At 44.6% G+C, this 144,179-nt stretch overlaps 2 protein-coding genes across 2 annotated transcripts; both read left to right on the top strand.

The window, feature by feature from the left end:
* Positions 1–11,151: 11,151 nt before the first annotated feature.
* Positions 11,152–13,683, top strand: NHLH2 (nescient helix-loop-helix 2). Its single transcript, XM_060007017.1, has 2 exons — positions 11,152–11,164; positions 12,959–13,683. The coding sequence occupies exon 2, from the start codon at positions 12,967–12,969 to the stop codon at positions 13,372–13,374; it is 408 nt and encodes a 135-aa protein (XP_059863000.1). The 5' UTR covers positions 11,152–11,164; positions 12,959–12,966; the 3' UTR covers positions 13,375–13,683.
* A 57,768-nt stretch (positions 13,684–71,451) lies between these two features.
* CASQ2 (calsequestrin 2) lies at positions 71,452–134,761 on the top strand. The gene is made up of 11 exons (XM_060007009.1): positions 71,452–71,716; positions 92,530–92,614; positions 96,066–96,166; positions 97,629–97,740; positions 104,714–104,787; positions 110,918–111,048; positions 112,435–112,480; positions 119,175–119,229; positions 129,708–129,808; positions 132,069–132,143; positions 133,129–134,761. The coding sequence occupies exons 1-11, from the start codon at positions 71,483–71,485 to the stop codon at positions 133,336–133,338; spliced, it is 1,224 nt and encodes a 407-aa protein (XP_059862992.1). The 5' UTR covers positions 71,452–71,482; the 3' UTR covers positions 133,339–134,761.
* The last annotated feature ends 9,418 nt before the right edge of the window (positions 134,762–144,179 follow it).

Here is a 144,179-nt window from a genome sequence, read left to right as displayed (position 1 = left end):
AACGTCTCCATGTACCTCTTTCCAAGACTCCCTCAATTTGTATTTAACTCCCTTTCTCTACAATCAAGTGGATGTTATCATCAACCTGATACAATTTAGTTAATCTATAGTATCTTGGATAGAATTCCATTTTTTTTCACATGGCTGTCATAATTAACCCAGTTCCTTCGGTGAAAGATAAGGCTTCTTGATAGTAGGGGACCAAGTGTTCATGGTACTTATTCAACACGTACAAAATTTGCCTAAGTACGAGATATCAGGCCTATACCAGGAGTTGGGAGGAATAGCAACTGAGATACAAGTTCCATCCTCAGTGGACTCAGAGTCTAGTGCAGTGTCTTTTAAGTAAGCGTGTATGCAAGCCGGGGAGAAGAACAAGAAGATCTGTTAAAATTTAGGGAGAAAATATTATAATTTCTAACAGTTCTAATTTCTCTTTCTAATGTTCTAACAAACTTTTTATCTGAAAAAAGAAATTAAGGGCTTCCCTGGTGGCGCAGTGGTTGAGAGTCCGCCTGCCGATGCAGGGGACACGGGTTCGTGCCCCGGTCCAGGAAGATCCCACATGCTGCGGAGCGGCTGGGCCCGTGAGCCATGGCCGCTGAGCCTGCGCGTCCGGAGCCTGTGCTCCGCTACGGGAGAGGCCACAACGGTGAGAGGCCCGCGTACTGCAAAAAAAAAGAAATTAAGCTTTACTAATATGTAATATGAGGATTGATCCTGGTTCCCTCAATTGATATTTATGTCTTAGAATCATATGTCATTCATGGTATAAGAGGATCCTCAGGGAAGAGTGGGAGGTCTCAAACTTACAGGGATTGACAGTGGAGACCTCTGTCATTTAATCACTTTCAGTGTACTGTGATGTATTGTGGTTTGATATGCTTGGTTAAGAGGATTTGCAATTATATTATCTAGCTTTAAGAAAATTAACCCTCACAAAGAGACAAGCGGCTTAAAAATAATTCATTTAAAGACGTCATAAATTAAACATAATACTAATAATGCAGGCACGAACAAACAAGAAAATGGCAGCTGTCACTCTGTCCACTGCTAAAATGAACCCTTCATCAGCCACATTTTAATAAAAAACAATGTTGGTCTAAACAGATCCAATAAGAACATGTCCCCAAATTCTAAATTATCAAGAATGTTAATTAATTCACAATGAAATTCAACCTATTTGTATCTTTTACCTTGAGATATAGCTAACGATAGTTCAATGCTATCATAATAACCAAGATTTAAAAATATTGAGCCTGGAGTTTCACTTCTGCTTAAGATGTAAAAAGTTGCAGAGAATGTCGTTCCCATCCTGACAATGAGAAAAATCCAGATAAAAAACAAAATCTTAAGTTTTATTGAGGGCTTCCCTGGTGGTGCAGCAGTTGAGAATCTGCCTGCCGATGCAAGGGACACAGGTTCGATCCCTGGTCTGGGAAGATACCACATGCCGCGGAGCAGCTAAGCCCATGAACCTCAGCTACTGAGCCTGTGCTTTAGAGCCCACGAGCCACAACTACTGAGCCTGTGTGCTACAACCACTGAAGTCTTTGTGCCTAGAGCCCGTGCTCCGCAACAAGAGAAGCCACCGGAATGAGAAGCCTGCGCACCGCGACAAAGAGTAGCCCCCGCTCGCCGCAACTACAGAAACCCCACGTTCAGCAACGAAGACCCAACACAGCCAAAAAAAAAAGTTTTATTGAACCTATCAGAAAGCTGAGGTTTTATTGAACCTATCAGAAAGCTGAGGTCACAAGACAATAGAACAACTTGAGTTCCAAAGAGAGACAAACGCTTCTAAGGAGAGACAGGAGACACAAACTCTCTCACCTATGGCAGAGCACATGAGAATAAGGTACAGTCTATGACACAAGTAGGGAAGAAGAAATAGCTATAATTCTAGGGAACTGCCAAAGGCCAAGTGCGTCAGTCCAGAATAGTGAGAGCCCCAACCCAAGGGAGTTCATACTGTTCACAGACTCTTACTTTTGGACCTCTATTGAGTGCTCATAAAAAGACTAGAGATAGAACATGTATACAGAAGGTAACTGACAGGTGTGAGGGTCAGACACAAAACACCATGCTCTTCCCCAGACTCTTCTTGTATGTGAAGCAAAAGCTGTACGCTTCTGGGGGAGAAGCAGCAAAGATTGTTGCCCAAGGCACAGAAAAAGATGCGTTGTGGGAGGGAGGAAGGGCATAAGAAAAGAGTATCTCTAGGGGAGAAGCACAAAGCCATGTTGAGCCCAAAATCCTAAACTAATATCACGTAGAGGTTTCCTACCGCTGGGAGAGGGGAAGCAAACTCCTGCCCAACATCGACCGTAAATACAAGGAAGAACTTGGTTGCCATAGGCAGGAGGAGCAGGAACGCAGAGAGGGGACCTTGCACCGGAGGCTCAAGTACATAGGCTCCCCCCTTAGACTGGGGTAGAACAACAGGGACATTCTTTTATTCCCAATGGAAGTAACAAAGCACCATCTGTCTAAAGCTGGGGATGGGGCAAACACATGGTGAGGGATCTTCTCTGTGATGCAGGCATGCAGGAAAGGCATGGTAGAGCAAAAATCCTGAGAAAAGCCGCTGGCGTAACCGTTCCCACCCTAAGCACAAGGCAAAGACAGCCCACCACTAGGAGAATTTGAAGTCTGTGGGGTACTGATGGGAAGCATAGCATCAATAAAACCCAAACCCAGCTCAACTCTTGACTAGACTGACTTCCCTGACTCACCCTCCACATGCCTAAGAGAAGAAGAGTAATGCTCATTTTCTGGCATAAATAGTATTTATTTTATTCTCTCCTGTGCTACATGTAATGTCTGGTATTTACTTAAAAATATCACACACACACACACACACACACACACACACAGACACGCACATACACCCTGCTGTCAAGAGACAATGCAATCAACAGGAGAAAACTCAGGTAACACCCAAATGTTGGACCGACCAGACAGTGACTTTACAGCAACTATGATTCATATCTAAAAAGATATAGTGGAAAAGGTAAACGACATGCATAAATAGATGGTGAATTTCAGGGAAGATGGAATTGCTTGAAATGAAAAACCCAATACTGGAGATGAAGAATGTCTTCAACATGTTTATCAGTAGACTGAAGCAGCTGAGAGAATCAATTAACTTGAAGATCTGTCAATAGAAATTATCCAAACAACAATCCAAAGAGAAAGAAGAATAAAACAATGACAGTAACAACAAGAGAACAGAGCATCCAAGAGAGCTAGAACAGTATTAAACATTATAACATACTTGAAATTGGAGTCCCAGAAGGATAAGAGAAAGACAATGTGGCAGGAAAGTTATTTGAAAAACTAATGGCTAAAATTTTTCCAAAAATAATGAATGACAGTAAATCACTGATCCAAGGAGCCCAGACAACCTCACAGAGGATATATGCCAAAGAAACAAACAGAAACACCTTACGCACACCTAGATACATCATAATCAACGTGCTGAAAACCTAAAATCAAGAGAAACTTTCAATGGCAGCTGGGGGATAAGAGGGAGGAACACATTATATACAGAAAAACAAAGATAAGAATCAAGGAAGACTTCTTATCAAAAACTATGCAACCAGAAAGAAATGAAGTACATATTTAAGGTACTGAAAGAAAAAATTAAAAAACAACTACCAACTTAGAATTTTATATCTAAAGCAAATATTTCAAAAACAAAAGGAACATAAAGACATTTTCAGAAAAATAATAGGTGAGAAAATTCAGTGCCAATTGACCTGCTCTGTAATCAACAGTAAAGAGTGTTCTTCAGGCAGAAGAAACATGTTACCAGATAGAAACTTGTATCTACACAATTATGTAAAGAGTTCTGGAAACAGTAAAATGAGTAATTTTTTTTTTTCTTTTTTGCCTGCACTGTGGGGCTTACAGGTTCTTAGTTCCCAGATGGGATCAAACCCTTGCCCCCTACAGTGGAAGCGTGGAGTTACAATAATAAATACTAGCGAAGATGCAGAACACCTGCAGTGTTGCTGGTGAAAATGCAGATGATACAACTACTTTGGAAAACAGTTTGTCAGTTTCTTATAAAGTTAAGCAAATACCATACATGCCAACAATCTTACCTCTAGTTATTTACCCAGAAGAACTGTATACTTATGCCCTCATATATACCTATATGTGCATAGTTATACCAGATTTATTAGCTATATTCTTAGTATCTAACTGGAAACAACTCAGATGTCTATTAACTTGTGAATGGATAAACCAACTGTATCATATCCATACCGTGGACTACTACACAGTATGAAAGAGGAAGGAACAACTGATACAACAATATGGATGAATCTCAAAAATATTATGCTAAGCAAAAGATGTCAGGCTCAAAAGTTTACATGCTGTATGATTCCATTTTTATGACATTCTGGAAAAGGCAAAACTACAGGAACAGAAATCAGATTAGCGGTTGTCTGAGGCTAGGTGTGGAACAAGGGATTGGCTACTAAGGGGTACAGGGAACTTTTGGGGGTGATAGAAATGCCCTATATTTTTATTGTGATGGTTATATGAATGTATACATTTGTCAAATTCATAGAAGTGAACATCTGGGAAGGGTGAAATTTACTCTATAAAAACTATACTTAAATGAACTGATTTTAAAAATCAAGCATCCAAAAGCTGAATGCAAATCTCTTGAGTTTTCCAGTGATGTTTAAAAGCATGCCACACTCAAGGTCTAGTACTTTTTTCTTTTTTTTTTTTGCAGTACGCGGGCCTCTCACTGTTGTGGCCTCTCCCGTTGCGGAGCACAGGCTCCGGACGCGCAGGCTCAGCGGCCATGGCTCATGGGCCCAGCCGCTCCGCGGCATGTGGGATCCTCCCGGACCGGGGCACGAACCCATGTGCCCTGCATCGGCAGGTGGACTCTCAACCACTGCGCCACCAGGGAAGCCCAAGGTCTAGTACTTATGAACATTTCACTAAATATAATGATAAATGTTTAGAAGCCTCTTTTGAGGTTTCTTACTTTATAGCAAAAGCCAAACACTCTGCTGGAAATGGCAAAACCAATAAGGTGACAAACTAAAGTGCATTCCCCTGTCAGCAAATCCCACTGACAGATGCTTGAGAAACATTGCTGAAGATGTGAAGAAACAAGTATTAGACCAATTTATATGGTGTTGGAAGTTTGCTATTTAGCTGGATGAAAGAACAGCAGCTATTTCTAACATGCTTCAGCTCATGGTACTTTACAGATTCTGTTTCAATAATGAAATACATGAAAAACTTCTCTTTTTAAGAGGGCATTAAAGGTAAAGTGTATGGGAGAAGATACACTTACAACTGAAATGATCTTTAATAAAAAAATGATTTATGGAAAAACCGTGGAGGTGTAACCACTCAGAAAATGGCTGCTTTAATTCAAATAAATATAGGGTCTGGGGCCAAAGATTCTATCACAAACAAAATTGATTCACTAAATAATTCCACTGCAAGAATTTTCCATAAGGAGGTTGGAACAGAAGGGTACAGGATGTAGCCATGTAGTTAGTTTTAGAAATATGAGTCATTTGAAGTATGGGTGAATCTTTGCGATATAGAAAACTAGAAGAGAGCATATATTCTGCTGCCCCACAAGGTGGTATGCTGGCTAGCACCAGCTAGAGACCTGCACGCCGCAACTACAGAGCCGCGTGCTCTGGAGCCAGCGCATGGCAACTAGAAAGAAGTCCGTGCTCGGCAACGAAAGATCCCGCATGCTGTAACTAAGACCCAGGCAGTCAATCAATCAATCAATCAATCAATCAATATTAAAGAGAAAGATTAACGTTCCAAATTTATTTTTCTTTGATGATAAAGGGCTGTAATAGCATGCTACCAGCAGATTAAAAATAAACTCACGCTCAATGTGTCTCTTTAAGTAAAATATATATTTTTAAAGGAGTTAAATGATAACTTAAAAAAAAAAGAAGTTTGTGCTGTGGAGAATGCATTTTGAAAAGAAATATTTGGACATTTTTCTATCGTTACGTCATTTTTTGCCACTGAAATAATGGAAATATGCCACATATTAAAATCTCTTGTATCTGAACACTTAAAACACTTGGAAATAGAAATTTCCAAACTGTTAAAAACTTTTTCCAAATAAAGAGTGTCAGGGCTTTGAACCCATTTGTTAGAAAGAATAATTCACATTAAAAGAAAATTGCTAACCAGATTTCAAAAATATTTGGCATATTTGATAGATAAGATAGAAAAATGAGAATCATAATTTAGTACAATCAATGATGATCTTCTATTTGGATTTTTTTTTTTTTTTTGCGGTACGCGGGCCTCTCACTGTTGCGGCCTCTCCCGTTGTGGAGCACAGGCTCCGGACGCGCAGGCTCAGCGGCCATGGCTCATGGGCCCAGCCGCTCCGCGGCATGTGGGATCTTCCTGGACTGGGGCACGAACCCGTGTCCCCTGCATCGGCAGGCGGACTCTCAACCACTGCGCCACCAGGGAAGCCCTGGATCTTTGAATCTTTGTATTACATCTTTTTCTGCCATATTAACCATTAATAAATAAATTGAGCTTAAAACCAGACCATCAAATCATGTTATCTCAAAGGATTAACCAATAACTGTAGTAAAGTAAAGCTTATTGCTCTTTAAAAAACTATATATTACCAACAATATCTTGTGCTGCTAAGAGGTTTTTGTATGATAATAAATAAAATTATTTTATAAATACTGCTAATTTTATGTTTATCGCCCTTTTAAAATGTCTTTTTGCGTATGCTTTATAATTACAGAATATGCTGCTACAATAGTACATGTATAAAGTTTGTTAATAATGAACATGCATACACTGGCTATGTATGCTGAACATTTCTACTGATGGAGTGCAAAATTAAAGAAAATAGATTGGAAATAGCTGTCTAGTTGAATTAACAAGTGATTATAAAGCCTCTGTAGTCCGACAGTGCCTGGCACAATACGAGACTCACAGGAAGTGTTCAAAACTTACTGTGACTCTCTGACCACCTCTGAATGAAAAATGTGGTAATTTATATATGTTTTGTGTGTATATATACTTCTCCCTCAAAATATGCATTTCATTTGGCGAGTAATTCTTCTGCCGGAGTATATTTGCGTAGAAAACCATGACCATAGAAGCAGTAGTGCATAGTGGTTGCAGTTTCTGAATTTGGACCACCTGAGTCTGAACCTTGGCCTTATAATTTATTAACTATGGGACCTTGAATAGACTACTTCTCTGTGTCTCAGTTTCCTTGTATGCAACGGGGCCTACTTCATGGCTTTGTGGTGAAGATAAATGAGTTAATATGTGTGAAGTCCCTTGACCTATGTTTGACATATGGAAAGTGCTCACTCTAGGCTACTTGCCAGATATATACATATCTATCTATCTATTTATATACATACACACACAGTTACACACACACACACACACTGGATATGTGTATATTTTGTGTAATTTCATTTACATTTCCTGTTCTCATTATGTATTTATTTATATACATTTATATTGAATAATAAGAATCTGTTATTAACAATATTAATAACCCACACTTATTTGGCATGACTAAATATTATATATTTAAATATATTATACATAAATATATATATATATAAACTAAAGACTAAATAAACTAGGCATTTGTTTAAGCACTTTACACGGATTATCTTGCTCATCTTTGGAAAAATATATAACATAACATACTTTTGTTATTCCCATTTTACAGATAGAAAACTGAGGTCCAGAAAAGTTAAGTAACTCACTTAAGTTCACACAGCTGGCATATGATAGAGTCAGGAAGTCTGGCTTTTTCTACTTCCCCACTGATTTAATAATATTATTTACTATTAGGAGTAATAGTTCATAATCTCTTTATTTGCCTGGTGCTTAGTATTTTATAAAATACTTTCACATACATTGAGATTCATAACCAGCCTGTGAAGTGAGTGGGGCAGGATTATTATCCTCACTACTATAGGAGAGAAAACTGGTACAACTGAAACCATGGGTGTCCTTTGGAGGAAGTGTTTCTGTGTTACAAACAGCCTGGGTGCCTCTGTACCCAGGGAGTCATTTACCATGAATGTACTGAGTCCTTATAACATGTCAAACTCGGACAGGGGTGCTAGCGATATGAGCCACAGTCCTCCCCAGAAGCATCACAGCCTAGTGGGAGACCAAGGTATGGAAACCAAGAATCACAGCACACAATGTAGTCTCTAAGGGAGATATGAAAAGAGCGCTTATGGAGCACAGAAGGAGGGACCATCTGTGCTGGGGAGGTCTTAGAAAAGGCAAGGGTGGGGCCTTTCCTGGAAGAAAGAATGCGTGTGTGCAAGTGTGAACCCATGTTTGTGACCATGACCATGTGTCTAGGTGGACCTGAGTGTGTACCTGTTTACATCGTCTTACTCATGGGTTAATTTATGCACATGCAGGCTGTTAAGTGTGAAAGCAGAAAGCCTGAACGTAAAAGAAAGTGTGCTTGGATTCACACACGCCATAGCGGAATCTGCCCTGCCCTGGATGGTCTCCCCATTTCTCCTTCCTCCCTCTAACACCGGGGTAACCAGTTGCTTGCCACTCTACCAGTTGCCTCGTGAGCTATGGTGATTAGACCCACCAGGTTTTCAATCTGTCGGTCTGAATGTGTAGTGGTCTAATAGAGCCCACCATCTTGTGTAATTGGGGGTGAAGAGTACAAGTACCTGTGGGTGTATATCTGTTTGTATGCTTCTGGCTATGTGTGAAAGCTTAGCGTTGACTGCTCCTAGCCAGACTGGGAAAACCTCCCCTCTCCCTTCATCTTCACTATCTTGAGAGTTCATACACTCACCTGTTTCCCTTGCCATCCAAATGTGGCTGGCTTCTGCCTTCACTTAAATGTCCTGGGATATGTAAATATACTTCTGTGCCAGGACTGGACAGAGGCAAGGCTGGAAAATGCTGGTGCCCATTATCTGTGGAGGCACTCCGTGCTCTCCCCCATTCTGGTCCAGGACTCTCCCACAGGATGACAAATGCGTGCAAAGGCAAACAGGAATGGTGACAGCCATGAGGAAACCAGAGTGTCATTCCTAGGGGCGAGCTGGTCAACCCCCTCCCCTGATGATAAAACCCATTTTTAAGGCAAAATTGATCAAGGAGGGAAAGCGAGGACTTTTCTCTCCACAAGTGCTACCTCAGGGACTGGGGAGGTTGGGGCGGTAAGGCTGCAATACTCTTTATTTCTTTTAAACTTGCACAATCAAAAAAGTTAAAATGATTACAAATAATATGCAATTGATGGTGACTAACAGTATCTCTATAAAGTGGCCCAATAGTTGAACTAGATTTTCCCTTTTGTCATAAGGCATATAAATTCAGGGCTGTGGGGTCATGTAAGGCAAAGGTATTATGTGCTGGAATACACTGATGATTTGTGAGTGTTTATGTCCTGGCCCAATGCACTGCCACACAGCTAAATATTCGCATGTTAAGATAAGCAAGAATGAACTGCAATAATCAACACATGTAGCATGCCATATTTTAAGTTTAATGAATGAGTGGGTGAAGAGCAAAACAAACATATTCAGAAAAGTAGAATGGTCTCATATATTGATCCTTGAAATTACAACACCTGGATTCTGTTCTCAATTTCAGCAATGACTTAATCTATTGAAAGGTTCTTATCATATATGGGAAAATTAGTCCAGTGGCAGGATATCTCTCAAAAATATGAATATGCTTAATCAAGCCTTGTTGAAGTGTCTTTTAAAATGTAAATGATTACAAATAAATGTTAGCTGTTGCATATCTGAATATATTTATTGTAGCACCATACATAGTATATATTTCCATGTTCTGGATACAAGCATTATCCTAAACTTTAAGGGAAGATATTGGTTTTATAATGTGCCAGGAGAATTTTTCCATAGTCAATATGTTGTTTATTTGCACTTAAATATTGCATCAATAATCTGAAAAAGAGAAATAACCTGATTATGGCTAGAGATTCTGATTAGAGGCTAAGGTTTCTATCATGGACTGCTTTCAACTGTTATATTTTATGGCACAGATTCAGTGGGAATCTGATCTGCTAAAATATTTGGGCTGTGAAAACTCCCACACTGTGACAGATGTCAAGTCCAATTAAGTGACTCATGTCCAGGTTTCTGTCCAATAGGATTTCCCATTAAATATCAATTTAGGGAAAAAAATTCCATCCCCCTTCTTAAGCCTTTATCTCTTCCACCATCTCCAGGCTGAATCAATTGGTACCAGGAGAGCCAAGAAGCCACACACTCATCTCTGCCTCTTTGCTCTGGCTCTCCCACCCTCTCGCGTCTTTCTCCGCTTCCCTGTCACTGTTACTCCGGGAGACGTTCACTTTTCACCAACCTTTCTCCAAACATCTCCAAGCCACTGACTCTATATATTTTGCTACAAGGTAAAGAAAGGAGGGGGTGGGGGTGGGAGATGTAACCAAGCCTTGAAAGACTTTGAAACTGGAAATATGTGTCTGTTTATACAACATACAAGTAAATGAGGGAAGAGGAAGAGGCAAGCTAAGCCCCGAGTTACAGTATTGTGTTCCTGAGAACTGGGGAGACATCAGCTGAACAAAGCCTTATCTCAAAAAAAAAAAAATTACTTCTGAGCAAGATTGCATCTCTGCCTTGCACTTCCCAGTTTCTGCTCAGTCGTATTAAGGGAAGGAAAGGCGTTCTACGGGAGCGGAATCTTATCTTAACCATCTTTCTTATTGATTCTTCCGCTATTAGAAAGTGGAGGAATCAGCCCTTTGATGTGATTGTGTTTATCTCTGCATCTCTTTTGTTATTTATAGAGACCTAGAAGAGGAAAAGAGGCACGAGACTTTTCAACACATCGTTTTAAAAAAAATCAACAACGAATTTCCCGAAATGTTTGAGAACAATTAAAAGGAAAAGCCGTTTTTGATCTATCAACTAAGTGAACAATCATTCATATCGTCCACATCCTGAGATATTATCGTCCCTCGCTGTGGACACCAGCGAGATGACAGCTGCTTTTTCATTTTTGAATGTAATAAATATTTGCTGCTTCTAATATATTTCGGAATTTCTCCCTGCTTTTCCCTGGGATTTTAACTCTAAAAGATTGGAGAAAAGATTATCGAAAAGGCTTTTACAAGGTAAGCCTCTAAATGATTTTTTTTCCAGCTTGGAACTAAGTTAGATGATTCATATCGCATTTATAGATGTGTTTCAGTGAATGGCTGAAAAAACCAAAATGCATACACGACATGCTATTTACGAATATTTTAAAAAGATATCTGGAGAAGAATTTATCATGCTTCGAGGGCAAGCCGGGAACTTTTTATCCGAACTACAACTATGTTGTGATTTATTGTGATTTTCCATTACTCGCCTATTTATTTATACCCTTTCAAGGCGAAGGTGTAGCTGCAAGTTGTTCTACTTACAAACGTATCCGTGAAAAGCCCACAGGGAGTCACATGTATTTCACTTGGAGCGTTTGTTTTTATTTTGCCTTAGAGGACTTGTTTTCCTCACAGGGAAATGAAAGCTGCCTTGGAGCCAAATTCGCTCCTAAGCAAGTGCGGTGCTGGGAGCGGAGAGCACAGCCCCCGCTTTTGTCTAGGAGCAAACGCTGCCGCACGTCGCCGACTCGATCTCTCTTCCAGCGAGCATCCCTCCAGCGGCACACTAGGGCCCGGGGCTCGCAGCCCGGTCCTCCCTCCCGGTGCCCGCGATCGGTGCGCTTAGCCCCCGCAGGTGCCTCCCCGCCTGCCGGACCCTTTCTCGAAGCCCGAATTTCCTCGAAGCCCCAAGGCTGGGAGCGGCCCCCTCCCCGGATGGGCGCGATCGGGGCTGGTCCTCCAGGCGTCCGGGAGGAGCCGGGCAAGGAGGCCTTTCTAGGATCGCATCCTTAGAGAAAGGCTGAGGACGGGCTAGCTCGGCCTCGGCCAGGCCGCCCGGGGACAGCTGAGGGCTCCCGACTCCGGGCCCCAGAGCACCAAACTTTGCGGGCGGGGATGCAGCTCGGGCCGGGGCAGCAGGCGCGGCGCCCGCCTTTCCCCGGCCCTTCCCTTCCCTCCCCAGCCTCTCCTTCCGCAGCCACCCGGCCGCCGACCTATTCCCGGGAGGTGGTCGGCAGACTGCGGGAGCATTGTCTTATCCCACGTCGCCGTGTCCCTAGGTCCCCGATGTGTGTGGCTGTCTGCATGACAGATGGTGCTTCGGGAGCCTGCGAGGGCATGAGAGTCCATTTGCTGTTGAAAGGAGCCTCCACGTTTGTTTAGTCATCTATTATTTCGGAGAAGCGCGAGGGGTACGGGGAAGCCTTCCCGCTCCGGGACGCCTGCTCTCCGTCCGCGCTCGGGGCTGGGTTCCTCTGGAGTCCCGGCCGCCCCGCGCCCCAGACCCGCGCGCAGCCCGCGGGCACCCAGTTCTCCGGCTGCTTCGCCCCAGGCCCTCGGGGCGGGAAGCGCGCTCCGCGTCTCCCCGCCCCCCCGCAAACCCCAGATGGATTCGTCGTTCGGATTCATTCGTTTGTCAGGGTCGGAGAAGAAGTAAGGGAGGCGGAATGGCCGAGTTGTATTTAGCCGAAGGAAGCACAAAACCCAGGAGCGGCCTCGCAGGCCTGCGGTCGTTCCCCGGAGCAGGCCCGCAGGCCGGTGTGGGTCTCCTGCAGGCCTCGGTGTCAGGTCCAGGATGCGGCCTGGGCCAAGGAGAGGCCTCGCTGGCTCCCGAGCCGGGCGGTGGCACAGGGCTCGGCTCTCGGGCCTGCCTGCCTCGGCGCGCTCCTTCCCCGCGGGGTCCGCTCCTCGGAGCTCGCCGTCCTGCCTTGGGGAGGCGGCCCGGGCCGCGCGGAGGCCCGGCAGGCTAGGCCCTCGCCCGCTCTCGCTCCTATCCAAAGAAGACCCCCATTCCTTTTATTGATCGCTTTTCTGACTCCCCCTCAGTTTCCAAAATGATGCTGAGTCCAGACCAAGCCGCCGACTCGGACCACCCCAGTTCGGCGCCCTCGGACCCGGAGTCGCTGGGTGGCGCGGACGCCAAGGTGCTGGGCAGCGTGTCGGACCTGGAGCCGGTGGAGGAGGCCGAAGGCGACGGCAAGGGCGGCAGCCGGGCCGCGCTCTACCCGCACCCGCAGCAGCTGAGCCGCGAGGAGAAGCGCCGCCGCCGGCGAGCCACGGCCAAGTACCGCTCGGCCCACGCCACCCGCGAGCGCATCCGCGTGGAGGCCTTCAACCTGGCCTTCGCCGAGCTCCGCAAACTGCTGCCCACGCTGCCCCCGGACAAGAAGCTGTCCAAGATCGAGATCCTGCGCCTGGCCATCTGCTACATCTCCTATCTCAACCACGTCCTGGATGTGTAGGGCCGGGGTCGCGGCGCGGGGCCGCCTGGCCGGGAGTGGGTGAAACGCGGCCAACCCGGGCGGCCGCCGCGGCGATGGAGGAGGAAGCGGTGGCGCAGCGGGACGGCCGCCGCCACGACCTTGGACCGGGTAGGAGGCTCGCACCGTGTTCTCTCCGGTCGGCAGGGCGACTCTGGAAGGTTTCCGACTCCAGAAGGGTGGGGTTGTCTGGCGAGCCCTGGGGCTTGTAGGGAGCATTTTCCAGGCAAGGCGAACCTCCTGGAGGCACCGAGATGAGTGGCCTCCAGGCCTCCCCTCCACGTGTTAGGATCCCTTTAGGGGTTGTTGCTTTAGCTCACTGGAGACTGAGTTCTCCTACATTCATCTCCCACAGATCTTCATGTTTTGAAAGAATGAGGGCAGAAGCTCAGAGTCTGGGCTTCTAACTTTAGACTATCTGGATTTTTTCTAACTGACAAATCACCAAACATCATGAGGGGAGGGGAGGGAATCTCCTCCAGGGCAGAGATTCAAGACACAGAAAGGTGGAACAGGAAACTTTCTGATCCGTTGTGAAAAGAAAGATTATATTAGAATCCAAGTAAAACAGACAAGCCTAGAACATATGGTAAGGTTAAAAAGATACATTGAGAACAAACAGATATTGTGGGAAGATTTGAGTTTGGTGAGATTTTTAAACCCCAAGGTCTGACGCTAATGTAGACAGGAATATGCATATTTAAATGGAAAATTTAATATCTGATTGCTTTTTCAGGCGAAGTGCCCCTTATATATCCAAAAGCATCTATTTGTGACCTTAAACATGTGGACCCATAGGTGCAGTTAGAAAAGACAACCTATTTTTATTTATGTTAGAACGAGTAGAGTATTTTTTTCAAGACACTTATTTTTCAGAGTGGTGATAATTTTACTTTGGACACTCTGTGCCAATTTATTTATAGTCAAGTGTTTACACTTTCTCCTGTGGAATAATTATGTCTAACTTTTTACGTGTTTGTTGAGATTATACTGTGGTCTTTCTTTTTGCTCTAATTATATTGCACTTGTATAACAAATTTCCCACATCTCCCTGTTTCTAAGCATATTTTATATATTAAGATGTTTGTTCCTGAAAGGTTCTTTTGTTGTGAGATCAGCAACACTAGCACTTCACTGTTATAGTTTTTTAAAAAAAGTAAGTGTTGTTATCCTTATCTGTAGTTATGTCTGAAAAGTACTTTGCAAACCGTTTATAAGGAGAGTAGCTTCTTTGTGTGTGTGTGATGTTTGTGTGTGGGATGATTTTAGGAAATTAAGTTATTTTCCTAAAAAAAAAAAAAAGAATTCAGAACTACTTTCCTCTGTGACAACCAAAAAGAAAAGTCTATAACCTGAAAATGTTTCATGTTCTCAGCTGTGAAACTCTTAAAACAAGGAGTGTATTTTAGAGACAAGGGAAAAAAAAAAACCACATCTGCTATCCAAAGAATTTAGTCTTTTTCAGGGTTTTTTTGTGTCTCTGTTGCTTTATATAATGCAATATTTTGTAGTGAAAATAGATATAATCTGGTTTCTATCTGACGAGTTTTTCATATCTCATGAATGGTGCGCTGTTTTGCATATAAATAAAGGTATCAAATAAAGTCATCTCCTTTATTTTAAGCATACTGTCTAAAAATAATGAACATCCTGGCTGAGCAAGAAATATCTTAATGGACTCAATTCCTCAGAAAGGAGCTAAAATTAGAAAACAGCAAAAACAAAACCAAATCTTGACATGTACTGAGATATTTGATGCTCTTCCTAAAGTTGGACGCTGATCAGTCTATAAATAGATGCCCCACATATGATGGTGACAGAAATCGTGTTTCTCTCAATGAAGAAAAAAGATTATCAGTGTTTATATAAAAACATTTCTTGAATCATAGATTCTTTTGCTTTAAAAGCAAATTCAGTAACTAACCCAATCTCTTCAAATTAGAGTTGGGAAACTGGGGTCCAAAGAGTTTATATGCCCTGCACTAAGTCCCATGGCTACTTAATGAAAATGAGAAGACCCCAAGATGATGACTCTAAGTCCTCATGGCACTTATTAAGAACAAGGTGCGTTTCACTATTGTACTATAGCACTCGGACATCTCATCAGGACATAGATTTAGGACATGATATCTGCGAGCAAGAAAAGACAACTAAACCCTGGACCAACCTGGAGATATGAAGAATGTTATCTACAAAAGCCTATACTTAATATAAAAATGTGGAGTACTCTGTCTATAAGCAGAAGACACGAATAACTTAAAGACTATCTATATGTATATATGTACACACACATAGAGAGAATATTATCAACTGTGAGTCCATATCACACCACATCTCTGGTTGCAAAGTAAAAAACGCAACTGTGTGGATGCTTGGTTTTATAGCTATAAAATATCTGGGATTCTGAGAATTTTTCACTTTTTCTTGTAGTCAGGTTCACAGATACCTGATCAGGGAGACTTCATTCTCTTCTTCAGCTGAGGAGAGCACTTCCTAGGACATGAAAAATAATGGTGGCTTCTTTGGCCTTGTATCTGGACCAAGTTGTGGTCCCTGCAGCAGTGGTTAGTTGCTTGGCCTGCACACACACTACCTTTGGACTGAGTGTTTGCAGGTCTCCCTTCCCACCTCAAGGAGTGTGGTGAGGTAGCTACTCCGCGTCCTAATAGCACTTCTCTGTTGTAGGGCAGAGAAATCGGCCCTGCTCCTTTGCCAAGGAAACGATGTCAACATCTAGCCTCCCTTTTCTGGTTTATGAGCCCAACTTCCAACTGACCAACACAGTCCTCCCTCTGACACCTAGGAGGAGCCTATTAACTCCCCTCTCTAGACTAAGTCCCTTGCCCTTGGAGTTGGACGTAGGGCAGACGTGGACAAAGGGCAACATCCCTTCCCAGGTACACAGCCCACGGGATCTCAGGAGAGGATCTTTGCAATGTCACTTCAAATCCGAGGCCTGTGAGCAGCCCCCCAAAAGAAGGGCAACACTGTGGCGCTCTGCTGGACCAGAGGGTGACTGGCTGCTCCCTAGCACGTGGCAGGGACTCTGAGTACTCAGCCATACGTAAGGGAGTAGAGTCTTCTCTGAATAATGATGATGGCGATCACTCAGTCTGACATTCAGCAAATAGTTATTGAGGACCTACTGTGTACCAGGCATTGTTCTAGGTGCTGAAAATAGAGCAACAGATGAGACAAAGTCTACTGGAGAAGAGCAGTACACTGACGACAATAAATAATAGTTAACTTCAGGTATTGCTCAAGGCTATGAAGAAAAATAAAGCAAGGTAAGGAAATAGAGAATGGCAGCTGAGGGTGCTGGTGGAGGGTATTATTTTAGATAGAGCTGTCAGGAAAGGCCTCTCTGAGGAGGAAAGCTCTGAGTAGCCACCTAGCTCTGCCTAACCAGCAGCCTCCACAATTGCTGCCCCTCGTGCCCTTTCTTCTAGCATCCTGTTAACCTGACCTGTGCTCAGGCCACCAACACAGCTCTTGGGGATCACTCGCCATTCCCCACTGGCAGCAGCCTCACCCTTCACCCCCAGCTTGCTCCCTCTGTAGGCAGACCTGGGACCACAGTTCCTCCAACTACTCCTCACCCCTTTTGCTCTCTGTCCCCACTGCCCAGCAACTCACCAGGGCATTGCTGCTCCCCAGAAAACTCAGCCCCACCTGGCCCAGCTGATAAGGACATCTGGGCTGCATATTTCTATGCCCAAATGTCCCCTCACATCTGCCACTGTTCGGAGACATCCAGAGAAAAGGGGCAAAGGCTCTGGGCAAGGGCTTTCCTGGTGGCGCAGTGGTTGAGAGTCCGCCTACCGATCCAGGGGACGCGGGTTCGTTCGTGTCCCGGTCCGGGAAGATCCCACATGCCGCGGAGCGGCTGGGCCCGTGAGCCATGGCCGCTGAGCCTGCGCGTCTGGAGCCTGTGCTCCGCAACGGGAGAGGCCACAACAGTGAGAGGCCCGTGTACTGCAAAAAAAAAAAAAAAAAAGCTCTGGGCAAAAAAACCCCAAACAAAAAACCCTTCCCTTGCACGGGGAAGAGAACGGGAGGAGCAGCGGCAGAGGGTGTGGGTGGTGGGATGCAACGGGAAAGGAAGAGCAGGCTGAGGTCAGGGGAAATGGGTACAGAAAGAAATGAGGCTGAGTGGAGGTGGAGGTCTGGGGCCGGGAATGCCTGCTTCCCACATGAACCCTGTTCCTGGGGCTTCCTCCAGTGGCCCTGCCCCTTGAACAAGCATCGCCTGATGCTATGATGAGGTTAGTAGACAGAGCCGACCTCTGTAACACTGGGATTAATCCAGTTCCCATCGCTGCTGTCTGTTTCTGGATGCCTGTCTTCCTCCCAAGGAGGTTCAGGGCAGCAGGAGTTAGGGGAGTGGGGACAGCTAATGTGAACGTGTGCACAGCTGATACACTTTTTCTGGGCTTAGAAGGGCTATCTCATTCAGTACTGGTAGCGGTAGAAATATTAATAGCTAACATGTATTGAGTGTATACTATGTGCTTACAGAGTTAAGTGCTTTGCAGGCATGATCTCATTTAACTCACAACAACCCAATGCAGTAGGTACTTTTGTCTCCATTTAACATATGAGGAGCTTGAGGCTTAGAGAAATAAAATTACTTGCCCAGGGTCACAAAGTCATGTTTGTCAGTTCATCAAAACCCCTGCTCTTACCCATCATACTCCATGGCTTTCCTTTGCCAGAGGGACGGCGGGGCCATGCACATACCCCCACCCTTAGCTCCCGTACCCCATCTCTCCACCCATGTGATCAGGGGAAGCTTCAGATCAGACATACCAAAGGAGTGCAGGATCTGCAGTGCACGCACCAGCTACCAAACCAAGGGGCCACGTGGAGGCTAAGACTGAGCCTCTGTTCCGCTTGCCGGGTCAAGCATGTGCCCTGACTTGGGGCTAAACTCTTGGGAAGACACTGCGGGCTAGTGGCAGTCCTGAATCAGCCCCTCCTGCAGGAGTCTGGCGCTGACACTGTCCATGGTACTGCTCTTCACCACCACACGGGTGAGCCTGACTCCTCAGCCTCCCCCATCCACACGCCTCTGCACATCAAGGCCCATCCTCACACTGCACACCATCCCTTGCCTGGACATTTTTCTTGACTCTTCAATGCCTATAAAAAAATAAAACTCCAATTCTTTCTCTGGGCACAGAAATCTTTCACAACCTTGTTTCAGATCCTCTCTAGCATCACCTTCAGCCGCTTTCCCTGAAGTTAAGTGTTCCTGCCAAATTCAGATTTCCTCACTTCCCTGGAGATGCCTGTCCTTTATAACCTCTACTTGTTTTCTCTCTGCCTAGAATGCTCTCCTCCAACTTTATTTTTGCCCAGAAAATTCCAACGATGCCATTGTCACCCAACTCAAGTGTAACCACTTTACAAAACTCTCCTCAATTTCTTTGGGCAGCGTGAGCTGCTCTGCTCTCTGAATCCCAGGTACAATCGTCATTATGCCAGAATTTGTCTTTCTCCCATCCCTGTGTTTGAGACCTAAAACTCTGGGGCCAGGTTCAGACCCTGGCTCCAACTTACTCTAAATGTATGATGTGGGGCTTCCCTGGTGGCGCAGTGGTTGAGAGTCCTCCTGCCGATGCAGAGGACACGGGTTCGTGCCCCGGTCCGGGAGGATCCCACATGCCACGGAGCGGCTGGGCCCGTGAGCCATGGCCGCTGAGCCTGCGCGTCCGGAGCCTGTGTTCCGCAATGGGAGAGGCCACAACAGTGAGAGGCCCGCGTACCGCCAAAAAAAAAAAAAAAAAAGTATGATGTTGAACGTGTGACTGTATTTCCTTCCTTTTCAAATGTGTGGGATGGGACAATGCATGCACCTTTCTCAAATGCTGCTGTGAGGCTTCCATGGGGTAAGGCAGAGTGTTTCCAGAGCAGGAAGAACATAGTAAGTGCTTGATAAATGTGAACGATTATTATTAACTTTGTATTTATAGTATGCATAGGAAGCTGTATGAGAGAAGCTAAAAATAATAATCCATTCATAATTCATTTATGTATTCATGATTTGTGGTCTCTACCAACTGTATTCATCTGCATATGACACATGATTAACTCTACAGAAAGTCAGACAGTGATAATCCCTGTCCTATAAAACAGAAAACATCATAGGTAAGTAAATAGGAATCCACAGAATAGACCATAAACATACGCATCTAAAGTTATGTACAGGTCTGAGAATCCCACTCCACTCCATGTGGGAGGCCCGGCCAATGCCTTTTCTTTTATCATCTTGGTTTTTCCCATCGCACTTAATGCTGTGAACTCCGGATCTCCTACTAACTAGCTGTGGCCTTGAAAAATTACTTAATTCTGTGCCTCAGGTTTCTCACCTGTAAAATGGGGGGGGGGGTGATAGTAGTAGCTACCCTGTAGCTTTATTAGGAGGATTAATTAAGTTAATTCACATAAATCACTTAGAACATATCCAGTGCACCTTCAGATCTCAATAGCATTTTCTGTATTAGCTCTTATGGCAGATAACCTTTTCAAAAGTTAAATAGTTAAATTCTTTTTGAGGTAATGAAGAGAGAAATTGTTGAAATTTCCTAATGAATCTTGCTAAGTATTTCTGGGTCAGGAGGGAGGTTCCTCATCTCCTTGCTAATCATTCCAGAAATATACCAAGAGTAGGGAAGAGTTCATAATGCCATTTGGATCATCGTGGATGGACCTAGAGATTATAATACTAAGTGAAGTCAGACAGAGAAAGACAAATACCATATGACATCACTTATATGTGGAATCTGAAGAAATGATACAAATGAACTTATTTACACAACAGAAATAGACTCATAGACAGAAAACAAACTTATGGTTACCAAAGGGGAAAGGGGGTCAGGTAGGGAGGGATAAATTAGAAGTTTGGGATTAGCAGATATACACTACTATATACAAAACAAACAACAAGGACCTACTGTATAGCACAGAGAACTATATTCAATATCTTATAATAACCTAAAATGGAAAAGAATATGAAAAAGAATAAAATATATATATATAAATCTGAATCGTTTTGCTGTACACCTGAAACTAACACAACATTGTAAATCAACTATACTTCAATTTAAAAAAAAAAGAAAGAAAAAGTAGGGAAGATTTCATGAGCTTCTTGAATCACAGGAAAAGTGGTAAGATTTGGTGGATGGAGGAGAAGGGGCAGACTCCCTAGGATCACCTGGAATCAGGATGGGAGAAGTAGGAGGAAAAGGACATTGGGGTCTGCCTGCCTGAGAGGGTCAGACTGATGGAAGGGCAAGAGAGGAAAGAAAATCCTCGAGAGGCGATTCTGTGGAGCAGTATGAGGGCTGGGGCTTATCCCCTGAGCAGCGGGAGGTGAGCTGCACTGGAGGGGGAGGTGAGGATGAGAGGGGAGGTTACCTTAGTGCAGGTGCGAGTCAAGTGGGGCCTGGTGAGTAAAAATCAATCTGCATGAACTTTCTGAGCAACTACATTAAAAACAAAACCAAAATAAACAAACAAACAAAAAACACTCTTATGGATGATTTAAGAACATCTACCAAAGCTAAGGGGATAGTACACTGGTTTCTAATGTAACTGACATTTCTTTGTACACTTACCCATGCTTCCTCATTACCATTTTGGGCGATTTGAAGCAAATCCCAAATATCACACAATTTCATTCATAAATACACCAGTAAGTATCTCTAAAAGTTAAGGGACTCTTTTTCTTTTATTATTTTAACAAAACTGAAATGCCATTATTACAGTGAAAAAAATGAATAGTATTTCCTGAATACTGTCAGTGAGCACCTACATTTTTGAGGGGAATTTCACAGCTGGTCTAACCCATGTTTCCTGATTATCTTTTTTCACCAGCCAGTTGGATTGTCTCTCTGGTAGTCTTCCTTCTATTTTAAAAATCCATCCCCTGTCCTCCTTAATTTTGGCATGTTCTCTTACTCACATATCGGACAAGAGTGCCCCTCTGGCCACCCTCCCCCTGCCCCATCATGGATGGACGTAACTGGCCACTTCGGCACAGAAAGCCATTCCACACTCACGGCTGCTGTGTGGGCCGTGCTGGGGTAGCTGGTGGCTGGTGGCTGGCTAACTACAGCTCAGGGTGATGGAGAAGGGATCGCTAGAACACGACAGAGTGGACACATGGCCAGAGCACAACTTAGGCTGATTTTAAAGATGTAAAAACAAAAAGTCAGATGGATTCTTTTAGCTGTGGATGAGGAACTGGGGTGAGGGGGTGACGTGGCATAGAAAGCATTCTGGGGGAGTGAGGACCTGCCAGACCCCCTGGACAGCAGCACCTATGAAGGCCTGAGGACCACTAACAACAGTAACAAGCTCCCCTAGCACGTCCTTTCAGGTCACAAATCTGTCACACATGCTGTCTCTGTGAGTCCCTCAGGCCTGGCACCGGGTACGACCAACACTCTGAGGGGTTAAGTGACTCACCCAGTCTCACACCCTCTCAGCGCCAGAACCGCCTAGAAGCCTTTGACACCAATCTCGTGCTCGTTCTCCACACCGACCTCACGCTGTCTGCCCTGGCGTGTAGTTAGTAGCCCGGTGACTAATAATAATATCATCAAAAACAACTGCAAACACTTAGCACTCACCCTACGCCTTCCCATTAACTCACTTAACCCTCCGACAGCTCAGTGAGACAGGGGCTCTTATTATTCCTAAGTTACAGACAAGACCCCAGGACACAGAGAAGTCAAGTAACATGGCCAAGGTCATGCTGCTAGTAAGGACTTGCATGGGAAAATAAGGCTGAAGGGCAGTAAAATTCAAAAGCTTATACTTTGAAAAGAAGGAAAAAATACAAAAGTTTCTCTTTTGTGAAAATCATAAAATAAAAAACTACAGCAATTGAAAGAGCAAATTTTCTCTGCGAAGCAGCCTTGGCCCTGGACTAGACATTGGCCTGGGCCCCTGGACTTGTCCTCTCCTGTTGAGAGACCTCAGTGTGGCAAAGATGGGGATCAGGTGTCAAGGCATACAGGCAGGGCATGTTCTGAGTGTGGCTGTAGAGGATTGGGGACTGACAGCGCCGCATCTTATTGGTCTGCATCAAGCCTCAGGACAAGCCAGAACGAGTCACTCTAGCGGGACCATCCTGACAACACTTTAGACTTTGGAAAATGTTCAGAAAGCCTAGTGGTTAGCGTCCTGGTCCAATTCTAAATAAATGGAAAAAAGAAATGAGTGTTCTTACTAGGGAGGCTGTGTGTGGGCACTGAACACTTACACGAAGACAATGAGCCCATCCAGGAATGGAACATCTACTGTGTCGTGGGTGTGACAGACCGCCAGGGGTCTAGGGCTGTCACATCTACGTATCTCAATTCCCCTGTCCCTCTATTTCGGACCTTAGCTATCAGGACCTCCAGTGGCAGCCACTTCGTTTTAGTGTCTTGTGTGAGCGGGAGGAGATATGACTTACTACAATCGCTAATGATTACTTTTTTAAAACTAATGATTTTTAGTGGCTGGAACCTCAAGCGGGCTTTGATGTTCTTGGTCTGTGGGCAGAATGCGGCGAGTGGCTGAGCTGCAGGCCGCGCTGCTGCCCCTGTGCTGTCGTATTTGCATGTGGGCCCAGATTTGTCTTTGGCTGCTTGCATGGTTTGGGATGAGACCCTCGCATCCCAGGGGAGGGGGGCAGGTGTTGCTCCAGTCGAGCGAATGGAACCAAATTACAGGCCCGTCTGTCACCTCCTCTGGGAGAAGGTGGAGGGAGGGAGAGGACGGGTGATGGGAAGGAGGGAGGAAGGGGGAGGCGGGGGAGGGGAGAGGACACTCTGCTTGCCTCCTGAGGAGCCTGGCCAGCGCTGGGGATGTGGAGCAGGGAGACATTGCCACCCTGGGGATGCGGCGTGATCCAGGCTCTTCACTGATCTGCTGCGCTCTGCGGCCACTTTGGCCGCGTCTACGCGGCTCCGGCCAACACTCAGGCTGGAACTGGTTTTCACTAAATTGACTGATATATTTTCTGACTGCACTGATTTGGGGGCTGAGTCTCTATTCCACGAAATCTCCTGAAAAGAGACACACACACTCTCTCTCTCTCTAATTAAGCCACACCAATTTGCAGGTGTAGACACAGATGCACCTCTGTGATTGTAGCCCTGGGTGGGCACAGCTACTGCACCTCTGCAGGGATTTGTCCTGCAGTGAGAGAGCCAGAGGGGGCAGTGGTAGAGAGAGATAATGCTGATTCTACCCTGGTGACGTCCTGCAGCTTCATTAACATTTGGAAGTTACTTTGAGGACGCCAGAGATAAGCAGAGATAATGTGAACACTTTGCTGTCTGAGGCAGCCGCTAGAGACTCTAGGGCCTTCTCCTGAAGGCCCCAGTGTGGCAGAGCAATGTTTTTCTAAGCTGCCTGAGAAAAACGCAAACAGATAATGTGGGCCTTTCATGAAACACCGTGGACAGGAATAATAAAGTGTCATCATTTTGCTTTCTCTCATAGAGTGGTACCAAGAATACAAGAGAGAATGGGGGGAGCGGGGGAAACCTCAAACCAGATAGAGTGGTTCTGATAAGAAACAAGTTCTTGTCAAATTCTCCAGACTTGTGTGGAGAAAGCCATGTTTCCCATGTCTTACCCTTTCTTCTTCCTGCCTCTGGGGTGGGAAAGGTCAAAGCAATTGTCAGCTCCCACTAGCTCTTTCAATAAGAAAAGAACTGAGGCATAGAGTGATGATGTACTGCAGGCCCAAGAAGAGACACGTTTCTTCCCCTTTTCTTCAACAATGAAATGATTGACAGAGATAATTCCCCGAGAGGAGAAAAGAATTGCTCGCAGATAATGGGCTGTGCTCAGGTTGTGGCTGGTAAGACCCTGTCCATCCGATGTCAGGTGATGACTGAAAAGTAAGAAATTAATTCCAGTATCCAGCTGTTGTTGCTGCGGGGTGCCAAACTGCCCAGATGTTTGGAAACATCTGCGTATTTGACAGCATGTTCGCACCGTACACCCAGATGCTTGCTATTGTGTAGACAAAGGCCGAACCTAGACGTGGAGGAGGAAAATAACTAACTGGGAAGAGGGAGGCCAAGAGATGGAGGAAGAAAAGGAGAAATTAAAGGGAAAAAAATGTGAAAAGAGGTAAAAAGGAAAACAAGTAAATATTCAAAAAGAGAACAACTTTCTGTTTCCTGACAGCCCACCTCCTGGCCTCACTCTTACCTGGCTTCCTGAGAAGCATTTCTGCTTGTCCGCATCTGGGTGAGGGAAAAGGGGACAAAAGGATGGCCTGGAAGACACCCAGGAGGAGACTAGAGGAGCCTGTGCCCAGACATTAGGCTCTCCCTGGGTGGGCAGCTGTGTGTCTGAAAAGAGGTGCAACTACCAAGTGAAAAAGTGATGAATGTATTGGGAGGAGGTGTTCTCACACACAGGAATGAAAAGGCAAAATTCCTGTCAAGGATGCCCGCATCAAGCAAAGCATTGAAATGTCCCGATTAGTCAACTCTGTTTCCAGTTATCAATCAGGATGATGAGCTTGGTATAGACAGAGCCAGTGATGGTGTAACGGAAGGAAAAGGGTAATTGACTGGGGGAAGGTGGCACCGTTGGGTGACAGATTTAGAGGAGGGGACATGATGTGATTGAGGTGATGGTGGGAGTGTTAGGGTTTCAGAACAGCTCACAAAGCCTCCTGTAATTCCCAAGCTGTCTGTTATCTATGAAATGCAAATCAGGAGGGGAGTGACATCATGTCGGATTCTGGCCACAGGGAGTAATTATTTAGACATTAAAAGCTACTGAAGGGAGTGGTTGACAATATTAATGATGTCCAGATGGACAGAGTGTGATGCTAAAATTATTTTCTAGTACAAAGGACAGGGGAATTTTTATCAGGTTCTCTCTTCTATTGGACGATCTGTATCTCTTGGAGGTGTGCCCCTCAAAGAGGTGGTGACGCTATAGGAGATGGCCTCTGGAAGCAAAGCACAATGGGTTTTGCAGAAGGGGCCAGTCTCCAGCTCCTTGGAGGAAAGGCACAGTTAACACGTGAAAACATTCACATAATAATTATGATTTTAAAAGGAGGAAATAATCTCAAGGTGGCGTATGTAACAGGCTGCTGTTTGGAAACCCTTCTCTTCCACCACTTGCCCCACCCCACCCAGCCTTTCTTACCCAAACGCAGCAGTGTGCAGCCACTTAGTGTCTTCGTGGCCCTCTCCCCTCCCCTCCCGCTGCAATACAAACACTAGTCCAGAAGCCTTGCCCATTAGTACCGGTATCGACTGTATAAGCACAGGTGATGATATTCTCAGCTGTTGATAAACATGAAGAGAAGTGCAGCCTGGCCCAGCCCACAGTGTGAACAAAAAAAAGGAGGAAGCCACATCCTGGGATCCAAATCGGGAAAGATTAAAGAAAGGTCAAAGAGAATCAGTTTCAAGAAGATTAAGAGGCAAAGTATGGTGATCTGAACTGTAGATCTAACAATGCTGCCTGGAGTTCTACTCTCTTCCCAGAGCAGGAGGTGAGGTTTGAGTGGGGATCCACCAGGCTTCCAAACCTGCTGCTCATCTTTCTGACCCATACCAGAGTGAACGGTGCAGCCAGGAGAAACCAGAATGTGTCTCCAATATATGTGGCGTTCCTGCATAAAATTAAAGGGATCGGGGCACGGGGATGTTTTAGCCTCTTACATATGAAAGTCATTAAATGGGTAAAGAGGAGGATTCAGAAAGCGAATAGATAACTGCAAAGATGGTTTCAAAGATTCCCCTCTGGTAATTCTTTTTGTCTTAGGTTATATACCACTAGAGATACATAGTCATATTTATTGTATTTTAAAATTACTTGAAATAGTTTCTCTCTGGATGGTAACACCACCAACTGGATTTATAGTTGGGAATCATTTATTTCATTGTGCTTTCAATTTTCCAGAATTGCTTCTTTAAATTTAATTTTGTTTTAGAATTATGCAGACTATTTACATGTTTCAAAAAGCATATCTATAGAATTAGGTGTATATATATATATTTTTAAATAAATTTATTTATTTTATTTATTTACTTTTGGCTGCGTTGGGTCTTCGTTGCAGCACGCGGGTTTTCTCTAGCTGTGGTGAGCGGGGGCTACTCTTCGTTGTGGTGTGCGGGCTTCTCATTTCAGTGGCTTCTCTTGTTGCTGAGCACGGGCTCTAAGCACGCGGGCTTCAGTAGCTGTGGCATGTGGGCTCAGTAGTTGTGGCACAATGGGCCCAGTTGCTCTGTGGCATATGGGATCTTCCCGGATCAGGGATCGAACCCACGTCTCCTGCATTGGCAGGTGGATTCTTAACCACTGCGCCACCAGGGAAGCCCAGAATTAGGTATATTTAAAGAATCAACTTTATATTCCCATCATTGCCTCCACTATATTTCCTCCCTCTCCCTACAGAAAACTCGTTTTTATGGTTTATCCTTCTCTTTTTTATATAAGAAAAAATATATATATATAAGCAAAATATGGATAGAGAGATATCATATCTTTCAATTTCTTAAACAGTGGCATGTTATATGTACTTCTTTTCATATTGTGTTTTCATTTAATATATCCTGGAAATCACTCTATAAGAACATGTAGACATAGTCACATGTCTTTAAAAAATATTTTAAGGGTGTAATGGAAAGATAATAAACTACAAATGTTTAAAGTGTAAAATTTTATCCATTTTGACATGTGTGTACACCACAACCAAGACAACAAACACATCTACTACTCCCAGAAGTTTCCTTGTGTCTCTTTCTAATTCATTCCTCCATCCACCCTTGTCCCCAGCCAATTTCCAATTTTTCTGTCACTATAGATTCAAGTTCACCTTCTAGAATTTTACACAAATGTAATCATATCATCTGTATTCCTTTTTCTCCGGCTTCCTTCACTCTGCACAATAATTTTAAGATTCATCCATGTTGTTGCATGTGTCAGTAGTCTGTTCCTTTTTATCTGCTGAGTAGTGTTCCATTAAGTGGATAAACCACAATATTTACTCATTCACCTACTTGTGGATATTTGGGTTACCCTCAGGTTGGAGCTATTCCCCATAAAGCTGCTATGAACATTCATGTGCCAGTATTCGTGTGAACATATTTTGTGGATTTCTTCAAAAGTGCAACATACACTTATATTACAACCCAATCATTCCACTCCTAGGTATTTCCTTTTTTGTAGCCACACTATACTCTGTTGTGTAGAGGTACCAGTTCCCTATTGATGAACATTAGGGTTGTTTTTAGTCTTTTACTATTATAAATAGCACTGCAATATATAATCTTGAGCATCTGTCCTTGATGTTTTTGCCAGTGTATGTGAAGGGCAGATGCCTGGAAGTGGGATTTTTACCCAAGTTTTTCCAGTGGACGAGGGGCTAGTAAGCAGAGATATCATTTCGTTATATGCATTCTCATAGTGATTGGATTCTGGAAACTTATCAGAGTAGAATCCAAACGTGAACCAAAAGTATCTGAAATTACAGTCTATCCCAACATTCTCCTAGGGCAAATCATGACAAGATCAAAGAGAGATTCACTTTAAATTCAAAGTTCCAACAGTTTAAAAGCACAAGGATGGAAAAAGGTATACTATGCAAATAGTAATAATAAGAAATCTGATGTGGCTATATTAATAACAGACAAAGTAGAATTTAAGACAAGAAGTACTACCAGAGGTAAAGAGGGTACTTCATATGATAAGGTCAATTTACCAAGAAGACACGACCCTAAATGTGCATCCACCTAATAACAGAATTTCTCCTTAATCCTATACTAAATTTCCATATGCCGTTGAGTATTTCGGGATTTTATAAGATCTTTTTCCATTGTTCTGTCTATTCATGGACAAATACCATCTTGTTTTCATTATGGTTTACAAAGCTTTGTAAGGTTCTTTTAATACCTGGTAGATCTCGGCCCTCAACCCAGCCCCACTGCTCTTCTTCTCAGAGTTTTTCTAGCTATTCTTGCTTGTTTTTTGTTTTCTGAATGGACTTTGTAATCAACTTATCTAGCCCAGAAAAAAAGGTCCGATAGTATTTTTATTGTATTACATTAAATTTGTAAACTAATTTAGGAAGACAAGACCTTTTTTTATGTTGAATCTTCCTATTCAGGAAAGGGTTATTTTAGAATTACCGTATGACCCAACAGTCCCACTACTGGGCATATACCCAGAGAAAACCATGATTCAAAAAGACACATGCACCCCAATGTTCATTGCAGAACTATTTAGAATAGTCAGGTTATGGAAGCAACCTAGATGCCCATCGACAGATGAATGGATAAAGAAGATGTGGTACATATATACAATGGAATATTACTCAGCCATAAAAAGGAATGAAATTGGGTCATTTGTAGAGACATGGGTGGATCTAGAGACTGTTATACAGAGTGAAGTAAGTCAGAAAGAGAAAACCAAATATCGTATGTTGACGCGTGTATGTGGAACCTAGAAAAATGGTACAGATGAACAGGTTTGCAGGGCAGAAATTGAGACACAGATGTAGAGAACAAACGTATGGACACCAAGGGGGGAAGGGGGCTGGGGGTGGTGGTGGGATGAATTGGGAGATTGGGACTGACATGTATACACTAATGTGTATAAAATAGATAACTAATAAAAACCTGCTGTATAGAAAAATGAATAAAATAAAATTCAAAAAAAAATGTAACAGACTACAAGTATGAGCCACATATGTAATTTTAAATCCTCTAGTAGCCAGATTAAAAAATATAAAAATAAACAGGTGGAACTTTAAAAAAATAAAGTGTATGTTTTCATTGATTCAAATCTCTTTTGTTTATTGATCTTTAAATTATAGAATAAAGCTATAGACAAATTATGGCAGGCTTAATAATGCTTACACAATAGATGTTAGCAACCTTGGAAATGCAAAAGAAAGAGCACAGCTGATCGTACTTGCAGGAGAGAAGGGGAGGTGGAAAGAAGTGTAGGGCTTTTACTATCCTTAACTTACAGATTAAGAAATCAGAGTTGATAAAGCAAGAAAGAGGGGTTTACATTTTTTTGCTGAAGTTAGAGAAATTAAAAAATAGTTATTTTACTATGTTGTGGGAATGAAGAAGGGTGGAGAAAGGTGTATAAAGTATTGCCCACCTTAAATGGAGTTAACAGGGAATGTCTAACTGATAATCTGATGATTTAGAGGTATGGAAGGAACCACCCTAAGAATTAAAAACAATTACCATTAAAAGTGGTTGCCTCGGGCTTCGCTGGTGGCGCAGTGGTTGAGAGTCTGCCTGCTGAAGCAGGGGACACGGGTTCGTGCCCCGGCCCGGGAAGATCTCACATGCCGCGGAGCGGCTGGGCCCGTGAGCCACAGCCGCTGAGTCTGCGCGTCCAGAGCCTGTGCTCCGCAACGGGAGAGGCCACAACAGTGAGAGGCCCGCGTACCGCAAAAAAAAAAAAAAAAAAAGTGGTTGCCTGTGGAAAGCAGACTTGGGCAGAGGGGCAAAGACTTGTGGCATTTCACTTTTGGACCATTTACTTTCGTAACTATTTGCTTAGGTAAATTTTTAAAACTAATTTTCATGTGACACAAATTAAAAGATAGCTTTCTATTGATCGACTGTAAATAAAATATTGTGATTTATGCACATTTCCCTAAGTAGGAGAAAGTAGTTGAGGCAATAGTAATTAGACTTCTGCCCGGATATTAGCAGACAATAGCTAATGAAAGATCAGCCTCACACTTCTGATATAATGGCCTTGGGGGAGTCAGACCATGGGAATATGGTTATGTAATGGACGGTTTCGGAAAGTAGGACACCCTTAAAGATTTGGGCCCTGTTCTCAAACTTGGGTTGGTAACACTTGGGTTGCCTTCTTTACATCAGTTGGATCTATAGGTGTCCAACTATAGATCCAACCTTATTTTGGAGGTTTTCCTCCTGACCAGCAGAGATGGGAAATTGCTCACCAGTTCATGTGAGATAATCCCCAACCTTAGGGGGAGCACGCCAGGACCAGGGGTTGGGAAATAAGAACTAGATGATAGCTATCTTTCTGTCTTTCCCATCTGATCCCTGTGCCCCAAGAGGGACTTCTTTTCTTTTTCTTAAGTTCCAAGAGTTGGTTTGATTCCTCATGCATACTAGGGATAAGTAAGTAGGCTGTAAATTACTGAAGTGAGTTTGCTGAGTTCAGTCTACAATCACAGGCAGTAATTTGGGAAAGTAAATGATGGAGTAAAAGGACAAGGCTCCCTTAGTCAGGGCTTTGAAAAGCCCCAGGCTCAACCACACAACCAGCCCCTACATCCTTCCATGACTCTGCAGCCAAGCTTCTCCCCTCTCCCAGCTGCTCCCCTCTGGTACTTTTACCTTTTAGTGCTGTCCATTTATTCATTTATTAGATAGAAACACATGGACTGGTGGGGAGAGAGTGGGAGCCAGGGAACACAAGACAGAGTATGTAGTGCTGTCTCCAGTCTTATATCATTTCCCCCCTTCTTTCCCAGATCACATCCCAAGTGTTAACTTTACCATGAGAAGTATGATTATTAGCAGACTGTATTCTCAAGGCTGCTGCCCACCACATCATCTTTCTGTGGTGAGCCTACAAGGCCGAGGGAATTATGATCCGAAAGAGTCCTTGGTGATCATGGAATAAAAGCAGTGAAAGCCGGACAGGGCTGCAGGACAACCCTCTACCAAGAGCAGAGAAAAACTTGGCAATGACAAGCCCCCTCGTAGTCTCCAACCTCTTACCTCTGGGCCTCACGGAGCACCTTAGGTGTTAGCTTTCCAGGAAAGTTGTCCACCAAAGCCTAATTAAATAAAACAGAATGATAATTTCCTACGGTGTTTGTTCAAAGCCAAAGTTATATGATGGTACATTTTGCATGTCCAGCCCAACCATGATGGGAGAGTATAGACAGGGTCAGCACAAGGACAGTCAAGTCCCAAATCCTTCATTCCCAAATCCTGTGTGATGGAAAACACCCCATCTTACATGACTTTCCTGATACTTTTCATTGGGGATTATCACATACTTACACTAGGAAAATAAAGTGTTTGTAAACATTAGCCTGAAACAAGGAAGCTGATGGTCTGGGCATTGACACAGTTACTAAGGACAAGGTGACCCAAGGTGACTCCGATATGGGCAGGAATGAAGAAGAGAAAAAGAATTGACAAGAGAAAGGGAGGGAAAAGGCCAGCAGGAATGAAGGAAAAGTAGGGCAGTTTTGTGTCTGGGAAGGAGTTGTGACAGAATATGAGTTGGGGAACATGTTTTCCTTTGCCCCAAGGCCCACCCTCTCTTGTCCATCACAGGCTCAAAGGACTGGGCTCCCCTCAAAGCCACGTGCAGGAGGGATCACATTTCCTCTCACACTGGGTTCATAGTTAGGGGTCTCCTCTCTCTAACTCTCTCCTTTGCCTGACTTGGGACAATGCATAGAGTTGGAGCCTGTGCTCATCTCATTACTGGTGAGGGATGGAGCTGCAGTTATAAACTACCTCCGTTTTCTGGTGTCTCTCAGGCAGCTTGGCCCCTGAGGCTGTGGAGACAGTTAATCTTCAATCAGTCTCCACTCAGATAAAGTCCACATCCTCTCTGAAGAGCAGACATCTTCCCTGGACCACTGATACCAGATCTCTCTGGTGCCTGGAAGCCCAGCTTGGCTGCCCCGACACGGATAAGCTTCCCTTGGCCTACTGTCCTCGCACGCCTTCTCCAACAAATTCAACTACAACAGCCTTTCTTGCAGTTCTGTTTCGCAGGCTGGGTCTGCCTCACCCACATAGTTTCTATCACTTGTTGCCAACATCTCCTGTATTCAACAATTCAAACATGTTTTTGGACTTCAGGTTCATTCTCTCATTGAAAGAAGTCTGATAACAGAACTTACTAACACAAACATAGGGCAAAAGTGGGTAGGGTGGAAATATAAATTAAACCCTATGGGAGCCCAAGAGAAAAGGTGATCAATTACAACTAAGTGAATCAGGAAATGCTTCATGGACATTGTATATGCACTGGGCCTCAGTGGGCAGGTTGCAACAGGCAGAATGGAAAAATGCATTCCAAGGGGGAGGAATGCCATAGGACAAGGGCAAAGCTGAAAAAGTTCAGGGTCCATGGAGTTCTGACCATTGAGGGTCTTGAATGCTGTGCTCAGAAATTTGAACTTCATTCTGTAAACCGTGGGGAACCAAGTGAAAGTTTCTAAGTAGAGGAATGACATCATCAAATCTGACAGTATGGACCGTTTATGGAGTGAGTCCTCACTGCGATCCAGGCTTTGTGCTAAGCACTTCACAGGCATTCACTCACTTAACCTTCATAATGACCCCTGAGCATGGTGAACTCACACAGTAGTTTGAGGATGGACCAGAGGCAGATGGTTAGGGGAGAGAGAGTAGGAGAGGACGTAAATTCAGCGGCTTAGGGTCCAGGGATAAGGGTAGAGTCTGCTAGCAGTAACATGACAACTGGAGTTAGAATTCTGAGAGGGTAGAATCAGAAGACCTGGTGGCCAGTTTGCTCCTGGAATCAAGGAGGGCAAGTGCCTAGGAGATGGAGAAGGAAAGGCTCCAAGTAAACAGCAGACCCCCGGCTTGGCATTTAGGTCCCCTCCCTCCCAGCCGAACGCCAATCTCAGGAGGATGGGGCATTCTGCCATCCGCTGACTGTAAGCATTGGAGATTCAGGGGAGTCACAGCCATGAGGGTTTTTCCAGTTGTCCGGCTGGAACACCAGGTAGGATGCAGAGGCGAATAGATCAGGAGCAATGAAAACGCTTCCCTACACGAAGCACTAGGTGGCAGGCCCTGTGCCAGGCGCTTCATAGATCTCATGTCATTTAATGTTAATATCAACCCTGTGATGGTCCCTGATTTATTATAAGGAACCTGAGATTCAGAGACATCAGGTCGCTGGTCTGAGCTCACATAGCTACTAAGGGGAGGAACTGAGACACACAGAGTCTGTGCTTCTGACTGGTGCATGAAACTGCAGAGGGGAAGATAGACTTCTCAAAAAAAAAGCAAGACAAGTCTGGCTCAGGTTGGGCTCATTGTCACATCTATTCATACATGGATTAATTTACTCATTAACAAATGAATTCATGAATTTATTCAAACACTAAGCAATTACTGAGCACCTACAATATAATATGGTTGGCACTGCGCTAGGTATTTAAGATAAAAAACTAATAAGAGATCATCTCTGCTCTTAATGAGAACAGTCTAGACGTGGAGACAGGAGGGAAGGGGGCAAAGGACAACCTTTGAAAGAATGACATGGCCACTGAGGATATGACATAAACTAGTTAGAACTGATGAGGCCCGAGGTAGCGGAAGATTCAACTTCCAGTAGACCTTGAGCGTCATTATAACACTCATTGCAATAAATTAGCACGTGCTACATGACACATTCACAGGTGCCATGACAGTTTCGAGGGGACCATAAAAGGCCAAAAGGTGGGCGGTGGCCCAATTCCTGGAAATCCCCTCCCTTTCCCCAAAATAGTTGCAATAATCCTCCCACTCATTGGCCTATAGAATTACCCAGCCTATAAAAGCTAACCACCCCCATATTTCAGGGCAGCACTTGCCTTCTGAGGTGGGTTGCATTCTGTCCATGGAATGTGTATCTCTACTTTCACTTTCCTATGGCTCACCCTTGCATTCTCTCCTGCATGAAGCCAAGGACCCTCACTTGGCAGCCCGTCCCAGGGACTCATCCGAGACCTGGGACATGACTGTCCTCCGGTGCCCCGTTTTCCTGCAACCTCTTAAAAGATTATTAATAACTCTGTTTCTTACCTATCATTTTGCCTCTTGCTTAATTCCTTCTGCACTGAGATATAAAGAACCGGAGCTTCATTAAGTCCTGAGATGAGTTGTACTGTTTCCGTTGGAAGACTGTGTGTTTGAGTCCCATCTGAGGTACAGTTTCAGCGTGGAGGCAGACAAGTGAACAGCTAATTATAACACACAGAGAGCAGGCAGCTAACCTGGCTTGCGGGGTGAAGAGGAAACTGGAGAAGACTTTTCGAGGTGATACCCGGGCTCAATCCAGAAGGAGTAGAGGGTGGTTACACTGAGGTGGGGAAGTCAGAAGAGATCCGTGAACCAGAAAACAGTGCTGGTGCAAACGCACAGCCCAGATGAGAAACAACAACGAGCTCTGTGCCGAGAACCAAAGGCAAGGAGGAAAGGCAGAGGAGGCTGGAGGCTGGAGGAGGGGCAAGAGGATGTTCCATTCAGAGTCCCTGAGCCTGAATTTCACCCTGCAGGCCATGTGGAGCTACTGAAGGGCCAACTTACTTTCAATAAAGCTCACTCGAGCTACAGTGGGGAAGAGACAGGAGGCCAGGAGATGAGGGAGACTGCTGCTGTGATGGTCCAGGTGAGGGAGGACAGAGATGCAGAGGACAGGGGAGATCCGAGAAATGTTTAAGGGTAAAGTGGGCGGGTCCTGGGTGGAAACAAAGGGCCAAGCCTCCCTGAGGATGACTCATGGCCTCAGCTCCACCTTTCAGCAGGTTTCCCACACTCCCCAGCTCTGCACGGCTCATTTGCATGCTCATCCATCCTTATGCCCAGTGCAGGCGGCCTGACTGGATGCCTGTGGTTACCAAGCACAGCTACTGGGGGTGCTGAGACTCCATGGAGCAAGGCTTCAGTCCTGCAGTCACTGACCAAGAAGGGTGTGCCCTCCCCATGCAGGAAAGGGGTAGCTCAGAAGGTCTGGGTTTCTCAAACCCTGCACATTTCCAAGAAAAAAACCTGACTTCAGGAATGGCCCTTGGCCAGCCCCTGGGTGATGAGCTCTGAGGGCCTGGAATACTCTGCCTAATAAAAGTGTTTTTGTAGGGCTGAGGCCTTGGGCCAGGTGTTACCAGTTTGATCAGATAGTTTATGCAAACAGTGTCATTCGTGGTGAACACCTGTTTTGCTCTGGGGGCTGGAGTCCCGGTAGCTGAGGTCAGCCACACAGCACAGCACGACTAGGTGACAGACCCCTCAATAAAAACCCTGGACAGCAAGGCTTGGGTGAGCTTCCTCGGTTGGCAATACATTGTATGTGTTCTCACACACTGCTACCAGGAGAATTCAGCACGTCCCCATCACTCTGCTGGGAGGGGACAGCTGGAAGCTTGCATCTGGTTTCTCCTGGACTTTGCCCCATGCGCTTTTTCCCTTTGCTGATTTTAATCTGTAACCTTTTGCTGTCATAAACTCTAACCGTGGGTATAAAAGCTTTCCTGAGTCCCGTGAGTTCCTCTAATGAATCATCCAGCCTGAGGGTGGTCTTGGTGGACCTCTGACACACTCCACCCTAGGGGGACAGCAGCTGGGACAGCTGGGAAAGCACTCAGCCCAAACGTGGAATTTCAGCCCAGAGTGAGGCATCATGAGGGTCAAGTCCTGTGCAAACGACCTAAGTGGAACACTGTGTGTGCTGCACAGAACAGGTGGGCAGGAGTGCCCAGAACACCAGAGGCTATTTTCCAGTTTATCCCAAATCCAAGGTCACTCTGCTGTTCTCCCAGTGGCCTCTTGGTCCTGCTTTGATTCTGACCTCTATTATCCAACAGAGCACGTTACCCTTTCATTTTCAGCTTTTTCAAAAAGCCTAATGTCCTCCCTCCACCCTTCCAGTTTGTTTCTTTTGCCAGATAGTTGTAGCAAAATTGGACCCATAACTGTAGGCAATTTCCAGATCCTGTAAAACATTATCTACCCTGAACAACAGATATGAGCATCTACAGTATGCCCTAGAAACTCAATACATCGCTGGGCTGTAAACGTATAGGTTATTCGAACAACGTGATGTAACACAACAGGGAAATTAAACTTCTCAGCAATGGGTATATGAGCTACAACCAGGAAATGTGAGGTGTGATTTCGTGTGAATACAAGCTTTGTGTGCACAACTTTTACCACTTCGTCAGTTTATTTATAGAACATGAGAGGGAATTAATGAACAGTACCCACCTCCTCTTCACATTTATCTGGAAAAGGACTTTTAGATTAACAGGTATTTCTGCTTAATTTGCAGTTCGAGCTCATCATTGTCTTCAACTCCAAGCCTAGGAACTAGAAACTTTTTGTAATAGTTCAGTTAAACTAATGAGCTTCAAGAACATATTCTAGTACATCTTTGTAAAGCAGCCCTGAGGTCTCCCCAGGCCCTGACACACCCTGGCTTAGTTTCCTGTTTATTATTTCCCACTCTCTGTTACACTGGGGCCCTCACTTCTGTGCTTAGATCAGTGGAAAGCAAGACAGAGTTTCTTCATCTGTTTACGACTTTGTATGAGGCAGGGCTCAAAGCAGGAAACAGAAATCTGGTGTTTTAAGCAGAAACGAACTTAATACAGGAAATGCGGTAGGGCAAAGTTATTGGAAGAGCCAGGGGAGTGGATTCTAGACTGGGCTCCAGAAAGTCAGCCCTGGAACCGTTGAGCTCAAGTCCACACTGTCGTGCCTGCTAACCAAGCATCCATGGCCTCTGCCACCTCCACCACAACTGCCTCTAGGCACCAGGAAACTAGAAACTGACGCTGTGCAGGACACACCTATGTCCTTGACCTTGCTCTGCAGCAGCAACAGCCAGTGGAGCAAGAAGACAGCCCCTGGCTCACTTCCATGATTTGAACCCTGCTTATGCATGTAAGTGGCAGAACCTAAATTGCATGCAAGACCCTAGTTGCAAGGAAAGCTTGGGAAACGAAATGCTGAACTTTCCAGCACCTGCAGGAAGCATACTAGGAGGTGAGGATGGAAGCTGAGTCAGGCAATTTGCTGCATCTACTGCAGGCCGTTAAAGTCCCTTCAAGTCTAACATTCCACATATGACCAGGATCCCTGAGCAGGGAAGGGATCTATATCTCTAGAAAAGAGTATAGAAGAGGAAACTTATGCCTTCTGCTACCATCTCCTCTCCCACTGCCATTTCCTTGGGAAGAAGTGATTTCCAGGTCACGTGCTGAAGCAAGAAGAAACCCAAAGACATTTGAACCTGAATTCTGACTGAAGCTTTGCCCTAATCATTTGGGGACCTTCATGGGAAGGGTACATAGCTTTTAAAACTATGATTCAGAAGTTGCAAGAGATTTCTGTCTTGTAAGAGGTAGAGGTACTATTCTTTTAATCTGGGAAAACTCTTGGCATAGAAATTTAAATATGTAAGTAAAAAGCAGGGCCCATAGTTGTGGAGTGGGATGCTTGAGACACCACAGCTGGGAGAAAACAATTGTAAGTTATTGGACGAACGTTATCTCGGTTTTAGGCAAAGTTGCCTCTCTGCAGACCCTACTTATTTTGGAAAAAAAAAATTTCTAAACAGAGATTTCAGCTCTTCTGTTGCTAATGTGAGCCTGTGTGTGTGCACGTGTGTGCGCATGTGTGTTCTCGGCCAATTAGTAGCCTCTGAAGCAGAGGCTGTTTTCCTGAACGTCTTTTATTGAGTTCTGGGCAAAGCTTTGAGGGGCAGCTGCACAGATCCACACAGAGATGAGGAAAAGACTTTCCCCCCACTTTTCCATAAAATTCAGCACAGCTCTGCCACTTTAAGGACTGGTGGTGACTAGGAGCATCCTGGAATGGATCCTGCCTTCCTAAAAAAGGGAGGACATCCTCTAAAGTGTCAAAATTGCCATTCCTTGAAGCTTCATGATTCTTCAAGAGGAAGAAGATGACAGGTACCGTGTAGTGGTTTGTGAACTCATGAGTGGCACCTCTTCTGGGACTATCGAAAATATGGGGGTAGGGGAGAGAAGGAATTGAAGAGGTGAGGCAGGTGGGTGTTAGTGGGGACAAAAATAAAAGCTTCTACTGGTTGTTAGTAATTTTTTTTTTTTTGCGGTACGCGGGCCTCTCACTGTTGCGGCCTCTCCCGTTGCAGAGCACAGGCTCCGGACGCGCAGGCTCAGCGGCCATGGCTCACGGGCCCAGCCGCTCTGCGGCATGTGGGACCTTCCCGGACCGGGGCACGAACCCGTGTCCCCTGCATCGGCAGGCGGACTCTCAACCACTGCACCACCAGGAAAGCCCAGTAATGTAATTTTACTTTCATCCACAGATTGAGAAAGCTGGCAATCTAGACCGCTTACAGTTCTAAGAGGGGACAGGGAAGAAATACAAAAGGCTGGGAACTCACCACGTGGCATTTACTAATATGGACCTCATCAGACGGTGAGGCTGAGCTTGTCAGTCTTCGGTGAGTGATGGCTGGTCTGTCTCGTTGGGCACTCAAGAACTTGAGACCAGGTTTTGCTCCTTCAGAAGTCCTCTCTCCCAAACTCCCTTCCTCAGATACAAATATGTATACATCCTTCCCATCCTTGAGAAAATCGCTTATATTCTATGGTCTTTAGAAAATTATTTTGAGGATTGCGGATTAGCAGGTAAAGCATTAGCACTTGGCTTATGGTGATGGTGAGGATGCTGAAGAGGATATGATGATTTAAGGAGATCATAATACTCCCAGGAAAATGTATGAGGGGATGAGACAGCTTCACTGAAACATCTTCCTCTTTGCAGCCCAGCTTGCCTTACCCACTTAACTTCTAGCTCCTCTGACTAGTTCCAGAAAGACTTTCAATCTAGCCCCTTGTTCCTACGAGTGGGCACTGACTCTAAGTCTGCAGTTGGAAGGGGTCCTGGAGACAACCCTTTATTTTACAGGAAAAGAGCTAGGACTTGAGAGTTTCTGTAACTCTCCAACTCTATCATTTGGGTTTTCTACCACCTTCATCAAAATATTTAAGGAAACTCACTGATGGCAGAGATGCCATAGCTTTCCATTTTCAAACTCAGCAAAGGTTAAAACCTCCTAGCCTTTTCTGTCAAGCATCAATCTCTTAATTTTGATTGCAGTTACCCCCAAAAGTGCCCTGGTTAATTGGATCTTGATGGGGGGGACCTTCCTTAGCTCCTAAATAGGGAGTGTAGGGAGTATTCAGGAAAAATAAATATTTTAACCAGAGATGTTTTCGTTTGTTTCATTGGTTGTTCTATATATTTCTGTATTATCTTTCCTAAAACAATATGAGGTATGAAAAGCAAAGCTTAAAAAACAACACACACATAAATGGAATAGGGTACTTGAATGGGGAAATGGCAGAGATTTGGCTAGTAAAAGAGAAATGCATTTGGGACCTCTGATTTTGAAGAGTATTACAGAACTGTTCCTTGGATAAATCTGAAGGGAGAGTCCAAGGAACGTGAGAGTGGATTTTAGGAATTCAGGTGGAAGACATTAAACTGATGTGTCTCAGAGTTTGTGCAGTTGAATGTGACTATAACTGGTGAAGGGACAAAAGATTGTTTGAAGGTAGGGTTTTTTAACCTCAGCCCAATTGACATTTTCGGCCAGACAATTCTTTGATGTGGGGACTGTCCTGTGCATTGTAGAATGGTTAGTGGCTTCCCTAGCCTGGAGTCGTTAGATACAAGTAGCCGTTCCACAGTCTTGATCACCAAAAATATCTCCAGACATTGATAAATGTCTCCTGGGGCACAAAATCATCCCCAGTTGAACCAGTGTTTTAACGAACACTGCGTGTCCGTGTGTAAACTCACATTAGCAGAGGGAGTAGGGGAGAGAATGAGGTTGTTAGCATTTGGAACCTGGAAATTTAGCAGTTCCCCTTTAATTTTACACATTTCTTCTAAGGGGTTTCTTCAGAACCTCAGCAAGTCCTTCGTTTAGCCTTTCCTCGTTATTCCAAAATACCATCGGCATCTTCATTGGTAAGGGCTCCCCCTACTGGACATGTTGTTATTAATCCTTCAGTCTCCCCAAAACTAAGATCTTGCCCCTTGAGCTGGGATATTGAAGCAACCCACCAATTTTATTTCCTGTCACAAATACACTGAAGAAGCTCAAAGGTCATCTACCATCCCACAAGTGGAGCAGTTTGGAAGCACTGTTCCACACGAGGGCTGTTAAATTCAAAGACATCCTGGAAGAAGGGGAACAAAGTTCAGTGCAAACGTCAGTGATCCCTCCACTCAGAAATAGGTTATTGGGGTTCAAAGGAGGCAAAGAGGCATATAGGAAATTGTTGCCTGGAGTATTCCTTGCTTCCCTCCAAAGCAGGAACTTCTGTCCCCTCAGTAATTCTCTGCCTGTGACCATGTATCTGACCCCGAGAGATCTGTTCCTTGACTCAGAGACTGAGAAAGGCTCTTCCTTTTTCTCTCCTTACCTCCTCTGTGGCACCATGGGGCCTGGGAACCCCAGTCGTGTCTTAAATACCTGTCTCTGAGGTGGCGCCAAGCCTAACAGTGGTTGAATTTCTAGAAGGAATTCCTTCTATATTGCCAGGCCTTTAAAAGTCCTGGACACCTCCATGAAGAATGTGACCGAAGAACAAATCCCTGGCGGACATCCACTCATCTCAGGAGATGTTAGCAGCAGAATTCACTCATTCAATAACTATTTACTGGGTATTAACTTTATGCCGGGTACTGGCTTAGGTGCTAAAGAGAGGCGTGATCCTGCCTTGAGGAAATTCACCATAACATAGGGAAAATTGATGAACAAAGTGGTGGGATAGGGAAGCACAGAGTGCTGCAGGAACACTTTCAAGAGTGCCAACAGGGATTATCAATGATGGCTAAAACTGGAAACCAAAGGATGACGAAGGGCTTTGTAATAGGTGGCTCAGGTTAACATCATCTGAACACAAGGATGAATCCTAATATCTCTAAAGGTGAAACAGCCAGTCCTATGTTCCTCCCAATGTGAGAGACTAGGAAGTACATAGCACCACTTAAGGATTATTACTTAACAAACAAAAAAAAGGGTACTGAATCTAGTCAAGTCTCTGGATTTAACTACCTATTTACAGGGAATATAGAGGTTACAGGAACATGGTAAATGACACCAAGAGGATGCAATCAGACAAATTCAGAATGAGGGAAATTCTACAGAACAGATAACCTAGTTTCTTAAACAAATAATTGGAATGAAATAGCAAAAAACAAAACCAAAAAAACAAACAAAAAAAGAAGAGCTGTTAGAGATTAAAAGAGATTTAACACATTAAGACACAAACCAACCAAATGTAATTTGTAGACCTGACTTAGATCTAGATCATTTTTCTTTTTTTTCTTGCGATATGCGGGCCTCTCATTGTTGTGGCCTCTCCCGTTGCGGAGCACAGGCTCCGGACTCACAGGCTCAGCAGCCATGGCTCACGGGCCCAGCTGCTCCGCGGCATGTGGGATCTTCCCGGACCGGGGCACTAACCCGTGTCCCCTGCATCAGCAGGCGGACTCTCAATCACTGTGCCACCAGGGTAGCCCCTGACTTAGATCTTGATTCAAACAAACCAACTATGAAAAGACATCTTGGGGATAATTATCTGAAATTGAACATGAACTAGATATTATATGATATTAAAGAATTATTAAAGTTTTTGAGAATAATAATGGTATTGTGGTTATGTTACTCTTAAGAGTCCTTATGTTAGAGATAGACAAGGAAGAGCTCACAGATGAAATGATATGATATTTAAGTTGTCCAAAATAGAATGACTTGCACAATTAAAAGGTAAGTGAAAAGAAAAAAGAAAGTTTAGAGACAGGTCTTTCTTGTTCACTATTAACATACAAGAGAAACCTCATTTAATTAAGGTGTTGAGTAGAAGGCCTGACTATAGGAACCAGATTCCAACGATGTAGAAAATTGCAGGGAATTCTTCTGGAGGGGAAGCAGAGAATTCAGGTAGGATATGTTCTGAGACCTTGCTCTTGAAAGAGTGGTCCATTACCCGGCGGCATTAGCATCTTCTGGGTTATTGTAAATGCAAAATCTCAGGCCCACTTCCGACCCACTGAATCAGAAAGAGCCTCTTAACAAGATCCCCAGGTGACTCAAATGAATGTTGAAGTTTGAGACCCACTGCTCTAAGTGCATGCTCGTTTTTTAATGAAGTTGCTTCATTATCCACTCCGAAGGCTCCGAGTGACCAAATCTAAGAGTTCATGCAGGATCCCCTGAGAGCAAAGATTTGTGTATTAATCTGTTGCAACACCTACACTGGTTCCTTTACTAATGGCTGATCCACCATCTATTCCTGGCCCCCAGCCACACACATCCTCCCTGCCATGCTTTCTAATTGGTAATGTGCCACCCATGACCTTGACCAGATGGTGTACTGCCTTGAGACCCCTGGCCTCATCAGCTGATTCCACACTCAGGCAGAGTCACACTATAAAAGGAGGCTAGTGCCTGGAGGATCCATAGAGATGGATGGGCCCCCAAAGATTGTGGCATGCAATTAAAGGGAAAGAACTCTATTAAGTATTTTTATGAGAGGCCAAGGCCCTTTACAGATAAGGGTCACCAGTCCAGCTATTAATCTAGTCTTGCTCTGTCCTTCAAATAGAAAATACTTTACATATGAAGAGATATGAGCAGGGCACAGGGGCAGCTGTGGAGTGCTTCAAATCCATTCAGATAAGTGGGACTCTCCTCTACCCTCTCTTTTCCCAAGACAGGAAGAAAGGTTTATCTCCATTAGTGTTATCTATCCTTTTGGACAGAGTCAACCTGGGAGCAGCATCTACGTCTTCTTTGTGATTAACTTTTGTTCATGCACATGGCTGTTTAATGAATATTGATTCTAGAGATTGCTTTGGTTAATAGGGTCTGAGGAATTTCACACTTAATACCCGAGTTGAGATGAGGCACGTGGCATCCTTTCAGTTCTCCAGGAACTGGCAACCATATCATAGCTTCTTTTAGGAAGTGTCTTAAAAGAAATCCTTTCCATATTTCTGAATGTTTGCCATCAGGTTCGCCCAACATCTTCAAGTCTGACTCTTTTAGTGTTGCTTCAGCTGCCCTGGGGTCAGAGAGACAGAGCTGAACAGCGGGACTGCATGGAGGCAGTGGTTTAGGATGTGGGTTCTGAAGCCACATTGCTTGGGTTTAAATCCCAATTTTGCTATTTACCAGATGTGTAATGTTGAAATTACTTAGCCTCTCTACGCCTCAGTTTCCTGCATATAAAGTGGGGATGATAATGACTTCTACCTCACAGTTTTGTTGTGAGGATTAGATGAGCTCTCAGAACAGTGCCTGGAACAGAGCAAGGGTTCGTTAATGTTATTTATTTTTACCTACGCAAGTACTTACTATGTTCCAACACCAATTCTCTGACACCAACTAGGTGTCCTATAGTTCAATTCAATTCTGATACTAACTACCCAGAGTAAGCACAGACCCCACAAGTTAAGGACCCTGAAGTCAGTGTCAGATCCCACAAGATAAGGGACAAGGTTCCCAAGACTGCCCTTACTTCAGACGCCAGTTGCAAGTGGTTTTCTCAGGATACCTGCACTTCTGTCTGACTTGGCTACAAATTAGGGGGTTTCCATGACCCTCCTTCAGGTTTGATAATTCACTAGAGTGACTACAGGCTACAACTCAGGAACTGCCTAATAGAAGAGACACGTAGGGCAAACTCTTGGGGAGAAAGGCACAGAGGTTCCTTGCCTTCTCTGGTGTGTCACCCTCCCAGCACATCAATTTCTTCACCAACCAGGAAGCTCTCCTGATTGCTGGGTTTCCTTATATGGGCATGACTGATTAAATCATTGGCCATGTGGATAAAGAAGATGTGGTACATACAATATATATACAATGGGATATTACTCAGCCATTAAAAAGAATGAAATAATGCCATTTGCAGCAACATGGATGGAATTAGAAATTATCATACTAAGCCAGGTAAGTCAGGAAGAGAAAGACAAATACCATATGATATCACTTATGTGTGGAATCTAAAATATGACACAACTGAACATATTTACAAAACAAAAACAGACTCACAGACATAGAGAACAGACTTTTCGTTGCCAAGCGAGGGGTTGGGGGAGGGAAGGACTGGGAATTGGGGATTAGCAGATGCAAACTATTATATATAGGATAAACAATAAGGTCCTACTGTATAGCACAGGGAACTGTATTCAGTATCCTGTAATAAACCATAATGGAAAAGTCATATATATATATATATATATATTTATATATATGACTGAGTCACTTTGCTGTACACAACATGGTAAATCAACTATACTTCAATAAAATTTTAAAAGAATCATTGGCTACATGACTGAACTCAATCTACAGCTCCCCTCCCCTTCCCAGAGATTGGGGGGTGGGGTTGAAAGTTCTAACCCTCTCATTATAATCACATGGTTGGCTTTTCTTACATGACCAGTCTCTGCCTTTAAACTATTTAAGGTCCCATCAAAAGTCACCTCATTAGCATAAATTCAGGTATGGTCAAAAGGGGCTCTTATGCTAATAAAATACATTACTATCACTCAGGAAATTCCAAGAAGTTTTGCAACTCTGGGCCAGGAACCAAAAATAAAGGCCAGCTGTATTCTTTATTATATTGTACTCAACAAATATTCTGAGCACTTATGCTGGGCCAGATACTATGCTAGGCATTGGGGAATAATCTATATATTCCATGGTTTTCATTAAACCACAAGCCCGGAAGACAGTGCCATATCCAGACCATTAATCAGGACCACTACCTTTGCTTCTCCATCATGACGACCCACACAGAACCATATCTCAGGGGTTTTGAGAATCACAACCTTTCTGAACTGCAGGGCACCTAAGACCTTACTGGAACAACTCTACCCCTTTTACATGAGGAAACCAAGGGTTAGTTGGCCAAAGATTATATTCACCAGTGACTGACCACATCATGACTGCCAGTGTGGAGCTATTTCCATTCACAATGAGACATGGGATCAGACACATTGGTACCTGTGTCAAAGGTGGGAGGTAGATATTTACAGTCCTTTGGATTAAGGGCCTAGTCACCTTCCTCACTTACTGTTATGGCCGTCCCAGTTGGCTTGGAAGATGAACAGAACATGCTAGGGAGAGCTGTTGGTATGAGGAATAGTATGCTCTTTCTCCCTTCCCCTCCTCCTCAGTGAGCTCTCCTATCACCACCTTCTACCCCTGGAGGAAAGGTCCTAATACTTTGGCAAGTCCATTCCATTCAATATTTGGGGAAGGGGGTACCCACTAGGTACAAAGCATCCTGCTAGCTGCTGAGTGTACAGAGCTGAGTAGGTCTTATATGACATCTACGTATATAACTTGAATGCGAAAAAAATGTGGGAAATGTGGTACCAAAGGCATAATATATTATCAAAATATAGAGGAACAAGATGAATTAAGGTGAGGAGTCCTAGTGTAACACTGCTTTTACAAGGTAGTTACCCATCTGCTAATCTGCAGACCAACGAGGAAGGATCAAGAAACTAAAATATGTTGAGTGCCGGCCATGATATGCAAGCACAGGTTGTTTTATTTACCTTCAATCTCCTAAATTAGAGGTTTTCAAACAATTTTGATTATGTAGATTCTATATCCAAAGACAAAGAAGAAACCACAAAGAGAGGGTAGGAGGGGTGCACTCGCAATATAATCAAATCCCATACCCTCTGGGGTGGGTGACCCACAAACCGGACATCATAGAAGTTCTCCCACAGGAGAGTTCTGAGCCCCACGGCAGACTACCCAGCCTGGCAGTCTGGCATCGGGAGGAGGATCTCCCAGAGCATTTGGCTTTGGAGGCCAGTGGGGCTTGATTGCAGGAGCCCCACAAGACTGGAGAAAATAGAGACTCCATTCTTGGAGGGCACACACAAGTTGTCCTGCACACCAAGATCCAGGACAAAAGCAACAAAAGGAGCCTGGGCCAGACCTACCTGCTGGTCTTGGAGGGTCTCCTGGGGAGGCAGGGGGCAGCTGTGGTTCTCTCTGGGGTCATAAATGCTGGTGGCAGAAATATAGCAGAGTGTTCATGTACTTGAACTCTGGCTGGAGCAGACCTCTTGCTTGGGTCCTTTGCACCGAGATCTGACCCCACCCAACAGCCAGTAGGGTCCAGTGCTGAGGTACCTCAGGCCAAACTACCAACAGGGGTGGGGAACACAGCCCCACCCATCAGTAGACAGGCTGCTTAAAGAATTCCTGAGCCTACAGCCACCTCTAGACATGTCCCTTGACATGGCCCTGCCCACCAGAGGGCCAAGACCCAGCCCCACCCACGAGTGGGCAGGCACCAGTCCCTCCCACTAAGAAGCCTGCACAGGCCTCTAGACCAGCCCCACCCACCAGGGGCCAGACACCAGAAGCAAGAAAACTACAGTCCTGCAGCCTGTAGAACAGAGTCTGCAAACATAGGTCAAACTACCCTGGGGCTAGCTGGTCTCTGGGCCGTGGGTGACAAGAGGGAAGCATACTGCTGGGACACATAGGACATCCCCTATAGAGGGCCACTTCTCCAAGACCAAGAAATGAATGAAACTTCCACATACATAAAAATACAAATAAGAATTTAGACAAAAAGAGATGGCAGAGGAATATGTTCCAGAGGAAGGAACAAGATAAAACCCCAGAAGAATAACTAGGTGATATGGAGATAAGCACTCTACCTGAGAAGGAGTTCAGAGTAATGATTGTAAAGATGATCCAAGAACTTGGGAAAAGTGTGGATGCACAGAGTGAGAAGTTACAAGAAGTTTTAAATTTTGATTATGTACCCTAATTTTTGAAACATATTGACAATGTCACATATATATATTTAGTTATGGATAAAATGTGAACATGTACTGATATATTGTGCAAAATACATAAAATAGAGTAAGATAATAAAGATGAAAAATTTGGAAGATTTTTTTCCAAAAATGGCATATCAATATGATCTACTCTTTTGCAACATGACATTGACACTCCTTGATTGAAGAGTGATGTCTGTGTTCCCTGCCCTGGGACCTGGACAGAACTTCGTGACCACCCAGCTAGACTAGGTCATAAGAGGAGATACTGCTTTGCTTGGCTCTTTTTCTCGTGGGATGTGTGCCTTGGGGGCCCTGAGCCAATATATAAGAGTAGTTGGCCCACGTGGAAAGGAGCTGACAGTCAGCTCCACTTGGCCAGTTTGATTAATTAACTTCCTGACTTCAAATGATTCAGGTCCCAGCCTTAGAACGGACCCAGGTGACACCATGTGGAGCAGAGAAAAGCTTTCCCTGCTAAGCTGAGCCCAAATTGTGAAACAGTAAGCAAAATCAGTATTGTTGTGTGCTAAGCCACAAAGTTTTGGGATGATTTGTTCTAGAAAATGAGAAAGATGAAGTGAAAAATATTTCTAAAATTATTTTACTTTATTAACGGTACAAAAACCTCTTAGAGTCTTTTAATGTTATAATTCATAATATTTTTAGTGAGAGCAATATAGTTGGATACACTTTGTTAAAAATCAAACAAACTTGGTTTAACATTTTACAATGCAGTGATTCAAAACATGGTTCTATGCCCAGTTTATTTTCCCACTAGATTTTTTTTATTGAGATGCAGTTGACATATAACAGTATATTAGTTTCAGGTGTACAACATGATAATTCGATATTTGTATATATTGCAAAAAGATCACCACAATAAGTCTAGTTAACATCCATCACCACACACAGTTACAATATTTTTTCTCTTGTGATGAGACATTTTAAGATCTATTCTCTTAGCAACTTTCAAGTATACAGTACAGTATTATTAACGATAGTCACCATGCAGCACATCACATCCCCAGGACTGACTTATTCTATAACTGGAAGTTCATACCTTTTGACTTCCCTCTAGATTTTCGTGGCAGACATGGCTGAAATGACATCTCACTTTCTGAACAGACAATATACACCATAATTGTACCCTGTGGTTAGTGTTACAAATTTGCTCTTTCAAGAGTCTTGATAATTTCTAATTTGGGGGCTTTTTGTTCGAGCTAATGATGTTGTTTTTGCTTTCACCCCATAATGAGGCTGACAGAAAGTTCAAGAGTAGAGGAGTGACCTTGCCCTTCTCCTGTCTGCTTTGGTCTGCTGTTTCTACGCAGGAATCTCTTAATGTCACTCATTCATCTAGTGACGAAGAGTTTGGTTAAATCAGATACAGACTATAAGCACTACTGTCGCAGTGATCCGCTCTGGTCCTCCCTGTTTCCCACATCCAGCACCTCCTCGTCACCCTCAGGATAAATACCCAAGCCCCAAACCTGGCAGACCACAGCCTCCACTCCCGCACTTGCAACTGGGTACCAGCCTTTCCAAATCACCTGCAGCCTCTGTTCAGTCTCTCACAATGAACGATTATGGAATGTATTGATACACGGGCATTTAAGTCAAATGGTCAGAAGACAGCAACTCTTGCAAACGTATAAACATCTTGCCAATGATGGCAGAGAGAAGGGATCCAATTTACTTGTATGACTACCTTCTTACACAAAACAGTGGCAAAAACCAACAAAACATTCCTTAAAGGTGTCTGAAATTTTATGGTTGGGAGCTGGGGCAGGGGATCTCTTGTCATAACTACCATAGTATACTTGTCTCTTGTGACTTAGTAGGGACAGCATAATGATAGTCACCCAACAATTATCCTTGATCAACTTAACAGCTTTATTATCTTTTAAGTATGGTTTCTATTATCCCCCAGAGCAAGGCTTTTCATCTGGTGCAGAACTTTAGTTTTCAGATAGAAAACCATGGCAAAACAGAATTCTGTTCACCCAAAATTTACATTTGTAGCCAAGCCTTTCCGAACTCATCTATTCTGTAAAGTAGGTATAATTATATTCCTCTTTTCCTTTAGGGATAGAGGAGGGAGATGGAGTAGGCAAATGCATCCAGCTCACCAGTTATTAATGTTGTGGATTACATTCTCTGTGGATTATAAGGGGTGTGTTTTTTATTCTGGGCCAACACTGACCGAGGTACCTAGGGAATAAAAACTCATTTTAAAATTAGCCCAAGTGAAAATAAATAATGAGGAAAGAAAATGCATTGTAAAAAAGAACAATATGATGTAGGTGAAAGGCAGATACTACAGTTTTGATCAATCACCACTCTGGACTGTCTTTTCCCTGCTTTCCTTTCTATTTACATGAATAATTGAATGTTGACTACGTGATGAAAAGGAACACTTATGAGAAAATATTGCTACCAAGATGATCAAGATTTGTAAAACTTGTGCCTTACTAAACTTCAAGGCTCCCCTCTCAGGAAATGTCTCTTGTTTTCAGTCTGTACCTCCTTAGATTTTAGGTCTGATTTGCCTTTCATGCTGATGGACCTTCTAGGGGGTGAATTAGCTCTCCACACCTCTGTGTGTCCTAGGGATCTCACGGGTAATGTTTTTTTTTTTTTTGCGGTACGCGGGCCTCTCACTGTTGTGGCCTCTCCCGTTGCGGAGCACAGGCTCCGGACGCACAGGCCCAGCGGCCATGGCTCACGGGCCCAGCCACTCCGCGGCATGTGGGATCCTCCCGGGCCGGAGCACGAACCCGTGTCCCCTGCATTGGTAGGCAGACTCTCAACCACTGCGCCACCAGGCAAGCCCCTCTAGGGATCTCTAATAGCATTTCCTTTTGAAGTTTCCTCAGACATTCACAATTCCCAGGAGATTCTAAAATGACATTTCTTAACACTCACATTTTCTTTTTAATTTCCACTTCCTTTCTCTTTTTCATCCTTTGGAAAATAGTTTGAAGATGTGGTCTCCTTTCTTTCTTAAATATACAGTGACCTAAACAGCCTTGGTGATCTCTGTGACTCTCTCCCTCACTTTCTTATTTTCCTTGTCACAGGAGTGAAAGCATCAGAGTTCACTCAAGAGGAGAAGACAGACTTCATTTTACACAATTTCAAAAGAATGATCAGGCTGTCTGTACATGATGGCAACACGGCTCTTGTGATGAATCATTTATTAAAACATAAGATTAGTAATACCGATAAAAGAAAATTAATTGTTTGATGGCAAATTCACTTTCCCCACTGTGGTTAAGAACATCCAAAAGCTCAGGCCTGGAGTTAGTGGAGCAATATCCAGTAAGTCTTTCTGATGTATCAGAGCATCAGGAAACCTTGTAGGATAATCCCTTGAGGATGTCCCATTGGTATTCAAGGAGCCATCTCTAGGAGCCAGTCAATCTCAATGAACTGTTCTGGGGAAAGTTCTTAGACCTTCCGGAGAGATGCTTTCCTGGCTTCTGTTGACAAGCTATTGATCTGAAGGGCAGAGGGCAAATTTGTTTTCTTGTCCACCACCGGAAATTCCAATATTTTCATAGACTCTCTTTAGGAAGAGTGGGAAGTGCCTTCTTTCACTCCTTTTGTGATCATATTAATGACTAGGACCTTGAACTTGATGCAAAGTAAGTGAAAACTGTTCTTCTACAACTCCCTGCACAGGTGGGTTACTCAGCAGATTTCACTACAGCCAAATTGCTTTTATCCCCTTACATGTTTTCCAGTTTTTAATCTAGACTTACAAATGCAGTCATTGGAAAAAACCAAAATACTAGCCTTTGGGCCTAATGTATTTTTTTTTTAATAATGATTTTTTTAATGGAACCTACATTGGTCTGACTTCCTTTTGTCTGAATAAAAGCTCTAGCACAGTATAAAAGGGTTGCATGTGCTGAAATGTTGCCCAAGGATATGTGTTATTATTCCTCCCCCCTTGACCAGCAGGGTCTCAGTTCTCTTTCCCTTTCAGTCTTTTGTTTGAACAGATGGGATTGGGGAAGCAAGGGAAAGAAAGCCATTCTGTTCTCATTAACTCTCCCCATACACAAACACAAACCTGGCCTTCTGGGACTCAGAAACGGGACAGCTCCCACTCCATTGCCATTGAGACCTGATGTAGTGTAATACAAAGAAAGCCAGGCCAGGACCACATCACCATTTCAATGAGAGACAGCTCACCAGTGAAATTACATTTATATATGTTTTTATAAATACATTTGCAAAAAAATGCGCCTATGTAATATACAACACAAGCAAATATTATGTGTACAGAATAAATCAATTTACTAGGTATGCTATATAGAATATATTATTTTCATAAATCCCTTTATCATGTATAATGACATCTTAAGAATACAAATAACATTTGTGTTGATAGATAAAGGTATTCTGTGAACTATAAAATTCTTTTCCCTTTTGTCATATCTTCTCTCTATACAATAGAGTTAAAATATATTGAGAATGGGGGGTTCTTACTATTTCATGCTGTTTGTTCAGTTGTAATGTAAAAAATATTATTAAGGTTTCCAGTTTGGATGGTTTTGTTTGTTAAAGCACTCCTGGCTAAGAAAAATGTCACAAAAAATATGGTCCAAATATTGAAGGCTCTCCCTTTGAGTCCTTATAAAAACATAAGACATATTTATATATATATACATTTTACACACACATATATATATACATATATATATATAGAGAGAGAGAGAGAGAGGGAAAATGAAAGGCATAACAGAACTAGATGAGGTTGTTTCCCCCTTGGTGAGCAAATTCTGAGAAGTGCTATCTTTTGTTCTGCATGCTGGATGAGGAAGTGGTCTGGCCTATTTGTTAGATCATATTTGCTTTTAAATCTCCGTCCATCCTCATTACTATGATGAGGGTACTGAGGCAAAGATAAACAGAGCCTGAAAAGATGTCTTCTCATGGCCAGATGCTACCACCTGAGCTTCTGACTCCATAAGCGCCACGTCTCGGGAGGGCAAGGAAAAAAAAACTCTGTCCAGGAACAGATGAATTCAAATTTCATAGCACATTTATACACTCAGAATGCAGTCCCAGAGCAGTGAGATGCTACTTTTATTCTTCTAGGACTTCTAAAAGCATGGTATATGCAGAATAAAAACGCAATGGATAAAACTATGGAGACTGTAAAAGGCTAAGTGGGTGCTGGGGCATTAGGGGGAAGGACAGATGAATAGGCAGAGCACAGAGGACTTTTAGGGCAGTGAAACTATTCTGTGTGATATCATAATGGTGGATACATGTCATTATACATTTGTCAAAACCCATAGAAGGTACACCACCAAGAGTGAGCCCTGATGTAAACTATGGAGTTTGGGTGGTAATGATGTGTCAGTGTAGGTTCGTGGATTGTAAGAAATGTACCTCTCTGGTGGGGGATGTTGATGGGGGGGGGGAGGTTATGGGGAGGGCAGAGGATACATGGGAAATCTCTGGACCTTCCACTCTATTTTGATGTGAACGTCAAACTGCTCTAAAAAATAAAGTCTATTTTTAAAAGAATTTTAAAAGTCTATTTAAAAAAATAGATCTTAAGCTGGGACAAAGTGAGAGAGTGGCATGGACATATATACACTACCAAACATAAAATAGATAGCTAGTGGAAGCAGCCGTATAGCACAGGGAGATCAGCTCGGTGCTTTGTGACCACCTAGAGGGGTGGGATAGGGAGGGTGGGAGGGAGGGAGATGCAAGAGGGAAGAGATATGGGAACATATGTATAACTGATTCACTTTGTTATAAAGCAGAAACTGACACACCATTGTAAAGCAATTATACTCTAACAAAGATGTTAAAAAAAGAAAAAAATAAATAAAAGCCATCACTTAAAAAAAAAAAAGATCACTATGGCATCTCTCTAGGTGGGATCCCCAAACATGGGGGAATATTTGTGTCAAAAGACAAAAGCATTTCTAGGCGGTAAACAATCCTTTGTAGGTCTATTAAATACTTCCTTGGAGTTTGTTATAAACATAAATTTGTCAGTTTTCTTTTTTTTAATACTGGAAAAAACTGGAGCATAAAATGGTCCAAGCCTGAGTGAGAAACTGAGTGAAACTTTTACTCTTTATTAGCAATTGTTAGCTCATGAACACAGGATTGCAAAGAACCTGTTGAAAATAAAACATTTCCTCAACTCTCTAGATCACATCAACATATGCTGATATTTAATATCTTGTTAGGAGAAAAAGGACTCTGTTATATACCATAACTATTTCCTGCTGTACAGGAAAAAAATACAGATTTGGACTTTAGAAAATTTGGGGATATCTTTCAGCATTTTTATTTTCAAAATCGGTTTAAATTGACTAGGCTGAGAACAGAGGGAGATGACTATAAATTGGCCAAACAACTGCAGGAAAAAAAGGCCAGTGATAAAAGGCAGTCAGTCCCAAGGGGGGTTGTCTAGCAGGGCGCTGCAGGGGTCAGCACTGGGTTTAGTCCTGTTTAATATTTTTATTACCAACCTGAAGGGGGAGGGGAGACTGCATAAAAATGAAATCTGCAGATGGCTACTCATTACGGAGGATTTGCAGACCCCAGGAAGAGCAGGGATGAAATTCAGAGGTTCATTTGGAAAGGTGGTTAGAAAAGGACAAAGAAGGCTGGAAAGCAGTGAAATGGTGAATCCGAGGCAGGAACTCCAAGGCAGTAGGTGAAAGGCATCTCAGGCTGCAGGAATTCTGAAAGCGTCCTGGCAACAGTCGTTAACACAAGCAACCCCTGCTTGTCAGGGAACATATCCATCATTTTAGGAGTTTGGACGGGCAAGGCAAAGGTCTATGAGATTGTCTTTAGAGTGCTGGATTTAATCATAAGAAGACAAAGGGAATTTCAGTTAGGATCTCTGCCTTCTTAATTGCAGGTGCTCTCGCTGAGGGGTGTTTTAAGGCATATGGATGATCGAGAAGATCAGTATGCAGTCAAGTCTGTGCCATTCTTTGATGTGCAGAGACAGCCCCTTGTCCTCAGAGCCCGTCACTCTGTGCAGCTTGCCTCCTTAGGGGCACAGTTAGCATAGCACAAAGTCTTTCTCAGGAAGAGCCCTACCCACCAGTCTGGCTCCCCTGTCCAATGGCCCACTCATAGTTTGAACAGCTGCCCCTGAAACTTCTGCAAGTATTTATTCGGCCTTCCTTATTCGCTCAACAGAGAAGTCATCATTCACTGATACGCCTTCCCTATTGCTTCGAACCCTCTGTGGCTCCCCACTGCCTGGAGAAAATTGGCATTCATTGGCCTAGGATTCTGACTATCTCCCAAATAGAGTATAGGTTACCACACAACCCCCGGAATCAGACCGATTGGGTTCAAATTACATGATTCAGAAAGCCCGTTGTTTTCGGCATTTTCAGCTACCAAATGGGGATGGTAATAATATCTGCCTTGTAGTGTCGTTCTGAGGGTTAGGTGAGGTAAACGTACATCAAGTGCGTACATCGTGCCGGGTGCGTCATATGTGCTCAGTGATGCCAGGCCCCAATTTCCATTTGACAATTATTCTCAATCCAGCCTTAATCCCATTTTATAAAAGGATCTTTTAAAAGTTATCTTCCTTGGATAGAAGATGTGGTACATATATACAATGGAATATTATTCAGCCATTAAAAAGAACAAAATAATGCCATTTGCAGCCACATGGATGGACCTAAAGATTGTCATACTGAGTGAAGTAAGCCAGACAGAGAAAGTCAAACACCATATGATATCACTTATATGTGGAATCTAAAATACAACACAAATGAACATATCTACAAAACAAAAACAGACTCGCACATGCAGGGAACACACTTGTGGTTGCCAAGGGGGAGGGAGGTGGGGGAGGGGAGGAGTGGGAGTTTGGGATTGGCAGATGCAAGCTGTTATATACATAAGATGGATAAACAACAAGGTCCTACTGTGTAGCACAGGGAACTATATTGAGTATCCTGTGATCAACCATAATGGAAAAGAATATGAAAAAGAATATATATATGTATAACTGAGTCACTTCGCTATACAACAGAAATTAAACACAACGTTGTAAATCAACTATACTTCAATAAAATTATAAAAAAATTAAAAGTTATCTTCTTTGGTTTATCTAAATCAACTATACTTTAATAAAATTATAAAAAAATTAAAAGTTATCTTCCTTGATTGATCTATGACATGTACTTTATCTATCAGAAATTGATACATCCAGGAGAAATATTTGATCTATCATATAAAAGTGATATTTTCTTATAGAAGCTTGATGATCTGCTCCGTGTTCCAACGGGTGCTGACGTTGGTGACTGCCTTCCTCACAGTGGACTAGCTTATCATATAACATCCTTCACCTCTGATCCCAGCCCTATTTTCCAGCCTTATTTTCGCCCTTTTCCTTCCCCAGGCCCCTCCTAGTATGTCTTCCAGGCACATCCGATTGCTGCCCTTTCTCCACTCACCACGGTCGGGTTACCTACCCATGCTGTTTCCCCACCTCACACACCTCGAGTTTTCATGCCTCTGTGTTACTCACAATGTTCCCTCTGTCCTTCCATCACTTCCTTATTTGGAAAAAAAATCTCAGTTACTCTTTAAGGCCCAGTCAAGATGGCACATCTTCCAGGAAGCCTTCCCAGATCTACTCTGTTCTGTTGTTCTCTGAGAAAAGGAATCTCTTCTCCTGGGCTCCCACGACTACAACTCCCCACACTGCATATCTGTCTGCATCTCCACCGTGAAAGATTCTGGGGTCAGAACCGTGTCTTACTCAACCTACACCTTCACTTCCTCGCACAGAAGTCCTCAATCATCGTTTGTGAGTGTGGTCAAGCTTGTTAAATTCACGAATGGGAGGCTGTTCTCACAAAAGTACGTAAGACACACACACACACACACACACACACACACACACACACACACACACACACACTGCCCCCCCCCCCACCGGAAGTCCAAGGATTGCCCAGCAAAGGGGCAGATCTGAGGTCTGCAGAGAGAGGATAGCCTGGTCTAAGCCACTAGGACCTCCTGCTGGAGAGAGAAAGCCAGCACAGGTAGCTTTGAAATTAACTGTGGAACCGGGGAGCCCTTTGTCCCCTGGAACGGGGTTTGGGTTAGCCCCAGAGAGGTGTTGGAAGTGAGACTCCAAGATGCAATTTCACAGTTGGAGCTGCCTCCATCCTCCAGTGCGGCTGTGGCATGTCTGTCCTGGGACAGGCACGCAGACTGTGTAATCAGGCTCAGCTGGTAATCAAGGAGCTGCCAAACAGACGCAAGACGAAGTTACCTCCCTGTCCCAGACAAAGTGGCCTTCTTGATGAGGGTTAAAACCAGCGATGGTGGACAAACAAAGGAAGGGAAGCGGCAGCTGCTACCAAACACCTGGCCAGTGGACGGCTCCCAATCCGTCCCTACTTGCCTGCAGACCCTCTAAAGCCGGGGCTGCTTAACAAGGATCAGGCGTTTCAGACCAAAGGTATTTGGTGCCAAAGTCGTCATTACACGAGGAAAACAATGTATGACCACGGTGACAACAAAAGGGCAGAACCAATTTCCTGTCAACAGCTCTAACACTTGCCAATGTTGGCCAAGTAAACTCACTGGGACAATGTGCCTCAGTTTCCCTCTTTATTAACTGAGAGGCAGGTGCCCTCACTTCCATGCAGATGATGAGACCTTTTTGTGAGCAAAGATTCCATTTCTGTTCCTGCATGTGTGACCTTGAGGGACCGGAAGGGACCTTGTAATTACGGTCAGAACCATACGAGTTCGTGAGCTGTGGATTAAAAAGTGCGAGAGAGGGCTTCCCTGGTGGTGCAGTGGTTGAGAGTCCGCCTGCCGATGCAGGGGACACAGGTTCGTGCCCCGGGCCGGGAAGATCCCACATGCCACGGAGCGGCTGGGCCCGTGAGCCATGGCTGCTGAGCCTGCGCGTCCGGAGCCTATGCTCCGCAACGGGAGAGGCCACAGCAGTGAGAGGCCTGCGTACCGTAAAAAAAAAAAAAAAAAAAAAAAGTGCGAGAGAAAGGAAATAAAGCCCAGGAAATTAAATGATTACCTAGGAAAGGGGCACTTCTGAGGGTTGGGAGAGACAAGAGCCTGCTCTATTCAATTGATATTTACTAAGGCTCTGCGTGCCAGGTACATGCTGGGCACGGAGCATGCAGTGGGGAAAAGAAAACAACCAGAAGCCTACCCTTGGCTTCATGAAGCTTACAGTCTGGGGGACAAACAGACATTAAACAAATCAAATGTGAAACTGCACCTCTAAGTGCTCTGAAGAAGCAAAGAGCTATGGGAGTGGCTAGTGGGGGACTTGACTCATTGGTGAAGGCCACTGAGAAAGTGGCAACTGAGTTGAGAGCTGAAGGACAAGAGGCATTAACTCCCTGAGGGAGGGAAGGGTGAGCATTCCTGCTGGAGCAGCATGGGCCAAAAAAGCTTCTTCAATCACAGGTATTCACTGCATCAGTTATTGTCTGGTTCACACATTTTATGCTATAGGTCTACGGTATATAGCCAAGGCTGTCTGCAAGGCAAGGCTGCTTTCCACTGAGAAGTGAGGTGATGAGGCAGGGGTTCTTCCTGAGTAAGATGGTAAACTTCCCCCTCTGCAGGGGGTGGAAGGCAGGTCCTGTGTTTCACTCAGTTGTCTGTCTAACAGGAACAAGGTCAAGATGTCCTGCTCCAGCTCTTGGGCAGCAGACAGTACGATGGGCAGGACTTGCTCTAAGGGAGGGATTTTGACAGGGCCTGTGACATTGGATCGTCTGTATCAGTCAGCTTTTGTCACGATGCTGCTGAAAAACAAGTCAGTCCGGCACTCAGTGAGTCACCAGACCCGAATTTATGCTTGTGCTCATGGTCTGTAGTTTTTCTGCAGTTCGGCTGATCCAGAATGGGCTGCCTGAGAGGCTCTGCTGTGGGTCAGCTAGGCAAGGCTCCTGGCTTCAGGAGGGGTTCAGGTCTATTCCATGTGTCATTCTAGGGTCCAGGCTGAAGAGGCAATGCTACCCAAGGCATGTTCTTCTTGTAGCTGATCGCTGGATGCAAAAATCATCCATGCCAGCACATTTAAGGCCTCTGTTCATGTTGCACCTGTTAACACTTCAGTGGTCAAAGAAAGCCACATGGCCAAGGTCAATATCAATGGGACAGGATGTATATTCCATCCACAGTGAGAGGGTGTAGGGAATGAATATTTTCTGAACAATAATCCAAATGATTACCCCATCCTTAAGGCCAGTGTTTGGTTACCTTAGCATTAGAAAACTTGTGCTCTGGAAACTTGCTATTTGTATTGTCTGCTATTATTTCCTTTTTGTTCTCCCTTAGTATTTAGTTAAGTTCTTTTTGAAAATGTCAGATTATCTCAGCTGTGCTGTGAAGAAGCAAGGGAAACAATGTTGTCCACCCTCGAGCCTGAGTTTAAATGGAAACTGATGTCCCCTGTGGTGAAAATCCCAAGCGGGAGGTGAAACTCAGGGGAACTGTTTCTGACAATTCTTGTTCACAGCCCCTCCCCCCAGCCTTCTTCTCTGCTTACCCCTTGGAGGGTTCTATGGTTTGATTTTATAAGAAAACAGATCCGTGCAGTGTGCATGATGTGTCGGACTCCAGCATGCTGGATACAGTGTGTTTATATCCTGGACCAAGATGCTTCCAGTTGACTTGCCATCAGCAAGGCAAGCCTCCATAAGTATCACTAGTCATTCTGACCACCAAGGCAGGGCTCTATGCACCAGGTTTCAGGCATGTCTTCATGCCCAGCCAGGAAAGTGAAGTTTATCAGTGCTCCTTGGGACCTATTTCTGTGGCCAGAAGAGTAGAGTATGCTCTGTGGTGGGCAGAATCCATTAGAGCCACGTGGCTGGGTCCAATGGAAGACTGTTATGAGAAGAAGGGGGAAAGAGGAAGGGACAAGAAAAAGAGCAGACGTCCACTGCACTTGACATTCACAGCTTTGCTCAGTCTGGGTCCCGTGTATGTTCACAGCATTATTGCTCATGAAGGCTGCACACAACCTTCACTCCAGCCAGGAGGCCCCTTGGAATAACCTAGCGAAGAGTAGGGAGTCTGAAATATATACCTAGGGATCATCTAGCTCATGAGTTGTGTCACCTCAGGAAAGCCACTTAATTTCTCCAAGTTTAAGGATTCTCATCTGTAAAATTGGAGTAAGTGATAACATTAAATGAATGTGTAGGAATGTGTTGGGGCAGCAAACAGGTGGAGGAGATTATTTGTGGCCAGGGGGCCCCTCCGTCAAGCTGTACAACCTCACCAGTTTGGAAGCTGGTTTTAGTTATGAGTCAGAGGGAGGATTAGCCGTCCTTCTGCCCTTGGAAGGAGTGACAAAGGAATGTTTCTGGACGTCACAAACCCAGACCACCCATTGCCAGATAGAGCAGCTATTCCTGGAACATTGCTGACATGATGGTCTAGAGGGGATCATCCCTGCTGTAAAGCCCCCATGTCTCAGGGTGTCACTGATCTGCCCCTGCCCTAGTTTGGTCGTGTGTCCATGCCTCGTTAGGCCTGAGAACTCTGCCACAGGACACAATCCCACAGGACCTTGAGTACCTCCACTCCATCAGGCTGGTCATGTGCTGAGGATGGACGATCAGGGTGTTGCAGGCAGTGGGTAGCTACCATCACAGGACTCAGCAAACAGGACAGGCAGAAAGAGTAATCAGAGGACCATATTAAAGGATAACCCTGGGAAGAGCAAAAGGATCACGTAGGCTGTGATGACTCATCTTGGAACAGCTAAGAATAGAGTGTCCTTCCCAATCGAAACCTATCCTGTGGCCCAGGAGGCAAAGAGACAGAGCTGTGAAGAGCAACAAGCTCTACAGCCGGGGCTAGAGATGCAGGCAAAGCCACTGCCCTTGCACGAACAAGGAATGAGTGTGTCACATCCTCTTCAGGTCCTGTGCGCAGGGTTAAGATCACTGCTACACAAGTCACAAAGATCAAAACACGAGGGAGGGTCCGCAGAGGAGACTGTCAACCAGCCCATCGTGGTCTCCATGTCAGGTTCCACCCCAACACTAGTGGCATTTGGGGATCAGACAATTCCTTGCTGTGAGGAGATGTCTTGTGCATTGAAAGTTTAGTGCACCACTGGCTTCTAGCCACTAGGTACCAGGAACACCCCAAAGCCCTCCGCCAGAGTAGCGACAACTGAAAATGTTTCCTGGCATTGCCAAATGTCTCCCGGGTCTTCAAATCACCTTTGGCTGAGAATCACTGATTGGGCCATCTGGACTTAAGCCTCAGAAGAACTGCTAGCGCTTGCAATAATATTTCCTGAGACAAGAGCTTGGTGTGAAATACAGGGACCCCTTCTGTGGGTTTACTTATAGCTGTGAAGCCAACAGCCATTATTTGTGTAAAAATTTGCCCCAAGCACTTCACAGAGGCTTACAGTGTAGTGGTTAATTATACATACTCTACAGCAAGAATCCCAGCTGCTCCGATCCCAGCTTCACCACTTATTGTTGGGTGGCATTGGGCAAGGGACTTTCATCGCTTTGTGCCTCAGTTTCTTTATCTGTAAACTGTGGATAACCAGAGGAACAACCTCACAGGGTATCTGAGACTATGTATTTGCAGTTACGTGTAAAGTGCTCCCACAGTACTTGGCACGTGGTGAGCCCTAGAGGTGACCTATGCTAGCACTTGTCAGCTGGGGGCTATGACACTCTTCAAAGTGCTCGTGATATGATGGCATTAAGACTGCTTTTTCAATTTTGTTCTTTTACGTACCTAAAATACTAAATTAAAATCTTGCCACCTAAAATAAAACTGCTTGGGAGCCTCCAATTACATATCAGTGTACATGCCCCTTAGCGGGGTCAGACAAGCCAGCTCCTGACTCAGGCACTCAGAGTATCCCTCAGCTGCCACCGTGGTCTTGGCGATTGTAGAGCTTTCAGTTATCTTTATTCTTAGTCATCGCCTTCAAATTTGTGCCTATAATGCACTATTGTACAAAGGCAAGAAATACAAGGGACGTTGGTGCTGAAACACACATTAGGAGGAAGCATACAAGTATTCATTAATTCTCTGAATGCATCTGGAGGTGATCTATATATATAACTCCCCATTAATTTATCTGACCCAAATCCTAATTTACATATCCAAAATTTCTAAAGTTGGAATCCAAAAAATACTATCATAAGTATAACGAATTGGGGTTTTTATTTATTAGGAATAGACGACTCATACCTATGCTGTATTATTTGTTCCAGAGTACTTATAAATAGCCCGCCGCCTACCCAGGTGGACACTGTGATGGCTTCCCCTCATCCCTCTGACGCTGAGTGTTGTTTGGGTATCCCACCCCTTCCTGGCAGCCCAGGGCTTTGAGGGAAGCTGACCCCACCCGTGTCCCAGTGATTCACTGTAAGCGAACCCCCGGGCTCTAGTTTACAGAGGTGGGCCTGTGACCTACTCTTAGCTCAGGAGACTAAAGAAGATGGTTGCTGGTGGTTTCTGGGAAAAATACCCACACTGTCTTCCTGGAAGTGGAAGAGAAAGCATGAAGCCCAAGAGTGGTTTGCAGTCAGCTAACAACAACCAGGCACAGCCAATTATATGAATGAGGATTTAAGACAAGAGAAGGCAGAGCAGAGAGATGAAACCAGAAAAGATTCTGATGACACCGTCAAGCAGATGAATCAAACCAACCCTACAGCCTTCCCTGCCTCCAGTGATACAAGCTAAGGCAGCTCGCCTGGGCTTTTTGTTACTTGCATCCTAGCATAATCTCACTGCTATACCTTTAGCTTTTATAATTCTTTAGAAATAAACTAAAAAAATTATAAACATGAATTTGTTGAGATAAGTGCAATCTACAAGAATGACCCACGTCTTTATAATAAAAGCAGTTGTTGTCTAGTTTTGCTTGTATAATCCATAGCTAAATTTTAATTTTCAAAGATTTCTGCTTCTAGCCAATACTCTCCCATCTGAAACAAGCAAAACAAAACCTAGAAAAACATTTGAAATAACAGTTTTTAAGACACTGCACATTAGGCAGCAAAAGAGCATGATCCCTGAGAGAGAGGAAACAAAGGATTTAAGCCCTACAGTTGCCCCAGCATACTGCCTGGAGAGAGCCTCTAGGTAGTAGAACAGAAAGTGCTAACCAAGACAGAGTCCCTGTGTTGAGCAGAAGGAGCTGAGGGTCTAGGGAGGCCAAAAAGCTAAAGTTCACAGGCCATAGAACCAGAGTAGAGAGCTGCACAAGGGGATTCTCTGCTCATATAGAGCCACTAAGAGGGCCTGTTTCCACCAGCCGGACTGAAAAACCTCATAATTCATGGGACACTGGGTAGACTGCTCAGAAGAGTCTTGTCTCAGCCATGGAGAATAATTAGTCTTAGGCTAATTGCTGCTCTGGTCCTGCCAAAAAAAAAAAAAAAACACAAAACTTAAAATTAAGACCAGAATGGATTAAACTGTTTCCAAAAAATTAACTTCATCGCAGAACAAAGTTGAAGAAGACTTATACGAAATTTAAAAATAAAGCACTTTATTTATAAATGAAGATTTATAAAAATTTTAAAAATAATTCACAAAGTCTGGCAGCCAATCAAATATTATCAAACATTCAAAGAAGCAAGAAAATACAACCCATAATGACGAGAATAATAATAATTGAAACTGACCCAGAATCGACACAGATGTTAGAATTAGCAGACAAAGATCTTAAGATAGTTATTATAATTTTATTCCATATCTTCAAAAATTTAACTCAAGGAAGATATAGAAAGACCTAATCAGACTTTTAGAGATGAAAACTATAATGTCTGAGATGAAAAATACACTGGCTGGGATTAACAGAAGATTGTATGTTGAAGAAGAAAAAACTAGTGAACCTGAAAACTTAGCCATAGAAACTATCCAAAATGAAACACAGAGAGGGAAAAAGAATTTTAGAAAATGAAAAGAGCATCAGTGAGCTGTGAGGCAACCGCAAGTGACTCATTATATGTGTAGCTGGAGTTCTTGAGAGGGAGAGGAGACAGATGAAACATTTGAAAAAATAATGGTCAAACATTTAACAAATTGAATGAAAACTATAAACCCGTAGTTCCAAGGAGCACAACAAACCCCAAGCACAAGAAACATGAAGAAAACCAAGCCACTAAACCAAGGCTAAAAATCAGATTGCTAAAGATCTATGAATGAAAAGAACATCTTTTTTATTCAACCACAGGGAAAAAGAACATTTATATACAATGCAACAAAGATAAGGATGACAGCAATTGCTTGTAAGGAACAATGCAAGCAAGATGACAGTAGAACAATGACTTTAAGAAAAAAAAAAACAACTGTTAGCCTGGAACTTTTATCCAGTGAAAATATTTTTCAGAAACAAAAGCAAAATGAAAACATTTTAAGACAAACAAAAGCTACAAGAATCGTCAACAGCCCTTCACCACAAGCAATGTTAAAGCAAGTCCTCTGGGTGGAAGGAAAATACCGGATGGCAATCTGGAGCTTCACAAGGCACTACAGACCAATATCTTTCATGAACAAAGGTACAAATTTTAAACAAAATTTTAGTAAATTTAATCCAAAATTTATGAAAAGGATAACATATCATGACCAAATGGGCTTTATCTTAGAAATCCAAAGTTGAATTACCTTTCAAAAGTCAAACAGGGGCTTCCCTGGTGGCGCAGTGGTTGAGAGTCCGCCTGCCGATGCAGGGGACATGGGTTCGTGTCCCGGTCCGGGAAGATCCCACATGCCGAGGAGCGGCTGGGCCCGTGAGCCATGGCCGCTGAGCCTGTGCATCCGGAGCCTGTGCGTCCGGAGCCTGTGCTCTGCAACGGGAGAGGACACAACAGTGAGAGGCCCGTGTACCACAAAAAAAAAAAAAAAAAAAGAAAAAGAAAAGTCAATCAGCCAATCAATCTGGTAATTCACCAAATCAACAAAGTAAAAAGAGAAACCATATGGTCATCTCAATAGATGTAGAAAAAGTATTTTCAACACCCATTCTCAAAAGTAAGTTCAATACCCATTTCTGATCAAAATTCTCAGCCAACTAGGAAAGGAAGTGAACTTTCCTCAACCTCATAAAGGGCATCCATAAAAAACCTACAGCTACTATCATACCTCGTAGTGAAAGCCTGGATCCTCTCCTAAAATCAGAGACAAGGCAAGGATGTCCACCCTTCCCACGACCATCAACAATGTGCAGCAGGTCCTAGTCAGTGTAGTAAGGCAAGCGAAAGAAACGAAAGGTGTCCTAATTTCAAATGAAGAAAGAAAACCTTCGATCTTTGTTTGCAGATGACATAGCTACCTAGGCAGAAAATCCAGTGGAATCTCCAAAAATCTTCTAGAATAAGTGCATTTAGCAAGTTTACAGGATACAAGATCAACATATAACAATCAGTTGTATCTCTATACACTATCAACAAACAAATGGAAATCAAAAATGAAAAAACCTATCATTTTAATACCATCAAAAATATGAAATGGGGCTTCCCTGGTGGCACAGTGGTTAAGAATCCGCCTGCCAATGCAGGGGACACGGGTTGGAGCCCTGGTCTGGGAAGATCCCACATGCCGCGGAACAACTAAGCCCGTGAGCCACAACTACTGAGCCTGAGCGTCTGGAGCCTGTGCTCCGCAACAAGAGAGGCCGCGATAGTGAGAGGCCCGCGCACCGCGATGAGGAGTGGCCCCCGCTCGCTGCAACTGGAGAAAGTCCTCACACAGAAACGGAGACCCAACACAGCAAAAATCAACCAATCAACCCATCAATCAATTAATTAATTAATTTAAAAAAATGAAATGCTATCAGATAAATCTGACAAAAGATATTATGAAACCTGGATACTGAAAACTACAAAAAACTGCCAGAAGAAATCAAAAAAGACATAAATCTGTGGAGAGGTATATGCCTTTTGATGTTTGAGAAAGCTCAGTGTTGTGAAGATGTCAATTCTCCCCAAATTGGTTTACATATTAAACACAACCAGAATCTCAATGGACTTTTTTTTTTTTAACTTGATGACCTGATTCTGAAGTTCACATGGAAATGTGAGGAACTGGACATCTTGGGGAGTGGATCGAGGGGGCAGTATCCTGCCCGTCACAATCTCCATTTGGACACTTTGACGTAACCTCTCTAACCAGGTGATTTTGGGTTTTGGTTTTGGTTTTGGTTTTCTGTTCTTTTACTGCTTTCCCTGAGAAGTCTATATTTCCTTGTAGTTCCAGGACAAATAAACCGTAAGCCTTCCTTGTATCTGCTCTCATGTACATTTTTTTCTGAACTAAATTTCTCATTTTCTTTCTTCTCTTTTTTCCAATTGTTCCTCTTTTCTCTCTTATAAAAAAAAAAAAGCTGATTTCTTTTTATTTTCTTGTCCTTTAAATTTTCTCTAAGTTTTTCTATTTTTGTTTCTTCCTGAAGGAGACAGAGAAGGGTCCCCCTCCTTATGCAGAATAGCCTGGGATCATGACAAACCAGACAGAAGAACAGGGTCCAAATCCAGTCTCTGCTACTTATCAGCTGTATTAATTTGGTAGAGCACTTGATCTTGAATCCCAGTCTCCTCATCTGTGAAATAGAAGGAATAATACTTAGCTTGATTTTGAATTTTAAATGAGATGATGTATAAAATGTAATGAGCCCAATGACCGACTCATAGCAAGCACTGAAAACATTAGTTCCCTTCTTGCTTTTCCTCTTATACACACAAGAAAGCACAGGAGGTGACTCAGTACAGGGCCAAAACCCAGAACATGTCCACAAATGAGCAGTCTCACATTGTGGGCAGCCATCTATTGTTCTGAAGCAATTTCTGGCTTGTCCAAGTGACTTCATGAGCCCCCCGTGAGAGGCATCTAGCTGTGGTTGCAAGTGGTAGAGAAAACAGAAACAAAGCACAAAGTCCACCTTCTGGGTTCAAACCCCAGCTCTGCTATGACTAGCCACGTGACCCTGTGCAAGTTAGTTAACCTCTCTGTACCTCTGCTTACCCATCTGGGAATACTAAAACTATCAACCTCCTGGGTAAAGAAGAATAAGTTAAATTTTGTAAAGTACTTAAAATAAGACCTGGTACAAAGTTAGTGCTTCACATTTATTTAACAAATATTTAATGAGAACTACTATTGGCAAGGCCAGTTTCAAGGAATACTTTGAACAGATGCAGTGCTGGCTCCTATAAGGCTCAGTCTAGCTGGGGAAAAAAGAATCCTCAATGGGAGGGATGTTCCCAAGGAGAAGTATGGTTGGTACCTAAGAGGAGTGAATGTCAGCTCCTGGTCTACACTGAGGGCCTCCCTGAGGAAGTGACATTCGTTAAGATCTGGACGGTTTTACAACCTTGCTCTTTTTTCTGCGGGCCTCTCACTGTTGTGGCCTCTCCCGTTGCGGAGCACAGGCTCCAGACGCGCAGGCTCAGCGGCCATGGCTCACGGGCCCAGCCACTCAGTGGCATGTGGGATCCTCCCGGACCGGGGCACGAACCCGTGTCACCTGCATCGGCAGGCGGACTCCCAACCACTGCACCACCAGGGAAGCCCCCAACCTTGCTCTTTTTAAACCTAGCATTGATCTTTCTCTGCTCGGCTCTATTTAGGAGTTTTCTGGTGCTGGGGACCAGGGAAGGCTCCTGGGGCTGCCTGATATTCAGAGTCAAGAGGAAAAGGGGGCTTCCCGGGTGGCGCAGTGGTTGAGAGTCCGCCTGCCAAAGCAGGGGACGCGGGTTCGTGCCCCCGTCCGGGAGGAGCCCACATGCCTCGGAGCGGCTGGGCCCGTGAGCCATGGCCGCTGGGCCTGCGCGTCCGGAGCCTGTGCTCCGCAACGGGAGAGGCCACGCCGGTGAGAGGCCCAAGTACCGCAAAAAAAAAAAAAAAAAAAAAAAAAAAAAAAAAAAAAAAGAGGAAAAGGAAGGCCCTGGGGTTGCGGACAGGACTGTTCTGATTTGACCAGAGGAAGCCTCGGGCACCCGGCTGTAGACTCAGGCATTTCTGGGACTTTCTCTTCCAGGCCAGCATGCTGACTCCCCTGGCCCTTGGCGCAGCGGAATGGGAGGAATGGGCTCAAAGAAAGAAAGATGCCATACTCCACTTTGTCCACTGGGTGGAGTATTTTAGCCAAAGAAGGGGCTTTTGGAGGCAGTGAAGTCCTAGACCTCTGCCTTGGAGGAGAGGCAAGCTTGGACTTGTGAGAGTCACGCCCATGAAACCCTCTTCCGCGGGTAACAGTCAACGAACTTCCTCAAACCTGTGGCCTGTGCCAGGGCCTATCCTGGGAAAGAAAAGATTCTATGGGCAGAACAAATTCTAGAAGTTTAGAGCCAGAAAGCGGCCATGGGAGACCAGTGAGTCTGACCCTCTTTTCCACAAATTAGAAATGTGAGGGCCGAGAGGTGAGGAGACTCACCAAGGTCACACAGCTGGGTTGAGCTGTGTCACACCAGCCCAGGATCCAGGTGTCCTGGCTTCCGGGTCACAGCTCTCTCTGAGCTGCCTCCGAGTCGTTCAGATAGGTTCCCTACCCTGTGGACCCACCCATGTAGGTGTGAGCCCATATGTCTTATTAACAGACAAAAAAGTCTGAGAGAGAAAACTGATGCTTCCATCGGAGGTGGATGCAACGCCCCCTAGTGGTGGAATCCCCGTAGGTCTCAGTGCGGAGGCACCTACCTCTTCTCCCTGGAAGAAGCATGCTCTCTGCCTCAGCCCTGCCCTCCCTGCTGCTCCTAGGTTCCCTCCTTGAAGATGATTTCCTTCACCCCCGGTCCAAAAGGGCCACCTCCCACCCACTGTCGCAGGCTCTCCCCTGTCCTTCTCAACTGCTCTTTAGAGCACGTGCCTCTATTTGAAGTCCTATTTTACACGGGTGCACACACATATACCCCTTAAGTACATTGATTATTTACTGCTCATCTCCCCTCTCGGATGTAAACTCAGTGAGTTCAGATGAATAATGTGTCCAACCCCAGTACCCAGTAGAGTGTCTGGTACATAGAAGGGGCCCCATAAAAATGTATTTAATTAACAAATAAATGAAAGATCATGGCTTCAAATACTGATTCATCTGTAAAACGAGTTATCGTGAAGATCCAGTTAAATAATATATGCAAAATGGTCCTGCCACCTGTCAAGGGTAAACAAATGAAAGGGGGAGGTTAGAATATGGGATTCTAGGGAGTGGCCACTGGAGTGAGGGACTGGAAATTGTTAGCAAAAACAAGGGGCCTATGTCATATATCGTGACAATAGTTAACGTACATTTATACTGATTTCCTTCCTTTGTTTTATCCTTTCTTGTTTAAAAACAAAGACAAAAAATACCTGCTAATGGCACATAAAGACACACGTACAATTCAGCAAAGTCACATAAACCAGGCATGTGCAGGTGACACCCTGACCTGGGTAGCTGCTAAAACTGGAATGAAAAGCTGATTTGCTAGATGCCACATTGACTCAGACATGTCAGAAGCATCCCTTGTTTACAAAATAAATACATTGGGAGGGAGGGAGACGCAAGAGGGAAGAGATATGGGAACATATGTATATGTATAACTGATTCACTTTGTTATAAAGCAGAAACTAACACACACAAAAATAATAAAAAATAAATACATTAAGGTTGGTGGGCAAGAAAGCAAAGGAAAAACAAAAACAATAAAAAGCAGTCAGAAAAAAATGGCTGGGACATAAAAAGTCGATCATGCAAACCTAACCTTCCTAAGAGGGGGACACGCATTTCACCCCCCGTGTCTCGGTGTGGGTGGACAGTGGGAAACCCGATCACCACACACGTGTGAGTAGTCATGCCGTCCTCAGGGCTGGGCTTTGAGGCCCCAAACTGAGCCAGGATTTAGGGACAGGAACTTTCCACACTGGAGCTTTTTTTCTGTTAATACACAGTTGGTCATAAGCCAGACTTGAGGGCTAAACTGAATTTTTTAAAATTATCCCTTTACCCTGGTACTTTTCATCAGTTGCAAGTCAGTGGGAAATTCAAAGACTCTGACTTTAAACATCTCTCAGTTTTTTGGTAACATTAAAAAAAAGCATATATTAAGAGAAGTGGAGCAAATTCTAAATAAAGATAAGCCAGCGAGATTGAGACAACTGGGAACAGTTTTGGGAAGCTGACCTTGAAAAGACAAGACATACATTGTTTCACTCAAAAATCATTTTCCCCTTAAATTTTCTAAAGAAAGCAGAGATCTTGCACACTTGCAAGTGACCTGAAAAGCTAACCACATCTTAGAACAGCTATTCTTGGCTCTATCTTTTTTTTTTTTTTTTGCGGTACATGGGCCTCTCACTGCTGTGGCCTCTCCCGTTGCGGAGCACAGGCTCCGGACGCGCAGGCTCAGCGGCCGTGGCTCACGGGCCCAGCCGCTCCGCGGCAAGTGAGATCTTCCCGGACCGGGGCACGAACCCGTGTCCCCTGATCGGCAGGCGGACTCTCAACCACTGCGCCACCAGGGAAGCCCAGGGAAGCCCTCTTGGCTCTATCTTTAAAAGCCTAGAGAATTCACCATCAGAAAGAACTGAATGCTGTCATGGGTTTCAGTGAGGGGTTCCCCAAGGTCCTGGCTTCCTGGACATGAACCTGTCCTGAAGACAACTCCCATCAGCCTGACTGTCAGCATCAGGACCTCTGGCTGCAGTGGAGGGGCCTGCTTTCACTCATGTAGGCCACTGAACTTCTTTTCTCCTTCTGTTCCCTGCAAAGTTTGTAGGGGACAGAGTCCTTGCTATTTCCAAAGCTGATTTTCCAACCAGAAGAAAAATTTGGCCTAAATCATGAGAGCCATTAGACTACTCTAAAGAGCGGAAGGACAGGGGTGGACTGTTGTTTGACCAGAAAAGGTGGAACCACTCAAGAAAAGAAGTGTCTGTGGGGGAATTGCCCCATCAGGGTGAAAGTATCCAGGAGCACCAGGCTCCAAGGCAGAGCTGAACCCTCACTCAGGCAGTTGATGACACGATCTCTGACAGGGTGCTGAGCTCCCTGAAGCTCAGTTAGCTCCCCTGCGCAATGAGCCTAATCACATCTGCCCCAGTTGCCTGCTGGATTCAAGAAGGCAGAGAGAAAAGGGTTCACAAACCATTACTATCAGAAACTGAGAAGTGATTATTACAGTAACCTACGTTCCACCATCTCCAGGAAGAATGAAGTAACTATAATAGCTGCCGTGTTTGGGTAACTGTTTTGTACCATGCCTTCCCATCTCTGTGTTCCAAGCCTTACAATATAGTCGTAATTATCCCCATTTTACATGGTGGGCGTGCTGATGGGGGGGGAGAGATTGAGAATCAGAGAGGGTGAGTGACCCTCCAAAGTCTATTCAGCCATTAAGAGGCAGAGCACGGCTTTGAACTCGGATCTGTCTGGCTCCTGGACTCTCTACAGCAGTCTGTCTCTAATGAAGAGGAAAAGGGCAAAAATGATACATTGGGGGTTAATGTTAAAAAAGAAAGATGATGGGGATGATAGCGAAAAGCCTAAGAGGGCTTCTGAGGAAGACCGTTGAACTTTTATTTTATTTAATTTTATAATGGGGCAGGATCTCCTGGTGTCAGCAGCGTTCAGCGGTGAGCCGGGGCAGAAGGAGAGGAACTGTGACCCCGGGTGGGCTGGACTCCTGGAAAACTCCACGCTTTCCGTGGAGAAAGGGTGACCCTACATTCCTCTCCCAGTGACCGGCAGAGCCACGGGGACACGGCGCAATGGCCAGCCAGGGAAAACGCAGGTGCAGAACGTCAAGTCCACCTGGGGGTCCGGCTGGTCCCCAGGTCAGCAGTGAGTAGATAGGGGATGAGCAGCCTGCCAGGAAGGAACAGACTGAAATAGTTCCCTGGGGTAATAGACCGATTCAACAGCGTCTGAGTGGCCCTGTGCACATCCAAGTGCCACGTCTCTCTCCTCTCCTTTTCTCCTCCTCCCTCTTGAGTGAACTTCTCTCCTCTGACCTTCCCGCCCTCCCTATTTCATGTGCACACGTTCCCCCCCCCCACCCCGTCTCCCTCCCACCTCCTCCTCCACCGGCCTGACAAACTGTATCAGCGAATCCCTCAACAGTGCCATATCTAACTTTTTAATTCATTGCATGATTTATTTTTAGCCTGAAACAACTGCATCCTAAAAATGGAGTTCCTGATGAGACAGGGGCTGGGCAGAGCTATGCGAGGTATCTGGGGCTGGGCCGCCTAGCCTGGCTCTGGTTCTACACATGCATGGGTGTGAGTCTCTGCACGCTTCGTCCCAAGCCCATGATTACAGTCAGCAGCCGGAGAAGGTGAAGAGGGGGTTGTCGGGCCCAGTAAGGGCCAAGGAGAGAGACGAGATCGGCCTCTCTGCTCCTCACTGCTGCCAGCAAGTCCTCTAAGGCACCAGCCTCTTTCCTACACACCGTGTCTCTGGGAAAGAAAAACAGAACTTCGCCCAGATGAAGAGAACCCACCTGTTTGTGGTGGCGGTCTACCTGCTGTCCTCCTGCAGGGCAGAGGAGGGGCTGAACTTCCCCACCTATGACGGCAAGGACCGCGTGGTCAGTCTAACTGAGAAGAACTTCAAGCAGGTTTTGAAGAAATACGACTTGCTCTGTCTCTACTACCATGAGCCCGTGTCTTCAGATAAAGTCGCGCAGAAACAGTTCCAACTGAAAGAAATCGTGCTGGAGGTGAGTGGGGGGCCCCCAGACCACGTGGCCCAAGGGAGCGGGGAGGTGGCCAGTGGTCGGCATGGGAGGACATGAGGTCGCTGAGAGTATATCCTCAAGTCTTGCCGCATTTCAGTCTCAGGCAAATCTGAAGATATTCTTGTTGCCAAGCTGGGATGTGTGAAAAACAGGGGTGGGTCCAGACTCTTAGGACAGGACAATTGAACGTGCTGCATGGTGCATAATAGTCTGTAAAGATGTAAAGTCTGTCATCTGATGGTCCTCTTGATTTCTCAAGGGCAATAGTTCCAGCTACTCTTTTTCTCAGAGAATGTTAAAGCGATTGTTAAAAAGCCTGACTGAAATGAAATTCAGGGTTATTTGCAGGTTTCATTCGGCGTGCTAATTTCCTACTCTTTGTTCCCTTAAGTCTCCCCATGATCCTGATGAAGCAGGAGTCATTTGACCTTGCCTGTCCTCGTGGGTCAGATGGGGAATATCACTAAGCGATGAGACTCTCCTGTGACTCGGTTTCAGTCAACATTGCACAGTGTAGATGTGGGAAGATTTAAGCTGCGCGTTCATTAATGGGAATATTTCTCTTTCTCAGAAAGTTCTTGGTGTGAGTTCAGGGAAGATGCTGAAGTCAGTTCTTATTTCATCTGCATTACATGGCCTGTCCGTAAACCTGGCGCTGGGACCCGTTCTCTAATCGTGTGTGAGTGCCCCAGGAACTCCTCCCACAGTGTCTCCTGGACAGTTTCAGATCGCTTACACTCAGGAACACCTGTGAGCGCCAAGAATTCTAATAGGCACCAAGATCCCTTATCAGTCCCCAGGTCGGGCTCAGCCCAGGCACAAATCTGAGAAAAGGACTCCTGGAGAACTACAGCAGTTTATTAACCGGCGCAGCCAGAAAGCTCAGCTCAATCAGATGCCTTTTTTTCTTTCTTGTTTTCCAGTGTTATTGAGACATAACTGACATACTTTATAATCAAAGACTCTGATGCACAGAAGTACCATGTAAAACCCACGTGGATTTTAATTCTCAAGAAAAAGTGGCTGTAATAAAATCCAGGAAAACCACCCCAAACACATCAAAATATCTTTGATAATTAAAAAAGTATTGCAGAATCCTGTGTCTCCCGATCACCACACACATATCTATCTTCAGAGGATTTATATACGGCAGTGTGGTCATTACAGGGAGCTCTGGTGGACAAGAAACCTCTGTGGGTTACGAGTGAGGAAAAAGCAGGGACCGTTATTAGGTCTTTGTACTATATATACGGGAAAATTACAGGCTGGAGAAAACCAGGACATACAGCACAGCTGCTGCTCAGCCCATGAAATCCTCACTCACATGATTGTCTCCATCTCAAACTGCCCTACTCAATTATAGAGACGTACTTATGAAAAGTTAATTGAAGGTATAAGGATTCTACCATATCTGCTTGTATCTATCCACTTAGCCTAGAACTCAAAAAGAATGCCAGTGCAAGCAGTGACCCCATTTCTGATTCCCTGTTATATTAACACACATGCACGCACACACACACACACACTCACACACAAACTCCCCCAAGAATCTGTCTCTCCCAAAGATGAATTCTGTACTCCCAAGGAAAATCCTGAGAAGGAGCTTTGCCCTGGACTTACCATCCTTCCAGCCACCTTTGATCCAAGAGTGCCCGGCAGAGACTGACAAGGAGGAAGTTGAGCACAGGAGGTAGTCTGATGCCCCACGGACTCCTAAATCACTAAGGGAAAGAGACCACAGAACTTGGAGTCAGGAGTTCCTGATTTATATTCTGACTTTGCCTCTACTGGACGCATGACATAGGGCAGGTTACTTAATTTCTCTGAGCCTCATTTTCTTATCTATAAATGAAAAAAATAACTATCATACAGGCTTATGAGATGATTAAATAATAATAATCAGCATTTATTGAATGCTTCCTGCGTGCGGGGATTGTGTGTGGTAGCTGGTTTGATCTTTACAGTACTTCTCTGATGTAGATACAGTTACTATCCCCCTTTTACAGATGGGGAAACTGAGGCACAGAGAGGCTAAGTTGCCCAAGATCACTCTACTCATGCGGGTGAAGGCAGCTTTAGCCCCTATACTGCGTTACTGCTGGAATCAGATGAGACGATGTACAAGGAGTTGGTGGATACCCTGTTCAGTATTATTTCAAGAGTCTTCCTTAAATAGAGTACTCAGCCTGTGAGCCCGGGCCTGGTGATGCCAGCTGTATCATCTGTATCAGCTGAGAGGCACGGAGCCCCAGAGGCGCTGCTCATGCAAATGTCCAAACCCTGGGGGAGGTAGGGCTCCCTCCGCGCGGGTCGGGGAGGGGAGGGGTGGGCCTTTGTTGAGATACCTGTCAGGTGCCCGCTGTTCCTCAGAATCCAGGACAAGACTGGTTCCAGGAATCCCATGACTGATACGAGAGGGTAGATGTGAGCCTCTAAATTATTTTTGTGGTCAGAAAATCCTATTTTGTCCTCTTAATTCCCTGGACTCCAAACCTACACTAAGGAAAATATCCTGCCCATCCCAGAGCTGTGTCTGTTTGGGATAGAAGGAAGGGAGGAGACAGTGAAATCTCAGCCCTGGGCAGACAGCACAGGAAGGGGCGGGCTCCTTCCCTCCCAATCGTTTGGGAAGGTGGCTATCTTTCTTCTTTTTGAATTTTATTTTATTTACTTTTTATACAGCTGGTTCTTATTAGTTATCTGTTTTATACATATTAGTGTATATATATGTCAATCCCAATCTCCCAATTCATCCCACCACCACCCCCCCAGGGAAGGTGGCTGTCCATGTTTTTTTATCATAACTCACTATGACCTAATGTGTACAGACACATACACAGGTGAAACAAAAGTTTCATAGGACAACACATTATTATTTGGGGAATACTTGGATTTAAAATACTTTTGTCTCCTATTTTATTGTTATTTTCTATTCTTCTATTGTATTTCATTAAAAAAATACTAATCCCAACCTATTAAATTGATTTCCCTCTCCGGTGATGAGTTGCCATCCTCAGGTTGAAAACCCAGGGAATTTCTAAGGGTTAGAAAGTTAGGAATTAGAAGTTCAAAACTCGTCACATAAAGGCCATCCCATTCTGATAAAAAAAATCCAAAGGTACTATGGTCAATGTTTTGTCTGCTGCTGTAAGGACTGACGTTGAAACACCCAGAAACAGTCCCATCCACAGGGTAAGGAGGCCACTGCCCGACTTGGGGCCTTGAAATGCAGATCATTTAGTCATACATCTGTCACTTACTCTAGGTTGGGCCTTGGGGTGCGCGCCGTGGATACCGGGAACGTGAGGCACTCAGGTGGCTCATAGCCTGATGTGGAAATTACAGTGCAATACAAATGAAAGGCCACAGTGCAACGGGGTCACTGTGACAGTAGGGCAACATAAGGCCCTCTGGGAGCGCAGAGGAAAGAGGAAGCACCCCGCCCTCTGGGAGAGATGTGGAAGGCATGACAAGGAAGAATTGATGTGTGAAAATGAGTAGAATTTACCAGACAAATAAGCGAGGGTCGGGGAGGGAACCGCAAGAGCTAAGGTTCTGACAGCTCCCAAATCTTCTTCCACCCCACTAGCTTTTTCCTAAAATTTGGCCACGAGGGCCTCGTTCCTTTAGGTAAAATTTTTATCCCTACTTAGTCAAGCCATCTGGGAGAAGCCATCTTTTAAGACATTGCTATCCATTTACACTTCCATCGGATCAAGTTTGAGTTTTATGTTGAGAGCAGGGTTTGATAAGGGGAAGAGGAGAAAGGGAAGAATATGAGGCCATTAAAAGCTTAGGCAGAAAAAGGCTAAGTCAAATGGCACCGGGAGGCATCACATTCAAACTTTGCTTTGCGTTTGGTTGGGGTCTAATTCTGGGGGACCCCAGTGTTGGTGCATTGTACGTAGCTCTATACAGATGTTCTGTAAATGCTGTTGAATGAATGAGTGAAGTGTTAGAGCTCAAAAGAACCTTGTGAACCATCTAGATTTTTCTGAACCTCTCACGTCATACATGCAGCCTTCCAGTGTTGTGACTTACACAGCTGGTAATCCTGATTCTTGGTTGGGCATTTCATCCACAAAGTAACAACACACTAGTGTAAGAATATGTTAGACTATGTGGAAAAGACAAAGCAGGCAATAAGAACTGCCACCCAGAGCTAAACATGGTTAATGTTCTGATAGAGTTCTTTCTTTCTTTTCTATGCATAAAATCATGTTTTCCAATTAGGTTTATACCTTTTTTTTTTTTTTTGTGGGCCTCTCACTTTTTACGCGGGCCTCTCACTGTTGTGGCCTCTCCCGTCGCGGAGCATAGGCTCCAGGCGCGCAGGCTCAGCGGCCATGGCTCATGGGCCCAGCCGCTCCATGGCATGTGGGATCTTCCCGGACCAGGGCACGAACCCGTGTCGCCTGCATCGGCAGGCGGACTCTCAACCACCGTGCCACCAGGGAAGCCCATATACCATTTTTGTAGTTTTGTTTCCTGCTTATTTCGTTTCAGTATATTGTGAGTGTTCCTATGTCACTAAATAGCTTTAAATTCTTGACAAACATAATGTTAATGCTGGCATAGTATTCCATTGTATGATCATACATATTTTTAACATAATTTCTCTGTTTTTTTTCCTTTTAATTTTTAAAAAAATTTTTATTGGAGTATAGTTGATTTACAATGTTGTGTTAGTTTCAGGTGTACAGCATAGTGAATCAGTTATATGTATACATATACTCACTCTTTTTTAGATTCTTTTCCCATATAGGCCATTACAGAATTTCTCTCTTTTTGGACACTGACACAATTTTCAGGGTTTTAAAAACCTTTGTCTATTTATATTTTTATTGTTGTTTTAATGGACATTCTTTGATTTCTAGCTAGGCTGAATTTTTCATAAAATTATTTGCCATTTACATTTTTTCTTATTTTTCTATGTCTTTTCCCCATTTTTTCTATTGAGGTGTCAACTCAGATTATAAAGGGAGTTGCAATTTTGTATACTATTTCCTTCAGCTTTGGCCAAGTCAGCAAATGTAGTCATACCACAATGGCTGAATCCTGTTAGTACCGCAAGACTCAGAGACACAAGAGGAGGATACAGGCACTGAATTTGATTCTTCCTTACTCCCTTGTTGCCTGCTTCCACCTTCGCCTTGAAACTGCAGTGCAAGTGCTATGCCTATCATGTTCTATAAATATTGCCAGAGAAAGTCCTCCCACATTCGACATCACTGACCTCTCTCAGGTTGAAATGCTTGAGAGGTGGTGTGCTCTAACGTGGGCTTCCAAATCAGACAGACCTGGGTTTAATTCCCAAGGAAGTCTGTCTGTGTTCAGGTTCCTTACTTGTGATGTGAGATGCTGGAGATGGTGTGAGGATTCAGTGAGGCAGGATGGCAAGAGCTCAGCTTCTGGCACACAGAAGGTACTGGAAAAATGCTGACTCCTTTCAGCCCTCACCCCCTTTCAGTCGGGATTTTAGATACAGCCCAGCCTAACCCGTCACTTTAGAGACTGAGGACCCCAGGCCACTTTCAGAGAGCTCAGGACTGGTGATGTGATGCCATGTTGCTTATTCACAGCCAGCCATGCCCAGAAAGGTGGAGTGACTTTTCCTGATCACAGACCCTCTCCCTCTGATCGCCAAGGCTTACGGAGCCTGTGTCTGATAGATTCCACAACATCATCAGCGTCAGTTCTTAAATTAGGCCCCTTCCACATTTTCAGTCACACTGCAGCCTCCTTGCATTTAAGAAGTTCTTCTATTCCCTTCAGGCTCCTTCTAACTCACTCTTTCTCTCCTTGGAGACATATGTTGGAGTTCTCCCCCTAGATTGGAAGCTTCCTGAAGGCAACTGAATTCAAAGGAAACTTGGTGAGGGGGGAAAGTTTTAAAAAAAAAAAAAGAGATGGAATCAAGTTCCTATGGACAAGGACAAAAAAACTGCTTGTGAACCAAAAACACAACTGAATGAATGACCTGGTCATGTGACAGAGGATGCCTTGATGTCAGAAGGAACCCCAGCAGTATGGTGTCCACGTCGTGAGTTCCTGAGCTCGCTGGAAACGGTGTCATGGTCCTGCCAAATGCCTAGGCCAGGTTTGGGGAACCATTTACTTCTTCCTCTTCCCCTCCTACCTTCACACAGATCTTATCCCCCAGTCCAAGGCCCATTTCCTTTTCTCTACACCACTCCACCTCTAGGAAACCAGCATTCCAACCTGAAAAAGAAGGAAGGAAAAGGTGAAAACTTTTCCTAGTGAGCTTCATGTGTACGGAGAAATGATTTCATGGCCACTTAAGCATCTCTAGAGGGAAAGGAGAAAGGAGGCCTCAGTGTTGGAACCGCTGGGCACTCTGATCACATTCATCTCCAGAGCTGAGGCTGTGCACTGTGTATGTATGTCCTATGGGAGCAACTAAACACACCAACCTGTAACCAATATACATTTACAGGATTAGGAAAAACTACAGGGGATTTTTCTCAGGCAAGTTGGTGAGTGTTTCAGAACATGAAAATACGTACTGTGAATCCTTGAATAGAAATATTCATTCGTCAAATATCTTTTGCTCTTAGTGGGACTCTCAGGAATCATAGCATGAATGAATGAGTCACTGAATAGGTGGTGAACAAGCAATGCTTTCCACACTGTGAACAGTAAATATCACTTCATTTGTTTAGGGTGACTGGTCCCTGGGATTGGCAGGCAACCTGGGGTCCTGGCACAGAAATAGCCACATCACTCCGGTAGTTGCCCGCCAGGTTGACCAGCTGCACCTGTCGTTTCTCGGGAGGTCCGAGGCTGCTTCCCCTCTGCATCTCCTCTGATGCTTCCCCAGAGGATCCCCTCTGCAGGGCCTTCTGCTCTTCCTGCTTAAGGAGGTCCCACTTCGCTCACCACAAAAAAGCCACTGCCATCCCCACACATGACCTGCCCAGGGGCTCTCTCCCGAGCCCTCTTGGATATCAAATGGCAAGATCACTCCCTAAAAATTATTGGAAATGGCCTGTCCACCAGCAGGGAGGGTTATTGTTATGACTGATTGTCCAGGGCTGGTAAGCAGGTTATTTCCCAATACTTTTTAGATGGTGATTCCAGAACAGATCATCCATTAGGCCCTACAGGGGAGGAGGAGGCTGGTCCCATCATCTATGGCAGGACCAAGAATCTGAATCCCGTGCAATGCAGGCTTCTGGGTTCTGCTAAGTGTCCTAACGCCGCTGCTCTCAGTCTGCCAAAGCCCACAACAGACCGAGCTCCCTTCTATATTCAGGTCTCAGTTTCCTAACCAATCTATATATCAGTGAGAAATCTTTGGTGGGGTGACTGCAGCCTCTTTAGGTTATGCCCAGTGTCGTCGACATGACTTTTGTGCACAGCCATCCTCGTGTATCCAGCTTCAGGTGAGGTCGCAGTGCTTGGGCAAAACAGACAGCTGCGGGTCAGAGAAACTGAATTTCTCTTTCATCTACTATTTGATCCTGGTCAAGTCACAAATATGCATCGCATTTTATTCATCTAAAACATCAACTGTGTGCTTTCTACCTCAGTGAATTAAGAGAATTCAGTGAACAAAATTTCTCATAAGATTATAAGAAGCTGGACAAGTGTCAGGTATCATTACTTTGTTACGTTGTTTACTACTTAGGAACTAGGTAGCCTGCTGAGTGCCTGAAATACAGCTGGTGCTTATCCAATGCTAATTCCCTTCACCTGTCACTTGAAAGGTAGCCCCTGTTCTTGGCCAGTTGCAGTAGTTCTCAACCTTGGCTGCACGTGGGACTCACCTATGGCGTTTTAAAAAACACCTATGCCTGGGTCTTTCCCACCCCCCCGCCCCCCACCAGCACTGATTTAACTGGTCGTAGGGGAAGGGATGAGATCCAGGTGCTACAGTTTTTCAAAGCTCCCTGGGTGATTCTAACGTGCAGCCAAGTTTGGGGACCACTTGAGGCTTGATGCTCAAAATGTGGACGGCAAACCACACCAGCGGCAACGGTATAACCAGGGTGTTTGTTCCATTTAAACAGGATCCACAGGTGATTCGTAGGCATGTTAAAGTTTGCAAAGCACTATACTGGTCTGTTGGGTTGGAGAAATTTTCCAGATGACCATAATCATGTTGCACCTGCTTGACCTTTGGTCTGTTGACTCTCCTGAATGACAATGGACCTGTCAACATTCCTCTGATTTGGAAAACTGCTGAGACACGAAGTTGGTTTGGGGGCTGCAGGGATTCAGGTCTGCTCTAGGGATTCTGCCAGGTCTCCCAGTCTTCTCCCACGGTCCCCTCGCTCACACAGTCAGTGATGAATACTTTGGACCTCCTAAGAAAGGGAAGATCTGGGCCCATGGGAAGCCTCCCCCTCCTTGAGAGGTTTCCAGTGGAATTACAGGGGTTTCTAAGGCCAGATCAGAAGGTGCCTTAAAGAATCTTAGATCAGGGTCCAGGATTTACCTTCAGAAAGGGAGGAAAAGCATCTATTTGGTTGCCATGGCACACTTCCCTTTTCTCCAAAAGAGATGACAAAAATCTGAGAACCCTGGGGGTATATGAATATGGGATACTAACATGTTAGCATGTTTAACAGAAAAGTATTGGGAAGCTGCTCAGAGAAAACTGGTGAGTGTTCTATAACGTGGTACTAAGACTTGTGAACACCCAAATAGAAATATTCATTCTTTCATTTATTTGTCAAATATTCATGCACTGCTTACTTAGAAAATGCAGATGACATGGTCCCTGGTAGCTAAGGAGTTGGTCTTCTTTTGTTGATGATGAGAACTCACTTCCTTTAGGTCTATGCTGAAGTGTCATCTCATGAAAGAAGTCATCCTGACCACCTATATAAATCACACTGTCCAAGCACCCCCTTATCCCTTCAACCTTACTTTATTCTTCTCCATAGCCCTTGGCTGACGTAGTGCATATCGTGCTACACTGCTGTAGAGTGTAAAACCCACAGAGACAAGGACTTTGTTCTCTTCATTGTTGTACTCCAGCACCTAGATCAGTGTCTGATTCACAGTGGGCTCTCAACGGTGTTTGCTGAATGAATGTTAAATGAACAGATGAGGATGGAGGGGTATGGAAATGGCACTTATTATGAACTTACCATGAAACATGTCCAATATGGGTGCTTTGCATATGTCATTCTGTTGAACTCTTACAACGTAGTCTCACATTATGTACAAAGAAATGATTCCATAGAGTTGAGTAGAAATTGCCCAAAGTCACAAAGCTACAGAATGGCACAGCATGAAGCAGGATTTGAACCCACGTCTACTTGTTTCCAAACATCATGTTCCTTCCACTACACCAAGGAACTGGGACTGCTGAATTGGATCGCTTCCTGTTTGTAAGCAGGGCCAACTTACAAAGGGACAAGTGTCTCTAGTTTGAATTCTGGATTTTCACCCACACTTAAGCAGTGTTTAATTTCACAACTGGACTATGTGTGGAACTGAAGTGACTGGTGTGAGTAGAGGGACTAATGCTTAGCGCCACCTACTTGGTATTTAATAAATGTTGGGTGGGTGGGTAGAAGGATGGATGGAGAGAAAAGAAAAAAGAATGGAATTACAGATTCATTGCCTACATTGGAAATATATTTCTCCTTGATATCTTTAAAAAATTAAATCAGTTTTTAAAAAAGAATTGAGTGGAAATGTGAAAAATTAAACTGAATCTGTCAGATTCAGGGAACTGTTTGTCATCCCTGCTTAATCCTGCTGAAATATGGGTAAAACAGATTCTTTTTTTAACCATGGGACTCTCAGTCCAAAATACATACACAGTATGGGCAGAAACCTCTGGGTTCTCTAAGGCTGATGCTGTCTTCAAACCTATTTAGCACTGGAAAATGTCCCAGTGGTTGCATTTCCAAACCTCAAGAGAGGAAGACAAAATGAAATTTTGGGAGGCAAGTGAATCCACAGATGGGATGATGTGGGAACACTGGGCAGAGAATCACAACACACACAGGATTCAGGTATTTCTTCCAACTGCTCACTGCCCAAAGATGGGATTCTCCAAACTCGCACCTGCTGCACTCGGAATACTCAGATGAGGTCAGGCTTATTTTGTTTTGGCTTTGAGACTAAATCCTCGCGTAGAGCCAGCGCTCTCAGAAGATGAGCGCCCAGGCTCACTCTTCAGTTGCACTTCTCCTTAGAGTCCACGTGCCACTGAACTGTTGGATGCGTGTTTGCTCTGCACTTCTCAGTAATAAAACTAGAGCCTGGGGTGAGATGGTGAAAAGACAAGAAGTGTTATGGTAAGAGTGTGGATTGAGTTGATTACAGTTAAATGTTCTCTTCCATACACAGAATTAATACGGAAACAGAGATTTTACAAAATGGCAAATACAGTGTTGATCCAGAAGCTTTTAGACCATTGGAACCTTCTTTTCTCACTCCTCCCCCCCGCAAAAGCCCTCGATAATATTCAAGCCCAAATAGGATATCTAGTCATCGTATCCTTGAGGCAGACCTCCTCCCAAAGTTATACATTTCTAAATGGAGATATGAGAGACCAAAAAAGTCACTGTGATAAAAGGATTATAAGGATAATTGTAGTGTAAAGTAGCAAAATAGAAACAAACAAAATCTGTTTCAGAATCACAAGATTTTTCTTTAAAAGCAGCAGCCCTATTGCGGTTTGAGCTTCACTGGTTGGTGTGGAGTATTTTTGCATAATTATCAGCTCAGCCTTAGCATCTAAAATGACTTGTTCCAAAGAATCTGAAAAAGGATATATATACATAATATATATATGTTATATATATTATATATCATATACCTGTACAACTGAATCACTTCGCTGTACACCTGAAACTAATACAACACTGTAAATCAATTCTACTTCAATTTTAAAAAATAAAAATAGGATGTATTGCAAAAAAAAAAATAATAACTTGTTCCATTAAAAAAGCCAGTCCCCACAAAGTACTGCATCTGTCCAATGGAGCCTCTGAGGTTCCCTCTTCTGTAGACTGAGTGTGGTTTGATCCAGATAAGCCCTTTCTGTTTGGAAAGACATGCAGGAACATGGCCAGAGCACCATCTTGCCGTGTGATGGGCTGGGCAGGCCGGAGCCACTTCTCAGTGCCCAGGGAGCCTGTTCCAGGAGCGCCTGCCTGCTGCCCGGTGCCCCAAGCCAGGCAGAGCTCTCCTCACCATCTGCCGTGTGCTGGGCAGGGAGACGGGCCAGCAGATACTCCTTCACACGCTCACCTGCCTCTACCTTACACTGCCCTGGCTCAGCACCCCAAGCCATTCCTCAGCCTGGCCACACACACCCAGCTTCCCTGTGAAGGAACTGAGAGCATTTCCTGAAGCCAAAGGAAGGAGTGAATACAACCCATGAACAGCAGCCCCGCACCGTGGCCCAGCAACGCAAGAAGCATACACTGAGGAGGGAGACCCCGTGGGTCTGAGTCCTTACACTGTCCAGACAGTTGGCAGGTCACTGAGTTGCTCAAGGCTGAGCCCCTTCCTTTGTAAAAGACAGACCACCAACCCCTTGTCCCAGGGTTCCTCTGAAGAGAAAAGAGGGGTGTGTGTAACGTGAACGGCCCACATCTGGTGCTCAGGAAAGGACTATTCTCGAATAGTACATTGAAAACTAACTCTCAGGTTAGTTATACGTGACGTTTTTTGTCATTAGCAGATGTTATCAAAATAAGCACTAGTCAGACATTTTTTTGAGGAAGTGCACCAACCTATGGAAAGTCTCGTTAGAAAAGGGAGAGTCTCTCTCTGGCTGCAGGAACGCGGTAGATAATGTGTGGGACTCTTCCCAGGAAGGGGGTTACCAAGGGGTGTCGGCATTTGGGCTACCAGACTGCATTTTCACAGGCTCTCGGGAACAGAACTCTGCTGAGAAAAAATTGGAAAAGGGCATGGCCTCACCCCCATGTCAGTCAAATCCATTCCCCCCCCACCAAATCCCATTGCAATAATATTTTTAGTATGAAAAACAGAAAACAAAAAAAACCCCTGGACTCCAGGAACAGCCTCCCTCAGTCAGTCATTTTGGACATGACAAAATGCTACCCAGGGAGATCGTGTTTATATGTTAGAAACAGTTGTAAGGCGGTGGTTCTCAGGGTGTGGACCCAGGACCCGCAGCATGAGCGTCTCCTGAGACCTAGTCAGACATGCACACTCGTAGGTCCCATCCCAGGTCTGCCGAATTAGGAATTCTGGGTTGGACCCAGCAATCTGGGTTTTTACAAGGCTTCCCTCCAGGTAATGCTGACGCGGGCTCAGATTCAAGAACCACCGGCTTGGGTAATGAGGTTGCCCTATAGTGAATTTCTAGGGAACAAACATTCATAAGCACTTGCATACATGTTACTCCTGCAAGAATTAGATCTCGCATTTTCAGATTAGAAAATTGAAATCAGAGAAGTTGTGACCTGCCCAGAGTCTCATACCTGATAAGTGGCAGAGCCAGGATTCGGGCCCAGGTCCCTCTGAGGCCCAGATGAAGGGAATGTAATGTAATGGATGAAAGCTTGGGCCCTGGAGCCAGAGTGTCAGGGTTGGAATCCCAGCTGTGTCACTTAAACGCTGTGTGGCTGTGTGCCCAGGCAAGTTGGTTAACCTCTCTGTGCCTCTATTTCCTCATCTCAAACTTCTACTTCATGTGGGTTTTGTGAAGATTCGATAAGATAATTCATGTAAGGTGTTGGAGCAGTATCTGGCATATAGCAAGCACTCAATAGACGCTATTTTTATTGTTGTTGTTATACTGCTTCTCAATGTGGTGGAGTGGAAAGAATACATAGCAATGACCTCTGGGTCTTTTCCTTGGCCTTGACCAAGGTGATAGCCCCAAAGTGCTAATAAAAACAATCAACAGCCTCCCTTTCCCTCAAGGCTCTTTTAGAAGCCTCCCAGTCCAGCCCCAAGAGGCCCCCATGTTCACTTGAATCTCATAAAATAGCCGTTCCATTCCCTTGCCTGCCTCTAGCATGGACACATCATGTGCCAACCCCCCAGCTATACATAGCCCGGGCCTCATCTGAGGGCGGTGGAAAGTGACAGATTACGAGAGATGAACGTCAGCTCTCCGGTTTCAGGGGAGGACACAAACAGTAGTTGAATTGCTTGACGTGTGGCCAGATGGTATCAGGGACAGTGGGTGAAAAGAGCTGTTTGGCTCTTGGCTTACGTGGAAAGACCAGGGTTGCAGCCAGGGTATTTTTAATGACTGGCCTGAGGGACATTCACTTGGAGCAAAGATCTGTGACATTTTCCCCCAAATTTCTCAGCCCTTGATTTTTTTCAGATTCTTGACCCTGCAGAAAGTAACCCCCCCCTCAGCTCCCTTTAATAAGTAAACACTCCCTTGTCTCTGCTACCGCGTGCCTCCCCAGCTTCCTCTGACCATGAAACAAATCAGTCTTTCTCCTCCAGGAAGACCATTCTTGGGAAGTGGTACAAATGTATCTTTCTTCCTGTCCGTCCTTGGTTTAGGGCTGAGATGTCCCACAAAGGGACTGGACTTGGAGGGACACACATAGACAGAGAGGGCATCTTGCATGTCCTGTCCTCTGAGGCCAAAGGGAACGTGTCCCCTGGCGCTGCTGTGTTAGTATCCCCTTCCCTTCGTGGCAAACTTTTTGACCAAGTGATCCACATCTGCTCTAATGTGTCCTTGCCACCCACTCGTCGGCCACACTCTCACTGCTTTGGCTTCTGTCCCAGCTCCCCGCTAAAGGTCACCCATGTCTTACTATCCTGAAAGGAGAGACCTCACAGTGGTCCCATCTCTGTGACTCCCTGCAACACTTGATCTGACCACCTGCTCGTTCTCAAGCTTCTCATGACTTCGGAGTCACGAGACTGTGTTCCTTGGTCTCCTACTTCTCCCACAGACCTCTCGGCCTCCACACAGCCTCCTTCTCTCACCTCCTACAAGGTGGCCAGTCCTGGACCCTGTGGTTTTCTCGTACACTCTCCTCACTCCTTCACCCCTAACTTGCACAGTGCCTTCAGGAGCTCTCCCCCAAGCCCCAGGTTGGCACCTCCAGCTCTTGGCTGGATTTCCATGCCCGTGAACTCATTGCATATAAATCCAAGCTGAGAAGCTGGCTCGTGGTTCTGGCATGCCCTCCTGACATCTCTGTTTGCCCTTCACTCTGTTCCCTGGCTGGAGACCCTGGAATCATCTTGCCTCCTTCTCTCCTTGGTTCCCCGCAGCTTCTCCAAAGTCATGAAATAGTTACCAGGTCTGAATGATTCTCAACCTCTAACATTACCTCACAAGTTACTTCATGGGCTGCCTTAGCTGGAGACCAGTCTTCTCCCACTCAGTCTCCCAACCGGTCGCCTTCGATTCTACTCTCCTTTCTATCTGTCTGGTCTACGCCCTTAGATCAACCCTCTCCGAACTCAAATTAGCCATATTGTTCTTCTACTCAAACATCTCCCAGATCGGAACCGCTAGTCCTAATATTCCAAGTCCTATGTGCTCTTTTTCTAACATGCCTTAAATACACGACGCCTTTCAGCTCCCCTGAGAAGCCCTCTGCTCGAGGACAGAAGCCTCTTCTCTTACACTCACACTGTGCATCTGCCCCTCCAAACCTTCACCTATTTCTGCTGCTTTTTCTTCCTTGGATGTCTTTGCTGCTCTCCTCTGCTTATCCAGACACTCCTCCTGTTTCAAGGTCTAGCTGGTCTCCCCTCTTTCTTCCATTCATTTATTTAATAAACTAATATTTTTGAGCTCTCCTCTGCTCAGGTACTGTACTGGGTGCTGGAGATAGTATATGGAGAAAAGCAGACAGGGACATGGAGCTTACAGGCTTGCACGTGGATAGTTGATAGACAAATGATCGTATACGTGAACGTGTACTTACAAACTGAGAAAGGGCTGTGAAGGGAAAGCACAGGGCGCTATGGACAAGTGTAGAAAGGGCACCCAATTCAGACTGGGAGTCAGGAAATGCCTTTTGAGCAACTGACATTATGTGCAGACTTCAAGGAGAAATAGGAGTTGGCAAAGAGTGGAGGGAAAGATCTTTTAGGAAGAGGGAAGGGCATGCACAGAAGCAGAGCATGTTGAGTGTCTTTGTGTGAATACAACCAGGCATCCCTGTGGGCAGCTGTGGCCCATGTCTTGGTCTAGGACACGGGAGCTGAACGAGGTGATCCTGTGGAAAGACCTCCTGATTCAGGAAAGAATTTGCTGTTTTGAGCAGCTGAAGACGAGTGTGTTTAAGTAAGAGGCAGAGTGGCCCCAAATGAGGCTGGAGAGGCAGGCAGGCCAAACCGTGCAGGGCATTGCTGGCTATGTTAGGGATTTTGGATTTCATCTTGAGTGCATAGAAATTAAATCTATACTCCTTATCATAGCTTATGAAGCTCTGTAGGATTTGACCTCCTTGCCCACGAGCTCTCTTGCTCTGTCTCCATAGACCTTATTTTCTGTCCTAGTCCTTTAACACTTACCAGCTAATTTTTCATTAGCTTCCTCCCTAATGAAATCACAAGGTCCTTGACTCTGGAATGTGTCTTACACTTTTGTTTAGCAAGGAACCTTGATCACGGTAGGTCCTCAATTAATAATTATTGTTCTTTTTCCATCCCAATATGTTAGGCTTTGGTATTTCTGAATTAGTACAAGGTTCAGAACCCTATCCAGCTGTCAGAATAGTAAGAAGAAAATATAACACTTATTAAGCACTTACTGCATGCCAAAAACTGTGTCAAGAACTTTACACATTATCTCATTTAATCTTCTTCAAAACAGCCTTATGAAATAGATATTGGTATTGCCCATATTTTACAGAAGAGTGAGCACTTATGACCAAGTCAGGAATCCAGGTCTCTGATGCCAAGCTGTGTACTCTTAACCACTAGGATTCCTGGGTCATTTATTCATTTAAAGCTGAGATCTATTTCTACCACATCATTACAGAGGTAACAATGGTACAATAAATACCTATACAATGCAAAATTTAAAAAGAGAAAGGACAGGGGGCTTCCCTGGTGGCACAGTGGTTGAGAATCCACCTGCCAATGCAGGGGACACGGGTTCGAGCCCTGGTCCCGGAAGATCCTACATGCCGCGGAGCAGCTAAGCCCGGGTGCCACAACTACTGAGCCTGCACTCTACAGCCCGCGAGCCACAACTACTGAAGCCCGCGTGCCTAGATCCCGTGCTCCACAACAAGAGAAGCCACCACAATGAGAAGCCTGTGAGCCGCAGCAAAGAGTAGTCCCTGCTCGCTGCAACTAGAGAAAGCCCATGCACAACAAAGAAGACCCAACACAGCCAAAAAATAATCAATAAATTTATTAAAAAAAAGAGAAAGGACATACTATGAATATCCACATTTTTACTACTGAGTTATGCATATTATTTAATATAACTTTTTTATATAAAGTTATTTTTGTACTCAAAAGAATCAGCAATGGTCAAAGCAAATCCTAATGTTCTTGGAAAGAATGAGCACTGCACCAATGCCCAGCGGCTGCATGTACCGAATGATGAGACAACCCCATTCTCTAGGATGGACAAGAGGCAAGACCATCCGAGAAGTAACCAACCAACCAACCAACCAACCAACCAACCAGACAAAACCAGCAGGGGAAAGATTATAAGTCAACAGGAGAAAACTGGAGTCCGATCTGAAAAGAGTATTCCAGTTTTCTGGGAATTTAGGAAACATATTGACTCTATCTTTTCTCCTCCTCATGGTTGTAAATTTTAATCACTGTAATTGGTAACAATTTTCTCTTCGCCCTTTGGCTCAAAAGCCTCTTAAACTTTTGAAGTACTTGGGCCAGTCCATTCATTCATCCAAAGTATGCTGAGTGTCTCTAAGGAACTATATGAGATACAGAAGAAGCACAAAATGGGCTTTTTCTCCTTAGGGAGGAAAGATGCACAATACAGAACCCTAGTGATTGCAGAATAAGAGCCAGAGTGCTGTGTCCCTGTAATGGGCTATTGGAATTCACAAAAACGAGGCTGGACTCAAAGATGAGTCTGGAGCTGGGCTTTGCAGCCAAGGCCAGGCTGGCAGCACCTGGAGTGAGCCCGGTGGGATTGTGGTGCAAGAGAATGGAAACTAGGAGCTGGAAATCTAGGACCAGAGCAAAGGTGGAGATGAAGCCAAGTGGGAGAGGCAGACAGTGTCTGGCCAGCCCCATCAGCCCAGCAGGGGTTCTTGATCCTGGAGAGAACGGTCATGTTAGGAGTCAGCCCAGAAGTTCCCAGTCTTTCGCCACAGCCCTTCTCCCCCATCCATCTCACTGCTCTCTCTTGGGTGGCTGCCAGCCCTGGCCACCCTTGACCTAGGCCCAAGAAGGGTGCTTGCTGGGGCTGATGGAAGTGATGACAGAGCTCAAGTGGGCAGGCTTTGGGCCTAATCGCCGTGGGAGGCGAGAGTGACAGGACGCCGCAGGGATTGTGTGTAAGGGTACCAAGGAGAAGGTGGGCAGGCGTCAGCTAGCACAGGTTCCTGGGCCATCTGCGACTGCCAGCTCTGTCTATCCATCCGTGCCTAGGACGATAATTGGCTGTGCTTAAACAGAAAAGCAGAAAAACAGAACTGAGTTTCCCTGAGCTAGCACCTTCCACTCATACATCTTCAAATGTCACATATAAATACCAATAAGGTAAGAGAAGGGCATGCTTTACAAGCCTAGGAAAGGCACACATTGGCATCTACCTAAGAAACCAATAAAATGTGGTGACGTATGTCTAGGAGAGGTCAGAGTTAAATTCTCTGTTTAATTCTCAGTTAATCTCTAATATTCTTACTATTATTAATATTTCTCTCCTACACTTAAGGTGAAGTGGCCAACAGGGCTCAGCATGGCCCGTGGGTCACAGCTGGAAAATATTATGCCAAGCACTTTTGGATGAACTGACAAGCATTTATAGCCGTTTTCCGGAGTGTGGTACGGGATCTGCTGCGTCAGAATCCTGGGGCTTGGTAGCGTGGTTTATGAAAATGTAGACACTTGAGTTCCACCCCAGCTCTATTCTCTACTTTCCCGTGCTGAAGCCCAGAAGCCCCATTTTAACCAGTGCTCCAGGTGATTCTTATGCACACAGAAGTTGAAGAACCACTGTTAGAGGCTCATGCTTTAGGAGTTGGGAAACTTACTAATATCACAAAGCCATCAGGTCTCATCATCATTAATTTTTAATGATAGAAAGGGAGCATTTAAGTTAAGGTTTTGATAGCACTAAATAGGACAGAGTGGCTTACACTGAAAACCAGAAAACTCATTCAAAAATAACCTTGTCTGATAAATTGAATGCAATAGACTAAAGCCAAGTGACTTCGCAGAAAGACCTGTTTAAGCATTACAGGGACGCTCAAGATGAGTCATAATCTAAACACTGATGATACCTTTCATCCTAAGCCTTTCCTAGTCTCAGTCAAAATCTAAGAAAGAAGAGAAAACCGCCTGAGGGGTGCGGGTGTCATTTGTTATCTGTGTCGTGTCCACCCCCCCAACCCCCGCCATCACCAGAGGCACTCCACAGAGCAGCTGTCTGCGCTTCCGCCCAATATCCTTAGCCTTAGAGGAACTTAAAACTCTAAAACTTTTAGGGAGTTCCCTGGAAGGCTAGTGGTTAGGACTCAGCACTTTCACTGTCATGGCCCAGGTTCAATCCCTGGTCAGGGAACTAAGATCCTGAAAGCCATGGGAAACAAAACAAAACAAACAAACAAACAAACAAAAAAAAAAACCTAAAACTTTTAGGAAAAAATTAGAAAAAAATTTCAGGATACGGGATTAGGCAAAGAGTTCTTAGACTTAACACCAAAAGCACAGTCCATAAATGGAAAAACTGATAAATATGACTTCATCAAAATTAAAAACTTTTGTTCTGTGAAAGACCCCATTAGGAGGATGAAAAGATAAGCTACAGAGTCGGAGAAAATATTTGTAAACCACATATCCAACAAAGGACTAATATTTAAAGAGCTCTCAAAACTCAACTACCAAAAGTAATCTATTTGGAAAATAGACAAGAGACGTGAACAGGTATTTCATGGAAGACAGTTTACTGATGGCAAATAAGTTCATCATCATTAGCCATTAGCGAAATGCATTAAAACTGTAACGAGATATCACCACACATCTATTAGAACAGCTAAAATGAAAATTAGTGACAATACCAAATGTTGGTAAGGATGCAGAAAAACTGGATCTCTCATCACTACATTGCTGTTGGGAATGTAAAGTGGTACAGCCACTCAGGAAAACAATCAGCAGTTTCTTTAAAAACTATGCAATTATGATACAACCCAGCAATCTCACTCCTGAGTATTTATCGTAAAGAAATTAAGACTAACCTTCACACAAAAAACTGTACATGAATGTTTATAGCAGCTTTATGCATAATAGCCAAAAACTTGAAACAGCCCAGATGTCCTCCAATGGGTGAATAATTGAAGAAACTGTGGTACCTCCGTACCACGGAAATACTGCTCAGTAATACAAAAGAATGATCTATTAATATACACAAGAATCTGGATGAATCTCCAGAGCAATATGATGAGTAAAAAAAAGACCAACACAAAAGGTTACATATTATATGATTCAACTTATATAACATTCTTGAAATGAAAAGAAATGGGGAACAGATTAGTGGTTGCCAAAGGTGAGGGAAGAGATGAAGGTGTGGTTGCCAAGGGTTAGGGAAGGGATGAAGGTGGAAGCAAGTGGATGTGACTATAAAAGGACAACATGAGGGATCCTCTTGGTTATGTTCTGCCTCTTTACTATATAAATGCCAATATCCAGTTTTGATATTGTATTATAGTTTTCCAAGACGTTACTTTGGAGCAAACTGGGTAAAATGTACGAGGGATCTCTCTGTATTATTTCTTACAACTGCATGTTTATCTACAATTATTTTTTTTTAAATTGTAAATAAAGAAATGTAATATTAGTATTACACGATCTTTTTGGTAGCTTCTCCACTCTATTCTATTTTAAGCTTCCATTCAGCCAGATGGCAGGAATTAGATCTCAGGCAACTGACGGTCTCCCTACTTCCTTATATCTAAGTTTCAGGGAGCTTAACATGATGTCAGTCTTGTGTTTGGTGTCATCATCTAGGCTGGTGTCCACCCAGAGTAGTTTACAACAACCTGACACTGTTGTATCCTCTTCACCTTCGGGGCTATACTTCCACCCAGGTACTCTGATAGTTCTTCCTCTCAACTGGAAGCAGGAAAACTTCAGAGGCTGCCTCTGGTCTTTTTACCAGATACACTCAATGGGCATTCTTACTCCTCAAGCCCACGGGGTGGAGGGACTTGAGGATTATCTTGGGTACTGGGGTCACAGGTCTCCTTTGTCCTAAGGTCCCTCAGCCTATCTGGCATCTTTTGAGACCCCACCGAACCCAAGGTTCATTTGGTAGCTGTGATGGGCTCCAGGCCCCATGTTAGGTATCGGTGGGTATCTAGTACTTTTTGCTTCCTTTCTGATCCTGCTGTCTCCCAATTCAAATTTTATCTACCCGGAGGGCAGAGAAGGGTGTGCGACAAGGTCTTCCAAACCTTATATCTTAGATCTGGTCCTTATACTTTTCTCTCCTTCCTTCTCAGAATTCTACTGAATCATCCTTCTCCTGAGGGCATAAGCATAGAACCCCTACATTGCTGCTTGAACTGGTCACAGAGTAACAGGAAGTATGGAGGAAAATCCTCTTGTCAACATATCAACATAGTATCCCGTGGTATTTTCTACAGTCTTTCTGATCTTGATTCACTTACTCTCCTACTTGTCTCTCCCTTCAGCTTGTGGCCCAAGTCCTGGAACATAAAGATATAGGCTTTGTGATGGTGGATGCCAAGAAAGAAGCCAAGCTTGCCAAGAAACTGGGTAAGTGTGATTTTCTTTGAGATATATCATGAAGAAACAAATGTGTCTTGCAAAAAAAAAAAGTACGGTCATTTTTTCTTGCATGATTACTAGACTATTTTTGAATAGATTTAAAATGATCCTGCATACCTTAGTCTTGGCTTGGGGAAGAGTCTCACAAAAGTAAATACAGGTCTGAATTAAATAATTTCACATTAGTCATCTAATATATCTTTGTATCAGTACAAGGAAGAGGGTTTCTTCCTGGAGAAATGGACACTAAAGATTCAAACCTTGGGCTTCCCTGGTGGCGCAGTGCTTGAGAGTCCGCCTGCCGATGCAGGGGACACGGGTTCGTGCCCCTGTCCAGGAGGATCCCACATGCCGCGGAGCGGCTGGGCCCATGAGCCATGGCTGCTGAGCCTGCGCGTCTGGAGCCTGTGCTCCTCAACGGGAGAGGCCACAGCAGTGAGAGGCCCGCGTACCGCAAAAAAAAAAAAAAAGATTCAAACCTTTATTTCCAGCTTCTAGATCATGTTAAAAGGCTAGCTTCTCGATGGCGGGTGGGAAGTATAAGTTAGGAATTTGGAAGTAACATATACACACTACTATAAGTAAAATAGATAAACAACAAGGACCTACTGTATAGCACAGGGAACTATACTCAATATTCTGTAATAACCTATATGGGAAAAGAATCTAAAAAAACCAAATATATATGCATGTATAACTGAATCACTTTGCTGTACATATGAAACTAACACAACATTGTAAATCAACTATACGTCAATTAAAAAAAAAAACCTAACCTCTCTATCTCACTGACATGGTGATCTCTTTGAGGGAGATCAAATCTCTTTTTCCAACACCTATTATTTCCTGACCTCTTCGCTGAAGCAGCCAACAAAGAATGTCATTAATAGTAGTGACTCTAGGGTCCCAGTGGTTTCTAAATTTAAGTCCAAAGCCCAGCTGGGCATTGTCACCAAGGATGAAAGGGAGGATTTAGATGAGGTATGGTTAAGCAAGCGACTGCACAGCGCAAGTTGTAATCTCTTGTGTCAATATGTCATGGTTAAGTGCAAGTGCGCTTTAAGATTCTTACACCTCTAATCCCAAGGAGAGAGAATATAGGTTACTCCGCTGGGTTGAAACACCCCCAGATGTGTATTGCCCATTTCACTTTTTCTGCATGACCAGTGAAGGATGGCTATTAAAAGAGAGCAGGAGGTTATAAAACAGGACCTTTGAAGAAAGGTTAATTGGATTTGGAGCAGTAAGCACAGGATAAAAAAGATTAGTGGTGGTTCAGTAAATACCTTCAGGCACACGAAAGTGCATTATCTTAGAGAATTTCAAACAATTGTTTTCTATTTTATGTTCAAGAATAGCTTTTTAAAGAAAGATTTAAATTGTAAGAAACAATATTTTTTAAAAAAAGAAACAATATTTAGGGTTAGCTACAAGGAAGAACTCATGACTATAAAATAATAATGAATTATTAAGAATGCCTGGGGTATCTCTTTCCCTGGAGATAAATTAAGAAGTTTTTTTCCCTTGAGCAGGGGAACAAAGCATGTTCAACTCTTTCCCTAGTCAAAAGCAAGCTGATGAGCTGTCCAGCGCCTCTTGATACCCTAGTCTTCTCCCTTCCCACTGTTTTTTTTTTTTTTTTTTTTTTTTTTTTTTTTTGCGGTACGCGGGCCTCTCACTGTTGTGGTCTCTCCCGTTGCGGAGCACAGGCTCTGGACACGCAGGCTCAGCGGTCATGGCTCACGGGCCCAGCTGCTCCGCGGCATGTGAGATCTTCCCAGACCGGGGCACGAACCTGTGTCCCCTGCATCGGCAGGCGGACTCTAACCACTGCGCCACCAGGGAAGCCCTCCCTTCCCACTGTTTTAATGAGAAGTTGAATTTGGGAGAATTTCCAGTAAATTTAGTTAGAGGAAAACGCTGGTGTTCCAGAAATCTAAAAATTCACGGAGGACAAGCCGGGTAAATATTCATAAGAATGGACTGGTGGATATCCTCCCCATGGAGGATGTGATGGGGGTTTAAATGTCTAAATGAACCTCTAAATGAAATGGGGCGGGTTCTTTCTGACTATTCGATCCTCGGAGTTTACAGGACAGTTGTATTTTGTGAACCTGCTCCGTGATCTCCATCCCCATTTCCATGTGCCTGAGTTTGGTCTCTGGACTGGTGCAACAACCGCCTAACTGGTTTCACTCAGAGAAAAATCTAACAGCGGAACACTGGCTGAGGTTCCCCATGGCACCCTTTGTGATCAGTCACTGCCTGCTTGAGGGATACCTGGCCCATTGCTCCTTTAGGTTTACAAACGGTGCTCCGTGGTGTGCCACGGGTTCTTCAGAAGTGCCCTGGGACACGGTGGGCAGCCTCCCTTTCCTAGAGGTTCTGCAGAAGAGTTCATCTGGAGAAGGCATCCTTCAGCTAATCCGAGAGTTTGAAAGCAATTAATCTAAGGAATTAAGGATGCCATGCCGTTGGACTTAAGGCCAGCCTCAGCTATTTAGCATCCCCGGGGGGAAATGCAGTTCTCCAGCAAGCATCTGTGAAAGTACACAGCATTACGCTGAGAGTGATGGAGGGTAGGAAAGAAGATGCAGAACCTGCCCTTGCAGCGTTATCAGCAGACTGGGAAAAGATGTGCAGAATTCAGTTACAATAGAAAAGCAAGCTGTTCATTCTGGCTGCAAACATCTATGGGGAGCCCAGTGTGTCCAGACTCCTTTCAAGGTGCTGGGATCCCAAGAGGACAGCAGCCCTACCCTTATAGAGGGCTCGCTGTTATAGTGAATACCTCTAAATGGAGCTGAGAGCAGATCCATAGTGGCAAGGGAGATTGGAACGGCCTTCTCTGGAAAAATGGGTCATAAGCTGAGACCCAAAGGAGTTGACCGAGATGGGCAAGGGGGGGGTGGTGGTGGTGAAGGTCACTCTAGGCCCAAGGAGAACATCTGTGCAGAGAATCATGCGCTGTGATTTTTCCTTCATGTCCCCTTTCACAGCAGCTCTTGGGCAAAAAGCCAAGAGAGTTGCACAGGGATGAGGAGTGCAGTTCTCAAGGGAGCACGGGTCCACCCAAGGGAGGATATAAAGGATAGGGCACTAGGTTGTGGAAGGGCTTGAATGCCAGGCTAAAAAGCCAGGTAGGCAGTGGGCACGAAAACTTTTTGATAAGAAGAATGGGGTCAGCAATACTTTTGGAAAATTAAAGCAGTGGTGGAGTGGAGATTAGATTTTTGGTTCTTGACTAGTTCATTTTGAGTTTCCACTCTGGGAGCCCTTCAGAGGTGTGGCTGCAAGGGAACTGATCCTAGGGTTCATGCTAGTTCCACTGAGCCTGACCCCATGTCACCCAGGGACCCTGAGCCAGACCGTGGCCAATAGGATGGCTCTTCCTACATTGGAATGACTTTATTTGGGGAACTCTTTGTTTCTTTTTTAGGTTTTGATGAAGAAGGAAGTCTGTATGTTCTTAAGGGTGATCGCACAATTGAGTTTGATGGCGAGTTTGCAGCTGATGTCTTGGTGGAGTTTCTCTTGGACGTAAGCATTTATGCACAGTGGCCTTGCATGGCACTGTTTGGGTTCAAATACAGGGGGAAGTAAAAGCCCAAAGTAAGAACAGAGAAGGTGAATAACCTGGTCTAAGAAAGATATCTCAAGCTTCACAAAAAACTAAAGCATGCCTATATCACGGCAATACGTCTACTGGGAAGCTGGCCCTTCCATCACCTCAGAAACTATTTTATTAGCGACCGGAGGGTCACAGATCGGGACTGTGTAGTAGTAAGATGTTAATTCTCTTAGCAATTATACACAAACATCCCCAGAATCCCCTTGGCTTTGTTCCAGGGCTTCTGAAGAAAAGTGTAGGAGAGAGAGTTGGATAGTCCCTGGAAGATGGGGTAGGGAGAGGGGTAACAGTCTGCTGAGTGACCCCTCAGGCAGGATGAAAAGAGGCAGGGCTAATGAGACACCCAATATCACACTCCCTCTCAGCCATGGAGGTCCAACACCCTGGGGTCCACGTGCTCAGGCAAACAGAGCAACAAACATTATAAAAATATTTTTCCATAGATAAACTCACACTTTCAATAACAGCTGTGAAGTCAAGTTCTTTTGAACACAGGTGCCTGTGCAGATATAGAACATCCACAATGGTGATTCCTTATCTACCAGCTGGAATACAGTGGCCTATTGCCTTTTCCCCACTGCCTCAGAAACCCAGAGAGAGGGTCGGAAGTAAGTTGGAGGTTACTTCCTACAAAAAAGTGCACATAGGCTCTGCTTGGCCCCCTCGCTAACCCATACCTATAAGCCCTCAAAAAAGCTGAGGGAGGCAACAGGATAACTGTGGGCCCCATGGCCCTGCTCTGGCTCTGTCAACCAGGAGGGGGCTTTTAGATGCAAGTACCTTAAAGAAGAAGCAGCGTCATTGACCCACACAAATGGAAGACCAGGACGAGGGCAGATTTTAGGCTTGATCAGTCAGGGCTGCAGCTCCGTTTTTCTCTGTAAATCACAGATAATGCTCTTTTCGGCGTGTTGGCTTTGTCCTCAGGCTGACTATTCTCAAGTTGGTTATAAGATAGCCAGAAGCAGGAGCTGATATATCACATTTCCTCATTCATATCCACTGAGGGGGGGAGGGAAATCCGGCCTCCCGTTGCTCTCTTAAAAGGATAGTAGAACTTTCCCCAGGCCTTCAGGCTTATCTACACTGGAGATTCATTGGCCAGGATTGGGTCACATGCCATTCCTGAATCAATAACCGGCAAGAGAAATGGAGTTGCCCCCAGACCGATCAGCCTACCCCTTGAGGTAAGGTCAGTTCCTCTAAGAAGAGAACTGTGCTCACGGGGGAAGGTGGGGTGGCCATTGAAGCACCAGGAGCTAGTCCACAACTTCCCTCCAAAGCCCTCTATACATGTTCCTGATTTCCCCTCTGGGGAGGGAAAAGTTCTCTTATTTGAACAGCTTTTGTGGCGTGTGTGTGGCATTCCAGCTCATTGAAGACCCCGTGGAGATCATCAACAGCAAACTGGAAGTCCAAGCCTTTGAGCGCATTGAGGACCATATCAAACTCATCGGCTTTTTCAAGAGTGAGGACTCAGAGTGTAAGTTGTCTGTCAGCCCCAGCCTGTCACTCTAAAGGCTCTTTTCCCAACAAGGTGTGTTAGATTATCCAGAAAGAAGATGAGCCATTAGCACATCACGTGCTAGGTAGCATAGAGGGAGAATCTTCCTTGCACCCTATGGAATGGGACAAATGAGCAGAAATTATGCAAAACAGGCAGGGGAGCTGAAAGAACATTAAGGTTGGGTCTTGTTTGCTGACCTTGAAGGGGGCCGAGTATTTGACAGAAGAGAGAAAAGCCCTTCCTCCGCCTTTTCCACCTGCCCACCAACCCCAGATGGGGCAGAGAGTGGGTTGTCTCTCTGACATCGGCAGCTCCTGTGGTCAGCAGTTGGAGAGCTTCTCAGTTACTTGGACAGCATTAGAGGAAAATCTGGGTAGGGATGGGCTTGGGAGCTACAGCACAATGTGGAAGACTGCTGGCCAGCCCCCCTTGACCACCAAGGCTGCCTGCAACGGCACAGCCACGCCCTTTGGTACACTCCCTTTGAAAGCTTTGTGGCCAGCTTTGGGGTGGGCAGAGGAACATATCAGACATCACCACAACCCACACAGGGGTGATCGGCGTAGCGAGTGGGAGTCAGGAAGAGTCAGGAAGAGAAGGAACCAGGAAGGCCAACTACTTGAGGACACTTTTTTAAACTGTTTTGGCAACAAGGGCCCTATATGACTTAAGGCTTTTTCTGGTGTCTGAGCCTTGGAGACAGGGACAGTGTTAGAAGGAGTGGGCATAACTATGAAAGAGAATCTGGTAGCATTCGTACGTGTGGGAGGTGCAAATAAGGGCTGCTCGTGACTATTTCTGGAAACTTCAAAATATTTTGAAATTATTTGTAAAGCCGTTTCTGTACCCCATCGGCCAACTGGCATCCTTAGTCATCTCATCAACAACCCACCTATTTTCTCTCTCTCATGACCCAGCTGTCTTCTCACTTACTACATAAAAGCCTCTATTCACCCTCCTTAAGGGTGTGTTTGTGGGAAGGAGCCTAGCCAGGGAGTTTCAACCAAGTTCTTTAGGTGACTTTATTTCAATGTTCACATTCCTATATAGATGCTGACTACTCCGGGGTGCTTCTCCTGACCCCTTCTACCTTCTCCTCTTTATTTCACTTCCTTCTATTTCCCTTAATCTTTTTCTGCCTTCCCCGACCCCCTCAATTGTTTCTATCCATTTCCATCCTTCTGTTTCTCTCTCTTCCTCCATTAAGCTCAGGATAGCGTATAGGGAGGGAGATGAGGCCAAGATTGGGATAAGAAACACATCTTCCAGGGAATTCCCTGGTGGTTCAGTGATTAGAACTCTGCGCTCTCACTGCCGAGGGCCAGGATTCGATCCCTGGTGTGGGAACTAAGATCCCACAGGCCGCACAGTGTGGCAAAAAACAAAACAAAACACATCTTCCAGTTTATACCTTCCCCCACCCTAAATGAATAACAATAATAGCTCCATTTAACTAACATATATCCTATGCCAGGGCCCATGCAAGGAGCTTTCTGTAGACGCCTTTGTTTCATTCTCACAACTAGCCTGTAAGGCAGTTACCATCATTATCAGCATTTTAATGATGAGGAAATGAAGGAACAGAAGGGTTGGGTGAACTCACCCAGTATCACACAGCTAGCAAATAAATGGTAAAGCCAAGGTTTACACCCCAGACATCTGACTTTAATGCTCATACACTGAACTACTGGGCTGCACTTTCAAGACTTCACAGCTTTGTCGGGTCATGGCACACATGAAATGTGACCATGTTTGTAAGACACATAGTGGTAAACTGGAAGAGATTTACTTGGGCTTAGCAAAAAAAAAAAAAAAATTTACCTTCTTAATATAATAATATACAAAATAATAGGAAAGATATCAAATATTACATTGTATAAAACTTCCAAGTAAAATATTTTTAGATTTTGAATGAAAATCTTGTGCTTGTTTCTAAGAATACAGCTTTTGAAATTAGGTTTTATGCTTGAAATAGCAACATACAGTTCCTGATCAAGGTGTTTTTTTTTTTTTTTTTTTTTTTGCGGTATGTGGGCCTCTCACTGTTGTGGCCTCTCCCATTGCGGAGCACAGGCTCCAGACGCGCAGGCTCAGTGGCCATGGCTCACGGGCCCAGCAGCTCCGCGGCATGTGGGATCTTCCCAGACCGGGGCACGAACCCGTGTCCCCTGCATCAGCAGGCGGACTCTCAACCACTGCGCCACCAGGGAAACCCCTGATCAAGGTTTTAAATGATCTCTTTAAATTCTGGATAGTCACCCTTGACCAGAGACTTTGCTGGCACATGTGGATGGTGGCAAATGACAGGACAACATTCACTGCTTTTTCTTTGATTGATGAACCATCTTTTCTTGCCATTGAACAGAATTTAGATAATCTAATCTCTAAATTGTCCTTCAGGAATGTGAGCATTCTTTCCATCTAACAGCTATTACTTTCCTTTTCAATGACAAATGTAGTGTTAATATTTCTTATGATCATTTGAATAGATTTCAAACCCAACTGAGCTCTTTTTTTTTTTTTGCGGTACGCGGGCCTCTCACTGTTGTGGCCTCTCCCGTTGTGGAGCACAGGCTCCGGACGCGCAGGCTCAGCGGCCATGGCTCACGGGCCCAGCCGCTCCGCGGCATGTGGGATCTTCCCGGACCAGGGCACGAACCTGTGTCCCCTGCATCGGCAGGCGGACTCTCAACCACTGCGTCACCAGGGAAGCCCGGCTCTTTCATATTATATATTTCAAAATAATAATGAAGCATTTCCTTAGGAATATGCAATTATCGCTCTACTGGTCTTATACTTTTTCTTAAGATTTAAATAATAAAATTACTAGTGAGCCATTTTAACCTCCTTTTTAAGGTTAAATTTTTGCTTTTAAATTGACAAACTTTGTCAGTACACTGTGTATTTCACACGGTCCTTGGAATTTTCAGTTAACTTCATTCAGGATCTCAGCAAGGTCCGGCATGTTTTGAAGCCAATAATTTATCCTTTGAAGAGTTTTTAACATAATTCAGTTTTTTCAATTCACCTCTTAGCTCATAAACTCTTAGTAAAATTCCCCTGGGACAGTTAGACTGCTTTAGTGTGAAACAGCAGAGACAGGTCTTCTGAACCCATTTCTTTACCTAGAGCTAAGAAGAGAAGGGGCTATCAAGATTTGGTTGTTACCAGGATCACCTGTTTAATAACAGTCTTATATGTGGAATTCAGACCAATAGGTAAAGTTTATATAACAAAGAATTTCTGTGAATAAATACTGCTTGAATATCAAGATTTTCAGAATGAACTTGACAACACAGTCTTTACACCTTCTTGTCGTTACAGCCTCACTATCAGTTCTGAAGCCAAAGGCCTACAGTCCTCTTTAATGAATCAATTAATTATATTATGGCCAATTATTATTTTTGAAAGAAATATTTTTAATTTACAAAGACAAACAATAATACATTATGAAAACTCCATCTAGAATTAGATTGGCTAATTGTTAATATTTACCGGCATTAGAGAAAAGAAAGAAGGAAGGTAGGAAGAAAGGATGGTAGGAAGGAAGGGATAAATTGAATAATTCAGAAAATTAAGAAAATCAGTTTTGTCCTCTTTAGGAATACCTAATGCCATATTTTGTTGATAATACTGATTACGATGATTACTAACCTAATAAACAGATAGCAATCATGCATTCCATCGGTGTTAGTAGAAAAATATGAACATTACAGTAAATTAAATCAAAAGAAAAAAATTAAATACTTTAGAGTCTCACAAACCAAAAAACTTCACTGATGATAAACAAACTTGGACTAAAGTAACAATCACACCGAGAAGATCCAGTGGGGAAGACGGGGGAGCAGCCTCTCTCTAGCTGTGATGCTCGCTAGTCTTAGGCATAAAATAATTGTTATTGAAACAGAACATTTATAGAGGGAGCCATTGTTTTCAAATATAATATTAACTACCGTAAAGTCTGAATGGCTGTAGAAAACATCTAGGAAGATTTATCACCAAAAAAATTTATGTCTATCAAGCTCCTTGTAACATCCCCGTGGCCATCACACACTGGCTGAAAGCATCAGGATGTTCTACTTGGCATTCCCATCTCTCTGTCTGTTTCTTCTTGCCTTTCAAAAGAGGCCAAGGTCAGTGGGTGGGGAAGCTAGGAGTGGATAAGGCACCCAGGGAAGCAGATGTTGACAGTCCTATACTTCTGCTGTAGTTTGAGGGTGATTGGTCAGGAAAGTTTAATGGAACAGAAGGCACTGGCTTTGCAAATGGTCCCAAGCTTTTCTATAGAACAAGAACAATGGAGGCAGTGGAGAAACTGGAAGGATTTAAAACATAAGTAGACTGGAAGAATCTTAGCAGAAGAGGATGCCTAAGAGATTTGGTACCGGATTAGAAAGGACCTGGAAGAACTGGGAGGCTACATCTTCCAGGGGGGTTGGGCATGAAAGTCCATCTCCAGCTTGAGCGTGTAGCTGTGGATGCTAGCGTTGAGCGAGCGTGACAAGAACTTCCTAGGGGAACTCAGCTGATGGTTAAGAAGGCCAACCTGGGGGAAATGTGGAGCTAAAGGGTCAATACCCAGTACGGAAAACCTGGAGGGATGGGCAAGAAAGGTGCGAAAATGCTAAGACACGTCTGCAATAAGCTGGAGGTTGAAGGCCGGATGTTCAGGAGCCCATTCCAGAGGGGAATGAGGAAACAAACAAACAAAAACAGGACACGAGGGCAGGAAAAATCTAGGGAATCACATGAGATCAATAGAGCAGAAGACTAGACCGGGTTTCCTGGAAGGCAGCTGTTGTTTGGGCAAGGCTAAAGGCTCAACCACAGTTTGAAGCACCAACTTGGAGAATTACCTTTCTCTACCCTTCTTCATCTTGAAAGGGATGTAGATTGGCTCCTCAAGTGAAGAAGAGAGATCTCTGGACACAGATCAGGGCCATTCTTTCTATGACGATAGGGGGTCATGGAGGTGGGGAGAGGTTCACCCGGAAGAGGGGGTCTGGGAAGAGGGGACAGAGGATTCTCATGGAGCCCACTGCTGCCTTAGAGAGACGTAAATAACAGGTACGGCTATAACCACTCCACTTTCTATACTCTTCCACTGTCTCTCTATTCATTCTCCACATCTCTCACCCATCTTCTTCCCCTCCACCTAATCCTCTATCCCAACTCTCAGGTTTTGTGATATATTTTCTTTTTTTTTTGCGGTACGCGGGCCTCTCACTGTTGTGGCCTCTCCCATTGTGGAGCACAGGCTCCGGACGCACAGGCTCAGCGGCCATGGCTCACGGGCCCAGCCGCTCCGCGGCATGTGGGATCTTCCCGGACCGGGGCACGAACCCGTGTCCCCTTCATCGGCAGGCGGACTCTCAACCACTGCACCACCAGGGAAGCCCTATGATATATTTTCTGATGACACAACTACTTTTATGAGGAATGAGTTTGTGTAAACGTGTATCAGTTTGTACAGCTGTTCTTGTAAATATTTCAACCCCTGTCTCGCCTGTGTTTATTGTGCTTTCCTCCATTCTAGCAGCTATCACTTGCATTGTGGTTCTTTAAGGGCCCATAACCCTCCTTGGCTGTGAGCCTTTGAGATCAGTGTCCTTGTCTTACTCGTCTTGGTGTCCCCTGAGTCAGCATGATTCTTGAAATGTTTTTCATTGAATATTAGAAAATTCTGCCTGCTCCTGGGATTCTAGCTAAAGTTTATGCCTCTGATGATTAAGAGATATGAAATTCCATGAAATGGAAAAAAAGGTAATCTTGTTAAGAATGAATCATAGGTTCATTGACTCTCAGGATTATAGACTTTATGCAGAACAACCACCAACACCAACACCAACACCATTACCATCACCCTCACGTATCAGACAGGAATACGAATGTCTTTACCAAACAATAACTATCTAGGTGTAGTGAGGCACAGCATGGCCACACTCATGTGGTCTCATGCTTATCTTGACCAGTTTAGATTCAAGTTTGGGGCCAGAATCAAGCAAGGGCTTGGTTAATTTTTTTTTTTTTTTTGTCTGCATCGTACCTTAGTTGCGGTACACGGGATCTTTGTTGTGTCACTCGGGCTCTTCGTTGTGGTACACGGGCTTCTCTCTAGCTGTGGCGTGCAGGTTTTCTCTTCTCTAGTTGTGGCACGCAGGCTCCAGGGCATGTGGGCTCTGTAGTTGCGGTGTGTGGGTTCCGGAGTGCGTGGGATCTGTAGTTTGGGGCATGAGGTCTCTAGCTGAGGTGTGCGAGCTCAGTAGTTGTGGCGAGCGAGCTTAGTTGCCCTGCGTCATGTGGGATCTTAGTCCCCTGAACAGGGATTGAACCCGTGTCCCCTACATTGTGATGTGGAGTCTTTACCACTGGACCACCAGGGAAGTCCCTGGGCTTGGTTAATTTTAAGTCATCTCTCAGGAGATCAGAATGAAAAAAGAAAATTTAAAAAGAGGGAAAGAAAAACTAGGAGTTACCCAAAGAAGTACTCCTGTTAAGAAGTTTAAAATTCTTCTGTGATGTCATTTTTGATTGAGTTGCTTTGCGTACTAAGTGGGTTTTCTTCTTACTCAGTGCTCACTTATACAGCAGTACTCTTTAGCGGGCACACGTAACTAGCAGTGAGTTTGAGTGAAAAAATTTCTTTTGGTTTTTCTCTCCCTTGTCCTCTCTTTGTTTCTTCTGTTTTCTCCTTTCTGTCACCCAATTTCCTAAAACACAGAAAAGTGTGATAAAGAGTTCCTCTTTTGGGTGATAGAATGCCAGTCAGTTCAAATTCCTTGGGGTTTAAAATAGTATCAAATAATTATCTATCTAAATAATGGCTACTAAATAACTATCCAATCAGAATTAATTGGTTTCCCACTTTCTCTACGTTATTTAAAAAGAGAAATTTCTGATGCAGTGTGTATCTTGAAAATGTCTCTCCGTTTTATCTTCTTCCTCTTAGATTACAAGGCTTTTGAAGAGGCAGCTGAACATTTCCAGCCGTACATCAAATTTTTTGCTACTTTCGACAAAGGGGTAAGTACCTATGAAACCCCACTTTAACCGCTGTAAAGATTGAACTTCCCACCACTTTTCTTTTGGCCACATTAACCATCCTCTATCCATTAACACTTTCTCCAGAAGTGTTAGAAATATGGCAGTAAATATGGCAGTGAATAAGAGATGAGTATGAAGATGATTAATTCAGAATCTCTATAAGCGTATTTCTGAAAGCATCCAATAAAGAGAGATGAACCACTCTTTATCACCTTCAACACTAAGAATGGGAAGTGTGTGAGCCCAGAGTGTGCCAGGACACTGGTCACTGCTTCCTTTTTGTTTAGGGCCATCCTCTGCCTTCCTGGGGTTGCATACTTCCCCCTCTACTGGGTCAGGATGGGGGATGAAGTGGAGAGGAGCACTGACCATCTGAAGCCCTGGTGCATCAGAAAGTTACTTTCATCCTCAGGAGAAGCTATTGACGTGCTTGTCTGTAATTCAATGGATCTATATTTTCTGGATGTGGCAAGTTCTTTTTTAAGCCAAAGAACAGCAGAGATAGAGGGATCTTGAATCAATGGGTAATTTATCTGGGGTCTACTAAGGTTGCAGTACTCCATTCTGGCTCCAGTTACTACTAAAATGGCTACTTATTGAGTATTTTCTGTGTGTTGGGCACAATTTGATATATTGCATCTATACTATTTCTAATCCTTTAAACAACTCCACAACAACTCTGAAAAGTAAAATACCCTGTTTCCCAGATGAGAAAAACGATTTAGAAAGGTTAAGTAGTATCCAAGTTCTCCAGCGAATTAGTAGTAGTGCTGAGATCACAATTTAGGACAATCTTTACCTGAAACTCATGCCATTTCTTTTGTACCACACCATTAAGCAGAAAACTCTGTATCTGCCCTTGAGATTCAGGGTGCACACCCACACACCCACATTCATACTCACATCCACACAACACACACAGAACACACATACACAACACCCATATAACCACACACAGTACACACACTCACACAACATACAAGCATAACACATACCTCCTCACACAATCACACTCACACCCACACATATATAACACTCCCAGTGCACATACATTCAAACTTACATCCACGCCCTCCTACACATACGTACTCCAACTAAAGCCCTAAATCACAACGTTTACTAGAACAAATAAATCTAGGACAAACTAAATCCTGATCAAATCCAAGTGGTAAAAGTTGAAAGTAAAAAAGGTAAAAGTTACTCCTACTGAGGAGTAAGGCATTGAAGAACAGTGCTCATGGGCCTTGCTACTTTGAGGAGTTCAAGTTTTCTGTGAAAAACAAGAGGCAGCCTGTAGGTGCTGGAGCAGGGAAGGAGTATGGTGAAAAGAGATTGCATTAAATATATAGACATAACCACTTCTATGGATCTGACCCCAGTCTACAAGCCTATAATCCAGAAGGGAGCTCTATAATCTAAGTGATGTAATCTAAACTTGAAGAAAGTTTACCCTAATGGTTTGGATTAGAGTTGGGAGAGAGCTTGAACAAGAGTATCAAAGGGAATAATAACTATCATTTATTAAGTACTTTTTATGTGTCAGGCTGTGTGCTAAGAGCTTTACACAGGTTTTCTCATTTAATCCTCTCAACACCCCCGTATAAGAGGGATTAGGATTCTCTGCCTACAGAAGCTGAAACCAAGGCTCCAAGAGATGAAGTGATCTGTGATTTGCTCAGGGTCACACAGTGAGTAGGTTAGGCTGACTTCAAAGTCAACTGCTCTGTACTGCTGCACCCCAGAGAGAGAAACACTACGTGTCAAATGATTAGCTGCCGCCTGGCACGTAGTAAGCACTCGGTAAATGTTAGCCAGTACTATTGCTAAGAAGAGGCAGTCCTCTAAGCCCAGGAGGATGGAGGTTGGGAGGGGATATTAGTAGAGAAGGGGAGGTCCAGAGGAGCCTAAAGGAAATTCATCACTGGCGTTTGGTTACGATGGGCCAGGAGTGAATAAGGTGGCTTCTGGGTAAGAACTCATCTGAGGAAAGAGAGAGTCAGGTGGGCAAGCCAGGCCAAGCAAGAAAGCCTCAGTTCTTAGAAGGCTGCTCCAATGCTGAGTTCAGGGTAGTGTCTGTTTTTAGGTGTGCCTCCCGGCCCGACCATATGGCTTCATATCTGTGGACCATGAAGAAGGTGAGGTCGGGCGATAATCAAACACTCAGAAGGTTCTTCACTAAAAACTCTGTAAGACACTGAGTCATAAGTGCCCTTGTTCATAGAGACTTGTGGGATTTTAGAACATTTATAAAGAGAAAGCTGCACTCTCTACCTCTATAGAGAACACAGAAGGAAGAGCTGTTTCACTGAGCGGACCGGATCGTGCCCTTTGGGACTTGAGAACTTGCACTCATCAGTTGCGGGGTGGGGGAAACGGTGGTGTCCAGAAGCCATGGCTGTCCCCAGTCCAAGCCTCAGTGGTGTCCAGCAGGGGGCGCTAGAGCAGAAGAGGTGGGTGGAAGGACCTGGTTGTGAGACACATCCTAGGGAATCCCAGAGGGACCTGGGGAAGGGGAGGTGCTTTCTAGACGTTTGAAGTCAGGAGAGGCAAGGGCCCGGGAAGCCCTAATACAGTCCCAAAGATGAAAAACTAACTGGCAGAGGTTGAGATGACTAGAGGACCTGGCCTCTGTTGACATGAAGGAGAGAAAGACGAGAGAAGACACACCAGTAACTTAAGATCGCAAGTCTCTGCTTCAAGACAGCAAAGATTGTAAAGCTACTGAAAACATTAGGAAATCTAGGAAGAAGAATCTACATATAGGAACATAAGATGGGGTGATGAGCTCTAATCTCTACAAGCTGGGAAGACATTCAACTGGAAGGATCTTTCATTTATTGATTCATTCACTCACTTGGCAAGCATTTATTGAGTGTCTGTTATGTGCCAGGCACTCTTCCAGATGCCAGGGACACAACATTGAGCAAAACAGATTCCTATCCTTGTAGAATTTAGAGTTTAGTATATGGGATTGGTGGGTAAGGTCTGGGAAAGGAAAAGACGGGAAGACAGAAAGTAAGTAAACAACCCAATAAATATATTATATTAAATGTATTATATGAGTTGGAGAACTGTCAAGAGGACGAGATATCAGGGCCGCTGATGTAGATTTGGGAGTTTAGTAGTTTCCAACCACTGTCCATACTGGTATGCCCCAAGGAGCTTTTAAAAGCAAGGATTCTTGAGTCTCATCTTGGAAATTTGGATTTTTCTAGCATTGCGACCAGGCCCAGAAATATGCACTTTTCTAAAAGCTCCCTGAGAGATTTTACCTGGTACACAGGTTTGGGACCAGCACTGATCTCTGGATCTTGATCCTACATCAAGCCACACAAGGGCCTAACCTCCCTGAAGCAAATGGAGCAAGAGTGAGAGGGCTAAGGATGGTGTCCACTCTGTAGCACCTCACAGCCTGAAAAATGTCAGTTCTAATCATCTCATGCTATCTCCCACTGGCCTGTTCTTTTCTTGGAGTGAACAGTGAGAAGCAAAATCATTTTTTGAACCATATTGGTCCAAAAGAAGCTGTGATTCTCTAAACAAAGTTGATGGGCAAGACAGATGTTGAGAAAACCTAAATTCATTGAGTTGTTTTCATCTGCAACAACCAAAATGGCTTGCTAAGTTGTAGAAAAACATCTGTTATCAAAATTCATACACATGCAAATGTCAAAAAAATTGTACTTTGTAACTTTCTTGTCTTTGGCATACTCCATTCCAACTATTTTTTTTTTAAGTACAAAAGAATTCATTATACGGACCTCTTGAGTTTTTAATAGTAAAATCCATTCTTACCATCCATGAAACAGGTCTCCTCCCAGAACAGAACCTTGGATATAGTAGACCCCACTAAATATTTATTGAAGGAATGAAAGAATCAATGCCTCAATCAATCAAATCTCCTTCAGTCTTTACCATCCAAGATACAATTAAAAGAATGGAATTCTCTGAGATTCAAAAGGAGGAAAATCTATGGTATTGATGGGGATATAGTGAACAGGTCTCTGGAAAATTTTGCTCAGGGTTCCGAAGACTTAAACTTACGAACATCATAATCCAACTTTACATTCATGGTCTTAACACTACAGACCCTAACATACACACACATGAACACATGCACACTCAAGTGCATAGGTGCGTCTCCACTGCTTACCTCAATGGAGGGTCTGATGAGCTCCTTTTCACCTTCTGGAAGCCTTCGTTCTAGCAGACTGTGCTAGGGATGAACTGATGAGAGCATGTTACAAGAGGTAGAAGGAAACCTCTCACTGTGACATGCGTAGTGTCAAGGCAATATTTAAAGGGACATAAATTCCTTTCTGTACAGTGTCAAGAAGAAGGTAATTTTCAGATGAGAGGAAAGTTGGAACGGAGGCAAATTGTTAGTTGAGAACAATTTGAGAACTCAAATTGTGCCTCAGGTCTGTCATTTGTAAAATAAGTATAATAATAGTTCTTACCTCATACAGTCAAAGTGGGGATTCATAAAGTAATCAACTGAAAACACTGCAGCGGTGCCTGGCACATGGTAAGCACTCCATATGTTTGCTATTATTAGTTTTTGCTCATCTGCTCACTTCCTACTTCATATAAACACAGTTTCCTGGTTCCTAGAATATGTAGTACGTGAACTCAGAAAACCAGAATCCAATGTCATTTTCAAGCCCATTCTATGATGGGCCCAGCTTTGTGAAGAACTGTGCGTAAACCCAAACAGTGGTTGTAGAGTTGCTCTTTCCTCCCTTCCTCCAACCACACTCCTCACCCCCACCCCACTGAAGAGGGAAGAAAGTAAGAAAAAAACCCCACACCTTCTTGTCCTTTAAAACCAAATCAGCATGACCATTAAATCTCTTTGACTGCGGCTCTTAACACAGCTTGTTTTCGTTAGCTCTGAGTAGGATGTTGGTATTTCTTTCCCTTAGGTCCTTAAGAAATGTCTTTTGGAATAGAGTGACCTGGATGAATAGCAATTGATGACAAAAGCCATAGGGATACCAGTGTGTGCTCAGAATGGACCTCCTTGTGTAACAGCTTATGTAATACCCAGTTCCTCCTCGTCACCAATTAGTCACGGCTGCCCTGGGCCTCCACGCTGTTGGTTACCACCACAGGGCGTCAGCTCTTAGGCAATTCCTCTTTATTTTCAAGGGAACCACTGTTCATCCCTGTGCTTTCTTGGACCACAGCTTTGAACTAGAAAAGAATGGCATTTGGTTTTCTACAGAGCGTTGCACATTCCAGGCCTCTCAAATCATTTCACAAAAGGAGATGAGAGTTCAGCAGCTCTGCAGGCGAACACAGCAACCATTCTGCCCTGACCAGACCGCGTGGCCACGTTAATGAAGAGCGCAGATGGCTCCCAGGCTATGGGCTGGCTCCCCATGCTTTTTATTTGGTACAGCGTGAGCAACTCATCCCAGCTTGCTGGGTACTAACCCAGTGTTAGCACTGAAAGTCTGAATCCTGGGAAACCCCTCCACTCTGGACAAACCAGGATGGTGGGTCACCTTCTGACAGGTAACTAACCAGGCAGTTCCCAGAGCCTGAGAAACCATAAAACAAGCCCAGGACTGAGAGACAACCCTTGGGCCAATGCTTCAACCAAAATAGCAATTAGGGTTTATGAGCTGATCGAGGACAGGTTCCTGAGTTGGCCTCTGATTCTGAGTACCTGTATGCTTTAAATGGTTTCTGTCAATTGTCTGTTCTATCAAAACTGATTCAATTAAATCCATACATCCCAGGACACTGAACATGATCTGTTGACATTTGCTTCCTCCTCCAGCCCCTGGCAAATACAGTAGAGTGGTGGTGATAATGGAATTAAATTTCCCACTTTTCATTCTGACTGCTCTCTGGCCCTGATTGGATCTCATTTGCCAGGGAAGTTTTTTTCTATCTGTCCTTTGATCACAAAAGTAGATCGGTCCAGCCAGATGGACCGATGAGTTAGGTGATGAGTTCCTATCATTTCAATGTTTAAGTAAAAACCATGCATACACTTTCATGTCTTTTGCAGAGAACACACACACTTGTAGCCGGACAACCCATTGCCACTCTAGACTAGTGTTCAAGGAAACTATTGTCTTACTTCTAACTGTTACAGGTTGCAAAGAAATTGTCCTTGAAGATGAATGAGGTTGACTTCTATGAGCCATTTATGGACGAGCCCATTGCCATCCCTGACAAACCCTACACAGAAGAGGAGCTTGTGGAGTTTGTGAAGGAGCACCAAAGGTGTCCCAGATGGCATGCAGGGGTGGGGGCAGGGGGGATCCAAGGCCTGGGAGATGGAGAAAAGCCTCTTAGTCCTACCATTTCAGACCCCCAAGGGCAACAACCTGGAGTTAGTAACCGAGCAGAACTGAACTCCGTAGTGTGGCTTTGTTGGTCATTGATCAGCGGCAGGGATGTTGCTATATTTTCTGAATATGGGTCTACACTTGCAAACAAGGTTAGACCACCTCCCTGCAGTGAGGAAATCACCTCATACAGTAGGATGTAAGTAAATTCTACAATGATAATGATTTAGTGACAGCCTCCTAAAGTACTATGTTAGGTGCTTTTGGAAACTATATTACCGACTCTTCAACATTATGGGGTAATTATTATCATCCTAATTTTACAGATCAAGGAATTGGGCTCAGGGTAGTTGAGTAACTTAGTCAAGGATGAACATTTTATGCCTAGAACTTCTGGGAGGGGAATCGTTGATACCATCAGCTCTAGCATGGATCAGCAAGCTTTTTCTACAAAGGGCCAGATAATAAATATTTCAGGCTCTATGAGCCAGATGGTCTCTGTTGCAAACACTCAATTCTGCCGTTATAGTGTGCAAGCAGTCGCGGGCCATATGTAAACAAATGGGTGTGGCTGTGTCCCAAAGGGAGTTTATTTATAAAAACAGGAGCCATTGGCTGGATTTGACCCACCAGCTGTAGTTTGCTGACCCCAGCTCTTAAGGGAGGGACAATACTGGAACATGGAATATGGTGGTGGTTCACCCTCTCACCCACCCACCCTCCCCTCCACATGCTCACATAGGTTCGTTGAACCTGGAGCATCATGATTCCATCACCCAGTCAGCTTGGTCCCTCCAGGGATGCAGCACCTGGAGGAACAAATATCAGCATGTCTAACAGTATTTGTCAACATTCAAAAAGAAATGAAACCATGAGCAAAAGATAGACCCGACCTGCTCCTCCCTAAAGGGCTTTTGATGGATGACCCTGTGATAAAACAACTGTAGTTCTGGGCTGTTTCCTCTCCTGGGTCTCCTCATTCTGGGCCTGCTCTGGGTTCTCAGGAGTGGCAGCTGTATGTGAGGAGGGAAATGGCTTCTTGGCCTGGGAGTGAGCTGACTCCGTGCCCTCTGACCTATGATTTGTAATAGATTTTATAATCCTTGGATCAAATGGGCCCATGAAAAGGCTGAGAGCTTTAGGCCCAGCTCTGTGTGTGACACAACAGGGTCAATCTGCTCTGTCTCCTTAGGGGAGACAACAGGTACGTAGACACTCTTGAAAATGGACTAACATCTCATTCTACATTTCACTGTGCTGAGGCTTTGGAGTCAGCCAAGGTAATCCCTACTCAACAAAGCTCATCTTTTTTTTTTTTCAGACCCACTCTACGTCGCTTGCGCCCAGAAGATATGTTTGAAACATGGGTAAGAAAGTGGCAAACTCTTTCTGCTTTGTAGCGATGGGTATATTCCCCAGGAGGAATACCCCTTGGAGTTCCAAAACTCAAACCAAGTCTTATTTGCCTGGAGTGGATGTCTGGATGGTGGAGAATTTGAAATGTGGACAATATCACACTGAGTTACAACCCAGTTCTTCTGGGCTGGCCAGTAGGCAAAATTACTCTATCTCTGAGTTCATTTCCTAGAGTTTCTACTGGCTTTCATTCACTGGCCACCAGAGACCCAAGGTCACGTGGTAGAAGGAGCTCAGACCATGAGTTATATACAGACTTGAGTTGAAGCCCACAGTCTGCCACCTAGTAGCTTTGCATCGTAGATCAAGTCACGTGGTCTTTCTGAGCTTTAATTTCTGTATCTAAAATCAGGCTTTTTGTAAGTATGAAAGGTGTGAAGAACCCAGACATAGGGGGCACTCCATTCATGCATGGTAGCTGTTTTTGTAAATATCAACTCAAGGCACTGGAAAATGCTGAGTCAGACTGTCCCCTAGGTCTGTGTCACAGACAAGACGTAAGGTGGGTCAAATTGCATTAGAAAGAGGGCCTTGGAGATACACTCCCCCCACCCCACCCCCCAGCTTTATACAAAATTCTGTAAACAGTAACAACCAAAGTCTATGGAGCATTTTTCAAAGCATTTCATGCATCTTTTTACTTGGATCTCTCAACAGTTCTAGAAAGTGATATAGAACAAGTATTATTTTAGCTTCCTGGGGAAACTGACAATCATACAGATTAGATTAATTACTCACGGATACATAACTAATAAGCATTAGATCTTGGGACTTAAATTTAGACCACCTGGGGCCAAATCTCATTTCTCCGGTATACCCCCTAGAGTGGGCCACGTCCCCATAAGGCAACATTCTGGCGGGGAGGGGGCGGAAAGGGATTAACATGGAAGCATATATTTACTCTCTAACTCAGTCTAAAGTGACAGATGAACAGAACCGTGGAGTAACTTGACACCCTCTGTTTTACTGGCACTTAACTTCTCTGGATGTCTGAAGGTAGAACAAACATTTCACACCGAAGGCAAATGATCTGGTCCAGAGGAGAGAACTATAGAAGAGCAACACAGCACAATAGAAACATCTTTTCCTAACATTTAAACCTTTCAAAAATTTAACCTTTAGGAGGTCTCATTATTAGATTTAAAAATAACAAAAAGCATATAACAGTGCTTTGAAACTAAGATTCCTTTTTAAATTATTTTTGCTTTTCACCTAAAACAATTTCAGACTTATAAAAAATAGTGCAAAGAATTCCATGATCCCTTTACCCAGATTCCCCAAATGTTAACATTTTACTCCTTTTGCTTTATCACACACTCTCTTGATAGATATACAGATTTTTTCCTGAACTGTCTAAGTAGCAGACCCAATTCCCCTTTGCTCTTATATACTTCAGAAGTTGTCTAAAAACAAGAACTTTCTCTTATATAATCATAGTATGCTTATCAAAATCAAGAAATTAATACTAATACAATTCCACATTTAAATTGACCAGTTGTCACTAATATCCTTTATAGCAAGAGAAAACATTTGTTTTTTCCTGGCCCAGGATCCAATCCTGGATCACAGGCTTATGTTTGGTTGTTATGTTACTTCAGTCGCCTTTAATCTGGAAGAGGTCATTGGTTTTTGTCTCTCATGACACAAGGTACCATTTTAAATCGAGAGTGATTATTACTGTTCCGTTCTGCTATGCCTTTATCTTTACTTCTTCTTCTTACTTTGTTCATTCTTAAGAGATAAGTCTCTAGGCTCCTGGAAGGGAGACACTGCAAAACTGTAGAACCCTTCTCTCAGGCCTTTCCTCACGGACATAGCAGTATCACATTCCGAACCACCACACCATAGCGGGAGAGGTCCTGTCCGCTCCTTCACAGACACCCCTAATCCTCCACACTGCCCTGAAGAAATGCTCTCTCTCCCATATCGGAGGTAGATGTTCAGAAAGAAAGTTCACTGCCTGGCTTCACTGGAACCCATCCTCTGCTTTCTTTTCACTTAGTAAGATACAGCTTTTGCTATACTATAAGATAACAGTGATGGCTCACATTATTATATATTCAATTGTTTTCTAGTTGGGAAAGGGCTGTGTATTGAAGTTAACCAGGTAGAGAAAAGGGCAACCAGACTGGTTTACTGCTTTCCAACACCCCATCATGGAATACCCACGTGATTCCCCAGAAGCCCTAGCCAGACCTAGTCAGCCCCTCATCCAAGTCTCCAACTAGGGAGGGAGGGCAAGACTGGCCATCCAGGGTTATCTTCACATCCTGAAAAAGGAGGAACAGAAATCAGTCTGTCAGAAGGCTCTTTGGGGAACCCCTCTGCCTATCCCCAACCCATCCACATGTGCCCACCCCCAAAACAGCATCTTCCTGGGCTACTTGGCCATAGCAACCTAAACCCCACATGTTGGGGAAAGTGACCAGCTCATGAACTTTAAAGTCTTTATCTTCAATACACACTTCCTTAGACACTGCAAGATATTTAAATAAAATAGTAAAACTAGGTAGAGCTAAAGCAACTATTGAGCTTCTTCTCTCCCAAACTCTACAGGTTTTTAAAGCAGCAAATCATAGAAAACACATAACTTATTATTCCTAAAAACATTATGCCTAGTAATAGTTGCTGTGTGAAAATCAGACAGCTATTTTTTTTTTTTTTTTTTTTTTTGCGGTATGCGGGCCTCTCACTGATGTGGCCTCTCCTGTTGCGGAGCACAGGCTCCGGACGCGCAGGCTCAGCGGCCGTGGCTCACGGGCCCAGCCGCTCCGCGGCATGTGGGATCTTCCCGGACCGGGGCACGAACCCGTGTCCCCTGCATTGGCAGGCGGACTGTCAACCACTGCGCCACCAGGGAAGCCCCAGACAGCTATTTATTTATTTATTTAGAATATTCAAAGAATGTTGAGGTAGAGCAGGGCGGTCCAGACCCAATGCTGACCTGTCCTTCCTCTTTGAGACTCCACCTTCCCACCGGCTCTCCATCCTAGCAAGTGGCCAGCCAGAGTCCTTAGCAAAAGCCCACAGAAATGGGAGTCAGCAGTTCTTTCTAAAAGAATCTTCTCTTGGTTTCAATAGGCAAGTAATTCCCAGAGGGGGGCAGAGAGCTCCTCCAGATGAGCCCCTGCACCACTTCACTGCCCCTTAGTTAGGGAGTCTGACAGTTTTAACTGCTTCTTTTTTTCCTTTGCATCTCTTCATTCAACATGAGAGCAAACATTCAACCAAGACTGGAAAGAAACAGTTAAATATGAACAATGGTAATTGATTGGTGGGTAATTGATGTTTCATTTCTCCTTGGTATCTCTAATATTTGCTAATTTTCTTCAAGCGGTATGTAAGATTTTTATCACTATATTCTTTTTTTTTTTAAGTCAATAAACATTAAGAAGAACCTATTACATTGTGCTAAGTACGGAGGTTATAAAAATAAGCCTTGCTGTCCTGTCCTTAGGAATTCGAGGTTAAGTAGATGAAACAGTTGCAATAATACAACACCAGCCCAGTATGCTTGCCGCCAAGACAAAGGGACATACAAAGTGCTAGGGAATCTAGAGTAAGGTATTCACCAAAGTAACTCCCAAATTTCCACTTCTTTGGGGGATCTGGTGCTCAGCCACTTTGTATAAAAGCCCCTTCTTGGCCTCTTTCAACTTAAGTAAGAGCCACTGACCAGAGTTTGCAACATCTTCTGCAAAGCCCGTGGAGAGACAATAGATTTAAGGAGCCCATTCTGCTGTTGTTCATAATGTCAGGGAGGAAAATCTTTCCTCTACCCTCTTAGGTTCATTTCTTACGGCCTACAAATTAACCTGACAAAAGACAGATTGGCAAGAGAGAAAAAAAAAAAAAAAGATTTAATTAGCTATTTATGCATGCGAGTTCACAAACGTGATTCAAGGAGGGGCTTATATACCATCTTAATGGGGAATGGGAGGGTAGGGGCAGAGGAGCACTTCTGGGAGAACGAAATGACTTTTTGGAAAGATAAATGGGCCCTTAGGAGAAGAGATGGCAGATATGATAGTTTTGTGATAATGTCTATCTGAGAAAAGAAAATTAGAGTGATGACAAGTTCTTTGGGGAGGCTCTACTTTTAGGCAGATAAAAGATTTCAGGAATTCAAATGCCTTCAGCCAAAATAGTTTTTATGCCACAGTGGCTTATTCTGGACCCCTTCAGTGAGAAGGAGCATGGGCTTTGGGGCCAGACAGAACTGGCTTGAATCCCAGTTATGTCATGTACCATCTCATGCCTTAAGGTAAGTCACTTAATTCTTGAAGCATTGAATAGGAATGAGACTTTGATGTGAGATTTAGAAACAATGTATTTACAGAGTACTGATACAGAGGGTGGCAAATATTATTGTCTCCATTTTCATCATCATTACCATTTTAAGCCATAATGCCTTCCCTCAGAGAGCTTGCCATCTGGTTGAGAAGAGATTTGTGCAATTAAAAAGGTTATTTCTGGGCTTCCCTGGTGGCGCAGTGGTTGAGAGTCTGCCTGCCGATGCAGGGGACACGGGTTCGTGCCCCGGTCCGGGAAGATGGCCGCTGAGCCTGCGCGTTTGGAGCCTGTGCTCTGCAATGGGAGAGGCCACAACAGTGAGAGGCCCGCGTATCACACACACAAAAAAAGGTTATTTCCAAGGCAAGGCGATGACTAAATGGGTGATCTGGGCAGCAAAGGCTGTGGGGTTCAGAGAAAGCCCCTGGGGTATTCTCAGGCCCGTGGATGGTCAGCTCGGCTCTTCCTCCCCCCATGCACGTTGGATTCTCATCGAGTAACCCTGACTTACTGGCTTGTCCGTGGATTCTTGCTCTGTGAGTTTATTACTGAAAATACTGAAAACACCTGGCACTAAGCAGCGCCTGCCTCTTTGCAGGTGTTCGATACAGGTTTGTGGGCTGAATCTTTGAGACCCACAGAGAGAGAGGCTCTTTCTTTGGGTTACGTATGGCTCTCCATCCAGGGACCACCTCAGGCGTGGGGAGTGACAGCTGTATTATAAGCAGCCTCTTAGCAAACGAATATGGATTCTTAATTCTAAAACCAATTTCCAAATGCATTCTAGAAGGGCACACAGAAATGAACAGAATTAACACTGCTTACTTCCAACTGATGGCAGGAGACAGAGACACGGGGCAGCCTAATGAGAACTGATCAAGATATTCTGTCTGGCGATAATAGCAAATGTAAAATAGGGAAACCTCAGACTCCCCTTCTGGTTGCTGTCGGTTTTGTGTAATAAACCTGCACTCATGCACGCGCGCACGCACACACACGTTATCTGTAAAATTCAATTCCCCAGAGAGTCTGACCATGGCAGTGCCTACTCTCTTGTTTTTAATAATAATATTTTCCATTTAATCTCTCTTAGACTATTTGGAGGTTTTTGTCCATTCCAAACTCAAAGGGGAAAAATTAGCATTTAGATAGGATTGCACCCGCATTAAAATCAATTGAAATGGAAACAGAGATCATGGGAGGGTTGAGATGCCTGGAGTTTTTTTTTTTTTTCCCTAGGATGATTCTGATATGACACATTCAGGGCATCCAGTGAATCCCTCTGCTGGTGTCAGTGATAATCATATTCACTTGGGTTTGTCCCCGGTGCCTCGTTCTCACACAACTTCCTCTCCAGGTCTTCTGAGGATCGCATTTCCCAAAGAGGGGTCCCTCTAAGCTCTCGCTTCTCCTTCTGCAGGAATAATCAATGCAGAGGAGACACAAGGCACATATATATGGTCCTTTCTGCCCAGGACATAGAAACATGGAATGCCACTTGCTTGTCCCTGGATTTGAAATACTCTCTCTAGATTCTTTACCTCGTCCCAGCCTTCACATCCACACACACTTTTACTGTCACACCCTCAACCTTCCCTAACTCCAAATTCCAGACTCTCCCTGTAGCCTCCCACTTTCATGACATGTTTTAGAGGCCTATCCTGCTTTGGCAAGCTTGGGTTCCAGAGCAGAAAGGACCCCAAGGAAACAGCCTGGAGGTCACAGTCAGCAAGGCGTCCCCTACTGACCACACAGGTTCTGCTCCTTCAATAAGAGATGTCTTAACAGGGAAGCACTACACTTGCATATGATCCTCGTGTGACCAAAACAGACTCACATCCTAATTTACCGCATAGAGTCCTGTCTGCTGCCTGTTTGGGGACAGCTTCAGGATCTGTCAGCAGCATTCGGAAGTTTCCATAATCTGGTATATCGCCGATTATATTTGCTGGAGGTGAATTCTTGAGAACACAGACGGACGTGCACACTCACTGAGCTGTGTCCAGAATGCTTGTTGCCCTCAGAGCTCCTGATAAACCAGACTCACATTCTTCCTCATTTTGCCTTTTACTGCTGTTCTCCTGGACCCACCAGCCCACCGGGGTGAGGCCCCTTTAGTGCTAATGTCTGTGTGCAGTTGGTGTTTTCCTGTCTTGCAAACCCACTGATCAAACTCCACACATTCCTCCCAGGGGCTCATCAGTATTCCTGTCCTGAATGCATGCCCTGCTCGGCTGTTCTGTGCCCCTGCGTCCACCCCCCTCCACCACCTCCCATTTCCATTCCAGTCTCTGAGTCTGTCCTTGGTACCTCTCTACCCAGGAGAGTTACTTTGATTCTTTTCTCCCATAGGAAGATGATTTGAACGGGATCCACATTGTGGCCTTTGCGGAGAGGAGTGATCCAGGTAGGAAGCCCCCTGTCTGCTCCTGTACACCTTAAGCCTGACTGACCTCTCACCTTTGTCAGCCCTCATCCTCTCTTCCGTCACTTCCGGGTTTTCGCAACCGCAAGGTATCGGGCGCCCCCTGGTGGTCGCCTGTTAGGGACGACTCCACCTTCAAATGTGCACACAGCTAACAGAACGTTGAACCTCATTCTGCCTACCTGTCCAACTAGGAAGAAGCACCAAGTACTGAGGTTGAGGATATTAAAACGTCCTAGCTTTAAGGATGTGTGTGTGTGTGTGTGTGTGTGTGTAAACGTCTGTTCACATTTAAAGTTCATTTACCAATGTTGTGACCTAGCCTATGTGAATCACAATCCTACCTTAAAATAACAATCATGTACCCTTTGGTCTGAAAAATATTGTCTGTGCTTAGGAGACTTCATAGAACATATTCCCCCAAATAATCAGAACTGGGCAAAACGAGCAGCTTATTTCTAAAGTACAAAATGACCCTATAAATGGATATGTAATTTTGTTTTATTTTGGAACTTTTTCCTGGTTTCACTCTTTTTAACACCAGTGGAAAGCGAAGTGCAGGAAAAATTAATTTTGCAGGTGGTAAAATGCCGGGTCCCTTCAGCAGTGCTCTGTGAATAAAGGGTCCCCAAAGGGAGGTGTCAGTGGTGATTCTGAAGTGTGTTTTGGAAGACCTGGGGCAATCCAGAATGTAACCAGAGAAGGCAGGGAACTTCCTTTGGGATGGCTAAGCAGTCAGGCTTTGGACTATGAGGTGCCTGGGCAGGGATTCCCAACCTGATAGTGCCACAAAGCCACCTGGGGCTGACTGAAACAGGACCTTCAGACACCTGTCAGTTCACGGGGCTCTGAGGCAAGTGCTGATGCACCGTGGGGTTGGGAACCACTGTTCCAGATAAGATACAATTGTGTCTTATTTTCCTAGGACCTCAGCCTCTTATACATTCATAGGGACAGATGAGGAAACAGAGGGTCAGAGAAGTTCAACAAACTGCCCAAGAGGGCACAATGAGCTAGAGGGAGGCCATGAAGGAGGGACAGATTGTCTCATTCATCAATATATACCTGGTTCTCGCCCATGCCTTGGCACATAGTAAGTGCTCAATAAATGCCTGTGGGCAGATGATTAGATAGGCAGATGACTGACTGAGACTGAGCCTGATTCTTCACTGTCTGACCAGTAGTTTTTTGGGTTTTGTTTTGATTTTTGATAACACACTATCAGCCTCCATAGTTTCCTACAGGCTGAAACCCAAATGTTTTATCACGCAATTTTTAAAATTGAGATATAATCCACATACCGTAAGATTCACCTTTTTAAAGCGTGCAATTCAGCAGTTTCAGTACGTTCAGAAAATTGTGCAAACATCACCACTCTCTAATTCCAGAACATTTTCATCACCTCAGAAAAATCCCATACCCATTAGCAGCCTTTCCTATTCCCTTCTCCCCCACCCCCTGGCAACCACTTAATGTACTTTCTGTCGCTATGGATTTGACTGTTCTAGATCTTTTATATAAATGGAACCATGTAATACGTGGCCTTTTGTGCTTGGCATCTTTCACTCAGCATAATGTTTTCAGTATTCATCTGTATGTAGTATGTATCAATAATTCATTCCTTTTTAGGGCCAAATAATATTCCATTGTATGAAAAACAAATTTATGCTGCAAATTATCTGAAAGCTTCCTTCCCCCTTTTTTTTCCATTAATTTTTTTGAATGTCCATTGATATCCCAGTTTTCCTATCATTGACTTGCAGATTTGGAAAAACTCTTCAAGAAAATCTAGCCTGCGTCCAAAAAAAAATATACCAGTATGCTTCCAGCTTTTTTCCACAGATTCTGGCCACCCCTCAGCCCCTGGAGAAGAAAATAGCAAAGAAAGCCAGTTGCCCAAGGTTTACAAGCTATAATCAAACAGAATGGGATCCCCTGGTGTTGTGTGAACAGAGATGAGATCGCCATCCGCAGCAGCCTGCTGGCCAGACTCCAGGGGGCTTCCTCCCCCGCCCTCTCCCCCTCCCCTCCCCCTCCCAGGATTACGGGGAGGCCTGTCTGGCTTTCGGGAACAATGGAACAAAGAGGCCTCCGCGAGGTTGCAGGAACCTGTTTGACCGAGATTGCCGCTGTAATGAATCAGGCTCCAGAAACTACTTCCACCTCCTCCCTGCACAAACACCCCTGGGCCCGAAGCTGCGTCTCGCCCCAAAGGAGCCCAAGCTGGGGCTTGTTACTGGGAAGCTGGAAGAAATGTGCTGGGGGTGGGGGGCGGGGGAGGAGCTCACAGCATCTTTCCTTGGTGGGGGTGGGGGGGCAGGGGCGGGGGGGAGGCGGGTGCCTGGCCTGCTCAGGGCTGGGAAAGGGAAAGGCTTTTCCGTGAAAGTCCCTGAGTCTGCGACTAGTCAGTCATTACTCTCAGGTCACTGATGTGTAACCGGGCCAGAGGGGCCTGGCTGCAGGACTAGGAATTTCATTCCTACCCAGACAGTACTTCCTCATATACCTTGCTTTTGCTAACAAGCTACATGTGGCCCACCGCGCCAACCAAACCCCTCGCCAAAGAAAACGGGTCATACATCCAGGAAAATAATACAGCTCTCCTTAAAGAGCTCACAGTCTGGAGGAACGGTGCTGTGAGCTTTATGGAGGTGGTCCTATTTGGTCCCTAAGGCCACCCTGTGATATATGCATAATAATTATCGTCCCAGCGTCAGATGAGAAAAGAGATTCTTAAGGGTTAAATGACTTGCCCAGATCACTCGATGTACCCAAGCCAAGATTCAAATTCTATCAGGCTTTCTTGACCTCTGAATTCATTCTGAGTCTGAGGAAGAAGGTGATGATGGTGGTGACTTACTGTATGCTTAGGTGACAGAGCAACCCCACGTGGGAGGTGCTACTTTGATTCCCACTTTACAACTGATGAAGCTGAGGCCCAGAGCAGCTGACTTGCTGGGAAGCAGTGGAGCGGGAATTAAGCTCAGCGCTGTCTGGCTCCCCAGCCGCACCCTAAACCACAAGGCCCTGCCTTGTGTCTGCCGGCCCTTCGGAGTTACTACCCCTGAGGACGTCTGGGTGACCATTTAGCCCGCCCTCCTTCCTCTCTGCTGTCCTTTACCACCCCCTGCACCTGCAACATTTGAAAGACCCAGAGACGTTCAACGACGCGCTTGAGATCACACGGTTAAAGGCACAGCGGACACAGAAGCTTAGATTTCTGGTTGGCTCCTCTGGTCACTGTCCATCTGACCACACTACCGTCTCCAGGACTTCCCAGCCAGCTGCAGGCTCTGGGCATGCGCAAAGCCGCTGCAAGGAATGGGGGCGGAGGGAGCCGAGAGCGCTCGAGAAAGAAGAGGGAGTGAGGAGAGCGAGCGGAGCCATCTGGAAGCTTGAGGGCCCGATCAATGAAGAAAAGTCAAACTTCCTCCCTACTGATGTTTCCAAATTTGGAATCTACGATTTTTCAGCAGCAGCAATAACAAAGGTCTGAGTGACCCGGGTCTCCCAGGGACTCTCACAGCGGTTCTGACATTCGCAGCCGAGAGCTTGTGTTCAGGGATTGCAGTGACTGCTCTCCGGCCCTGAGCGTAATCGCTAGGTCTCTTCTGCGGTGAGCTCTCATCCTCTCATCCTCGTTGCCCCTGCAGGCGGGCCTGGCTGGGAAGGACATTTCCGGCTCTCTGGTCTTGCCCGGTGCCCTGTGGTGCGGCCCGGCTTCCTCTTTCACAGCCTCCTCTCAGCTCCTGCGCTCAGAATGCCGCCAGAGCTACTGTGTGACAGGTTTGAAAATGAACTAGTCTCCCCGGCCGCCCCCAGATGTGTCTGCATCAGGCTGACATCTTCTTTAGAACAGTCGATGAACGGTTCACAAAGCGGCGTTTCTACGTGAGCGCATGCTGGATGGATATCCTCCAAGGGCACTGGCAAGATTAGCACTAACAAGCTGGAAATGCGCGAACCGGCTGCCGTCTGCGCCTGCGGAGCACAACCAGTGAGGGGCCCCGAATCAAAGTCTCCAAGCCCTTGTTCCAACCGAGTTTCAACAGCCTCGGTTTCGTTTTTCACACCTGTTGCCTCAGATAGGCAACTGCTTAACTGAGCTTCTAAATTTAAATTTGATTTTTCAAATTTAAAATTCGGTTCTTGCTAAATGCTAAATGTAGTTCCGGCCCTTAAATATCAACACATTTAATCTTCACAGCAGCCCTATTGTACGCAGTAGGTACCGTCGCTATCATCTTCCCCGATATGCGGATAGGGAAACAAAGACATGGAGAAGTTAAGTAGCGGCCCCAGGTCACGTGACTAATCAGCGGTAGAACTGGGATTCCAGCCCAGGCAGTCCAGCCCCAAGCCCAAGCTCTGTAACTACCACCTACGCTCCTCTATTGCAAAGCTGTACCGCTGGACTTTTCCACCAATGCTGGGCCCCGAGAGCTAGGAGACAGAGCGGAGAAGGAGGGCTGTAGTAAGGAGTGTCAGGGTGTTCTGATGTCGCAGGTGCCATCTCGGAACCATGGGGCCCACACGATGTCCCCCGGTTCTGAGCGGATGTCTCACTCTACCAGGTGACTGGGCGACTCGCCTTGTCTGGGAGGTGCTCTCAACCTTGTCCTCCCTAGGCTCCCAAAGGGCCCAGCTTCAGATGCCCTGCCGCAGCTTTCTGAGACTTCCACACTTCCTGAGTGGGCCTTTCTGCGAGGGGACCTCTCAGGTGACTGCCCTCCACACCTGTGTGTCCCAGCACCTGGCCCTGGGTCTAATACATGTGGGCACTCAGAACATACCTGCCCGATGAAAAAGTGAATCCCTCCCATGAACACTTGAAATGAATTAAATGTTGATGGAGTGGGAAAGAAAGACAGAAAATCTTTGCAGTTCCTTCTGCAAATGCCACACATGATAACAGCGGTATCATTACTATCAGTGAGCCCCCAAGGTAATAAGGGAGCTGTTTTCTCCATCTTCAGACGATAAGATGGAAGCCCAGAGAGGTTAAGTGACCTGTGCAGGGTCTTCAAACTCCAGACACAACCTCCAAGCTGTGTGATGCCTGCTTATCTGTGTCGTCTGCTGTAGAAGCAATAGCCACAGGGTTGGGCCAAACAGCCCGGCTTCCGAAGCCTAGGCCTGTCTCCAGGGGCGAGACCCCGATTCCCATAACTGCACATGGTGTGGCGGCAGGGAGGGTCTCTCAGTGCCTTTATGGAATGAGCACCGCCAGTCCCCGAGGTTGGGTCCAGAGGATGGTGTGAGAGCCGGGTGGGCAGCATGCTGAGGGCCTGGGCCTGTTACTTTGGGGCCACTGCTTGGTCTGAGACACACGTGTCTCTGCCAGACAGGCCTTGGTTCCTGACATGGCTGCGACTGGCCTGGAACTGGTCCCCCAGGGCTGTGCAGCCTCATTCCCACCAGGCTCTCTCTGCCTGGAAAGGAGGAGAGTATAATCACCGGCTTCCCCTCCCACAGGATGTGATTCCCAGAGGTCTCTGGCTCGCCGTGGGAAACCTGGCCCATCCTGAGCCCTCGACCCCGGGTCGTGGGATCTCAGGGTCCAGGCCTGTGTGGCAGGGACAGAGTCACAGCTTTCACAGCACCGGGCCCCTCTTTAGTTGGCGCCACCTCTGAGATTCCAGGCGCACTCAGGGAAATCGCTGAGACAGCCAACCAAACAGGCTGTAGCTGGGGAGTGTGTGGCTTAGCGGCAGGTTAGAAGGAGGGGAAGGAACCCTGATTACTCTGGGGGAGGGCAGGGGCCGGCCACCAGGCCCCCTCTCCACCCAGGTGTCTCCTCATGCCCCTGCCCTCGCTTCCCTCACATTGAAGCTTTTACACTGGGCACTGGGCTCTCAAGCACAAATTCGAGCAAGAAGATGCGGCAGTTTTGGTAGGCATGTGGAGACCACAGGTGGATTGTGGAAACGGCTCTCGACCTGCAGACCAAAGACCTGAGTTAGAATCCTGGCTCTGCCACTTGCTGGCGTGTCGTGCTGGGCAAGTCAGGTACTCTCCCTGTGTCTCAACTTCATCCTCTTTAAAATGGAGATAAAAACATCTTCCTAACCTCCATCAGGACTAGATGTGAAGATTAAATACAAAAGGACTCAGTAGCCAGTAAATGCTCAAGAAATACTCATAAAGTCAAAGTTGGGCTACATGATGGCAGACTTCCTGCATGTAAAGAACAATGTCCTGTGTTCATAAAGGAAGAAGTTGGGAGACGAACTTCTTGAGAAAAAAGGAGATTTCAGCTGGATGCAAGAAAACGACTCTTGTCTGTCTGGGTTATTGACTCTATAGTGGACCTCTAGGGAGGTCCGAGGGGCTCAGCCCTGGAAACATTCAAGAGAGAAGACAGACAAATGTTCTGGGTGGGGCTATACACCTGCCTGAATCTGCGGGATGTTTGGGAGTCCCTTCTGGCTTTGAAAATGGCTGCTTCTCTAACTAATGACCGCAGAGAATTGTCCTCTGGTTTCAATGGTGAAATAACCGCTAGCCTACAAATTTCAAAATAATATTTCCTCTTTTTTCTTAACCTACCTCTGAAAAAAATTATGGGCTACTCCTTTTGAGAGCTACATGGCCACAATCTTAAAAGGCCTCTTAGCTGGGTATATCACTGATAAAGGAAACAGTCATTAATTTCAAACTCATTCATTCATTCATTCATATAATTGCAACTGTGAGCTGTCTTCTGCTTCACATTGAATTTCAAAAGCGAAATGTGGCTTCCTACACCTGCCTTCCTGGTCAAAAAGGGAGGGTCCACAGTGGACGCGTCCCTTTTCCAGCTCACCTGTTTTACAAAGAAATAGTTACTGTCCCTAAGAGGAAACTGAACTTCTAACTTAAAATGTTAGCGACTGAATCCCTGCGAGGCCAGTGTGACTGCCTTAATTCCGCTTTCCCAGATGAATGAGAATCCATTCCAACAGGTCTATATTCAAGGCTGGGGAATAATGGGGGGAAAGGTATGGGGCTTGTGAGCCTTGGATCAGGAATATCCAAATTAGCTTAATGACTTTAAAACAAAGTAATTAAACCGTGCTTTAACCACTGAGTACTGAGGCGAGGTACTCATAGTCATACCGCCTGGTACAGCCACCCCTGCAGACTTCAGTCACTGAGTCAGCAACAGGGCCCGGAAGGAATAGCTCCATGATACACCACCTCCTGGTGTAACTGCTTGGGAGTATGTCTTCTCTGACACACGGGGCCGAGACTGTGTCTAACCGCCCCCTTGTGCCCAGATCATTGCACTTAAGACATATGCATTGAACGAACAGATGAGTGGCCAGGTTCCTTGTATTCAAGCAGAAGATTGTCAGAGCATTTCAGAAGAATAATGGCTAAACCTTACTATGTGCCAGGCACCATCTAAGTACCATAGAGACACTAACACATTTAACTAACAGTCATTCTATGAAATAGGTACTCTTATTATCATCCCCGTTTTACAGTTGAGAAACCAAGACATTAAATAACTTGCCCTAAGTCACACTCTAAATCCTGGCAGACCCAGGATTTGGACTGTTTGCCCCAAGTGTCCTTTGTGTTGAAACATCATGCTGGGCTCCCTCCCTAAAGAACAGGTTCTGTTCTGTTCTTGGAAATATTCAGGGATGCAGAAGGATGATGCCCTTTATAAAATCCATCATCCTGAACCCCAAAAAGCTGCCCTTGACTCCGGAAGAAACTTCCCCAGCTTTTGTCAACTCAATTATTAATTTATTCTGGGCATGTCTTTTGAGCTTTGCTCCTCCATAGACACAAAGAACATCCTCACAAAAACTTTTTGTATTCTTGAACATAGGCATTAAGTCACAATTTTGACTTCTCTTGTTTATGTAAAAACTCCAATCCATTTGATTTTTCTTGCAGGACCCAGTTTTCGTTCCTTCAATCTTTCTCTTTTTATCTCCAAACCTGCTCTAAAACATAGAAACGATCCCTGTATGTACATTCTTATTCATAAATCCCATTGTGTGGGTTTTTCCATCAGAAAACCACAGTGCCATCTCGTGTGTTCGGCTTCCGTTCAGATCTTCTCCGTCTACAACGCTGTGCCTAGACAGTTTCTGCCTGCCCTTTATGTGAGTTAGTCTTTTGCCCTTCAAGTTTACTTTCTACCTGAGTTCGGGTCTGTGTGGTTGAGTTTCATCCTCTTTGTGAATTTCTGATTTGTCACCTGTGGTTCTCCTCTTCCAGAGTACTGGCAGCATCACCTTATTTATTGCCATTCATCTCTTCTCGGCTGCTGAAAGCAGTCACTGAAGCTGTCGAGGAGAAATCCCCTGTTGCAGTCTGTGTATAATGATACTTATACATCCACAGATAACCCAGGTGGCACCATAGTCCCCGTCCTGTGACACGGCGACACACCCAGAGAAGGAAGATCTGTAGTGTCCAAGTAGCAGCAGCCAGTGGCACTCTGGAGGGATTTGACTTTCTCGGCCACACATCAGGCAGCAAGAAGAGTATCCCCACCTCCACCCCCATCTCCACCCCAACCCCTACAGTAATAGATAATGAGCGCTGAAACACAAGGCCCCATCCATCCCAAGTGTCTGTCATACGATCTAATTTGTCATATAGTTCAGAGCATAGATGGAAAAATCACCTCGGCCACCCGGATCTCTGCTGGAGAGGGCTGTGGGCCATAACGACCCTCTTCTCTACTAGCAGGGTAGCTCTGCCTTCCAGGTAACAAGGCCTGAGGGGGCCGAGTCGGAATCTTTAGTGTGATCTAGCTACAGTTAAAGAGACTACACCCACTCAAAGCAGAGCTCCTAAGAAGAGTGCGCATTTTGCCTAGAATATGTTAACTATGAGGAAGTGCAGAGAAAAACCTTTCCCAAGAGGCCCCAGGTAGCCAAACAAAGGCTAGGATGCCGGAGAGAGGAGAGGTGTGTTCAACAGAGGCCACAGAGAGGGGCTTAGAATGGCTGGGGCCCCCAGCAAAAGAAGGAAGCTTTCACAAAGAAAGAGCAGTGGCCGTACTGAATTTCTAAGTAGTGGGTGAGTTAGTTGCTTATACAGAAGGTGAATTTCAGGCCACAAATTCATCTATGCAAGAGCTACAACTTTATTTTCTAGAACTGAACCTAGATTTTACCACTGGATGGTGGAAACTGGGTCTGACAGTGAATGGTCTCCCCTCCCCCACCCACCGTCCCTCGGGATCCGGCATCTTGCTGGTTCTCAGGTATGATGTGTGAAGTGTGCATCTGGTCAGAGTTATCATCATCAACTACCCATGCTGGCATTTGCAGAGAAGTCCGTCATTCTGTCTGGACTCTAGCTTTATGCCAGGGTCACCACTGGTCCCCTTCATCCCAACTGCTGGACTTCTTCAGATCTGCCCCCTCCACTAGCCTTGTCCGTGTTCCTCAAAACCACAGAGAACTCGGTGGGGCCTCCTCACACTCTTCTCTGCCCTAGTCTTCCTGCACCAGAGGATTCGCCAAGAGAATCTGAGGTCTTTCCATTTTCATGAGTTTTAGAACAAAGCACGAATCCCCTATACTCTGGGACTCCCTGAAACTGTGGAGTTTCTCTACGTGGGCTTGCTTTCGCGCACGTGCACATGTACACACAAACACATACACACAGGCACAGAGCTTGTTCTCAGGGGCTTGCCAGAAGCTAAACTCTTTGTTTCTCCCTGGGAGTGGGGCAGAGACGCTGAGGGTTTAGGCTATCCTTTCTCTTACTAGACATTCTTCCAAAATTTTTGTCTATGGTATAAAGTTCATCTTTCTCATTTCTTCAAGATTTAGGCTTTCTGTGCTCTTGAAGCTATGAGTTTGTCCTTTGAGTCTTGTCTCTGCTTCTCTTATGAATCATCCCTCCGCTGGGGGGCAATGAATGCTTCGAATTGAATAAAGGGAAGGCAGAGCATGCAGGGAAATGCTGACGAGGGGAGGGAACCCTATTTACTATCTCAAAGCTTTGAAACCACCTGTCAGTCAGAAGCCCACTTAGTCTGAAGGTTGTGGGAACTCCAGGTTGTAGAAAACTAAGGATCCAGGCTAAACATTCTTGCTCCATAGAGCAAATGCTATGGGGAACTCTCAGGGGTAGTATCAATAAATTATCAGTTTTAAGAGGATGGCACAGAGCACTGAGGACCAGACAGAAGTTTCTCTGTTCTGGGGTTGCACTTTCTGACACAGGGCTGGTCAATTTTCATATGCAATTTCGCTTTCCGTTACAACCAGACACTTCCCTGGGAAACTTTCAATTTCTTTATTCAAAATGTTTATTGTTTCCTTTGAAGAAGCTGCTTTGTGGCTGGAGTTCTCATCTGACTCATTTTATAGGATAATCCTATAATTGAGGGTATGCACCAAATGGCCTAAGAAACACTTGTGGAGTAACGGCACTTTGCTCTCCACATTAGAAGCCATGTATGCACAGGGCTTACTCACCCTCCTTGAATCCCGCTTCAGATGGCTATGAGTTCCTGGAGATCCTGAAGCAGGTTGCTCGGGACAACACGGACAACCCTGACCTGAGCATCGTGTGGATCGACCCAGACGACTTTCCTCTGGTGAGTGGCTCAGACTGGGGCCCCGTCCCTGGCCACCTTCACAGCCTCATGTTTGTGTTTAGTGTGAGACCTGGATGCACGAAGGAGGATGTGAAATAAGAGGGGCACTTGCAGAAGCTCAGTGGCTGTCCCCACCCGCTGTGGGAGATCTTAGCCCCTGGGGCAACATTGAACTTAGGGCCTGGTGCCTACCCAACATGGTTATTATTATTGTTAATAATATTATTAATTATTAATAATTATTATTATTGTTAATATAATATTATTATTATTGTTGTTGTTATTATAATAATAATAATTATTATTATTGTTATTATTATTATTGTTCTCACCCCCTAGAGGCCAGAAGTCCTTCTGCAGGGCCCACTCAAGGGTGTTGGGTGAAATTCTTCTGCCAGCAGCTCCATAGCTGCCCTTCACCCCACCACCACACCACCCCTTACTATAACCTCTTTCATTTTCTGGGTGGAGACCATCGCTGTGAGGCAACCTGAGTTACTAAGTAATAAATGTTCAGAGATGAACATTTTGCATAGAGTTAAGAACAACCTCTGCTGGAAATTCCCTGGCAGTCCAGCGGTTAGGACTCTGCACTTCCTCTGCAGGGTGCACGGGTTCAATCCCTGGTGGGGGAACTAAGACCCCGCAAGCCTCGCAGCCAGGAAAAAAAAAAAAAACCCTCAGGGAGGGCAGAGACCCTGCCTGTCTCGTTCAGCATGTTCTCCCAGGTCCTTAAAGCCCAAACTCTTGCTGGGTCAGTGATCAATGGCCAGAAAGCCTTGCTTATGCTTTGTTTTAAAGAGAATAAACAGAATTTGTACAATACATGAGCCCAGTGGTAATGATAGTGAGGGTGGCTAATAGACTATCTGCCTAGAACTATGGTAAATTCTTTCCATGCATCATCTCATCCAATCCTCCAAACAACCCTGTGAAGTACAGACTATTATAATCCCTATCTTTTTTTTTTTTTTTTTTTGCGGTACGTGGGCCTCTCACTGTTGTGGCCTCTCCCGTTGCGGAGCACAGGCTCCGGACGCCCAGGCTCAGCGGCCATGGCTCACGGACTCACCCGCTCCGCGGTATGTGGGATCTTCCCGGACCGGGACACGAACCCGTGTCCCCTGCATCGGCAGGTGGACTCTCAACCACTGTGCCACCAGGGAAGCCCTATAATCCCTATCTTACAGGTGAAAAGAATGACAGCTGGAGAGGTTAAAGCTGTAAGTGGTAGATATACTCTTCCAGTCCCCATGAGACCATATATTTGTTTGGGAGACTTTTTTTTCTTTCTTTCTTTCTTTTTTTTTTTGGCTGTGTTGGGTCTTAGTTGCAGCATGCAGGATCTACACTGAGGCATGCGGGATCTTTTCCTTGCAGTGTGTGGGCTTCTCTACAGTTGCGGCACACGATCTTCTTCTCTAGTGGGCTTCTCTCTAGTTGTGGTGTGCAGGTTTTTCTCTCTCTAGTTGTGGCGCACGGGCTCCAGAGCGCGAGGGCTCTGCAGTTTTGCGGCACGCGGGCTCTCTCGTTGAGGCGTGAGAGCTCAGTAGTTGTGGCACGAGGGCCCAGTTGCCCTGCAGCATGTGGGATCTTAGTTCCCCGACCAGGGATTGAACCTGCGCCCTCTGCATTGGAAGGCGGATTCTTCACCACTGGACCCCCAGGGAAGTCCCATGTTTGGGAGACTTTCTACCACTGAATATCTCCATTTTCTTAGCCCCGTGGCCCCTTACTTTTTTAGTCCTGCCCTAGTCAGAGATTAGTCCTCACGGAACCCAAGTCTGGCTGAATGAAGAAGCCCTCTTCTTACTCGTGTGCCCACTTACAGCACACCACTGCTTTCCCGGGCATCTCGTGAGCAGAGTGGTGCAAGGTAAAGGATTTTTAAGTGAGACATTGAAAGAGAGGTGGAGGGAAATGGCTCATTCAACCACACATAAACTGTAAAAAGCCACAAGTGGCGTGGGCATCAGCTTTGGACTATCTCTGTAATATTCTTCCTTACAGCTGTAGAAGCTTTGGTATTACATGCTTTCACAGTTTGTGTTATGACTTTTTTTTTTTTCGTGTTTATTTAAAGTGCTGAACGCTGGGGCCAAGTCTTCAATTTCCTCAGTGCCCACAGCTGTTTTGGAGACCTGTAACCAATGGTGACCTAATTACTGTGATGGGATGGCAGGTGGGTCCAGCCACAAAAAGTGGCTTTAACAGGGAATGCCTTCTGCCTGCTGTCTAATTTTATTTTTTGTGGATACAGCTTGTTGCCTACTGGGAAAAGACTTTCAAGATTGACCTATTCAAGCCCCAGATTGGAGTGGTGAATGTTACAGATGTGAGTATACCTTGTGAAAGTTTGTCGGATGCCCTCAGCCTGCCCTGGTTTCTGCCATGCAGCCCAGACTATGAGATCACGTATAGGAGCCTAGCCCCATGTGAAATGAGCAGGACCCTTGGCCTTGCCAAAGCTCAGGAGACTTGCCAGTGTGGCCCAATCCTAGTCTGAGCCAGTCCCAGCCTATTGTTCCATGGTTCTCTTCCATGGGCACATTTCCTTGCTTTGGGAGCCAGCCTAACCTGGTTCACTGACTATTTAGAACTTTCCACACAAGTAAACTCTCCTATATTTTCTTCCAAAGCCCAACAAGGTCTCTTTGCACAAGGGAACCCACACCGGGAGTTGTTATTGCTCAATGGGTGATGGGGAAGCTGTGGCCCAGAAGCCCATGGAGACAATCACCATTGTGTGTGTGTGTGTGTGTGTGTGTGTGTGTGTGTGTGTTCATGAATATATGGATATATATGATATATAGGATCTATATGAAACTTCTGGTAGGACAGCCATGAAACTACCACCAATGAGACTAGGGATGGGGTCAGGGCAGCCAGAAATACTTTTGCTTTTCACCTTGTATCCTACTGTTCTGTTTGAAAATGTTTTAACTTAAGCAGAATTTTAAATTATTATTATTTATTATTATTATTAATCTTAAAAGTAGTTTACAAAATAAAGAAATGTAGAATTTCCCAGGTGACTGAACATCTACCAACAGGATAAAAGGACATTGCTAACTGGCCATACATACATACAATAGAAAAAAATATATATATATGCAATGGAATACACCTTTCCTTTTAGGTTGCACAAACAGGATACTACACACGTCATTCTGCAGCTAAGCATTTCCATTTAACAGTGTGCACGTACTCCTGACAAGTGTAAGTGACCTGGAGCCCACTCAGCACAGCTGCTTGGAGCCCCCTGGCCTTGCTGACCCTTCGTGCACTCACTCACTCACTCATTCTGTCTCTGGCTGCAGGCTGACAGTGTCTGGATGGAGATTCCAGATGGTGATGACCTGCCCACAGCTGAGGAGCTGGAAGACTGGATTGAGGATGTGCTTTCTGGGAAGATAAACACTGAGGATGATGACGGCGAAGATGAAGAGGATGAAGAGGATGACGACGACGATGATGACAATGACAATTCTGACGAAGAGGATGATGACAGTGATGACGATGAGGACTAGCCCCCAACTCCAGCTGATTTTCATGAAAACAGAAGCACAGCTACCCACCCCCATGCAGACAGCACAAGGTAGCCGCGAGCAGCCCTGGCCCACGTCCAGCCAGCTCCTTTCCCTTTTCCAACATCTCTTTTCCCACCTCCTTCTCACCAGGAGATGTGCAACTCAGCAAATGCCTTTCTAAATCCAGCAATCCCCCTCAGCAAGAACAGTGGGGAATTTTTCCCATGTCGACGGTCTTGATTGTCATGAAAAAACTCTCGTTCTTTGCCAGATCACCAGTGGCCATGGCAGTGCCCGAATCTGGCAGTCTGGGGCGAGCAATCCCCAAACACCTTGACTCAAATTTACCTGTTGTCTTTGACTATGGCGGTAACAGAATTCACAGCTTGCTAACTCACAAGCGTGGTGTGACCTTATACCCAGAGCCCGAGGAAGACACACAATCCACGTAGCCCCCATGCCTACAACGTCAGTTAGGATCCCTCCTAAAGCCAAGAGGATCCCTCTTAGGGAAGCCTCAGGCTTGGAAACAAGTTTATAAATCAGCTTCTCTTGCTTCTGTTAAACTTATTTTAAGTGTAGGTCAGACCATTATGAACTCACATCCAAACCTTTGGATGGCTATTGAGAGGCAGGTCTTGAAAAACATGTGTACTGATGTCACCATCATTTCTAGTATATTAGGATACTGGGATGGGAGGTTGATTTGCTCTCTGAACTTCCCTCTAGGTGACCGTCTTGCATAGACACACAGGGGTTTGTTTTAATTCTTTCTGATGGCTTTAGGTCTCTGATTGGGTCAGCTGGCATCCTAGCCTGAGCTGGGATCCTGATAAACCCCCTCTTTTTTTTTTTTTTTTGTGGTACGCGGGCCTCTCACTGTTGTGGCCTCTCCCGTTGCGGAGCACAGGCTCCGGACGCGCAGGCTCAGCGACCATGGCTCATGGGCCCAGCCGCTCCGCGGCATGTGGGATCTTCCCGGACCGGGGCACGAACCCGCATCCCCCGCATCGACAGGTGGACTCTCAACCACTGCGCCACCAGGGAAGCCCCCATATCCCCTCTTTTGCTCCTAGTCAGCCTTCCCATTCAGAGTCAAAGTTGGTTTAACCAGAGGGCAATTAACTCTCCATCTATCAGTGCTCCCACAGTTGAACAGAACAATAATAATTAGAGTTCATAATGATACCCTGAGGCACTGAAAAAAATCCCTCAGTGCCTTCCGAACTATCTAAAAGTTATATTGTGCTCGGTAGTTTTAGTGTTAAGTGTGCATTATAATGTTCTAATTTATTTTCTCAATCTTTTAACACACGTGTAAGACACTGCAAATTCTTTGAAAATAGGGCAATCCTTTATGGAATAGTAGCTAACTAACTCTGTCATTAAAGTTATATTTTGAAAATACTGAGACTATCTTGAACATCCTCTCCTGAGGTTTTGTTTCTGCTCATTATCTCTGGGCGCCTCTTCTTCCTCGCTATTCTTTCTTCGTTTTCCTTTCTGGCCCCTCTTCCTCTGCCTGCCCTTGAAATGTTAGTCTTCCACAGGATCACTCAGCTCTAACATTCTTCCAAGACAGTTTATCATCCATGCCCATCAGCTAATAACTTCCAAGTCTGGGTCTCTAACCTTGACCTCTCTCCTTAGCTTTAGACTCACTCATTCAACTGCTTCTGGACATCTTGGTTTGGACGTTGCACAAGTGCTTCAGACAACACCACAAAAGCCAAACTCATTACCTTCTCCCCTAAACGTCTCCTCCTCCTCTTCTTGGAGCCCCAGTTCAAATGATTAATATCACCATCTGTCCAATTGCCTGGGTGGTCCGAAGGGGTCCCCTTCCCCTCTGCTCCCCTGTCATTTTGTGTATACCCCAAATCCTGGCACTCGTCATTTAAATGGTAGCACATATTTGTATGTCTGTCCTTTCACTAAAACACAGGCTCCTTGGAGACAAGGAATTTATTTACTGTTGTATCCCCAACACCTAGCACTTTGCTCAGCATGAAGTAGATACTCATTTATTGAACTGATGGGTGAATAATTGTTTGATCAGCACTGTTGGATCACAGTGCTTCCAAGGCCTCCTTAGTTTTATCCCTTCGCCTCACAAAACAAGGCAGACACTTCCCAAGCGGGGCTATGTTGCCATCCAGACAGGCCCAAATAAGTTCCTGGCGAGGTGAGTTTTCAAAGTGATCTTTGAAGCTAAACTTTCAAATAGCCAAGGAATGTGCTCTGTCATGAACGTGGTCTATTTCCCAGCCCAGGAAAATTCCCTGGTTCTTACAGGCCTGAGTAATATGCATTAAGTTTAAATCATGCTATGCTGCTCCTGTGCTGGAAGCACTGAGTGTTAAACTAGTACTATCTGTAAGTAGTAGTGCTGTTTAGTTATTGGTCTAAAATTTTTCAGCTGATATTTATTGAATGTTTGGTATGTGCCCAGTGCACTATGCTAGATGCTTCGCATGTATTGTCTCGTTTAATCCTTCCAAAGATCTTATGAGATGAGTTTTGTTATTTTCCCCATTTTACAGATGAGGTAACTGAAGGAGGCACAGAGGCCTCGAGTAATTTTCCCAGGGTCACACAAATACTTTAAAGGAGTGTAAATATAACCCCATTTTTATAGCTAAACCAAGGATTTAAACTATATTTAATTCCTTAAATTAAGCAATCAAAGGATTCCATTTCTTTTCTTCAGATGGTGTCCCAAAATGGACTCAAGGGACTTTCTCGTAATCCTTTTCACTGCTTAAGCCAAGATGTCCTTTCCCCTTTCATTCTGGAGGCAAGTAATCAATTATACAGTACTAGAAATGTAGGCTAATTAGAACTGTGAGATCTGGCCATCCTGCTAGAAAACAAAATAAAACAAAAAATCATTGTGTTATCAAGAATGCACAATCATTTAAATATATTTCTTTAGAACATCATCTCATAGTTGAAATGAGCTTGTCTCTTCTGTAACAAGGTTGTGTACTGTCCAGGCCCTAGTTTGTATTGCCCAGGAAGCCCTTTCTGTTAATGATGTCACCAGTCACAGGTCATTATCGAATAGCTTTTGATCAATAATCCCTGCTACACCCAGACACACACATCCCTTGAGTGGGTCCTATGGCCTGTCTTCAAACTTCCCACTCTCACCAGGGCTCCTCAACCCTGCTCAGTGAGTGTCAGAATCATGTCTGAGCTTATTTTAGAAAACACAGACTCCTGTCACCAGCCCAGACTTACTGATATACCGTCTCCAGAGTTGGGGCCTGACCCTCTCCATTTTTTTTTTTTTTTTGTGGTACGCGGGCCTCTCACTGTTGTGGCCTCTCCCATTGTGGAGCACAGGCTCTGGACGCGCAGGCTCAGCGGCCATGGCTCACGGGCCCAGCCGCTCCGAGGTATGTGGGATCTTCCCGGACCGGGGCACGAACCCGTGTCCCCTGCATTGGCAGGCGGACACTCAACCACTGCGCCACGAGGGAGGCCCGACCCTCTCCATTTTAACAAGAGTCACTGGGGATGGATGCAAGTCAGCACCGACCACTGCTCTTGCCACTCCCCCCAGTCATCTCACCCAGCCTACAGCTTCCAACTCTGTCTCTAGCCAGGCCTCTCCTGAGTTCCAACCCCCTCGTTCCAGCCGTCTCCCCTGGACAGCAACACCTGGATGTCCCATAGGCACCTTAGACCAACACAGCTTTGGGGCTTTAAGGGGGGCGTGCCCTTAAAGAGTATTGATAGCTCTCTTTTCCTGACTGAGATCTGAACCAACTGAGAAATTAGCTCCAAAAGTCAGCAGTCCAAAATATCGCCCTGATTACAGAGAAGCAGTAATTTGGAGACTAGAGATTAGGAGAATGGGCTTGCCAGCTTCCAGCCTTCAAGTGCAGGTCATCCAGGTGTGCAGAGAGGACCAGTGCTCTCAGCGCTCAAGGATGGAGAGGCAGGAGAAAAGGAGTGGAGCTCTCACACTAACTGCACCCTAAGCACTTCACTCTAAGAAACATGGATAAATGGCTACCGCCCATTAACCAGGTAACTTACGCCATCTCAGGACGGGAACAAGGACTGGACAAAAGGCCAGCAGTGTTTTGGGGAAAGTCCTTCACAGAAGCAGAGGAGTGGGGAAGAGGCATCCCCCTCTGACAACGTCCCAGCCAGAAGAAACCTTAGAGCCATTTTGTTGTCTCCCACTTTTGCATCCAATAGGGAGCAAGTCCAGTCCTCTTCTCTTCACTCGCTCTTACTGTGTAATTGCGGCTTTACAGTCTCTCAGCTGGGTGACCACCAGTTTCTGACTGTACTTCCATCTCCAGCCATGCACACTGCAATCAAACGATCTTTTGAAAATGAAAAACTGATCATGTCACACACATGCTTAAAATTCTTCAGAGGTTCTCTATTCCCAATAGGTGCTTAAAATTTGTTGTTGTTGTTGTTGTTGTTTTTAAAGATGATGAGGCCAAAGAGCAAGTAATGAATGGAAAGTTTTCTGACGGCCAAACGTGGAGTCTAGACTGTGGGGCATGAGGTTGGGGAGGAACAATGAGGTAGGGCTTGTAAAACTAAAAGTCCTTGAAGAGTCTCTCCTCCACAAGAGGAAAGCGAAGTCTGAGTAGTGTTGACGCTGGGGATATCTGGGCTCAGGGATAAGAGCACTGGCCTAGCTGGGGTGATCCATGCTGCAAGTGGGGAGCGCCATCTTGGAATGATGGCGTCCAAATGCCTCATCTGGATTATAGCACCCAGTTGTTATTTAAGCAGAAGTGGGGTCAGTACCACTGCCAACGAGCTAAAGGGCCAGGACCAGCTTTGTCATGGGGTAAAAACTGATTTCCTTTACAGGACACCGGCGGTCTATGTGAAGTGTCTCTCGTCTACCTTACCATCCTCGTGTCTCATGACACCTCCCAACCATCTGCCCCTTTGCCCGTCTACCCTTAGAACCTGAAGTTGGCCGAAGCTGCGTGGCTGTTTAACACCTCCAAGCCTTGGCTTATGCTGTTCCACCTACTGGAAAGCCTGTCCTTCCCCATCTGTGCCTGCCTGGCAAACTCCTATAGAGATACACTCTGTGACACTTCCAGTCACGCCCCAGGCAAAAGGACCACCTCCTCTGCTGAGGCCTAGCTGCACCCCGTGGAGGCCTCTTACAGAACCTGCAATGTATTGTACTATTAAGTGTGTGTCTCCCCACCCCCACCCCCCCGGCCATTAGTCTGAAAGCAACCTTAGGGAAAAGACTTTGGCTGATTCTGTTCTATCCTCAGTGCCTAAACTCGGATTGGTACTTAATCTTTTTTTTTTAATTTTTTTTTTTTTTATACAGCAGGTTCTTATTAATCATCCACTTTATACACATCAGTGTATACATGTCAATCCCAATCTCCCAATTCATCACACCCACCCCTTGCCGCTTCCCCCGCTTGGTGTCCATAGGTTTGTTCTCTACATCTGTGTCTCAATTTCTGCCCTGCAAATTGGTTCATCTGTACCATTTTTGTAGGTTCCATATATATATGTTAATATGCGATATTTGTTTTTCTCTTTCTGACTTACTTCACTCTGTATGACAGTCTCTAGATTCATCCACGTCTCTACAAATGACCCAGTTTCATTCCTTTTCGTGGCTGAGTAATATTCCATTGTATATATGTACCACAACTTCTTTATCCATTCGTCTGTCAATGGGCATTTAGGTTGCTTCCATGACCTGGCTATTGTAAATAGTGCTGCAATGAACATTGAGGTGCATGTGTCTTTTTGAATTATGGTTTTCTCTGGGTATATGCCCAGTAGTGGGATTGCTGGGTCATATGGTAATTCTCTTTTTAGTTCTTTAAGGAACCTCCATACTGTTCTCCATAGTGGCTGTATCAATTTACATTCCCACCAACAGTGCAAGAGGGTTCCCTTTTCTCCACACCCTCTCCAGCATTTGTTGTTTGTAGATTTTCTGATGATGTCCATTCTAACTGGTGTGAGGTGATACCTCATTGCAGTTTTGATTTGCATTTCTCTAATAATTAGTGATGTTGAGCAGCTTTTCATGTGCTTCTTGGCCATGTGTACGTCCTCTTTGGAGAAATGTCTATTTAAGTCTTCTGCCCATTTTTTTTATTGGGTTGTTTGTTTTTTTAATAATGAGCTGCATGAGCTGCTTCTATATTTTGGAGATTAATCCTTTGCCTGTTGATTCATTTGAAAATATCTTCCCCCATTCTGAGGGTTGTCTTTTTGTCTTGTTTCCTTTGCTGTGCAAAAGCTTTTAAGTTTCATTAGGTCCCATTTGTTTATTTTTGTTTTTATTTCCCTTACTCTAGGAGGTGGATCAGAAAAGTTCTTGCTGTGATTTATGTCAAACAGTGTTATTCCTATGTTTTCCTCTAAGAGTTTCATAGTGTCCAGTCTTACATTTAGGTCTTTAATCCATTTTGAGTTTATTTTTGTGTATGGTGTTAGGGAGTGTTCTAATTTCATTCTTTTACATGTAGCTGTCCAGTTTTCCCACCACCACTTATTGAAGAGACTGTCTTTTCTCTGTTGTGTATCCTTGCCTTCTTTGTCATACATTAGTTGACCATAGGTGCTTGGGTTTATCTCTGGGCTTTCTATCTTGTTCCATTGATCTATATTTCTGTTTTTGTGCCAGTACCATATTGTCTTGATTACTGTAGCTTTGTAGTATAGTCTGAAGTCAGGGAGTCTCATTCCTCCAGCTCTATTTTTTTCCCTCAAGACTGCTTTGGCTATTTGGGGTCTTTTGTGTCTCCATACACATTTTAAGATTCTTTGTTCTAGTTCTGTAAAAAATGCCATTGGTAATTTGATAGGGATTGCATTGAATCTGTAGATTGCTTTGGGTAGTATAGTCATTTTCACAATATTGATTCTTCCAATCCAAGAACATGGTATATCTCTCCATCTGTTGGTATCATCTTTCATTTCTTTCAACAGTGTCTTATAGTTTTCTGCATACAGGTCTTCTGTCTCCCTAGGAAGGTTTATTCCTAGGTATTTTATTCTTTTTGTTGCAATGGTAAATAGGAGTGTTTCCTTAATTTCTCTTTCAGATTTTTCATCATTACTGTATAGGAATGCAAGAGGTTTCTGTGCATTAATTTTGTATCCTGCAACTTTACCAAATTCATTGATTAGCTCTAGTAGTTTTCTGGTGGCATCTTTAGGATTCTCTATGTATAGTATCATGTCATCTGCAAACAGTGACAGTTTTATTTCTTCTTTTCCAATTTGTATTCCTTTTATTTCTTTTTCTTCTCTCATTGCCGTGGCTAGGACTTCTAAAACTATGTTGAACAATAGTGGCGAGACTGGACATCCTTGTCTTGTTCCTGATCTTAGAGGAAATGCTTTCAGTTTTTCACCATTGAGAATGATGTTTGTTGTGGGTTGTTGTATATGGCCTTTATTATGTTGAGGTAGGTTCCCTCTATGCCCACTTTCTGGAGAGTTTTTCTCATAAATAGGTGTTGAATTTTGTCAAAAGATTTTTCTGCATCTATTGAGATGATCATATGGTTTTTCTTCTTCAGTTTGTTAATATGGTGTATCATATTGATTGATTTGCATATATTGAGGAATGCTTGCATCCCTGGGATAAATCCCACTGGATCATGGTGTATGATCCTTTTAATGTGTTGTTGGATTCTGTTTGCTAGTATTCTGTTGAGGATTTTTGCATCTATATTCATCAGTGATATTGGTCTGTAATTTTCTTTTTTTGTAGTATCTTTGTCTGCTTTTGCTATCAGGGTGATGGTGGCCTCATAGAATGTGTTTGGGAGTGTTCCTTCCTCTGCAATTTTTTGGAAGAGTTTGAGAAGGATGGGTGCTAGCTCTTCTCTAAATGTGGATAGAATTCACCTGTGAAGCCATCTGGTCTTGGACTTTTGTTTGTTGGAAGATGTTTAATCACAGTTTAAATTTCATTACTTGTGATTGGTCTGTTCATATTTTCTATTTCTTCCTGGTTCAGTCTTGGAAGGTTATACTTTTCTAAGAATTTGTCCATTTCTTCCAGGTTGTCCTTTTTATTGGTATAGAGTTGCTTGTGGTAGTCTCTTAGGATGCTTTGTATTTCTGCGGTGTCCGTTGTAACTTCTCCTATTTCATTTCTAATTTTATTGATTTGAGTCCTCTCCCTCTTTTTCTTGATGAGTCTGGCTAATGATTTATCAATTTTGTTTATCTTCTCAAAGAACCAGCTTTTAGTTTTATTGATCTTTGCTATTGTTTTCTTTGTTTCTATTTCATTTATTTCTGCTCTGACCTTTATGATTTCTTTCATTCTGTTAACTTAGGGTTTGTTTGTTTTTCTTTCTCTAGTTCCCTTAGGTGTAAGGTTAGAATGTTTATTTGAGATTTTTCTTGTTTCTTGAGGTAGGCTTGTATAGCTATAAACTTCCCTCTTAGAACTGCTTTTGCTGCATCCCATAGGTTTTAGACTGTGGTGTTTTCATTGTCATTTGCCTCTAGGTATTTTTTCGATTTCCTCTTTGATTTCTTCAGTGATCTCTTGGTTATTTAGTAACGTATTGTTTAGTCTCCATGTGTTTGTGTTTTTTATGTTTTTTTCCCTGTAATTGATTTCTAATCTCATAGCGTTGTGGTCAGAAAAGATGCTTGATATGATTTCAATTTTCTTAAATTTACTGAGGCTTGATTTGTGACCCAAGATGTGATCTATCCTGGAGAATGTTCCATGTGCACTTCAGAAGAAAGTGTAATCTACTGTTTTTGGATGGAATGTCCTATAAATATCAGTCAAATCTATCTGGTCTATTGTGTCATTTAAAGCTTGTGTTTCCTTATTAATTTTCTGTCTGAATGATCTGTCTATTGGTGTAAGTGAGGTGTTAAAGTCCCCCACTATTATTGTGTTACTGTCAATTCTTTCTTTTATACATGTTAGCATTTGCCTTATGTATTGAGGTGCTCCTATGTTGGGTCCATATATATTTATAATTGTTACATCTTCTTCTTGGATTGATCCCTTGATCATTATGTAGTGTCCTTCTTTGTCTCTTGTAATAGTCTTTATTTTAAAGTCTATTTTATCTGATATGAGTATTGCTACTCCAGCTTTCTTTTGATTCCCATTTGCATGGAATATCTTTTTCCATCCCCTCACTTTCAGTCTGAATGTGTCCGTATGTCTGAAGTGGGTCTCTTGTAGACAGCATATATATGGGTCTTGTTTTTGTATCCATTCAGCAAGCCTGTGTCTTTTGGTTGGAACATTTAATTCATTCACGTTTAAGGTAATTATCAGTATGTATGTTCCTATGACCATTTTCTTAATTGTTTTGGGGTTTTTTTTGTAGGTCCTTTCCTTCTCTTGTGTTTCCCACTTAGAGAAGTTCCTTTAGCATTTGCTGTAGAGCTGGTTTGGTGGTGCTGAATTCTCTTAGCTTTTGTTTTCTGTAAAGCTTTTGATTTCTCCATCAAATCTGAATAAGATCCTTGCCAGGTAGAGTAATCTTGTTTGTAGGTTCTTCCCTTTCATCACTTTAAGTATTTCATGCCACTCCCTTCTGGCTTGTAGAGTTTCTGCTGAGAAATTAGCTGTTAACCTTATAGGAGTTCCCTTGTATGTTATTTGTCATTTATCCCTTGCTGCTTTCAACAATTTTTCTTTGTCTTTAATTTTTGCCAATTTGATTACTGTGTGTCTCCACATGTTTCTCCTTGGGTTTATTCTGTATGGGACTCTCTGCACTTCCTGGACTTGGGTGGCTATTTCCTTTCCCATGTTAGGCAAGTTTTCGACTATAGTCTCTTCAAATATTTTCTTGGGTGCTTTCTCTCTCTTTTCTCCTTCTGAGACCTGTATAATGCGAATGTTGTTGCATTTAATGTTGTCCCAGAGGTCTCCTAGGCTGGTTCATTTCTTTTCATTCTTTTCTCTTTATTGTGTTCTGCAGCAGTGAGTCCCACCATTCTGTCTTCCAGGTCACTTATCCATTCTTCTGCATCAGTTATTCTGCTATTGATTCCTTCTAGTGTAGTTTTCATTTCAGTTATTTTGTTGTTCATCTCTGTTTATTTGTTCTTTAATTCTTCTAGATCTTTGTTAAACATTTCCTGCATCTTCTCAATCTTTGCCTCCATTCTTTTTCTGAGGTCCTGGATCATCTTCACTATCATTATTCTGACTTTTTTTTCTGGAAGGTTGCCTATCTCCACTTCATTTAGTTGTTTTTCTGGGGTTTTATCTTGTTCCTTCATCTTGTACATAGTTGTCTGCCTTTTCATTTTGTCTGTCTTTCTGTGAATGTGGTTTTCGTTTCACAGGCTGCAGGATTGTAGTTCTTCTTGCTTCTGCTGTGTGCCCTCTGGTGGATGAGGTTATCTAAGAGGCTTCTGCAAGTTTCCTGATGGGAGGGACTAGCGGTGGGTAGTGCTGGCTGTTGCTTTGGTTGGCAGAGCTCAGTAAAACTTTAATCTGCTTGTCTGCTGATGGGTGGGGCTGGCTTCCCTCCCTGTTGGTTGTGTGCCCTGAGGTGACCCAGCACTGGAGTCTACCTGGCTCTTTGGTGAGGCTAATGGTGTACTCTGGGAGAGCTCACGCCAAGGAGTACTTCCCAGAACTTCTGCTGTCAGTGTCCTTGACCTCACAGTGAGACACAGCCACCCCCCAACTCTGCAGGAGACCCTCCAACAATAGCACATAGGTCTGGTTCAGTCTCCTATGGGGTCACTGCTCTCTCCCCCTGGGTCCTGATGTGCACACTACTTTGTGTGTGCCCTCCAAGATTGGAGTCTCTGTTTCCCCCAGTCCTGTCAAAGTCCTGCAAACAAATCCCACTAGCCTTCAA

This window comes from Delphinus delphis, chromosome 1, assembly GCF_949987515.2.
Source record: "Delphinus delphis chromosome 1, mDelDel1.2, whole genome shotgun sequence".
Lineage (NCBI taxonomy): Eukaryota > Metazoa > Chordata > Mammalia > Artiodactyla > Delphinidae > Delphinus > Delphinus delphis.
Note: the sequence above shows the minus strand (reverse complement) of the source record. Positions and strands in the feature narration are given on the sequence as shown.

Excerpts from the sequence above, each read along its gene's own strand:
- NHLH2 (XM_060007017.1), top strand. The coding sequence starts at position 12,967 with ATGATGCTGAGTCCAGACCAAGCCGCCGACTCGGACCACCCCAGTTCG.
- CASQ2 (XM_060007009.1), top strand. The coding sequence starts at position 71,483 with ATGAAGAGAACCCACCTGTTTGTGGTGGCGGTCTACCTGCTGTCCTCC. Across the intron at positions 92,615-96,065 it reads CAAGCTTGCCAAGAAACTGG|GTTTTGATGAAGAAGGAAGT; the intron begins GTAAGTGTGATT and ends TTTCTTTTTTAG. Across the intron at positions 119,230-129,707 it reads TGCGGAGAGGAGTGATCCAG|ATGGCTATGAGTTCCTGGAG; the intron begins GTAGGAAGCCCC and ends ATCCCGCTTCAG.